The sequence below is a fragment of the Gallinula chloropus genome, assembly GCF_964237585.1.
Source record: "Gallinula chloropus genome assembly, chromosome: 5".
In the NCBI taxonomy this organism is placed as follows: domain Eukaryota; kingdom Metazoa; phylum Chordata; class Aves; order Gruiformes; family Rallidae; genus Gallinula; species Gallinula chloropus.
The window spans coordinates 61,901,821-62,038,990 of NC_140090.1; the positions used below are offsets into that span (position 1 = coordinate 61,901,821).

The window sequence follows — 137,170 nt, forward strand, 5'->3', positions numbered from 1 at the left end:
CCAGTCCCCTCCCCCTCCTATTCAACTGAATTCTCCATTCTGACTCACACCCTAAAGCCCCACCAATATCTAGGACTCCTTCCAGACCCACCCTGCTAGCATCAAATGGTTGATGCTGTACCAGCTTGTCCTAGAAGTTAACAAGGTTTGAGGACAGTCCAAGCTTTGTAGGAATTTTCAGAATTACAAAACAGCCGCAGAGGGTTCAAAAAAAGGTCTTTAATTTCACATCTAAGTGCCCTCCTTTCACAGCGTGTTACGTGAGAAGGGAAATTGCACAGAGCAGAATAGAAACAAAAAAGTACATTTCCACTTGTGTTTGAAAAACTGTTAGGGAAGTGAATAGTTTTTACTGTATAATAAGCATCCAGATTCTTCAGAGAGTTTTGGAAATCCTAACCATTAATTTGATTTTTTTCCCCTCTATTTGTATCAATGGAAAGAATTTCTACATGTACGTTTTCAGATCCTTATTCACTGTTAATTTTCTTCACTGTAACCATTTCAACATCTTACAGTCAGTCACTGCCGCAGAGATTCAGCAAGGCTGTCTTGTAATCGCCACTGGTATCATCCTGACAGGAGAAAAACAATAATAAAAAAAAAAAGGTGAGCATGGAAGTTCCTTTGCCTGCATGCTCAGAGTGCTGACTTTGTCAGTCCATGGAATATGCCCATACAGGAAAAAGATTTTGGGAAGAGCAAGCCAGTCTTCAGCAGTTATTACCAGCTGACATGCCATCAAAAGCAAATGGACAATTGGGGCTTGCAAGCTGCCACCTGAAATAACATTTATCAAGTGCAATTCTTTTCTTTGGAATTCAGGTGAGCAATTGATCAGGGCTCCATCCCACAGAGCAGCACAAAGTCAGCATGGATGAGAGCAACCAAGCCTGTTGTGTTCAGTTTTTATGTCCCTGGGTATGTGTGTTATCGTTCTCTCCCCCACAGGAAGAGAAAGCACAGAATAGTTAGCCCTGACACAAGACTTTTTTTTTAAAAGGGCAAAAATATGGTCATTTGGATCTAGAGAAACACTATGGAGAATATCACTAGATTAAAGTTTTGCGAATTCTGAATGTTTTGTGACGACAGGTGTGAAGCCAGTTCCACTTCCCCGAATATTCTGTACAGACCCTTGAAGACTGATCATTAATCAACCTGACAGATACTGACTGTGTCAATTAGAAGAAAGGGCCTTCGTTACAGAATTAGATTTCCCATGAGGACAGGTAAGGACAGGACATTTGTGCCATTTGCACAGAGAGGAATGTCCCAGAGTCCTTGCAACGAACAGTAAAACCCAGCAGTTCAACCCTAACAGAAAGCACAGCCTTTTGCGAGGGGAGGGTCATTCACTCAAAGCTGAGACAAACCCCAGAAACTACAAGAACCTTTGACATGGTTCAGTTCCTAAACCTATCTCACCACAGTATATAGACTTGTGCTTCATCTGGTATAAATCAGACAGAAGAGAAAATGGCACAGTAGTATGGGAAAGGTATAACAGGGAAGATGGAATCAATCTAGATTTAACTAGGGGATCAGGAAGTACACAGATACAGTGTCTGGTCCATAAAAAGCCTGGAAGAATCACTCCTCAGTTTTGTGTTCACTCAAGTCACCTACAGATCATATAATCTGACTCACCTTTCAGGAAAACAGGTCTGAAGGGGATGATGTTTAATAGGCCTAATGAAGGAGAGTTGTGATCTTTGCAGAAATTACATTTTAATTGAAAATAACCATGGAAGTATCCCACTGTGCTGGACAGGCTGGGAAAGTATGTGGTTATTAATAAACATTGTATCAAGATGCTGCCTACCAGAATCATGCTGGAAAGAGTCTTTCCTGCAATACGCTTGAATTCAGCCTTTATGAGATTTAAGTCCACTTCACTTCGAGAAACAATCACTCTTATAAGAGTTCCATCACTGGTGCCAGCCCCCTGGAATAACAGATATATCAGTCTGTGATGTTAGTGATTGTTCAAGGGATAAGATGTTGCAAACTGGTCCAAGAACAAGAGTGACCTTTAAGCATCGCTTAAAACATGGTCTTCAGCACACCCGCTTCTTTCTGTAGGGTCAACCCCCACCTCTTCCCAAGGGCCAATGTCAATACCACAGGCTCTCTACAGGTGTGTGCTACAAGCCTTTGTACGTGTGAAATACAAAAATCAAACATGCTACGGAGTTGGAAATTGGCACTCTATATACATACAGTCCTTCTGCAGCATTATCTATATGATCCTTGGCTTCAATCAATATCATTAATCACTCATGGGAAAGATAAGATCACATTGATAAAAATAATCAGTCATCTCAGCTTTCCACAAAGTTGGGAAGGGTTACTTTTTTTTTTTTTTTACATATAAGTCAAGTGTTATATGTAAAAAAATCTGCAGAATCTTTATGCGTCCCCATTTGGAACTCTTTAATTTTTCTACTGCCATTGAGAGAATTGCTTCCTAGAAAGGAAATAGTGTGGTTCAGTCACAAAGTTAACATTATGGGCAAAATTCCACCCTGATCAACCTCCTAGAAAATCATCTTCCAGAAGATGCAAAGATCCATGTCTCAGAAGGTGGGACTGGTCTCCTTGCAGACTCATAAGTCACAAAAGCCATACTACCTTGTTATCTCAAGTTTAAAGAGTACTTTTCTACTCAATGTGTTTGAAGGGATTCTGCTATTACTTGCAAGAATAGTACTAGGCAAATTTCACAAAAACCCTGGCTCTTCTAATTGTAATTGGTGGAAGCCAGGTTGCAAATTAAGTTCAGTATGAAAACAAGTACGTTACAATAAAGAGTCTTACCTCTAAAGCATGGTACAGCCTCTCTGCAAAGTAGCAATGGACATTCCTTGTGCATTTCACTAGGTATACAGAAAGCTCATTAAGAATCAATCCAGTCCAGAGCAGCAGGTAACAAAGATTCCACATGCTTTCCATTAATTCAATGTGCCCCTGGGATCTAAGGTTTTTTTATTTAAGAAGGACCTTCTACTTCCTACCCTATATCTTTATAAAGCAGATCCATCACATAACAGTCAACTGCTGCAAGAGAAAAGTTAATTGTTTCAGACAAAAGGAAGGGAAATGTAGCCACTCTTACCAATAGCCAGCATGGCATCTTCTAGTGAACCACCAGTTTCACTCTTGATAGAATCCTCTATGGTCTTACCGGCAAGTTTCTGGTATTCTTCAAACACTGTTTGAAACACAAAGCACTTCGATTTTTAACCAAGCAACTGCTCAGGCACTTTTTATCCAATATTATCCAATATTACATTTATTGCTTGTTTGGCAACATGAAAACACATATCCTGCTAAAGCAACAGCCACATTTGCACCAACTTCAGTAAGCTTTAGTCAGGTCCAGAAATTAGTTACAAAAATGGATGCTACAAAACCCAAACCCATCCACAGGGCTTAGTGCTCTGCCTACATTTGAGAAATGCAAGCTCAGACACCCCATATTCCTTTGGAAAGCTGACCCTTCATCATCACAGTTTTCAACCACAGAAATGAAGCAGGCAACAGGACAGCCACAATGTTATCATTTGGTCTTGCGTTTGCTGATGTGACTAGCTTCAGGACCCAAAATAAATTCAAACTGAATCTAGGACTAGGCTGCTGATGGCCCTTGGACTTCTTAAATATAAACATGACAAGACCTTGGAAAAACTTATTTCACCCACAATAAAAAAACAACTCAGTAAAGATAAGCAAGGCATAGGTGCAGATTCCAAGGTATTTAAATTCCGAAATTAACAAAAGCTCAGTAATACAGTTGTTCCCATTATATGCTCTTGGTACTCCAGGGGTCAGAATTACAGACCTCAGTTCTGATTCCAAGCTTTTAAACTAGCAAAGTATTAAAACTGCTAATTAAAGCAATGAACACCTTACTGGAGTTCACACAACATCGCAGATAGGATTACAATTGACATTAACAATCAGATATTTTGATGAAGAGCAATGTCACAGAATAGACAGACAGATACAATCTTCTCAACTTGGGATGATACTACATATTAAAAAAACCCCAACAAATTAGTTGTAACAATTACACTCAAGTATTCAAGATGAACATTTCCAGGCTGTCTTAATACATAGGAAATCACAGATTTACTTGCTTGGTGACAGAGTGGGTCTCAAAGATTGGTTGGGTCCTGACAACAAGCACGCAAAGTTCAGTTTTTAAAGTCAGACACATCCAAGGACTAGAGACCACTTTCTTGTTTGTTTTCTAAGTGATCCTGGGAGAGTAAACGTGAAAACACAAGGGGGAGCTGGCCTGCAGTGCCTGGAAAACAGTCTCAAAAGATCTTAGGCATGCCTAATATATCACCAAATAATTTATAAATTTAGGTCCAACTTATTTAAACAGTATTTGGTATGCTTAGGTGCAGCTTACATAACCAAATCTGTTGTTAGTCAGTGGCTTGGACTGCCACAAAAGTCTTGACAAGCCTAGGTTTCTGCTTGGCAGGGCAGTGGGGAGCTGAGGGCTCCCTTAGCTGGAGCTGGGTGAAGCATTTTTCCTCCCAGCAGCTTCTGATACCCCCTCAGAAGAAGCTGGGGCAGAAGTGCAAGGCACACCCTATGATTCTTCAGCACTGAAAATAACCAGCTACATTGTCAGCAATTTTTTTTTTTCCCTCCCAAGAGGAAGTTGCATCCAAGGAGTCATGGATCTATCCACTGCATGCTCCTACCTGGCTTGGAAGGGACATTCCCTCTCTCCTCGGGTTTATAAAAACAGCTATATTATCCACTCATTACCACTGTGTAAGGACTCCTACATAACTGGCTTGATTTTCAGCAGCACTAAGTCTTCATGAATTTTCACAAAAGTTGCTCCAGGTTTTTGGTCACTGAGTGCCCAAAGATTAGAAGACAAACTCAGGTGCTTATTTCTCACCACTCATCTGTGTCATCTCTAGTCCTGCCTCTTCTTTTTGGCTAGAGTGATTTCTCACTTCAGAGGTTTGGGAGTGGGTGCTTGGCTCCATACCTTTCAGCAAGTGTGTGGCGCTCCTTGTGCACAGGATGGTGATGAACTGTATCTCGTCAGTGCCCTGTATCTTCTCCCCAGCAGCAAAGAGAGTCTGTAATTCAACACACAATTGTTAGAGAGAGGTCATGTCCACGTAGCTGGTAAAAGAACATAGTTTGGCTTAAGGCACTACTAGGGTAAATGTGCGTGTAGTAACCTAAAACAGTGCGAACCAGACTATCTTAGAATGGTAGACTATGAAAACCTTTGACTGTGTCTTCTGGTCAAACTGGAACAGCCACTATGCCCACCCTTTCCATCCCTCCTGCAGCAGCTGCAGCAGCCAACAATGCTTTTGAGTTTTCTTCCCTATTCTTTGCTGTCTCCCTCCACCGCACTCACATACTTTCATGTATCAAAAGCAGCTAAGCCCAAGCCCAGCTCTCATCACTCCTCTTTAGAACAGCAAGGCTCAGCAGTGAAAGCAAAATTGAAGAACCCCAAATTGCTTCTGCTTGCAAAAGCCCCTCTCCCCAAACTCTTGTGACTCTAACCCTCTGCTAACCAGCATGCTGCTGCCCATTGTAACACTCTGAAGTTCAAGACAGGTGGGGTGCAGGCATACCACAGGCATTTGAGAATACCTCTGCATCCTGAAGAGCCAGTGCTGTGTCCACGTAGAGAGTGGCATTGTCCCTTTCACCCTACGAGATGGAGAAGAAAGGTAACTATTTTGTCGCATGAAGTGTCTTCCATAAGAAGAATCTCAGCACACATTCAAGATCAATCCTCCTTCTCATAAACCTAGTTCTGCAGACTACTCAAGCAGTAATGTTTCAGAAAGCACAAGTGAACTCTTCACTGAAATGAGGTGTCTCTGGGCAGCAGAGCTGACTGAAAGTTCCCAGCTCTCTTACTGCTGCTGAGGTAAGAACAGTTCCCTGCTTCAGATACACTGAAGCTAAAACACAGAGATCCAGTCCAAGTGACCTGTTTGTCAGTAGTTTATCTGATGATCATGACTGCATTGCATCTTCTATTTCACATCTTTACCAAAAAGGAAGAAAAAAACATTAAGATCTCTAAACCCTAATTTCTCTTCTCTAGAATTACCTGAAGAAGGCAAACCAGAATCTGCTCGAAGTAGCCACTTGTTTCCGATTTTATGTCCTCTTCCAGATCAGAACCATATTCTACCCATGGGAAAGAGAAGGGCAAGAGAAGGATTTGTTATTTGGGTGATACTGTCAGGGTATCACTAGTCACCCAAGGACACACTGTAGCCTGACACTAGTCACGATCACTAGGGGAAAACCCAGGGTAAGATGAGTGATACCTAGATCAGCATCCATGTCTGAGTCAGCTCCACTGATGTCCAAGTACAAACCAATGCTAACTTCACAGATACAGTTTAGGGGACCAAAGATATATCAAATATTTACAAATTCATTTGATAAATTTCCCATATATGGGAAGGAAAAAAAACCCAACCACATCGCTATAGTTTTATTTCCCTTCTGACAATAGCCTTTGTGACCAATCTAAATGGAATTTGTGTTTTGTTGACCTTTTCCTCTAGCTGGATGGTGAGTTAGAGAGGGATTTTCAAATTCTCTCGGCAAAGCCATGTTCTGTTTGCCAGGCTGAAAGGAGAGTTAGGTTGCAGCTTCTTGCTTTTAAAAATCCCATTTTCCTACTAATAGTACTAGTTGGTAACACAGTTCTTGCTGTGCAATCAGGCAGCCACGAATCAGAGCCCCAGGCACTTTACCTTCTTTGTAAGCCTTGATTATCTCTTTGATCTGCGCTTTTGTCCGGGATGCCAGGATCTCTATGATAACACCATCACTTGTTCCCACACCCTTTAATAGAAAACATAGTGGAGAAATAAAGGTGGAGAAAGGTGTCTTAGTCATGGAGCACAATGTACTGCTAGAGAAGTACGATCAAGCGAGGAGTCTGATGGCAACACAGTGTTAGGCTGTGTGCTGAGCTGTGAGAAACAGGGGGGATGAAAGCTGGGAACACAAAGCACATTTGGTTTGAACATGGTTTCTTTTACTGAGGTGTCTAACTCATAAAGGATGATTTTATGTAATCCTGCACTTTTGCAATTCATTTCTGGACCTGTGGTGGCAGACTGTTCGGGGCTTGCGCAGTCAGTGCATCTTTATACCATTTGAATACATATCGCTGCATCTGAAGCTTGAAAAGATAGTCTATCAATAAGTAAGATCACAGCCAACCCCAGCTTGGCCCTCACACCATCATTCATTGATTTCCTAAAGGTTTCACCTCTCAGGTGAGGCATAGGAGCAGTATCTTTGTGTCACTGTGTTCACAATAGGCACTGGAGAAAGCAGCAAAGTGATGGTTGACTGATAGCTGTCATCTGTGGATCTTCATTCCTTGCCAAAGCTGAGTTAGTTTTGCTGTTGCTTTCCCCAGGCTCTACGAGATTTATATTTACAGGAATTTTCATACAGCCCTTAATATTAAAGCAGCTTCCCCCCACTCCCCCGAATATACATCAAAAGTACAATTAACTATTTTTCAAAGGTTATGGCTAATAACAAATGTAATTGTGTAACAGTACCTTTATTACTATTTGCATTAATAAGCACAGTTACAGAAAATTAGCACAGTATCTGTGCTGCTACTTAAATAGAAGTATGCAATTTGCTTACCTTCATGGCATCATAGAGCTCCTTGGCATCATACTTGAATGGGGAGTACATGAGAGCCACCATGAGCCTCTCAAAGTCACCACTCAGTTCAGACTTCAGGCTTTCAATCAAATCCTGTTAAACATATATCACATGGTTAAATAAAAAGCTTCACAGGATATTTTTATTGCCCAGTGCTGTTTCCATCCCCATAATCTCAATGATGAAGCACTGTGTTGACAGTTTGTTTAACAAGGTCCTGGGACAGGAAAAGGCATCCAACTTCAAAATGGGATTTGTCCAAGTCCTTCTACATTCCCTGTTGTTGCATTACTGAAGCCTCTCCCAGGTGCTAATTAATTTTGCGTCAGGGTAGGGAAGAGTAAAATTAAAACCTTCCTCCACTCTGCCTTTCTCAGTGAGCAGAACCAGGCAGCTGACGGCCTTGAATTGAGCAAGGGAGGTAGCTTTAGGCAGAGCTGATTACCAAAGCTTGCATATAAACCCAGGACTTCTGCAGAATCAGGCACACTGTCTGAACATAGCTGTCAAGCTTTCCTTTCACCATAATGCAGTTTTCTATAGGCATGACTCACACTGTTTTAGTGGGATGCAATCACTCTATTTATTGCCTCATGCTTGCCTCCCCCTGCATTTGCTTCCCTTTCTTAGGTTTTTGCATGGCAGATCCCCTTCTACTTTTGTTTACCCCATGCTTGCAGGATGAACTGCACACTCCTTTACTACACCATATATACAGTGAAACAGTGACCAAATATGGCTTTGTTTTGGGATAACCTTTCCAAACTGTCCTTTGAAGGATTTGGCAATCTGCTGACGCTGCATATTGCTCCTCTTGGTTAGGACATCAATTATAGCTTGTTCATCTGTTCCTGTGGAGAGCAACAATAAGCCATAAAAAGCATGCACAGAAGTTGTTGAGACTAGCCCAAAATCCTAATTCAAGTATTCAGACAACCTTCCATAGTTCACTGTCTGCATAATGTAGAAGTTTAAGTATGTATCAAGGAAACTTAATTTTTCCATATTAAAAAAAGAGTGGTATGCTTGGCTGCAATTTTCTTAAGGAATGGCTTTCAGCTGAGGAATTATAAGCACAACACTGACTTCACATATGTCATTAGAGTTAACTCACCGAGCCCTTTCATGGCTTTGTATAGAATCTGAGCATCAGGCGTGGGGTCAAAGTTTAAAGCACCTGTCACAGACTTGCCCTCTGCCTCACTCTGAAAGAAGAAAAATACAGAACTTTCAATCACTGCTTTTCATCAGCTGAAGCATAAATAAAAGTAAATTAAACTTATTCATTGCCTACACACGGGGAAGGCACAGAGGAGTGGAAGAGTTTGTTCAAGGTGTCTCAGGAGAGCTCTGAAGAGAGCACAGCTTTCCAGCCTCAAACTACTTCTTTGGGTCCTGGCAGAAACATGAAGTGCAAAGTGTGACTGACAGCACTGCAACAGTCACTAAATGCAGGCAGCCTGGCAGAAAAAGCTTAGTAGGCTAAACTTGTTTATTCACCTGTTAAGTATCATACTTTATAACATGTATGCTGTCATATTATACTGCTATTAGGAACTCAATTTCCCAGTTGTTTCATACAGTGTAGTCTTTGGCTAAGTTTGACTTCATGGAACAGTCATGCTCTTACAGACCATTTTTCTAGACAGCAGCTTTATTGTCCTGCTGCTTTACTTGTGCATATCTGATGTCAAGAAGGAAGTCTCTTCTGGAAGGATGTGGGCTATGAGACATAGATCTATTTGGAGAAGTGCAGGTTTGATGTTCTCCCCTAAGGCACTGCCAGTGCCAGACTCCCAGGGCAGAAAGACACCCTGAGACTTATTCCAGTCACCAGAAGGTAGCAGGGCCATCAATCAGAACCCAGGCCTAAGAACTTGAATTCAACAAAAGCTGTTAGTCAAGGGACTGGCTTAAACATACTGACTCATCTCTAACAATAAGGTCCTATCAGCAGAGGATTACATGACTGGCTCATCAGAGTCATCACCACTATATTCCAATAATGAACATAAATTTCTCTTCATTAGCAGCAGAAAACTACTATATTGTCATAAATTTACTTGCAAGGGTATGGCTAATATTGAACTAATGATATCAGACTTCATGGATTTTTCCAATGGGAGCAATTTCAGAGTCAGATAAAAGGCACCTTCCTATCAGAGTAAGCAGACCAGAAGGAACCACTATGGTAGTCTCACCTGACTTGCTTAACACAGACCACTAAGTGCCACCCAGCAGCCTTCTGCTACAGTACAAATCACTTCTGCTCTTACCTCCTGTGATAAGGTGGAATCTACCCCTCTTCTTGAGTCTTATCCAAGTCCTTCCCAAGAGAAAGGATTGCCTTCAAGTGATCCCTGCCTGGTAGAAGAGCTTGTGGAAATTCCCTTCAGGACCTGCATTCCTGACTTTCAATGAGAGGCTAGAAGATGGATGGCTGTGTGCTCAGGAGTGCCTACCAACAAATGCAAGGTCTAACCTAGTGCCACAGCTGAAGCAGAGGCTAACTTTACAGGGTTCAAATGGCCAAGAGCCAGGTCCTACACTTTGATCACAATAACCCCAGGCAATGTTACAGGCTTGGGGCAGAGTGGCTGGAGAGCTCCCTGGAGGAGAAGAACCTGGGGGTGTTAGTTGACAGCCTGAACATGAGCTAGTAGTGTGTCCAGGTGACCAAGAAGGCCAACGGCATCCTGGGCTGTTACCAGGAATAGTGTAACCAGCAGGAGTAGGGAAGTGATAGTTCTGTTTGCACTCAGCTCTGGTGAGGCCACATCTTGAGTACTGCATTCAGTTTTGGGCCCCTTGCTACAGGAAGGATGTTGAGATGCTGGGACGTATCCAGAGAAGGGCAACAAAGCTGGTGAAGGGTCTTGAGCACAAGTCCTATGAGGAACAGCTGAGGGAGCTGGGGCTTTTTAGCCTTAAGAAAAGGAGGCTGAAGGGAGACCTTATCACCCTCTATAGCTACCTGCAAGGCAGTTGCAGAGATGTTGGAGTTGGTCTCTTCTCTCAGGTGACAAGCAATAGGATGAGAGGAAACGGCTTAAAATTTCACCAGCAGAAATTTAGGTTAGATGTCAGGAAGAATTTCTTTACTGAAAGGCTTGTCAAGCATTGGAATAGGCTGTCCAGGGAGGTGGTGGAGTTGCCATCCCTGGAGGTATTTAAAAAGGCATGTAGATGAAGTGCTTAAGGACATGATCCTAGAGGTGGACTCGTCAGGGTTAGGCTGTGGTTGGACTTAATCTAAACAGTCTCTTCCAACCCAGGTGATTCTGTGATTCTCAGAATATCTACACTGTGCTACACAAAGCTCAGGGTGTCCTTGTGAAGTGCTTTACCAGTACATAGAGCAGCCAGCACATGCTTGCATGCCAAGCCATGACAAGTAAGAAAGAGGCAATCGGGAAGATCCAGAAGAGGTCTTCAGTTTGCAGAGACACGCTCTTGGGACACCCAGCAGAGAGCAGGTGCAGAGCCAAACATATCAGCAGGAAACTTCTCACTAGATGCAGCTTTGAGTCCCAATGACTACTGACCAGCAAACTTAATGCTGTGGTGAAGATGTCACTGCACAAAACACACTGCATAGAACTGCCATCCCAGAAGGTTTGTCATCAGTCTGAAACAGGAGGTTTAGCTGAGCTGCTAAGACTATTGCAAGTGCTCCTTTACTGCCAGCACCATCACAACTGCCCTGGAAAGGAGGTTACGCTCAACCATCTGATTTTTTTCTAGCTACATACAAAGGCTCATGTAAAAGAACCACTCTGGACCTGTGCGTGGTGACTCAAAGTGGGAGTGCAAAGCTAAGCTTCCACTTGGAGGCAGTGGAAACAACTTAAGCAATTGCTTGTGGGGTTTTTAATACTAATTCCAAGAAATATTTGCAGCCCACTTGTGACTCACTGGTACACCTCATTCTCCATGTATTTAATTGTTCCAGCACAGGTACAATAACAACAGGTTTCCAGAGTAACCCTGTTCGGTTTGGTCTTGTTCCCAAACAAATTGATCCTAGAATGGCGTAACTGAAACCACTTAAAGTAGTCGTGTAGTGCTCATGTGAAGATGAATAACTTGCACAAAAGCAATGGAATCAGCATACCTTACTGAAAAGTTTTACCTATAAATGAAGTGGAATGGAATTAAAAGTTTTCCTACCAAAATATTTTCAAACCTAAACAGTAGTTTATTGAAAAGCTGGAATTTGAGGACAGGTGGGGTTATTGTTTTGTTTTCTTCCCCTAAGGATGTTTCTGAAATGTTTCACATTTTTTCATTGTTTGCTTTTGAACATTTTTTTTTTAAAGGTTTGGAAAACCAAACCAGTCTTCTATCATCCTTCCTTTGCCCTCTCATCTTCTTCTCATGCCTCCAACCCCTACAACACCATCTGATGAGAGATTGCTGGAGCTTTGAAGGGCTCCTCTCCTTTTCTCTTAGCTTTCAAAACATTTCCAACTTCAGGATGTGGGGTGTGAGCAACAGATCAGCAGAAAAGGGAAAATTAAAGTCAGACCTATTCCAAGCTTTGCAAAGTCTGTTTTACTGTTCTAAACTCCCAAAAGAAAATAGGGAGCCAGAGGGAAATCAGCAGAAAGGAAGATTATAATTTTAATCTTTCTGGGGAAAAAAAACCCCAAACCACAATCACGATACACTGAGATCAGTAAAGCCGCCTATCTGAAAGAAAGTAGGAATTAGCCTGGTATTCCCTAATCCCCAAGGTATTTTGGTTTTATTTCTCCAGTTCACAACCTTCGGTTGCAAAATTGTAACTAAGAACCTGAACAACGTCCATGTGAAGTGGTTTCCACTCCTTGGCGATGTACTGCACCTGAGGGAAGAAAACCCTTCCAGGCTTCACAGGCACCTTTGCTGGCACATGGCAGCAGAAGCCCCTTACTCAGCTCACAGAAACATAAAGCTGTCTTCACAACAAGGCAGGAGGGGGAGACAAATCTTTCCAAAGATGACACAAAAGCAATCAAGAGAAAGCCTGGGTACTACTGGCAATGGGTGCTGGGCAAATGGATCGGGCTGGGAAAGAAGACTTCTTTACCAGTATTTCTCCATCACATGTCTCCAGCAGGTTTCTTCTAGGCATTGCCTTATAGGTATCTGGAGACGAAGTCCGAGAGTGAATCTGTCTTTCCACACAGGCTAATGGGAGAGCTGCCATCAATGCAACAGAGCTACACACAGCACCACAGCTACCTCCTGCCTGTCCTGAGCTGTACCCTGGAGGCTGCCTCAGCACACACCACAGGCACCCCCCGCACTCCTCCCAAAGCCACAGGAATTTAAAAGAGAAAGTACACAGCATTTCTGGCTCCTAGAAAACAGACAGGGTGTCCAAGTCCACATTGTCATTGTGATATTAAAAACCCACTAAAAGACAATGAGGTTTGACCACATGTCCCTCTGTGACCACAGCCTGCCAACACAACTGGGGACCAAAATGGGGACAGGCCAGTGCCCTGAACTCACTGCTAAAAGAGAAGGGAGCAGATGAGTCGGCCACTTTCAGTCCTGATGGAGACCTCAGCTGTTTTACTTTGCTGTCTGCCCATACAGAAAGGCACGCAAACACACTCTGCACCACCCTCAGCTGAAGGACCAGGGAGATCCTGCTCTTCTTAAAGCTTGTAATCGTGCTAATACCATTCTTAATCAAGCTTTATGGAAGTGCTGAAAACTATTTTATAGTCAGAAAAATCAGTAAATAGGTCTGATTTTTAAAAGGAAACATTTCATTCCCACACAGTGCCTGAAGCAACTTATAAATCAAGGTGTCTTACTTCAGTATTACTTTTACTTACCCAGGCCTTCCACCACGCCATTGCAGTCTCAGTAGTGATACCTGGGTCTGCTGGTGAAAAAAGCAAACATCATACCTCACAGTTCAGGAAACTGAGATTTGAAAGGGGATAGAGGGAGAAGAGAAAGAAAGACAGGTTCTTTCCAGTAAACTTACCACAAGAAAATTAGAATAACTGTACTTCCCAGGAGGCTTATTCCCTCTGGAAGCTGCAGAACGTAACTGGCCTCTTTGTGCTGGGAACACACAGGTATAAGTCATTCTTATCTACAAATTCCACAGGGCTACACCCTCAGACATGACTCAACCTGTTTTTTCACAAATGATCTGACAGGGAGAGATCAAGTTGCTCAATAAATGAGGCTTCCTTTGTGCAGAGCCCTTCATTTAACCCTGTTGACAAAAGCTCATTGTAATTTTTCCACCACTTCTCTCCACACACACCCTTCCCAACTAACATTTTGGCCTCTGGCATCAACACAACATGCAAATTACAAACAGGTAATTTCTCAGCATAAAACTCCACTGAGATGCAGTGAGTTCTGCTGTAACAGAATAAGCAGCTCATTATTACTGACTCTTTTTAGCTCTACTGATCTGGAACACCAGGAGTCTGGAAACTACACAAACCTTCTCTACCTCCCTTCCTCAAAAAAAAAAAAAGCTTATTAATGACAAAACCCAAGAAAATTCAATCAACAAACACAGCCACACCCCACACACAGTAGAGCTTAATAAAGCAGCAGACTGCAAGAGACTTGGGAGGTTGTGTCTCCCCCATACTACATCTGGACTTGCACGGTATGAGTTAAGAAGCATCTCTAGGCCAATATAGGGTGAGCACATTTAAGGCTAACAACTTTCAGTAATGCCAATCCCAGAAAAGCTGTCATAGGGCTTGCACTAGCTTCTGTGACATATTCAGACCCAGGAATTTTTTTTGGTTTTTTTTTTTTTTAAGAGCTAAACAGCTCTTAATGGTTTAGTTTGGATAAATGTTTCTGAAATCAGCTGAAATATCTTATGGTTGTAGCAATATTTTCCTGTCTAGACTTTTGTCAGGATCCATCATGCCAGTATGTATTTATTTATTTGCTGTCAGTGGAAAACTGCCCTGATGGGAACATTCCTAGCAGCTATATCTTAACCCTTGCTATATAGGAGCTTTCTCCCCTCTTGAATTTACAGACCCCCATGGGACACTGGGTAAACACTAGACCATGGACCTCTCTTACCTCCTTCCCACATACTGCTATTTCCTTGAACCCAGCAGGGTTTCTGATGGCCTGGAAGTCACCCTGGCTGTTCCCAAGAGAATGAGCTGTGCCAGTGTGGTGGGTTGACCCTGGCTAAAGGCCAGATGCCCACCAAAGGCACTCTGTCACCCCACCTCCTCAGCTGGACAGGGGAGAAGAAATATGATGAAAGGCTCGTGGGTCAAGATCAGGATAGGGAGACACCACTCACCAATTACTATCATAGGTAAAACAGACTCAGGAAAATTAACTTATTACCAATTAAATCAAAGTCAAGCAACAAGAAATAAAGCCAAATCTTAAAAACATCTTTCCCCCACCCCTCCTTTCTTCCCAGGCTTAACTGCACTCCTGATTTCTCTACCTCATTCCTGCCAGTGGCACAGAGAGACAGGGAATGTGGGTTATGGTCAGTTCATCACATACTGTCTCTGCAGCTCCTTCCTCCTCAGGGGGAGGACTCCTCACATTCTTCCCTTGCTCCAGTATGGGGTCTCTCCCATGGGAGACAGCCCTCCACAAACTTCTCCAAGTCCTTCCCACAGGCTGCTTTCTATTTTTTTTTTTTTTTTTTGGTTTGTTTGTTCGGGGTTTTTTCTGTTTGTTTGGTTTTACAAACTGCTCCAACTACAACCCCTCCCTCCATCATATGGTAAGGGGAAGTTGGAAGGAGAAGGCATCACCCTTGGCATAATAAACATGCCACTAGGGTCTGTGATGGCTTGGTGTCTAGTCATGTTTGAGAAGCATACAGGTTAAGCAAGGGCACAAAGAAAGAAGTCATGACTGGTTCTTTGTTTCTCCCCCTCCTGGGGGTAAGGTTGGATTCACAAGCAGGGTAGATTCACTTTTGCTGGATCCCAAGGCTATGCCTAGCTGGATAGATATGCCTCTTCCCTGTGTTAGGATTTATTTTGGTCAGCTTGCCACGGAAGTCAGCTTTCTTGAGGACTCCAAGGACAAAGAAGCTCTTCTAGATGGCAAGATGACAGTCATAGCAAACAGCTGTAGGTCACAGAGGGGAGCAGAGAGCAAACCAGACAGAAAATGGGAAAAAGCCCAAGTGATCATTTTGCAGCTTGAACTAAAAAAAGCTGCAAGGAACTTTAGCTCAGAGCAACACTGGCCAAAGTTTATGAAATCAAGATGGATGGACTCAGAAAGGTCTGGAGAACTGGAACCCTGCAGCAAGACTCAGAGCTGTGCTGCAGAGTCTTAATACAAAGCAGAGCAGAGCAGTCAGCCCTCACAGGGCAGTGGAGCAGGAGGCAGACACTGAAATCCTTTTTCTTGCACAGATGCTGAGCAGTGTTAAATATGAACAGGCTCACCTTCACTACACTTCTTGCTCCTCCCTTAACACACATGCTGTGTTTGTGAATTAGCTTATCCATGGTTGATACATTTCACAACCGCGTATCAGACAAGGCTTTTATAGCACCAGTAAGCTATGTAAGGCACAACCTCACACAGAGCTCCATGATTACCTTCAGGAACATGCAAAACTTCAGAAGAGGGATAAATGTTGATCCAAGCTTCTCCCAAGCCTTCTTGCAGCCCCCCTCTTCCCCATCCCCAAGGACATTTTTGCACCTCAGGTAACTCTACTTTTCAGAAAATGAACTCCAAATCCATTAACTAGACTGTCAATAGACACTCTGCCCAACATCATATTAAGGCAGTTAAAATCTGACTCTGCCAGTGATCATGTTTGCTTGTACTGTAGGGTACCCCACAAAATAGTCATCTGCAAGGCTGTTACCTGGACAGTGGGTCAATCACTCTGTGGGCACAGACAACTGCAAAGTGTGTCCAGCAGTGAATCTGCCTCAAGCCCCATGCACAGGCCTTCTCTAGTCTTTCAGAGGGTTCCTACTCCTGCCAATATGCCCAGTACGGCCATCAGCTAGCAAGAGTGAGCAGAACCCTCCAGCAGAAGCAGCACATGCAACACAATCAGGTTTAGTTTGGGGTTTTTAAAGCTATTTGGTTTAAATAAATTTTCAACTAAACAAATGAAGAAGCTGCTAGGGTAGTTTACTTTTCTTGACTCCACCCTTGGGACTTTCCAAGCTTGAATCAATGACATGGAAACTACCCCTGATACATACTTAACCAGTATAAAAAAAATCACTAGCAGGATTGTGCTCAACCTTTTTCAAACTCCAAAAATACTTACAGCATGAAATAAAGGTGCTGATAGTCTTAGAGCAGCACATTACTAGCATTGTTTCAAGAAGCTTTAATTACCCACTAAGCTCCAATTGCTCTGTTTAGGTCAAATGAGATCAGTGTAAAGTACACTCTAATTTAGACTGAGGGTAACTGAAGTTTTCTGGTGTGCAGAGGCAGCTCCCTTTTCCCCATCTTCAGGTTTGTAAAGTCTGGCCCTATGCCTGGGAAGTTTCAGGTCATGAGCTGACTGCTTTGAAACATGAAAGCTTATGAAAATCGGTTTCTCAACTGCTCAGCTTTCACTTCTATTAGAACTTTCAAGTCTAACAAGAGCAGCACAACCCACTGGGAATTTCACCCCAAAACTTGTATTTGGGGTTTTTTTTTTGGTCAGGAACTTGGAAATCAAATGAAATCAACAGACCAAACACACTTCTGTGCAAAGCATAAGTCTGTTCAACTGCATAACATAACTGCTTAAATTTGAGGAAATTAGAGATCACCCCTCAGACCAAACAGGAGAGAGGTATTCTGCTACAGTGCTAGAAGATTAATAACTTTCTCCAACCCAGTCTGTAAGTGATACCATGTGGAACTGTAGCTCTGATGAGAAGTCAGTTCAGCAACCTCCAGAATTTCTTCTACACATAACCACCAAACTCATGCAGCACTATTTTTTCCAGGTCTGGCCATAACCCCCCTCCCCTTGCTTACAAGGCTTTTAGCTCAACACTCTGCCCTACCTGCCAGTAGCTTACATCCATCTCTTCCTTGCCCCAACAGCTGCTGTGTTTGCAGACAGGCTTAGACTGTCTCACTGAGAAAACTAGAGTGGTTTCAACCTTCAACCTGTGGTTTAAACCACTGCACAAACAATCCAGAGACCAGGCAGCACCTTCTTCTACCACTCCTTTTTTTTTCCCTTCCTGTTTATCCCTGCTTAAATGGATACAAACAGCTGAATGCCCTCACAATTGCTAAGAGCAAATGCCCTTACATCTACTATTCAACTTACCATCACCTGAAATCAGATCAGTATATGGGAGAGCTGTGTAAATTTGCCAATCCAAACAAAAAGTTGCTGTCTGTTTATGAAAGAGGTGTGAACTGGGGAAACCAGCAGATGGGGAAGGCACCAGCTTTGAGCTAGGAAAGCATCTGTAAAGCAAAAATAAAACCACTGAAGCCTACAAAAATTGTAATCCCATACCTGGCAGCTCACTACTCACCCTGCCCTTTCCTCTTTTGCCTTTGAAACATCTTTCAAAGTGGAAATGACACCAAAATAGGATTATTTCCATTTGAAAAGCACTAGCGTAGTCTAATTTTCCAAATTTATTACCACAAGCAGTTATGTGCCAAGTATGATAAGAGAAAATATACGTCTGTTGTGGGAGGTGTTCAATCACAGAAACAGCAATAGAGTCAAACAACTCGAGCACCTTTGTAGCTCAGGAGGACGAGCCTGGGGTCAGTGGGGACAGATGGTGCTGCAGGGGACTGCACAGAGGTTTGCACAGATTAGTGAAAGGGGTGTTGGCTTCATCTCTGCAGAGCACCTTTGTGGCACGGGGCCTCAGTGCTGCAGGTGGGAGAGCCAGGGTGAGGCACTAACACAAACACAGCAGAGCATGTCCCTTTGGCTTGCTCCTGCTGCGCTCTGCTTCTGGCTAATTCTGACTGAGAATTTTTCTGCTCACTGCTTTCCTGCACTGGTGCTGGTGCCAAGGAATTCCTCCCAGGAGCCCTAACAACCATTCCTCGTGCAAAGCAGGCAATAGCTGCTCTAGTTTAACTCCAAAGGCCAACAAAAAAAGCACCCCCTGAAGGAAAATAGGCAAAGGCAGCTCATTTGATGGGGATATGACAGATACCAGGAATTCATGTGCCAGAAGCTGGTGGGAGGCAACATTTGGGAAGCCTTTGGATGTTTGTGTGTGAAATATCTTGTGTGTGTCCTCACCTATTTCTATGTGATATTTTGTTTTGTTTTGTTTTTGTTTAGATTGTGATAGAATAAGTACCAGGTGTCTGAACACAATTACAGTCCTGCTGCTGGAAATAACCCCGATGGAGATGGATTTATACAGAGCAGCCTAAGGGAGAAGAGGAAAAAGTCCCTGAATATGCCTGGAGTCCAGCTGTTCACAGCTAAGCAGCAACATACTCTCTACTACTTGCATTGACTGGCATGTCGGACAGTCTTTCTTAGCAAAATATGTTATTCCATATTTCTGGCTCTTACACAGTTGTTAATAGTGATGGAGGCATCTTTTTTTGCCCCTGTCAACTTGCCTCACCCCATGGCAGGAATTGAACCAGCAATTCCCATCACCTTGATGTTGATCATGCAGGGTGGCACCAGCAGCAGCTGCATCTAGATGGCTTGAGATCCACACAGAGTTCAAGCACTGTGGATTGAGCTATGCTAAAGGAGCTTAAGGTTAATAAACAAGAGAAAATGATGTCACTTCTGATTTCTTGGTAAATTTAGAGGTCATCCTAGTGCTTCAGGAAACATCTAGCTTCAGTATTGACTCTTCTGCTTATCTCTCTCACGTTGATTGTATTTAGCATTCTTTTTCATATCTTTCTCTACAGCTCAGTTTGCATTGAGCTTTGAAGTGGCCGTGTTTCAGCCTAGAGCTGGCTACACTGACGAGAGCATCAAGGAGCAGGCTCCATGAGATGCTACAAGTACAGCTAGGCTAGGAATGATGGTTTGTAATTGTTCAATGACACAGTTTGGGAACACTGCATAGCAGTACTGTGTCTGGGCCCTAGTACTAAGGGCTGCTTCAGACTATGGCCCTGTTGAGTTTCTAGAAGTAGCGAGACAAAGAGTAATCCCTGATTTAAAAAGCTTACAACTATTAGGATATGATGCTGTCATGACATTGTCATCAAAATAAACAAGCACAGGATTGATGCACTAGGAAGAACTTTTCTATTGGGTGCAGATATTTCTCTGTGTTCTTCTGTCACCTGTGAAACCAGTGGAAGCTTTCCCAGTGATTGCAGTGAGTGCTGAGACAGATTCATGGCCTCTCACTTGGCTTTGGTTCCCCCCCCCCCCCGCTGCAAAATTGCAGTGACACTGCTAAAGTCAGCATGGTCCTGCCAGTTACACTGCATACATTCAGATGTCTTGATAGACAGCATAGGCATCCATGTCTTAAAATCTTGACAAAGAAAAACAGAGGCAAAGAGACCTGAAATATTACTTTCCTCTCTGGGGGACATTCAGTCTCTACTCAAGTATCTATGATCTTCATCACGTAAGCAGACCATTGGGTACACTGGTGCTTATGGGCAGGAGCAAGGCTTTGATAAATGGATCTGCATGTGACAATCTGTCCTTCGAAGTGCAGACAGGTTGCTGAGCCAGATCTCTCAAAAATATGGACACATAGAAATCTTCCCCCTCACCCGGATGTGTGCTCCTAGGTCCCATTGAAGAGTTCAAAGCTAGTGGGAGTGTGTGGTGGTAATGGTTTATTTTGGTATTTTATTGTGTGCTTACACAATGCATGTTGCTTTCTAAGAGAAACCAACATATTTCACAAATTGTTTTTGTAGTAACAAGAGCAGAAAACATGGCAAGTAATCTTAGAGAAGACGCTTGCCTTAAAGACACTAAAAATAGCAATAGTGCTGCTAAAACAGCCTGGTCCCCTTAAGCTGAGGGTTGTGGTCTGTGTTAGTTGAAAATCTTCCAAGTGTTCAAGTTTTTCTTAGATACCTCTGCTAGATATGGGTGGGTGATCTAAAACTACCCCCTTTGTGATACTGAGGTGATTAGAATCCATTGGGTCAAACCAGAGAGGATGTGTTTAGGGTCATGGAGAGAGCAAGAAAACAAAACAAGCTCTCCAAGAGCCAGACTCACAGCACCACAGTCTCTCAGTTGCAGAATGGCATGAAGCATTCATTCATGCCTTGTCAGACTACCTTGTGTAACAAACTATAGGTTATTTTCAAAGGTGATAAACAAGGGCTGAACATTTCAGATGCAGAATAATTATCTTCAGCCCACAGATCACCTCTGTGAGGTGCAAGAACAGAAGAGTACTCCTGATAGTCAGGGCTTGTCTCAAGAACATAATAGGACTGAAAGTCAGGGCTTGTCTGGCTGGATGATCTTATGTGACACGTGTTTCAGAGTTGGTCTGTGTCTCTTTGGCAGTGATGCAGCAACCAGGTCACAGCTCACCAGTGACTCTGCTCATATGAAAAGCTCAATGTAGAGAACACAGCAAAGGCTCATGCACGGTGGCTCATTTCCAACAGCACACTTCAGCTGGGGCTTGCATAGGTCCGAACACACGGACCTCGAGTTCACAGTGGCTTGGGTGGCTCAGGTCTGAGCTAGCCAGTGGTTAAGATGAGGAGGACTGTACTGAAGACAGCAGCGATGTGGCCTACACATTTTACAGCCAGAGAGCTGCTCCTCAGCATGATGGATGAACAGAAAGCACCTGGACAGCATGTTCACTTTGTGGGCAGTAAAAGAGGCTGATGCTGGAGCTCGAACTGCTGGTTTAAGCAAGGTTTTCACAACAAAAACAGCTTGAAACAAATTTTTTTGTTTAAAAGCAATGCCCATCTCCCACTCTACTCTGGAGAAGTCAGAGCGGACTGCTCCGCTGCGGGAAATAGGCTGTCGAGCCCTGCCCTCCAGTGGCAGTACGGCCAGACCTGCCTCTCTGACCGCCGTGGCCACCGTCCCCCTCTCAAGCTCAGAGAGCCCCGCACTGCGCTTACCAGAGTGCTGAGCGCTGCCAGGGGGCCGTAGTCCGAATGGCCACCTTGGGCTGGTGCCATGTGCCATGACGTTCCCGTGCCTGTGTGCTGTGGTCTCCCTTGCACCGGGCACAGCCATGCCAAGGTGCAACTCTTGGCTAGCACTGATTTGGGTCTCACAGCATCCACGCTGGGAAAGGCACACAGGACAAACGCTTGCTAACTATTTCCTTGCTGTTCTCAAGGATTCCCCCTGATGAGCAGATGGAAATGCCATGCGTGCTGTCAGGCCCCTCGATGATGCAGGAGGAAAGGCTGGGGGAGAGTTACCCCACAGCAGAGGGGCAGAACAGGTGTGGGGTAGCCAGGGCTCTTGCTGGGATTCCAGTCCCCACATCTCAAAGGGATGCTCAGCTGGGTGACGGATGCAGCGAAGCTGTGATCCTCATGGCACTTTTTCCACCTTGGTGGTGGAAGTGCTCTGCTCAGATCATGGCCTCTAGGGCAGCTTCAGTCACCTGCCTCTTTGTCGTGCTGGAATAAAGGCCAGTGACAGAGCATCTTTGGGCTCACAGGTAACTACAAGAACAAGCCAACAGGCTCTGGGGGCTGACGTTTGCCTGCAGTGTGAGCAACAGCAGACTAGCAGGGGCAAGTGCTTCTGCACAGTTTGTCCACTGTGTGCAGCTCTCCAAGGGCTGGTTAGGAATGGGTCTGCTGTGGCCAGAACCTGGCAGAGAGACACCACATACTTTGCTTGGCTGCAAACACACCCATGGGCTGGTTTTACACTTAATTCTGGCTGTTGCACTGGGGCTACTCCTGAACTACCAAACATGCTGGAATAGCAAATGTGAGTCATGAACATGGCCAGCACCTGGAGCTTCTCCCACTTCTTCGCTCTGCCCCAGGAGGAGCTGCAAAGGCACCGGCAGAGGAAAGTTGGCAGCTGCAGAATCTGAGAGGAGTCACCCTAGCTACAGCTGCAGAAACTTCTTGGTCAGGAGTGCTGAGCTGTACAGTTCAAACAGCCAGAGCTGGGCTCTGTCTTCCCAACAAGGGAAACTGAGGCACAAAAGGGAGGGCAGATAAATAGCCATAGCCTGATTTGCCTGTGGTAGCAACATATGAGGGAAGGAGTCTTAATGCTGGCTGTGCCACCTCACAAGAACGACTCTCTGGAGGTGCTGAACCCAGGGGCACTCTCTCTGTCCAGAGCCCCATTCGGCACCATCAGAGAGAGGGTAGCTCAGGCCCCTGAGGAACAGACATCCACTGCCTGTGCACGGCTCAAGATAAAGAGAAGAATAGGATTCATGTGGGATGCAAAAAATTCACCCTGCAGATACACCTTCAAGGAGATCATGTGGAGCCAATGGCTGAGGCCACTTGGGAAACATCCCGCCTGCTCTTCCCAGGGCAGTGCTGGGCCAGGCTGGCCTGGGATAGGGGCAGACCTGCTCCTGCCCTTGGCTGGGAGGGAAATGAACTATTTCCTATTTTGACCTGTGAGTCACTTCCATGCAAACCATTTATACTGGCAAAAATAGACTGATGGCTGGGAAACCCCAGAGCCTGGAGAGAGCTACAATTTCTCCCTGCGTACTTTTTCTCCTTGAGAAGGACAAACGGTGTGAGCCACAAGCAGTACCTGGCCATACCTGCTAGCTTGGGAATAGACAAACCACACCAGGGTCTCTGGGACCATTCTTGTGGATAGGGTACTTCTACAGGATCCCTGTTTCTATCATGAAGAAACAGTCTACGCCCAAGAGTCATGGCCTAGAGGCTCAGCAAATGTAGGAAGACACCAACATGGCAATGCAGCTGCTACCAGGCAATGATAGGCTGGCATGAGGAGTGCTCACTTCAATGAATTCTGTGGCAGAGACATGGGTGGGGTTACGTAGGGACTTTCAGTGAAGTATTCATTCACTCACAACAACCATGCACCTCTGAAAGCTGCAAAGGAAACATTTCTCCATTTACATCACAGACCAAACTTTTCAGCAGGGTGTCCTCTTTCTTTCAGGGAACTCTCATCATCTCTGTTCTCACGAGCTGCAGTCAGAAATCTGAGTAATATCAGGCTAGAAAACTTCTAGCCTCCCTTGCAGTGAAAAGGGGGTTCCTCAAGGTGCAGGGAGTGAGAAATTTTGCTACAAAAACGGATGAAGCTTGAGAGGAATCCTAACCCAGAGAACAAAGCACAATCACAGAGTAAAGATCAGACAAGTTTCAGCATGGGCGATGTGCTTTGCCTGTGGCTTCTTAAGGAATGAGAGAACAGGGGGGAAAGGGCATTTTTTCAGTTCCTGGCTCAGATTGCTGAAGCCAGTAAAATTCTTGCCGCTGACTTCCATGCAGCCAAATAGGGTATGTTGGTGTATGTTCACATGTAAATGCCACTCCTGAGACTGTGAAGTATGATGAAAGATGCTAAATCAGCACTAGAGGCTATTTATAGTCAAGCCCATAACCAAAGCCCTGGATCTGCACATTCCCAGTCTCTGGGGAAGTTCAGGTCAAATCCAAATTTTGTCGTCTCAGGCATGCATAAACCTAACCAGCAACAGCTGCAGCCAGTGTCAGGTTTTTGTTAATGCCGAACAAAAATGCCCAGAGCTTTGGCTCTAGGACCGCTTTTGTTTATCTGATCTCTTTGGAGAGCCCGAGCCTGCCTTTCGCATAAGCACCAGATGGAAGAACAAAAAAGAGTGAAGGCCACAAAACCATTCTGGGAGACCATTGTCATGCCAGCTTGGGAAGCAGAGAGCTACCCCAGCTCTTTTGTCAGAGGGAGGAGCGCAGCTCCAAGCAAAGGATTTCAGCTCCATTAAGCAGCACAGCCAGTTGGAGCTGCCAAAGGCAGAGGGATGCCCGGCTCAGCCACCACACAGCTCCCACCTGCTTTGTCATGATGACTTCATGTGGCTACCAGACCCCCCAAAAATCAGTGCCCACCATTTTTGCAGATTAGGCTCACATGGGCTCAGGGTGCTGTGTGAGTACAAGACCCCGTTTCCTTTCCCATTGTACACAGGGCTGTGGCTGCCATAGCACAGGGCAGACTGTGTAGCACAGCTCAGCAGCTTTGCAGCAGCCTTCATTACCCATAATTGCAGCCTTCTGGGGTTGGAGATTCTTGTGGCCTACCCTTCTTGACCTTGTTGCCTGTCTTATATTTCCACTAGCACCCCCACTCCCTGCCCAAACTTTAATGGGACTTGAAAAGATACAGAGGAAGCGTTAGCAGCAAGGAGAGAAGAAAAATCTAGCTTCAGAGACAGTGAAGGAGAAGGGGGTGTTATGATGCAGTCTTTCATCCTTCAGGCAAGACTCTTAACCATCAGTAGTTCTGCTTGAGTACAGACATTGGTTAAGAGCCTGGTGACTTGGTTTTCCTAAGTGGAAGGTTTGCTATAGAATTTCTCTTTGCTAAAGTCTTGAGCTCTAGCATCTTGTTTTGCATGGTTTCTATTTTGTTGTTTTTATGCATTACTAACTTCAAGACAGCAGCAATGAGTTCACACTGTGTCCCATCTGTCAATGTTTAAGCTCCACTGGAGTCAGTGCTAAATCAGCATTTCTATGCTGCAACCCAAGATCTACCTTACCTTTGAAGCAGGCAAAGATTTAAATTCTCAGGCCAGAAACAGGAACTAAGGCACAGAACATGCCTTTGTCTGCAGTGAAATAACCAGTCAATAGGAACTTGGGGATGGGAATTCTGATAGCCCAACTTCACATAGATGGCTGAGCTGATTAGAAACCAAGTACAGACAAGCTTATCTCCTCTTAAAATGACCCTGCAATGAAATTCTGTGTAGTGTTTAACCAGTAAGCACTTTTATTGTTGATTTTGAATCCATTAAGACTACATTATGTTTGATTATAAAACTTTGGCTACATCTCCCACATCTGCATGCAGGCATTACATTTGCAAGGTTTTCTCAGAAAAACGGGTGCAGGAGCAGAAAATGCATAAAGGTTATATGATTATAACATGGAAGCAGCATGTCAGATACAGAAATTTGTACCACATGTACCAGTAACAAACCCACACTCCCATGTAGAACTTTTTTGTCCCTCAAAAATCCAACTGCTTCCTCTGTCCCTCATCTCCATGCCTGGGCTGTCTATCAGCCCACAGTCTCATTGTTTCTGAAAACACACATCTTTTTCTAAAAAGAAGTTTAATTTTTTTCCCCCCTTAAAAACTAGAACATTTCTCCTTCACTACCCCCCAAATGAAAAAGCTACAATAATCTACACATCTGTTCAAGCACTATTAGGAATCTCTATTGCATTATTCAAAAGTATCAGATCAATAACAAACTTCTAACAAACTAGGATGACCCAAAAAATCCCCTTCCCCCAAACTACAGAGAACTGAAAATGCTATACTGCATTATCACACTTGCATGCATGTATCCTGAGCCACCTGTATTTATTCACCTTAAGCCCTTTTAATAAATAACTGTCCAGCAGTAACATCCAGAAGTGTGCTGTCTCCTCCAAATTAAACTCTATATTTACAGAAGTAAAGGGCTGTTTTCTCAGTGAAATGTTTTTAAAAACAAAACAATAAAAACAGCAAACAATTAAAGAGAGAGAAAGCAATTACCGATCATGTTGTCTAAAGACCAACAGGAGTAAAAACCATTAGGAGCACCAGGTGCACATGCATTTGAACTGGTACAGTTCATGAAATAGTCATTCATTGTTATGCTCACTCATTCAGAAGAGGAGCTGATTCTTTTTTTTTTTTTCCTTTTTACATTTAGGACCGTCTGCTCTGCAGGCTACTCCCACAGATGGCAATACATGCACTGAGCTTGAAAGATGGCCATAAATATGCTTTGATCAATGGGACTCTGTCTCAGCTTTAAACACATTGGGTTTCCCTCCCCACTGCTTTGTACCTTGTTTCATTTCACATCTGTGCTACATGTGAGCCAAAAGTCTCTCTCTTGGATTTGGGGAAGCATTAGCTACTCACTTTTTGCAAGTTTCAAATGATGCTATGTGCTGGAAAATACAGGGAGATCATCCCACATGAGAACATTTCTTAGCAGTTTAACTACTGTAATTACAACTGACATACAAGCATGCTGAAAGAAACGCACTGAAATGTCAAACCAGGTAGAGGATTTTGTCTGTTTATTTTGAGGCAGCTCTCAGCTGACAGACACCTAAATTAGGAACAGCTCCAAGGGCAGCTGCCTTCATTTTGGTAAGCCTGTGTTGATTTACACCAGGTAAGGATTAAGCCCAACAGACTGCAAAATAGCAACCAGTTACATAGCAAATAGTTACATTTCTATGCAACCAAAAGGTCTTTCTGTAGCCAGTGCAGCATATTCACTGCCTCCATCTTTGCAAAGCAATTCAGTTCAGGTTCACTTTCTCCCCACTTCACTGGCAAACTAAACCCTGTTGTGCTCCCATCACAGAAGCTGCAGCCAAAACTCGAGTCCCACGCAAAATACTTAATTTTATATAGTGAAAATGCCTGGAATTTCATTTATGTGGAATCTGATTTTCAAATTCCTGGTGCTTCCTGCTTTATCATCTACAGATACGATCGCTTGGAAGCCCAAACCACTCGTATCCTCACTGCACTTGCAAGTTATGCAGAAATTGTTTGCATCTGTCATCTCTGTAAAACTGGCTATTACACCAAAGAATATTCTCCTCAACTGCAAACAACAGATATGTTGGACATGTGACTGCAAGAAGCCCTCCCTAAGGCAACACCTCCATTCTCACTGAAAAGAATCAAAATCCTACCAACATTGAGTACAACTTTACTGACACCTCTCAAATCTGTACAATCCATGATCTGGCTCCCAGGCTTTTTCATACTCCTGACTTATCAATTGAACTTTATTAGCAGGTTCTAAATCTGTAAGCTGTAAGTTTAAGTTATCTGCAAGTTTTCCCTTTTATTATTACATCATTTGTGAGCTCCAGCATTGTTTCAATCTCATCACTGTTAGACTGTTAGGTTCAACTGTATGTAGACATTACAACTGGTCTTGGACCCAGCACATTTATTTCACATATGCATCCATACAACCAAAACATTATCAGCCAACATCTCTGCTTGTAAAGCACCTTTCCCTACATTCAGGTCCCTACCCCCTTGCTGGAGTCATCCAGTTCCTTTTACTGGTGTCAAAAGTGGAGCTTCACCAGAACTGCAGTGGAAAATTTGACATATTTTACTTCCACCTTTAAACTGAAAGAAATGGAGATAAGCAAGTGATGATTCTGTGTTGCACTGGCTACAAAAGCCCTTGCCATTCTTTGGAGTGCTGTTCTCCAGGCAATTTTTTTGTGAAGGAAGAGAAACCAAAAAAACCCCCTACACAGCTCCCACATGCAAACAGACACACGCACACACATACACACACACTTCTTTCTCCTGTAAGCAGAAATCCATTCTTATGGACCTATTTATGCAGACCCTGTTCAAGTGACTAAAAAGAATGAGGACAGGGTTGAGTACATCCCACTTCTCCTTTAAGATCACAATAAAATCATGGATCAGCAAAGTACTTGGGCATAACTATGTTCCTCTTGACCTGCAGGACATTTTAATGCATGCAGAAGTGCTTTGCTGGTTCAGGCCTAAATTAGGAACAGCTCCAAGGGCAGCTGGCATCCATGAGTGTGATTTCACTACCTGCACCAATATACATGAGGTAAGATCATAACTCAACAGAGCAGAGCAGTGCAAGAGGAGAAAGAGGCTCTGTGGTTCTTCTGAGTATCTTTGACAGCCTCAGCTGCGTACACACAGCCTATCACAGTGATCAGCATAGACTGATGAGAGCTTGGTGTGGTGTTCTGCAAGTGGGACTTCCACTGGAAATTGGAAGCCTGATTTCTGTTTGTACTAGTGCAACTTTTTATGCCTGTAACAACTGCACAAAGAGGCCTTCAATCCAGAGTAACTGCACAATGCAGTTAGCATTCTATCTGTGCCACTTACTGTGATGTGCTACACACCCACACCTACACACAGATGGAGAGATAGGTATATGCTGTGTCATAATGCAACATAAACATTATTTCTACAACTAACCTAATAACACAGCCAATGCCAAAGCAAACCAGCATAGGGATTTGCAGCCACCCCATCCAATCTAATACGATAGGTAATGGTGGAGAAGAAGCAAGCTCAGATGTTATTTTTGAGTCACTAGGGAATGATCTGGGCTCAACCCACTTAGCATTGCTTAATGAACACTATTAATGGGCTGTCCCACAGTCCCGCGTCATGAATTCCCACCTCTGTGTGGGTGCTCACATCACTTTCTGATGACACATGGAATTGAGGTCATGGGTAAGCAGTCACAATGTTTGGGAAATCCTCTAGCCAAACTTCCTATAAAACAGGGATTAAAGCTCATACTGACACATCATGCCTTGCCTCTCAACCACAGTTAGACTGCCACCTTACATGTTAGTAGGATCTGCAGCTATTCATAGAGGAAGACGTTTAAAATCACAAGAGGCTCTAGTTCTGCTTGGCAGTAAGATCAAAACTAAATGTATCTAAATAGCAATGGAATCAGTCCCCCAGTGCTGCTGATTAGCTGTTTGTGTATCACAGCACTCATGGTCAAAGAGCATGTATATTTGTTCCATTTTGGACAGTGTTTTCTGTAAATTGAATCTAAATACCTTGCCAAAACATTTTCCTCAAAATTCCTGTAAACCATGAACAAATCTGAACCCAGGTCTTCTTCAAGGTTTGGATTTCTAGAATGAGTATCTGGCCAAAACTGATTTTCTCAGGAGAAAAAGATACCACTCTTCTATGGTAGATTACTTTTCCTAGGTTATTGACACATAGTCCCATTTTACCTCACTATTGTTATAGCCTTCTTATAAACTTTCATGGAAATTCCACCTGCAGAACCAAAGGCAGAGAATTATTTTTGCAATTGTTGTTCCATATTAGTATCTGGATGCAGGACTGTTGGGGAAAAAATATTCCTCAATGAACTATGTTTAACCAACTTGCAGGTGGCAGCTATCAAAACAGCTGATGCATGTGTACTGGCTAAAGTAATTAATTAATGAATGATCTGACATACCAAGTCAGACAACTGTCGTATGTAGATAGGTCTTCAAATGTATACATACAAAAGCTGCTACTGTATCTAGATGATCATTTTGGTTTATTTCTACACCCCATAGCTCTGAATCTATCCACTGAATGTTTACTCAGCATGTGTAGTATAAATATATTCATATACTAAAATTGACACTTGGCAATTTTTTTTTCCTTTCTTTTTTTTCTTTTTTTTTTGCTGACCAGCAACAAATTCTGATATCTTTAACTGTAAACCAATACTCAATAAATATGCCGTGTTCAGCAAAGGGACATGTTTTCTCCATCAGGGTTTTGCTGCGCTCTAAGCCATGGGCTGTGGGGGTGGGCGCGAAGGAGGAGGTCCGGGAGGGGCTCGGGATGGGGGTGGTCCTGGAGGTGGCTGCCTGGAAGGGGGCTGCAGAGACACAGGAGGAGAAGGATTCCTTGGAGCGTTGTTGAGAACAGTAGTGTCAGGCCGTGGCAGCTTCGGTGGTGGGCTGTAAGGGGCAGAGGTTCCATCCGATTTCACCCGAGTGAAATTTATGCATCTTCCCTAGAGATAAAGAAAAATTCATTATTCATAAAAGTAGGTGTTTTGACTCATCAGCAACTAGACAAAGGACTATAAGCAGAGGAACCAGACTGCACTTCATCCAGTATCATTCACTGGGTGCTAGACATGACACTCAGACCATGCTGTACTAAAGGTCAGCACTAGAAAGCCATGCTTTCCTTGGGTTTCAGAGCTTCTGCCTACACAGAATGGCCTAGGACTGCCTTAAACCAAAAGGGAACCTGGTGTGACTTTGCTCACACACCCCCTCTGCTCTGCAACCTGAGCTATGCAGAACATGCCTAAAGCCACAACTACAAAGTCATGCCTGCCTTGGTGAGATCCCTGACCAACAAAGCTATGCTTGAAAAAAGTCTCAGAGTAGAGACAGGATTATACCAGAGGAACAGCCTTAGCAAAGACACCATCTGTAGTTTTCCTTTTCACAGTGATGCTAGCCTAGCTGGTGTCCGTGCTTTTCAACACTACACTGGGACGGTACATCAGTCTTCTGTGCTCCAATGTAGATGTGGCTTCCCTCACAAACACCAACAATATGTAGGACTTGCACAAAGGGCTCTCCAATAAGTATGTTTTCAGAATGGATGGAGGATGCAGGCAGGCAGGACCTGATGGAAGAATTGTGGATGGAGATTTTGAAACAGCAGTAGCTGGGTTTGGAAAAAACAGCAACCACCAGGGATATCTTAGTCAACTACAGGGTAAACACAAATATATCAGGGTTTCCTTTAGCCAAAACAAAGCTTTGCATAAGTGTCCACTAACCAAATTCCAGACAGAAGACAGACAGACCCCAAAGACCACCTAGGCTTTCCTGTGGGGAGCAGCCAGAGGCTCCTGGGTATTTCAAAACCTACATGGCAACCTCAGCCAAACATCAAGATCTCTGCTATCTGCTGTATTTTTTCCTCCCCACGACCCCTAGAAGTTTAGTTATAAACTGCTACCAATGGCTGTGATAACAGAGAAATACAAGAACCTAGTGACAGATTGCTGCCTGACATAAGGAAACTCCAAAGGTGTTTAGAGAATGAGCTGAGTTTCTGTGGCAGCTCCACAAATCACAATTTCCCCTGTAATCTAGGAAAAAGCCATCACAGCTGAACCACAACTATCTGTTTTGTTAAATGACTTCCAATGCCTGCACCTTCATTCATGAAAAGTATTCATTTAAAAAGAAATAAATCATTTAAGTCTATGGAATCTCTGAAGAAAGGCAAGTGGCAGAAGCTTGTGTAAGCTCTAGAGAGCTCAGAAAATGATTCAGCAAGCGTACTAACACCCGAAGGGTACCACCCTACTACTGACTTGAATTGGATGGCTTAGGGCTTCAAGAGATCAACAGCAGCCAAGAACTGTTTGAATAAGCGTGTTGTTACCTGTACACGAAATGTACTCAGTAGTCCTCAGTCCCAGCTTTCACCATCACAATTCACCACTGATCTTAAACAGCAACCTAAGTAGGATAAAATTCCCTTTCTAACAGTTCGGCAAACATTGATTATGAACCAAGTTTAAAGAATTACTATACTGGGACCCGACCCTTTGCATGGAAGCAAGGTCTTGATGAACCACTGGATCAAAAAGCCAAGTCGATGGTTTGCTTTACTCCACCACAGAATTCACGTCCTCACCAGCACTGCAGCAAGCAGCCATTCTTGTCAGCTATTTGTCTTCTGCTGTGCTCCTTTGTATTCAGAGCACTCCAGCAATATTTACTGACATGCAATGAACATTACAGGTATTTTAAAAGCTGTCATGCAAATATATTTAAGAAAACTCAGATAAATATCAAGATATTTATAAAGTTATTAATTTGAAACAGCTAAAGAATTGCCTGAGACAAGCAACAACAACAAAAAGAAAAAAAAGTCAGATGTATTGAGATGAAGTACACCATATGGGGAGGGAAAAATTAAGCGCAGAACAAACTCCCTCATAGGAAATGCAAAGCTGTAAACACAACACTGGTGCTTTTGCCTACAAGCCTTTCCTCCCTCTCTATTGTGTCTCTCTCCCAAACATCAATCCCAAATATATTCATAGTCTATAATCAAAGGGGATCCCATAAATCTGTTTGCATTACTTTCACTTCAGTAAAAGTGATAGGGGACGTCAAACTGCTGCCAGTTTCTGCCATACTCACTGATTTGTCAGACAGATGGGTAATTTAAAGGCCATGCGCCACATTGTGTCATGAAAAATACGGTTGGGTTGGGAGGGTCTGACAGATAGAGGCTTGGATGATCGATGTATGTATTGTGACACTTCCTCACAAAAGATTATTGGTGTTAGCCTACAATCTCATATATATCAAAGACTTCAGATGAATACTGTGGCAAATCCTCCTGACCACTTAAAGCATCCATTGATAAAATAAGGCCAAAATCCTAGCTAGTGTTAGGTTAACAGACAAAAGAGAAAGGGAGAGACAAAGGATGATAAATCTTAAGTCATAGTTTGGACTTATCAAGTGTATTTTAACAAAAGATTTCTAGGTTGAGGAATTAAGCCATCCACTCATCAGATTTTCATAATAGTGGAGTGCCACATCTATTCTATCTAATACACACATCTCTCTGGGCTCAGTTTATTAAAAAAAAAAATCAAATTATGATGGTTCTCAAATAAACAGGCGAACCACAGGATTTTTAATACTGTGTTTGAAAGGATTAAGTAATTTCCTCTCCAAAGGTCTATAAAAGCTTTTAAACCATAGAAAACATGGTCAGAAGTCAGGTTTTCTGCATGCTCACCTCTGCTCTCCCTGCATAGGGAATTAACAAGGATTAAGAGCCGTCAACACGTTAGTTTCTTCCAGAGTGAGGGCATACTCTAGTGTTAGGGAAAGTGTCAGAGTTGCAAGGTGCAGTAATACCCTGATGATCTCAAGCACAACAGCTGTCGGTAGCTGCTTTATTGTTTCCTAGGAAGCAGATGATCTGCATAAATCCAGTTCTGTCTGGTTTGAGCCCCGCTCCCAGTACAGCACGTCTCAGATGGTGCGACCCACACCGCGTACTGTCATTCAGGCACCAACTGAAGGTCAGCAACGCGCCATATGGAGTTACGCCCTTACTTTAGCTCACATCTGCACAGTCTTCCTAATGCACAATTATTTTGCCTCCCCATATGTCTATCCACTTGTTAGGCTCTTGTTATGCTGCTTGGCAAATTGGCTTTTCAAAAAGTACAAATACTGAAGCAGCGGGATCTGCCCTTGTCCCGACTCCAGCTTTTATCCCAGTGTAACAATCACATGTGCAATTCAGGCAGTTTGTACTTCTAGGCAATGCCTCCTCGACCACCTAGGATGATGTTTTTGTGTGTGGTTTAAGGGAGGGGGAGAAGGGAGGAACCTCTTAAGAGCCACCACATCTTGTTTCTGGGCCACTTTTATTATAGTGCTCAGTACATCATTCCTCAGCACTTGCTCCCCCAAAATCTTTGGCTACTACTCAGCAAGTTTTCAATGGAAAGAAACTACTGCTAAAAGGATCCATGCAATTCAGTAAGTGCCACGGGCAAGTCTTTTCACCCATGATACTAAGAGCACTTAAGCAAAAAGAATTTGAAAAAATTGCTCCATCTGTCAGTAGCCTTTTCTCTGTTCATTTTAATTCACACATTTGTATTTATTCAACAAAAATCAAGTCCAGTTTCATCTCTGTGAATGACAGAATGTTTGTGCACACACAAACACGTCTCCTCATTATTTTTATCTGCATTAATTGACCTAATAAGAGATACCCTTCCTGTTACAAATTTTGCTTGAGTTTTCACTCACTCTTGGTTCTGCTTATTGAGTCTCAGTGTTGCAATTCTGACTAGCAGAGAGAGTATGTGACTGAGGAGGAGTTGATGTTCACTTAAGTGTTTACTTCGTCTTTGACATTATATGAATGTAATACTTGCCTTTACCTAAAATGGATTAAAATAAAAGTTCATGTTATGATCAAACCTTACAATCTAAAACTCTGGACCACCAAATTAAAAAAAATGTGTCAAAAGTTTTACATTTAGGATGCTAAAATCTGAAATGAACATAACTTCCTTGGGCTCAGTCAGCTTAGTCCCCAGTTTTGCTTATGGATGTCACTGGGATGACACTGCCAGCTTGCTATGGAGGTGGTCTGTCAGCATTCACTTCTGACATATCTATCAATAGTTCAATGTAAAAGAGGAGATCCAAAACTCAAAAAACTAGATTCAGATTTTGATAACCACAACAGCAAGCATCTCTACAAAAAGTCAGAATCATTTTAGCTAAGTGAAGATTTTGATCCACACATCCAGAAACCAGTAGGATATAGACCTTTATGAGCAGTGACTTCTGCAAAAGTTGAATCCTGGAAAAAGTAAACTACCCTGTCCTCTAATAAAGAAGTATTCTAGCAGAAACACCTACACCAAGTATCCTAAACCAGTAACAGTATGAGAAACTTGTTTAGCAAATGTATTTATGAATAAGATTATGGATACCATAATTTTATAGGGAAGGAGCTGAACTGAGGTGGTACAGAGATCCCACTATTTGAGTTCCCTGGTCAAGTGTCAGGATTAGCAGCTGGCTTCTCAGGAGCCAGGATCTATGCTCATCAGCCTTTGCCAAAAGCTTCCTCACACTGCACTACTTCATGCTGACTGTGCTCTGAACATGTCACGGCTCATTAAAACCTTCATGGATTTCATGGGAATTGCACTGATTACCCTGCAGCACACAAGCTAGAAATTAGTGAGCCACTGAAACAGTTTGTCACGTAAAACGTAAGCCTGCATGGTTTTCAGGTGTATTCCAGTAACTTTAACTCCTACTCTTACATTTGGGACTAAGATACAGTTTTCATGTTGAAGAATAAATTATTTTGAAATATCAGAGTTTCCTGTATTAGCAGTTTGGTGGCTGCTGCCGCTTTCAGGTCAGTAAACACGTAATTTATAATTAACTTCTAATTGTATTATTTAACAATTAAATTTTAATCAAGACCATTAATTATACACTAGTTATTTCATTAATCATTAACTATTAATTTATTAACTTGTAATTAATTTTTATATGAAGCTATTTTCAGTTATTAGGTCTGAAATAAAAGTTCACGTTAACAACATAAAATAGTTGTTTTCAAGAGAATGTGGCTCTTTAAATTAATCTTACAGTTTAGTAAGTCCTTGCTCATCAATAATAGTTTTCTGTGGATCTATTTAGCAGCTCAGCACTGATGCCTAAAATAATGGAAGTCCAAACTACTAAGAAATAAGAGAAAGTGGGTTGACTGCAGAAAGAGCAGTTTTAAAAGTAAGGTCCTGTAAAGTGGCAGCATCCAACAATGTGAATATAATTATTTTCTTTACCCCTGCTTTTAAAAAGGAAAATCTGTTCATCCCTTTCTTTATCCAGTGTATTTTTGGCATCTTTATAAGTAAACTCACATCACGTCTGCTCCCTCAGTCTGTGACAGAGTTATTGGAGGGGAAGGAAGTCACTGCACTGTGCTTTGTGACTCACTCATAACGACAAGAACCCTGTAATGGCCTTAGGTACATCACCAAGTCAAACTGAAAGCTGCAAAATGATGAACATAAATGCACAAGGATGACCCAAGCAAAAGCAGACAACTGTTTACAGAACACTGTGAGTGAGGTGGTGCTGCCAAGAGGTGTAACCTACTGGGGACTCTCAATGTGCTTCACACTCCAAAAGGAATTATACTGAGCTTTAAAATGGGGGAGGTAACACAGCCTTAAATAAGACACATGTCCTGACCCAGGAAGGGGCAGCGATATTTAAAAGAGCCGAGGCATGTGTAGGTCATTCACACAGTCCACAGACAATATAAGCAATTTCTGTGCCTTTTCTCTTTTAAGCAACCAAAAGTGCTCACAGGCCCCAGACACTGGCTCACCAGAGCTGCACCAGGCAGACAACATAAAGTTAGTCCCTGCTTCAGAAACCCTGACTTGGAGTCACAAACAGGAGGATAGTTGCATATGGGCTGGGAGCAGAGCACACGGTGACTGCAAGACACAGCTAAGCAATGACTTGGGCTACTGACATACACAGAGTAAAACCTGTTGCATTAGCCAAGACACAGCCTATATTGCTGCCCAGAAAACCAGGAGAGAGCAGAGATCTTGCTTTGCAAAAGAGCTGAGAGAAGAAATTCTTCAGAAGTCTAGTATGTCCTCGGACACCCTGGCTATGGGAGCCAAACAGCTGAGAAAATAGGATTTTTAGGGTGAAGGGAGGACAGGGCACAACAGCTCTTCTTTTGGCACCAAGTGTGTGACAATCCTGTCTAAGGGATCTCCCAGGAGTAAAAGGAAGTAGGTCACCAGGGCAAACTCAGAAACAGGCCCAGGGTGCACACCTTGTGTGTCATGTAACCGTGACAATAAAAGTCATCTTTTGGGTCACCTTCTGGCTCAGGGAAAAATTCAACCACCCAAATCTTAATTTTTCATGTAAAAGAAACATGTCAAAATAAGTTTTGCTTGGGTTTGAATTCAATTAAAACCAATTCAACTGAATTAATTTCAAAACTTCTTTGCATATCAGAGAGGTGTTTCAAAACAAAAATTTAAAACACAGACTGTTTCATGGGTATTTTTTCCACTTCGGTTAATTCCAGTAACATGCAAAAATACTTACAGACCTCTAAAGAAGCAGGTTTTTAGCTAAAACAAAGAGTCATCTGGAAAATGGTGTCCAGATCTACTAGGGAGTTAAGGTACAAATAGGAACTGCTTTGCAGTAAGTTTAATAGCTGCAGTATCACAGGCTACTGTAGCTTCATTAACCAGAAGACCAAGAGTTGAATGAAGTGACAGGTTCCCAAGACACGTACATCCACAGACACTACTCCCCAGTTCACAGTCACAACCATCCATGGCACTGCTTGAAACCAGGAACGGTTCCTCTGGGAGCGAGCTGTTCAGTTAGCTTGGAGACCACAGTGCAGAAATACCCAAAAGTAGACTACTTCTAATTTACCCTTGAAGAAACCAGACTATGATACAAAGCTGGGAGGAGTGGCTGACACGCAGGAACACTGCGCTGCCATCCAGAGAGACCTGGACAGGCTGGAGAGCTGGGCAGGGAGAAACCAGATGAAGTTCAACAAAAGCAAATGAAGAGTCTTGCACCTGGGAAGGAATAACCGTTTGTATCAGTACAGGCTGGGGGATGACCTGCTGGAGAAGAGCTCAGTGGAGAAGGACCTAGGGGTCCTGGTTGATGACAGGTTGGCCATGAGCCAGCAGTGTGCCCTGGTGGCTAAGAGAGCCAATGAGATCCTGGGGTGTATTCGGAGGAGTGTGGCCAGCAGGTCAAAGGAGGTGATCCTCCCCCTCTACTCTGCCCTGGTCAGGCCCCACCTGGAGTATTGTGTCCAGTTCTGGGCTCCCTGGTATAAAAAGGACAGGGATCTCCTGGAGAGAGTCCAGAGAGGGGCTACAAAGATGATTAAGGGACTGGAGCATCTCCCCTATGAGGAAAGGCTGAGTAAGTTGGGACTGTTCAGCCTTGAGAAGGCTAAAGGGGGGAATATCTCCTTCACTGGAGACATTCAAGACCCGACTGGACGCCTATCTGAGTGATATGTCCTAGGGAGCTGCTTTGGCAGGGGGGTTGGACCCGATGATCTCTTGAGGTCCCTTCCAACCCCTTCCAACCCCTACAATTCTATGATTCTATGATGAGGAATCAGAGGGAATAATAGGTCCACCAAGGGAACTGGCCTTTTAAGATAGGACTGGACCCTTCAGCAAAATAAACTCTGTGCTGAACACAGGCCTACTATCCATACCACTTTTCCAGCTTAGACACACAAGGAAATTAATATGGAACAGATGACAAGGAGAACCCATCCCAGTATTGAAGACAAGGCTATTCAAGTTATTTGTGTCACACTTTATTCAGCAGAGAGCTGCATGCTGTTCCTAGCCCTGCCTTAGCAGGAAAATGCAGCAGTGGGCTACAGATACCTCCTGAAAGAATGGCCCTGAATGTCATAAGATGTCTTACGGGAATGCACAAAACATCACATGTCTTGGACCTTGCTGAGGTTGTGGCTAAAGTAACACACAGTGCAGATACACAACAAAGCCTGTTGATGTTCAGCCCTAAAAAACTGAAGTGGCAAGAGAACAGAAGAGGATAATGCTGGGCATAATCAAAGTTAAGGTCTATCAGGCATACTGTATATTCAGTACTGATCTCAAAGCACAGTTATGCCAGATCAAACCCTACCCAAATCAGACAGAAATACCTAAACCTGCACTCACAACACAGGATTTATTGCCCTTCTCTTTTTTGACAGCTTTTATGGATGAGGCTCCCAAAGTGAAGGAAGTGGGGAGAGCCACTGTCAGGTCATATCATCTATCCAAGGTTATGCAGCAGCTTTGGGAAAGAAAAGATATTTACAAGTTCAGGACTTGTGAGTCACATCCCTTCTTTTAACCACAGCACCGTGCATTTCCACACTTGATTGCTGACCAGACTAGAATGTGGTTTAAGAAAAAAAAAAACAACACAGCAGTGGTTGGTTTACATAAGATTTTTCTCCTTCCTTTGGTATTTTCAGGGAAAAGGAGATTGCATTTATCTATCAGCAAGAATGGGGAGGGCTTTGGAACATAGCAACAGGAGCAACAAACACTTGCTGGGTGCAACAGGCTCACCCTTGAGGTATTGGTGGCTTGCTGGGATGAGCAAATTAGGCCACAAAGGACCATAACTGGTCTTTCTCAAACTATAATTAAGTGTCATCGTGCTTTCCGGGGTGAATTGTTTGCATTTTCAGGGGCATGATGGAATTATGGTGTGCACAGAGGAAAAGCACAATGTTCTTTACCCACCTAGGGATAGGATAATGCTGGAGACTCTCTCAGAGACTTCTAGTGGAAATAGTTATTTTTCCTTTCCTTATTCAAAAAGGCAAGATCCTGGCCCACCACACAAACCATCTCTTTGTTTATAGTCTGGAAACAGATCAAGTATTACCCATCTCTAGATAGTTGCTCCCTAAATTGTTCTACTGCTGCCTAGAGCAACTAGACAGCAAACCCCACAGTTCCCAGGTTCCCCAATGCCTATCAAAAGGATGTTCTCTTGGTATGAGGCTCATTATCAATGCTGAGATATTTATAAAGCACAGAAAACATCTCCTTCCCCAACAACTCCTACATTTAAGTTGGATGGTAGAGCTCCTTGGGAGACAGCCACCTTATGTTCACATGTCACAAAGAAAAAGAAAAAAAAAAAAAAGAGAAAAAAGCAGCAGAGAGATCTTAAAACACTGCAGAAGCCACCAGTGTTACTACAAAGAGCACAAAGTGTCTGCTGTCTTGTTCCAGGAAGCATTCCTATCTGAGACTAAAACCAGCCTATAAAACTGGAGGATTTAATTATTAACCTGATGCTTATGTTCAAGTAAGATTGTTAAGATTACGACTTAACAGACATAGTTCATAAGCTCTTGAGGTCATGTAATATATTTGTGTTATACAATGACCTACAGTGATGTGGGTTTTGGTACCACAACATGGAACACAGTACTTAATACAGGAACAGTGGCATCCTTTTTAGCTGCATACCTTCTAAATTTTAGTTATCTCTCTGTACGGTAACTTTAGTATGAATAGTATTACTATGTTATCTGGGTGTTCATATTTCTAGAGCTCAAACACCTTCAAAGGGAGGTCACAGCATTACTCATTAGACATATGGAGAAACAGATTCCTACGTAGTTACTGGAAGTATGTAAGCAGAGAGCTAAGGAAGGCTGAATAGGTTAAGCTTTGGAGTGTTACCCAACTCAGAAGACAATGAAGGATGCACTGCTCCCAGCAATCCAACTAAAACAAAGTAACATGGGGTTCAGCATTGATCCAGGGATGCTGCCAAGAAACAAGTAAAACATACTGGCTGCAACCTATCTGTACATGCAGTCCTAGTATGCAACTGTATGCACATTTGTGCACTCATCTTTTCAGAAAAAATGTACCTTTAGTTGTGGCAGCCTTCCTAAGCTCCAAAGTAGTCACCTGACTCCAAGCCAGGGCTTTGTACCTTAGACACACTGTACTCTTAAGTACCGTTGAGGAGCATCAGTGAAGTCCTGCCCCCAAAACAGTGATAACGATATGCAGAAGCCTATTCCCCCACGTCAGAGTTGCAGTGAGCAAGGGACTAAGTCACCAGTTCTTATCACAAAGTCACCTTCCTTATAAAAATACCTGAGAATCAGTCCTGATGAACTTTTCCCTTTACCATAAACATCAAAGGATACACATGCTTTACAAATAGCAGAAGAGTGCCTGTCTACCTAACGGAATCCATCTATCAAGTGCTCAAAGTGCTTTTAGGAACATGGCCTCACCCTCCTAGAATTTACTCATTTATCACTGTGGAACTACAGTACAACAGTAGATGTAGTAACTTAGATACAACCAGGGCCTCTGAAGTCACAGCTCAGCATCTTAACCACAAGGCCAATCCTTCTTCATCCTGTTTTGTACTCAGCAGCACCAGCTCCGGAGCTTGTACCAATCCATCAGAAAAGCTGTTACTACAGAAGGAGCCTCCAGCTCCCAAAGGCATGGACAGACTGCTGGCTTCTACCCAGGAGCAGCCAGGCAGCATCTATCCCCAAAGCCTATTTGCAAAGTCTTCTTCCACATCAGAAACAATATAATCCTGGCACAAGTGAGAGGTAATGCCAATATGCAGGCTTCTTTCAGGATAGGAAACTAGTTAGTCACTGATTACGTGTTTCCAGCTGCACTGCTCAGCACATCCTGGAAATTGTGCATTAGGACACTGGTCCCACACCAGGTAACATTTCTTCCCCCCGTGCCATGCCTGCTACAGCAAGAAGGAACCTTATAGATACTGGCATCCTTTGAAAAAAGGAAAAAGAAAAAAAGGAAGCAAAATAGGAGCTACTTGTGTCAAATTTTCATTGAAAGGAACAAAGAGAGATCACCTACTGTGGCAGGCAATGTGCCTGTGTCTTAAATTTTTCAGCAGCTCATGAAGCTAATTGGCTCCAGAAAGATTAAGCAAAGAGAGAAAAGCCCCAGAACCCGGCAGCAGTCACTGGTGAATACAGTCTGAAGAACCTCAGTGATGCTCTTCTAGCACCCTCTGTAGCTCTGCCAACTCCTACTTGGGCAGTTATAAGAAATCTCCAAGCGAGTGGCAGAGAAACCTATTAAAGGCCATCACTCAGTCTTGAAAAGTAGTAATTAGAATGAGATCCAAACAACATTGGTACACAGGCAGCTAGTGTGGAGTGACAAGTGGGTACCGCCATCCCCATGGGCTGCGTTCAAACTGCTGACCACCTGTAGGCAGCAACCAGAAAGTAATTACTAGCCATTAATAATCCATAGGTTTGGTGTCCCCACCATTTATCTGAGGCGTCCCAAGGGCCCGCCAGGACTTAACTAAGCCTCATAGCTGTAAGAAAGGTAAATACTGTGTTCTAATGATTATTTTGCAGTTGGGAAAACTACGGCATCTAGATGTCACAGCTGGCCTTACAAGGAATCACTCAAATTTTGAGGAATCACTCATACTTTGATCTTTAAAAAAATCCTATCAGCTTAAGAGACGCACAGAATCAGGAACCCAGCTACTCCTGGTCTCATTTCAGAGGCTGCGGTTTAAAATTGCAGCTGCTGTGCCTTGTTCAAAGGCACACAGTAAGGCAATGGTGAGAACTTGAAAGGACCCAGAAGTTCCTGGATTCCAATAACCAACAGCTTATAGCTCATGATTTTTTTTTGCTGTACAGCAACCTTTTCATCTTCAGTTTTATGGAACGAAGGAGGAAGAAAGGCTTTCAGATTTTTAACAAGTCTGCTTCTTAGTCCCCTTCCCCAGGAAAGGGCTTGCATTTGCAATCCACAGGGTACTACAGCTAAAGCATTGCTTTTTTTCTAAGTCCTATAGGTATACAAGGGTGATAGCAACAGCAAAATCCAATCTACAGTCTCACTTTATTGCAGGTAATTTTCAGTGACAAAAATGAGATCACTTTCCAAAGCTTTAAAGTAAACATGAACAATTTTGCCTGGGGAAAAAAGGTCTTTTTTTTTAAATTGAGGTTTTTGGTAAACCAAGCCTCTGAGAGTTTCCTGTGACAGTATGTGCTGAAATGCAAAATTAAATGGATTCGTTGAAAACAGCAACCAGGCAGACCATTTGAAAGGAGCATCTCACCCTTCTCTCTGCACATATTGAGGCTTTTAATATTTATTTGGTGGTATTGATAACAGCTCCACTTTTGATCCATGAGCTTAAAAATTCCCTTTTGCAGACTATTGACAATCTGTACCACCACTACTGTGGTTTCTTCAAGATAGACCAACATTAATATTTCACAAACTCATCTTCATAGCAGCCCCCTGTAAGCTCAGGAGGGCACCAACACAGTGATGGGGAAGTCCTCAAGGAGCATCTTGGAGCAGCGCATCGCTCACCAGACCATGCAGCCACTTTGACATGCTCCCTGTTGCTAGATGAACAGTGTCCCCACTTCAGAGCTCTCAATCCCTTTTTCTTGGGTCAAAAGAGTGACTGCTGGTCCCTTAAGCCCCACATTTCTGGGGGAGGAAGGGAAGAATAGGAAGCGAGTTGTAACAGATCCATCACTACAGCAGTACCACAAATGCCTGCCTGTGAAAGCTTCACCTTTCTACATGTGCAAGGAACAAAACCCAAACCACAGCAGAACCCTTTTTCATCTCGTTCTCCCTTTGCTGATGCTGTCAGAGCTCAGCAAAAAGCCATCCCACAAATAGCAGCCTATTTGCTAATGATGGGGTAGAGCTAAGTGTGTTTATCCCTTGCTGCCCAACCCTGGTGCAACAGAAGCTTCTGCTAGGGGTGACAAGCAGAAGTCAAGCAAGCAGGGTCCTGTGCCCCTTTACTGGTACTTTGGTACTTGCCATGCTAATAAACCATTTTCAGTGGTGGTACCATGACATGATCTTGAATAGAGACCAAGAGGAGGAGCTGTCTGCAGAGCCAAGCCAAACATCATGGGCACAGGTCCCAGAAGGGGCATCAGAGCTTGTGTTTGCCTACATTTCTTTAAAGAGGCAGCTCTGAAAACTGCCTGTGATTTTCACAGCCAGTCCTATTAACACAATCCTGCCTACTACTGATGGGTCACCTATCCTGAGATCCTTTTCTTGGTAAGTCTGTGGAAGGCATGAGGCAGGGCAGAAGGGCTCTCGGGCCCCAGCAGTAAGTCTGCAACCCAGGGCATGCCACTACCAGCTGCTCAGCTCCTGCAGTGTGAGAGGAACAGGGGAAGGAGCTTGTTCACCAGCCCTTTGCTCCCAGAGGGTGGGATTGCAGGGCACCAGTCTTTCTCATCAAGGGGAGGTCCAGGGAAACAAGGACTGAGACAGCAAGGAGAGGAAGAAACCACAGACGGAAATGGAAGGCAATGTCTAGGGCAAGAGTCCAAGGGGGGCAGCACAGGTAAGGAGAAGAGCAGGTGGTTTGGGAAAAGCAACAGGATCATGATGAAGGAAGAAATGAAGATGGATGGATGGACGGACAACAATCTGTTGTCCTTTGCTTTGGATGGCCAGGAAAGTCCCTTGCAGCAGTCAGCCCAATATTCCTGCACACATGCTTCAGCTTGAATTTCTGCTGGAAGGATCTCACATTTTGAAATGGGCTTCACCACATGAAGAGTAAAAATAACTACAAACAGTGCTATTAACTGCACTCTATGACAGAGAGTGAGGGAGAAGCCATGATTTGAGAGCCTGGGGTAGCAACACTGTCTTCACTGTATGGTTTGCAGAGCCAAAGAGAAGATGGCTGTGTGAACATGTGGCCAAATGAATTCCCAAAAGCGAGTTGAATTGTGTTCCTTTTGCTTTCTGAGCTCTAAGTTTTCCCAGATAACCAAGACAACTATGAAGTTACCTTAAAATAAAACCAAAACAAACAACCCCCCCAAATACCCAAACCCCAAAGAAACAAAAAACCTCGAAGATCTCTCTGCCCTGTCCCCCTAAGGCAAAGTAATCCCTTTCACCAAGATCACCACACAGTCACTGGCCTCTGGATGGTGCAGTCTGGAAGAACACCATGCACAGAGTTTTGTCAGGCTGTACTTTCATGTCTACCTAACCAAATCCATTGGCACATCTAGATGTTTGGTAGTGACTTTGCTCCTATGGAGGCTGCGTTGAACAGACCTGTGGGCTTGTTCCTGGGCTGCTGGGTTCCCTCAGTTCTGCACAGCCAGAGCTCCAGGCTCTCCACACTGCAGATTGCTCATAGCATTGACTTGATATCCTCATTCTTCAGCCCAAAGCATGTGCATGTGTGTTATATACACACATATGGACATACATGGCTATTTATACACTCCTCCCCCCACCCAAAAGTCTAATTCACAAGGAACGAATTCTCCACTGATGGATTGCTACTAGAAAAGTCAACCTAACAACAACTAACCTTGTTCTTTTTTGCAGTAGCTTTCTCCATGAAATACAGGACTATGATGTCCTTTAAAAAACAACAACAAAAAAGCCAAACCCCAAAGAAACCCTCAAAAAACCCAGAAAGATGTCTAGTCATTTTCTTGGTTTTCTTTCAGTGATCTTCAGCTTTAATTTCACAGGCCAGAGAACAGAGATGATGCTATTCTTCGACAAAATCTGGCTCAATAGGATTCTTTCCACCCTGTTTCCCAGATGTACATTTGATTTTTCTAATGTTCTCCCTGATACAATAATCCTTCAGCTTGCTCTGTTTTACATTGCCTCTTTTGAGCCCCTCATCCTCCTCGCAGCAGAGCTTGAAGGCATGGAACTGAGGATCCCTGTTTGGAGCCAGCCCCCTACATGTTTCTTGACCACACAGGCTAACAGAGGCTCTGTTGTGCTCTGCACTGATAGAAACGTACCAACCAAGGGAGTGAAAGGCAGAGGATAGATTCATATTATACAATGTTAGTGCTATCAAAATACAGCTGGGCCTAAAGAGCCTATTCAGAAGCTCCAGATCGTGCTTAAAAAGTAAATAAGGTGTCTTGAGCACAGCTGCCTTGAAAATGCAGCTTAGCAAACAGTTAAGAACGTTTTACAGAGTAACATAGGAAGCTGAGTTTGTTCTCTTATTTTCCTTACACACCAGAAGAAAAAAAAATGGAGGAGAAAAAACTTGAAATAAGTTGCACATTTGGTTAATAAGCAGACAAATGCCATAACTGTATTTTGCCAAAAGTCAGAAGGATGCAACTTATTTGCCCTGGAGATGTAAACTAGGGCTACTTTTGAAGTCTGTTACTAGGGGTGAAAATCACACAGGCAATCAAGCTCAGGGGCATTAGGGTGTGCATGACTCCTAGCCCAGAAAAGCATTTCACAGCCCCCACTGCTGTAACACTGTAAGACCTTCCCCTAACAGCAAAGATGATGAAGTACATGGACTGTGGCCAGAGAAGGACCACAGTGGGAAAAAGATGCTGTTGTCTCTGCTCAGCCCTCATGCTTAAAAGTGCCGCTGCAGAAGGCCCTATCTGAAGGTACAACAGCCCAAAGCAGCATCACTCATTCTTCATGGAATTGCACCCTCAGAATAACACATTAGAGACGTAACAGTGCCAGGCTCTCATGGGGAAATCGTGAGATCTCTTAACTAAGCTATTAAAGTGACCCAGTGGCAGCACACAGGCAACTCTGTGGCTCTGAAAGGCACAAACTCCTTGCTTCCTCCCAGGAACAATCTACTCCTGACAAGTATCTCATTCATTAAGTCAGGAAATAATCTCTGCCTACATACAGGGTACAACTGAGAAATGTGCCTTTACAAAGAACTCTACAGCAACTTTATTCTCCGTTAGCTTTGCTATAATTTGTTTCTTCATCACCTGCACAGTTCATGATTTCTCTCATTAATCACTCAACTGTTATTAAAACTGAGAAGCATTTTTATGAAGTTGGGTAGGAAAGATAATTATTGTTGTAGAATGACTACTGCACATAAAATTCAAAACAAGCAGTCCCCCAGCACCCATAAAGAAAGAAGTTCGTCTTCAACACACGTGCCCAGAAAAAAAGATTTTATATGGCTCTAAAAGGTTTCATACTACCGTGGCTGGCCAGCTTCTCCCAGTGTCTGCTCATATCATCATAGTAGAGACTTTGCTGTTGACCTTTTGGAGCAATACTTTTAAGTAGATGCTCAGCAAACACTTTAGCTTATTTTGAACTTGTTCTTGTGACAAATTTTTAGCCTTAGGGTAATGTGAGAAGATACAAGTTCACAAAATGAGAAAAAAAGATGGGGTGGTTGGGAGCAAAGAGCATTCCTGCTAACAGAGAAGTGACATGCCAGTGTGTTTGTGACATCTTACCTTATCCCCTGGCTGTGGTCTCATAAGAGAGACTTGATCATAGCCTCGTCGAACCAAAGCCCACAGTGCATCAAGTTTGCCCTGGAATAAAAATGAAAAATAAAATAAATAAAACCAATCAAACAAAAAACCTGACACAACCAAGAAATTTTGGGAAAACAGCATGAGATATGGGTGAGCTAATCCAATCTTTCTGTATTAATCTGCCTGCACAAATGTTGCTCCCGTGCCCTTGCCCTCTGCATACTGCTTATCTGGATAACCAGAAGAGATACCTCAACAAGGTAAACATACACTGATACAATGGGCCAAACTGAGCCTGCTTGAAATGCACTGAGGATGACTATAGCTGAATGTGAGCAACTCTCCTAAAATGCACAATTAGCCAGAATTAGACAGGTGTTACGTTTACAAAAGTCAGAACAAAGGTTCTGATGGGAGAGGGGCTGACGCATGGATAAACAGCCACAAGATGACCTACCTCACAGATGCTCTCCAGACAATAAATTCAAGCACTGATAAACTGATCTGTGAGCATGGTGGGGAGGGGGACCTTATCCCACAAAACACTGGTTTGGGACATGGCTACACATTTCTGTGTTGAGCACAGTATGCTGCTCCCTGGCCTTCCAGCTTCCTTCTCTGGAAGCAGAGATAACAGCTCTGCCCTGCCTTGAGGGTTGTGTGAGGATGCATACATTAAAAGACAGGGAGATACCAGATACTATAATGACATGGGAGAAATGAGGATAAAAGTGTGGAAAGACTGAGTGACTCACCCAAAATCAAACACTATGTCTTGTGGCTGAACTAGAGGGAAACAGAGCTGAATCCCAACCACAGCCACCGTGCAATCAAAGCAAGGATGGTGCACTTTATCTGATCTTTGTATGCTGTCAAGACAGCACAACCAGCTTCTGCCCTCCTTAAGAGTCGCCTTATATACTGTTACAGTCCAGGTTGTACAAAAGTACCTGAAAAGGTGAGAGCTGCGGGAGTGAAGATCTCTCCTCATGCCTTCCAACACCCTCCATGCTTCCTCAAAAAACTACAGCAACACTGCCAGGTGAAATGCATGCTCCAAAAAATGGGCAAAGTTGACAGTTACTGGCCATGTTTCTGTATACACTCTCTCAGCTCTGCCATAAGAACAGTGGTGCTAAGGAAGTGGGGTGTAATAACATGCATGACATAAAAGGCTTGGTAGAACTGCAGGGCAGACACGTTACCTTGATTGGAGTGTACCATTTCTGTTGGGAAGGTGGTTTTCTCACATGGGGCTTTTTCGGCTTGGGTTCCCATGGCTCATACTCCTGTTCTGGCAGCTTAATAATAGCATTTTTGGGTTTCTCCAACTTTGCTCCCTCCTCTGTTGAGCCCTTATCTCCCCATCGCACCTGAAATGATGAGAGCGCACTGTAAGTAGAGACACTCAAGCTGGTGTTTTCACAGACATTAAGCAAGTTCCCCTCAGATGACCCTATGCCACCACTGAACATGAAGCTAAATTTTCCAAAACACCAAACTCCCACTGTAATCAGAAAGACACATTTAAACATCAAATAGTCTCACTCAAAAACTGTTCAAACTACCAGCTTTTACACATCACAGCATCCAGGGCAGACTAACCCATTTCAAGTGAAATCCAACTTTGCCCAGCTCTGCTAGGACACATATTTCAAGCTTAAACTCTAATTTTTATTGTCTAACTTGCCTCAAACAGAAAAGTGGCCCTGCATTCAAGGGCAATATATGATTCGCAGCATTACTCAACATCAAGGATAAAATTAAACAAAGCCAACAACAAGCAAACAAGAAAGAAAAAAAGAAGGGGGGGAGGGGGGAAGAAAATTCACTGGCCTAAATTCCCAAAGCCACATGCTTCCAGACAGCCAGGCACAGTGTGGATGGCACCCTCAAATACTCAAAACCACTATAAACACCTGAGGCCAGAGAACGAGACCCAGTTACACTGAAGGGTTTAACTCAGTAAATGAAAACTTCTTTTGGTGCTTATCCCATTTCTTAACCTGCAAATTCTCTCTGGCTCATAACATTGGATTAATTTAATTATTCATGTGCATGTGACAGTTTGATGTCTGACTTGGACAGCAGGTGCATTCAGGTGAACAAGCCCTCATTAAATCACAGTCTCTAGTCCAAGGTAGTTTGGGTTTTTTTTGAAAATCACAAAAATGTATTGGTATGATTTTTAATTAAATGTGCAGATTTTCACAACACTAAAGAACAAAACAAATACCTCCATCCTCTTAATCCCACCAACACCTCGACCTCCATAATAAGATGCATCCACGGTTGGCCACTTTTTCTTTGGCAATCCATCTTCATCATCTGATTCCTATGGGAAAGACAGGGAGGTAACTACTGCTGCTGTCACATAAACAGCATAAACTAAGGAAAACAACCGAACATCCTATTGTCCAATCCTTGGATATCTGGCTTTGTGCGTTATACTTACTTACTGACAAAAAACAAAAGTCTCTTGTCTCTGCAGCTGCAATTTTAACTAGGGAAGCCAAATAGGATTGCCTATTCCTTTCTTCAGACAGCTTTTATTTAGTCAAATATATATTGAGCTTCAAAATCACCCCTGACTTGTAAGGGGAGGCAATGTGAAGATGAATTGTACATTATACTGGCTTGCCACTAAGCTATGCAGAAAATGCAGCAATCATTTAGTCCAAAGAAATAATTTATTAATTGTGCTTTTAGAACTTAATGTCACCTAACAGGGGAAAAAAGCTTCTACTGTGAGTTTTCCAACATGTGCATCTGACCCTTTTCTTATAGCAGCTGTAACCAGTTATTCTACATTGCTTGATTTTTGGCAGAGTCTGGCTCAAGCTATACAGTTTGGAACGAGGACTAGAATTGTCAGGAAGCTCAGATCCAGAGTTTTTAACTTGCTGTTATAAAGACTGTAGATTATTTTTCTGGAATATGGGAGAATCTGAATCAGGGTTTTACTTCAGGTTCATTGTTCTGCTCTTAACTGGAAAACTGGCAAGTATTTCTGTTTTGACAGCCCTGGGAACACATGTCCAGCTCTATCATTGTGAGATGATAGAAGTCACTACAAGTTCTCAGACTCACTATCATTACACTGAGTTGAAATAGCTGAAAGTCACGCCATGACACTTTCAAAGTGCACACATAATTAGGAAAGGGCCCAGGCAAGCCTCCTACCAAATCATCATCATGCCTTACACTTTAATGAAGACTGATAACTACACCTAATGCTGATATACAGACGTATGTGCTACTTCTGGATTGGCCATGCACAGTACTGGGATAATTTTCATCAGTGTGTTTCTAGAAACACTGCCCAAAAAAAGTTATTAAAAATCAAGTGAAATCCAATTAGAGAAGGACACAATTTGACATTTTCTCAGCACTGCCCTACATGTTTCTAATGGAATGTAACAGGAATTGAGAATCCAAGAAGCCAATAATAGCTTTTAAAAAAACATGCCTTAGTTTTTGTTTGTACGTGTTTAACTTTTAGATTAGGTCTTGGAGAAAGTTATTCCCATCAATTATTCAGTAACAACTCTCTCTCAGTTACGCTTCATGGGTCAGTTTCTCCAACAAATGCTTTAGTATGGCCATATAAGACTAGAGTTGATATTTACATTAACTGTTAAGGGGATTTGGTTTGGGGTTTTGGTTCAGGTTTTTTGCTGTTTTGTTTTTATCCTACATCAGGAAAATAAATACACAAGGCAGACACTGTGGTTTGGCATTTTGTTCTGTTGTTTTAGTTTTTGTTTTTAAAGAGTTTAACAAATACACAAATTTTATCCCATTTCATGTCACATCTAAAATAGTACCCAGAGAACTACATCAACAGTTTAAAATTAGCCTATATTTTATTTCATTGTGAACTTGAGTACTGTAAAATATCCTGCCTCTTCCACAGGATGTAACAGATTTCAAGTCTTCATGCCTAATATCTCTTATTGTTGAAAATCCTGATGGTAGCAGGACACAGTTAATAGTGATGGCTGATACTTTTCCATCCGATAAAGGATTTATAGCAAACAGCCCCTATCTGAACACATAGCAACAACTACCACATACATATTTAAAAGTAATGGAAATCTAATGCTTGACATTTTAAACTAGTTTCAGGAAACTATATTCAGTTTAACAGCATAAATATCAGACTACATCAGCTAAAGCACAGGCCACCACACCTGGGGACGCTACTGCCAAGTATAACAAAACAACAATCCGTACTGCATAAAGACAAGCCCAAGTAAAGGGATGGAAAACATCTGTATCCTGCATTGTTCCTGGAGGTTTACATCAGCTCACAATCTCTTTGATTGCATTTAAAATCTCTGCTGATCAGCATAATCACAGAGCATCTGGAAATCTGCTGCAGGGGCATGATGATCCCCAAAACCTCCTTCAAACATCGCATGGCTGCAACTGCATGCTTCATGACACTAATCACCCTGAAGACAGTGGGATATTTGGTGCTTATTCTTAAGTTAAATTGTCACAATGCTGCTGCCCAGGATGAGCAACAGGGTCACATACACAGTAATGGTGGCCTATGGCAACCTCAAAACAGCACCTGTGTTTGCCTCCTGATATTCATGCCAAATTACAGCAAGTTAGCAGCAAACTGTAAGCTTCTCTTGTGGTTGGGGAAGTTTATTTTCATCATTTAACTGTCTATGCCTAGGAAAGAAATAAAGGCAGGCATGAGTCTCTGGAGGCACTTTTACTTATTATTATTATTTTCATTAAATTAGTACAGTAAAACTAAGCTGAGGTCAGGGCCAGTATGTTACTATCCCCCCAAAAAACAAAAAAACCCCAACCCTACACACAACCCTGCCTCAAAGAGCTCACAACTTAAATAGGGGAAGGCTACATGTCCTTCCAAAGGTCACTCTGCAGCAGAGCCATAGCCAGGGCAGGCTCTCCTCTTCCTCTCCATTAGTAAAGCCACAAGAACATGGCCTTCACTATTCCTTTCTTCCAGCTGCCAGACTTCATTACTGTTAATCTGGGCTAAACTCCTGCTGAGTGCAACAGCAGTTTTACTGGAGGAAGGACAGCTTTCAACACAGCATGAGAAGAGCAAGGACTTGCTTACACACCTGTTTGATGTACAGCAGAAGGAAAAAAATATTATAGGAACTGTTGGCCTGTGGACTTCTGAGTTATGCAATTATTTTTGCTGTAGATTGAAATAATCTTGCTGTATGCAAGAGTCCAGAAGGGGGAAATAACTGTCCTGATGCAAGAGACTTCCTCTCACAGACTCTGTCATTAAAACACCTACATGGCTGAGTAGCACATCCTGGGTAGCACAATACACTTGTGGAGTGGCTGCAGACAGCCCAACAGTAAAAGAAAGCATACTTACAGGCTCTGGAGGTGGTGGTGGTGGCGGCTCCTTGATCACCTGGCATATAAAACAACGGAGAAATCTCAGGTAACAGTAGGGTTCATCCATCTCAATGCTTTGTCCTCTCTGCCTTCTTGCTCCTATCACAGATGTGTTTCCCTGCTCCATCCCCCCACATTCAATCCTCTGTTTATCCCCGTTGCATTTCAGCAGGCATAAAATAAATGCAGATGAGAAGCTAAATCCATCACCTTGAGCTATCTGATCGGTCAAGAAGTGCCCTATTAAGTAATTCTTAATACAGTTCTGTATTCTGGTAGCTCTGCCTTAAAAGCGTCATACAATTATGAAGCTAGTGCAAAATATTAATTCAGAATATGTACCTCCTCTGAATAAATCAAAAAGAAAGCCTAACTCTTGTCTCTAAACAGGACCATAACAGCTTATGCGTATGTTAGTAAATCAGTTCCATTACACTCTTCTGCAGGAGGTTCCAAATCTAGGTCTCTAGGTCTCAGTCGTTACAGAAGGTTGGGGAATGTCCATGAGCTCACTTAAATTTCTCATTCAGTGTCAAAATCACATTGTTTTCCAACATTCGAAAACCCAGACCAGAGGGACTTCAACAAACACCATACAAGGACCATACAAACCTGGTAGTATTTTTCTTAAACAACATTAACTACCCACTCCAAGACTTCCACTCTGTGCTTTTGCAAAGTAGAGATGAAACCAGTCAAAAAAATAAAACCCTGTACTTACGACTGTGCAGCAGAGGGGCCAGAACCACCACAGAAGAGCCAGAGCCAGCAGCAGAAAGAGAATCAGGAGAGCAATGAAAAGGACGGTCCCAGTCAGCTGCAAACAAGATGATTACTTCAGACTTACCTGCACGTGTCAAACAAAGCATGAGCCCTGCAGTCACACATGTAAACAGGGCAAAATGAGCCAGGTTTCCCCCAGTACACGGGAATCTACTCAGGTTGTGCAGGCAATCAGTATTATCATTAGGGTAACATTCACGTTTGGCGTGACAAATTTGCACTTGAAGTCATGATTCAGGGAAGCACCTCCTGTTTGCAATATGTATACATATAATTTACATTTAAATATATGGTATCTTTACAGCCCACTAGATTCAAAGCTGTTAAACTTGTATACAAACCATTCCCAGATTTGTGCTGACATGTCCCTTAATACTGCCAAAGGGGCATTGCAAGCTACATGACTACAGACTCTCAGGTATGCAGAGTAACCTTTCATCACTAGCAATGCAAAAATATGCAAATGTTGATACTCAAAGAATGGTAATGTTGGAGCTAAGAGCATATGGGTAACTGTTCACATCAACATCACAGAACAGAACACAAGCTGATGGCTCAGCTTCATCAGCTCCCAAACCTGCCTGTATCACCTCTTGACTCAAGCTGCGTACACAAACCCAGTCTGAGTGACTATGTAAACTATTCCTTAATGCTGCTGGTTCTTGGCATGCTTCTGAGAGCTAGTTTGACTGTTTTTAATGGGATGCTATAATCACGAACTTAAGCATTTCTGAGTCTTTTACTCCATCTGTTTCTCTGTAAAGACCTGTGGAAAACTGGAGCTGGATAGCTAAGGGTCTAAATTCAAAAAACAAAATTAAATTTCCTTTAAAATTATTAGAACCCAAAGATTTTCAAGTGTTGACACCAAGAACAGCCAGGCAAACAGAGAATCACAGCTCTCAATTTCCTGGGTAAATCTTGATGAAATCTTTGTATTTGGAACATTTCATGTCAATGTGTTCAGAAGATACATTAACTCTGTGTATTGCTCTGATGACTACAGGAAAGCAGGTCTTCATATCCTGCTTAGCCCCTACAGAATATACAGAGAACGTACACTGTTGGAAATTAAACATTTGGTGCAGATGGGAAGTGGCATGCTGGGACATGCCATTTCCTTGGACTGCACCAGGCTCTGGAACGAAGCTAAGATTAGTTCTGGTGCTCCAGGCATTTCTTCTATAGTGGGCAAAGAAAACTCTTCAAAAGTAGATTTTCTGGGTTTGAGAAATGGTTCAATTCACCAACAACAGGTGAAGCAAAGTAGACTGCAGCCTGGGACTAGGAAGATGTGAAAAGAGCTTGAAGAAAGGTCTGTAAATCAGGCTGGGGGAGTAGGAGCTGGCTAGAGAGGACACCATAAGAGATTTTCAAGGAAGGAAAGGTGGGAAGGTAAGTGGAAAGAAGGCAAATTCTAAAGACTTATGGAGTATAAAGTCCGTGAGATTCACCTTACTAAATCTGAAACTACTTGCTGAACTCCCATGATACCAGAAACAGATACTTAGCTCCTTCTTACAACAGGGATTTCCTTCACTGGTTACTGTTCTAAATGCGTTTGTTTTCCACTCAGTAAAAAGGTTGACAGTGGACCAGCTGATAAGAGCTTTGCAAAGTCTACATATGGTCTATGTGGTACCCAGTTCCCAGGACAAGTCATAAAGCTGAGCTGTCAGGACTGACATGTTCAAGACAGGATTAACATAACCGCAACTCCTACTTCATAGTTCTGGGCAGGCAGCCCAGCATCCTGTACCTCTGTATCACCACATAACCATTCTTGCACTGCTCTGTGGCTTCTTGTTATAGATGCAGCAAGCCTACTTGTTTTGGGATACACTATTTAGCTCACCTTATTCATTCAGTCAGCTGAAGGTGGAGTGCTGCATCATGTGCCAGACCCCAGGCTCAAAGCAACCTGGTCAGAGGACACACTACCCAGCTGCAGTTCAGTGCTGGAGCCCCACTCCCTGCCCTCCTGTGGCCCCACATAGCACTAACACATCTGGAAAGCACACTTGAGTGGCATGAATTCCCAGTGAAGCAGTGAAGTCAGCTTGCTGGGTAAAGAAAGAATGAGTTGAAGTCAAGCATAACTTTAAAGAGGTACTGTTGAAATCCAAGCACAGCACCAATGCAGTACATGAACCACAGATGCACCTACCACTGCTACTGCTACTACAAACACACATTACCTCCTTGCTTTGTAGCCTTTTTTCTCAGGCATTGCTTTTCCTGTGCTAAATACTCCTATAAATTGCAGAGACATTTGCCAGCAGGAGCTCTGGAGCTGCCGGCAGCAAGAAGCTAGAAAGCATTAAATACACAAAGCATCGTAGTGAAGCTGGATTTCAAAAAAGAAATAGCAGGCTTCATGCAGCTGAACAGAAATAAGCACAGGGATCCCACAGAGGCTTTAGGAATAAAGCAAAGATACTTACTGTACAGAAAGGACAGAAGGGCCAGCTGGGGAAGGAGAGCTGTGCAGGCCAGCTGACTGCCACCCACAGAAAAGGAAACAGGAGAGGAAAGGAAAAGGAGGGAGTCTCTAAAACGAGAAGAGTGAAATGCATGAAATTAAGACAAAGTTGGAAACTAAACTGCCAACCTCTCTGCTTATGGGATGTAACTGGAATGAGACAGTCTTCTTTTGGTACCAGCTGAGAAGCAGGCTCCCTGCCTCCTTCACATTCAATCTGCAGGAGGCTGGTCGAAAATTGTCAGATTGACAGGACTGGAGATTGAATTCCTTTCTTTATCCTACAGCTACTGAGAGGAAAGCTTCCTCCATCCATGTTGTGGCCTGCAGAAAACCAGCTAGGGCTAAGATTTCAGTCTTCATCAGAAATAAACTACATATGGGTAACTAAATGTACCAGTTAACACTTGTATTTCACTGCAGATTCAAAAGGTTTTATTGTACCTGACATAGAAGAGAGGCATAAAACCTGAAAATATCAATCTTCAATGTAGAAAATTTGAAGGAAAGTTTTGGAAAAAATAGAAGTCAGGTGAAGGAGGAAACACATCTCTCTGAAATTCTGAGTCCCTGCAGCCTAGACTGTTCCAGCAATCTGGTGTGAGATTTCCCAGCTTTATTGCTGAAAACATCAGAAAATCAGATTTGTAATTTCATAGAATCATAGAATGGTCTGGGTTGGAAGGGACCCCAAGGATCATAGAGCTCCAACCCCCTGCCACAGGCAGGGCCACCAACCTCCAGGCCTGGATCTACACAAGGTTGCCCAGGTCCCCAGCCAACCTGGCCCTGAACACCTCCAGGGACGGGGCATCCACCGCCTCTCTGGGCAGCCCGTTCCAGCACCTCACTACTCTCTCTGTAAAAAACTTCCCCCTAATTTCACCAGCTCTATTTTCATTCCTGTGTTTTTGTTCTGCAGCTGTCAAAAAGGCCAACAACGATTACAAACCAATATGACAGCATTTGGCATAGGCTAAAATGTCCTTTTGACACTAATAACAATAAAACTCAACTTTGATAGAACATGTTTGCTATCCATTACTTCAGCCAACTGTGCATCATAGCACAAGGCCACATTTTTCACAACCATACTTGCTTGGACCAGCTATAGGTGTTACCTCTTTTTACTCCAAGGCAAGGAAGATGACTGCCTATCGAGTAGTCAGCCTCTTCAGTTTGATTGTTTGATTCTAAAACAGATTTTCAGAAAGGATGACTTCTAGCTGTTGGTCCCTGACACACCGCCCAGGGATAGGTGGTCATTTTGACCAGGATATGCTCACACTGCAGCCGCTGCTGTCCCACAGCACATACTCCCCTTCAGCTGGGCTGAGCAGCAGGTTTTTGTAAAGAAGTTCATCCCAGGATCTGAGGCTGCCATCTCTTTCTCTTGGCAGGTGAGTGGACAGAAAAGCAAGCAGCTCTTGTCACTAAAACTGTAAAAACACCTTAGTGACTCCTGAACTAGTAAGGGGAAATTCTGGGGGTCTAAGAACAAATGCTGTAAGCCCCAACCAAAAAATAACCATGTAAATCTAGAGGACCTTCCACGCTGTGTCCCGTCCAGAACCAAGTCCTGGCAGTTGCACCCTTCACCCCAGATCCCATAAGGCATTCCTAAAGCTCAGAGTGCTGCTTCCTGATGCTCCTTCCCTCATTCCCCCACATTCCCTTCTAGTCAGATTCTAGCTTTGAGGATCTTTTTTGGAATAGGAACAGGCAGGCTGCCTTTTGCTGTAATTTTTTATTCAGCAAGTTTATCACTATCATCCCAACTAGCCCTGGTTATTTTTCAAAGTACTCATGGGATCCAGTCAATAACCATAATGCAGAAGCTGCAGAGAGCTCATGCTCACTCAAGGAGGCTTTGCCTGAAGAGCCACAGTTTCTTTCCAGGATTCTCATGGTTTCTCTGTCAAGCCCCATTGCAATTACTTACACACTGTGTGCTGGTGATGCTGACAGAGCTGGAGATGAACGTTAGCCCGTTGTTCATGCTGACTTGTAGGAAAACCACCCTAAAGCACAAAACAGATACACTTATTTTTAGTGTCATCTTTATATCAATTGTTCCTTTTATTCTGGCTGTGTTTTAGCCATTGGCTCATGAGCACGCATGGATAAAATGTCCTGCTGAGTCAAGGCATTTTCATGGCTTCAGGTGCTTACCTGCATTTGTCTGTCTTCTTGCCCAGGAGCTACCTTTTTTATGTTGGATTAATTGAGTTGGGGCATATGCTCTTTATTAAAAAACCTCCATCCCACCTGGGGCAAAGGCCACTAGGACAGTGAATCATGACATGAAGTCTCAGACATCTGCAATACTACCCTAGATAGCACAAGAAACTTTAAGGCTTGTTTTATTTTTTTTTAAACAATTCTGCAGCTTAAAGAGACAGAATGTGTTTCATTTTATATCCAAGTAGATCCAGAATAACGAGGTCAAGGAGTAAACACACTGAACTGACACTAAAATTATTAACGAATCTGGCCCTAGCTGTTCTCCTAGTGGAGAATGGGTCAATAGGAAGAAAAAAAGCACAAAACCAAAGCCACAACAAAAACAAGGAAACAAAAAACCCCTGAAAAAAAATAGAAACCAACATTCATCCACAAATGGGAAAGGGAGGGAGGCATTCCCACTCACACCCAATACTGTATTTAAGAACCCACAAATTCTCCTAGGGGCATGGTAAGACCTTGTGCCCTGTCTTCCAGGATTCTGTAGGACTACAACAGCTGAAAACACCAGTACTAGACAGAGCAGTGGAACACACAGGAACCCACACCTACAAAAGCAGGAAAGGAATTCAAATCAAGCACCTCTTCAATTAAAATTAAGCGTTTGCCTGGAATTCAATTACCTTTTGGTCTGAAAAAAAACAGGATCTAGGAACAGAACAGAAATCCTCATCCTATAGTTCTATAATATGGGACCATAGTCCAATGAGGCTTGGGTTAAGCCGTGCTAAAGACCCAACATTGAATAGAGCAATCCTGGCTTGTACTAGGAGAGGATTTAGCACAAAGGAGATGAAGGTAATCCTGCCACAAACAGAAAAATTCATTAGCTTGGCACTTTAGGCAAAGTCCTGAGAGCTTGTGGCTCATCAATGACATTCTCATTCAGAAGCCTCCTCTCTTGACATAAGCTAGAAAGCAATACTTACTGCCCAGCATCTTCTATCACTGGGGCAGGACAAAGTAAGTATGTATCTTGAACAAGGGTCGGCTTTTCATCTGAAAAGAAACAAATATAACTGTTAGGCATGACAAAATATAAATTGTCCCCAGCAGGCCACCTCCTAGAGAAGGGCTGACACCAGTGAGAGCCACAGACAAATTCACCATAGAATCAAGGGCCAATATTCCCTTGTGGCACTGATTATAATGCCAGGTACTAGGATAACCGTTCTTATTGATGCTGATACAATGTTATCAGGCTAAAGATACCACAAGCTAATAACTGGAAGCACATCTCTGTTCCTGTTGGCAGTTTTGAAGCCAGCTTTGAAAAACATTCGTCTTGTCTGACAAGTGCATGCAAACTCTACTCACACTGAATGCTCTGACCCCACAAGTTATTCAAGGGGTCAAAGGTGTAGGGTTCCATATTTCCCTACCCACTACCAAGCACACACGCAGAAGCCAAGGCTGCACTGTTGGAGCCCAGGGAAAAGAAAGAACAGAGATGGGGTGGAGCTCAAGTAGATGGACACCAGAGTGAAAAAACACAAACATGGTTGTTCACATACAGGAGGCAGGCAGAAAGAGGCCATGACTGATGCTACCGTGAAGACCTGTCCTGCACTAGTTGCTGCTTTTTCTGTCCTTGGCCTCACTTCTGTAGCAGCAGTGTCCAGAAACTGCCCATGTTTATAGGGGTCTGGTGCTAGCAGAGTTAAGAGCAAGGCCACGGGTGTTTTCCTGCCTCCCTGCATGCCGCTGTTCCAAGAGCCAGCAGTGCTAATCCTGGTGCTTCCAAAAAACACATCCAGAAAGCTAAATCCATGAACAGAGAGGAGGCCCAGCAGTAATTCTGCAATGCAACTCCATTAAAAGTGTGTAAGCGCAGGCTGCACCTTAGCTCCAAATGGCCCAAAGCAGCTAAGGTGCCAGTCCAGGGAAAGACTGACCCAGCAAAAGTCCAACACAACTGCTTAGGGGCTGATGAAAACTGCCAGCTTATTTAAAGTTTAGAGGCTTGATTAGAATTAATTCTTTTTCCTAGGTAGAAAGACAAGCAACAGACGTAAGAGCTGTTCTTTCATGCTTCACCCATCTCAAGCACACCTGAAGACACAGCTTGTTTCCCTGTTTTGGCAGAGATGAGAACATGGAAATTATAGTGATACACTTTAGGACCCGCCTGAGGGGGAAAAGGCCAGCCAGCATAGATCAGTGTCTCACCACAACATTTGTTGCAGACCTAACCCAAGGAGAACACAGCACAGAGGAGATGTGGAATTAGGGTCATTTTCCTCCTGTGTACTCCCAGGCCCGGGTCAGCACTTCACTGTGTGAAGTTCAGTTAAGACTCCAGTGCGTTAGGGACAAGGAAGGAAAAAACTCAAGTCTGTCTACCTGGTAAACCACAAGAAACAGATGCCCTTTGCCAAGTATTTGTAAGGGGAATGCGAGTGAGACCACCAGAGTTTATTTAATGCAGCCTCCACGTAGGCAACTAGGATGGTAAATGAACGAGCAATTCATGTGCTCCAGTCTGACCGCAGCAGGATATGAAAGCATCTACTGTGCTCAGCCAACAAGGGCAGCATATACAGAAAAGGCGCAGGGCTCCCCTCCTCACACTGTGCTTCACCCTGCCAGACATAGACTGCTTCTTGGGAAGAAGAGAAGACTGCTGAGAAACTGGACACTCAATCTTTTTTGGCCATTCAGTCCTTTGCCTGGCTGCTGAGACGGCAAACAAAAGACCCTGTTTAGCACAGCAATGACGGGGAGTTTCCATGTTACACACTCTGCCATGAGACCAATAACTGGCATCAGAGAAGAATAGAACAGGACTAGGAGACTGCTTTATGATGAGTGTCTCCTGAATTAATGAATAAAAAGTCTGAAAACACCACCAGGGAATCAAGGTAGCATAATTTCTTTTACCTAGTGCTGAGCAAGGGAATAGGGAACAATTAATTTCTCCTTCTTAAGGCCTGATATCCAGTCCTCACTGGCTGTATGCACCACCCACGTGCACCATCACGATGATGTGCACAACACCCAGAGGTCACAGGTTAACTAATGCATTTCAAGCTTCTACTCAGCTTCTCCCACATCCACTGCAAGGACTTCCCTAACATGGATGAGAGATGGGCTGCCAACTCTGTTCCCCTTGAGGTGATAGCCACAGGGAGCAATGAAATCCATCATCCTGCAAACTTACTGATGGTAAGGCTGTCGTTGAGCTTGAAGCTGCAGAGTACCTGGTCAATGTTTCTCGCATGGTAAAAGCCATTGCCTCTTACCACAACTTGAAATGATTCTGTAAGTAAAAAATAGAGGAATAATGAAAAATTTCTCAAATACAGCATTTACTTTCAGAGTATGACAATGGCTGTTCTCTACCCTATGCCTGCAACAAAACATTCATACTCACACTCAATATTCAGCAGCAATGGTCAAGAACACTATAGTAGCACTGGTGCTTCACAGAGCAACATTTGTCTCAAAGTTGCTCCCAGAGGCACCCCACCGACACCCAATGCCTTAAAGATGCTGCAGTAATACTGGCTGATGTCATCTCACAGCTTTTGGGCCAGACACCTTTGCAAACCATAAGCGTGAATCCTCCCTCTTACGTTCTCAGAGGACAATGCTTGGCTTTGAGCAGCTCTGTTCAGCTGCTGACAGATGCAGACACACAGGAGTCCCATCACACCTATACCGCATTCCTTTCCACCCTGTGAATTGCAGAGGAAGCTTTGCACCTCATACAAGTCCTGGAAAAACACACTCTTTCAGTCCATACAACAACCAAGCCTGGGCACAGCACCATTAGCATCTGCTGCACATCAGAATAACTAAAGTCCTGCAGTTCTCTTTGTGCTCTTCCCCACACCTCCTCCCCAGCAGCAGAAACCACCAGTGGCACAGGAGACCTGCCACTTCAGACACACTGCTAGCCAGAGCAAGCACTCCTAAACCTGCCCTTCAGCTGCTCTCAGTCTTGATGAGGAGGGCACCTGTGATTTTCGTCATTACTGTGATAAGCAACTGTGATTTGTTCATTCAAGCAGGAAAAACATTGTCAGTTTCTTCAGCCAACCTTTCAGTGGTCTTTTTACCAACAGAGCAGTTTCACATCTGGGTAAAGCTAACCTAGGACGGCTGCTGTCAGAAGCAAGATCCCAACTGCATGTGCCCTCTACAGCGTGCGCCACTGATCATGTTGCAGCACACTCAGCTTGCTCACACAACTGAAATATAACCCTATTTGTTGCCAGAGAGATCAGTAAGATGATCTGCCTGGCTGAACGTGTGCTGGGCATACAATTCTGCAGGAGGAGGGAAGGGACAGAGACAAGTAGTGGCAGCATCCAGTGAGTTTATGTCTGTGGTGAAACCTCCTTGAGTTGGTGTACCCAGGACTGTTAGAAACAGGAAAGTTAATCTGAGGAAGATGACATTAGGAAGCCTAGTTTGCTTTCTCAGCTTCTCCACAACAAGCTTTATAAAATTCTTAGTTACCTCTGTGGTTAACACTTATCAGCACTCTGGTAATAGCATAATAATGGTTTGCTGCTCTTCCTTACTTTACAGGTGATGCCTGACACAAAGCCACAGTCTACTTCCTTTCGGGGCCGGCCAAATTCCCAAGATAGGCACAAGATACACCAGGAGGGAAAGTGGCAAGGGAGACTAAAATACGTTGTAGCTGCTGTGTCGACCACAGAGATAACAGCTTTAATGCAGGCAGGTGGAGAGATAGTCCAAACTTGTTTTGTGCCAAATGTATTTTTGAAAATTCATTTGATGCTGCATGCAAGCCAGTGACAGCTGAGCCCCACAGCACACAGCAAGGGAAAACAAGAAATGGCACTTTTATACATAAGTCTCCCGCTTTAGCTGAAACCTCCACAGAGCTTATACCAGCTGCTAAGCAGCGATTGAGACCAGCCCAATATCAGAGGAATAGCAACTCAACATAGGATAATTAATCTTTATGAAAAATAAGAATAAGCTATGTAGAAGGTTCTCCACTAGCAGCAAGTAAAACAAGTCCACATGTACTACCATTTATACTTTGACCAACATACTAAAACTGAGAGGAAAATAGTATTGATAGGATTACAGGAAATGGTATCTAATTTTTAGTGATAGAAGATCTGGATTTTGATAACATTTCATATGATGCACTGTCATGTTACTTGTATGCTTTGGAGGAAGAACTTGTTATTGAATAACATAGAAGAGGCCCAAAGGTGCTTAATTCAGCTTAGTCTGCCTGCTCTTCGCTATCAAGTTACTGGAAGGCAAGTTAGCATGCAGATATGGAGCGCTTTAACTTTTCCATACAAACAGCTTGTTCTTGCCAAAAACACATTCTCACTACATTGAGGTCCACCTCAACTCTGGCTGAATTGGACAAAGACTCCAACAAGTTATGATCAAGGGCTGGAAACCCACACTCTGTTTTTCCTCGCAGTAACTTTCCCTTAGAAGAATGCTCTGTACTGACAAAGGCTGCAAGGAACATGGGAAGGGAAAAAGGAAAATACCTACTGGAGTGCATATTGAAGTGAAACACATGCTTTGTCACTCTGCTTTGGAAAGATGATCAGATTTGAGACCTTGCTGAGCACATTAAGAGTCAAACACACAAAGCCAACATCAGAATTTGGCCTCATTTTTAAGGGAAGGGTTACACCTCCTGGTTCTCACTGGGCTTGGAGGGCACTTCTTTAAAGAAATAGAAGTGGACGCTAGGGCAGATTCAGCTGCTTCTTACTCTAGGAAGGATCTGGAGTTACTCTAATTCTGATTCATATCTTGAGCCATTCCATAGCTAACCCAGCTGAAATGCTGAGAGTCACTCCTGACAAACATCCCTTTTTTGCCAGCAGAACTGTGAGCCACGGCCAGCCCCGAGGGCAACTGGGCCTCTGCCCACCTGCCAGAACTACCTGTCGGGACCACACATTACTCCAGATGTGCTGATAACCAGCCCACTCCACAGTGACCTGAATGCCCATTAAGATAACTCCTTTTTCTCTCTGAAGTTTATAATATAAAAGCAACTTGCTGAAATAGAATTGTACTTTGGTTCTCCCCACAGCTCCTGAAATAACGGTCTTAAAAGACAACAGTCATAAAGGCTTAATTGACAGCTATTTCCATGGCTTTAAAAAGATACAGCAAGAGACTTTCAAAGGTAAAAGCTACATCTAGAAGTTTAGTCTTGTCAAGACAGTTTACCTCTCCTGTCCTGCTTTTCTCCGTCACTGCCACTCTGCAGAGTTAGTCATGAACAACTGACCAGGTAGTAAGCTGTCCACCAACACGAGTTGACAATATAGTTTCAATAGCAGGCTTACATGGCAACATAAACAAATGGCACTGGATTTGGTTGTTGCTGTTAAGAAGCCTGCCCCTTTGGATGCTCCAGAGCATTAACATGTTCTGGGTGATGGTCTGTTGAAATGGCTAATTCCATTTAATTTTGCGCCCTGGCTCTGGCTGCGTCCTTTTCTTCCTTAGTTACTGTCAGATCATAGATTGTAGCTTTTGACAAGACAGTGAAGGGAAAAAGGTCAGCACTGAAACAACCGGGCGGCGCTGGCAGCGAGATGGTAGGTTGAAGCTGGTGTGCACTGGCTGCGCTGTCGGCTTCGCTTCTGTGACTCTGATGAGAAGCTGACGGCTTGCATCCACACCTGGTAGTTGATGTGGCCAGTAGGATGCCACATCCAACAAAACCTTTCAATCACATCTGCGTACCGTAAGCATAATCAAAGCAATGATGCTGTCAAACAGGATATGAGGCACCTCCAATTCTGCACTGATAGCCTGTTTACAGGCTGCATGTCTTGGTCACTTTAAATCAGTGGGAAGAGGAAGGACCCAACTACATTGCTCCACGCTGAGGATGATGAATTTACAGGGTCAAAAAGCATTAAGCATCAGATAGCTGTCACAACATGATGAGATCAATTTGTAAATGGACTTGCCAGATAGCTTTGTCACAGAAGGCCGGAGTCCCAACTGGAATTGCCACCACATGGAAGTAATTTCATCAGCATTTTCCTATACCTCTGACAAGTTACAAATTAAGCCGAGATCACTGCTAATTACAAACTCAATGCTAATTTTAAGTTGCAAGAACAGTTACAAGGTGCAGGTCAGTCTGCTCTAAGCCCTGATTATGACTGGCTTCCACTAAGCGACACAGAGCCCTCATGAACTCATACCAGATCCTAAAAATGAATACTAATTTAAAGCCAAACGGATTATCACCTCCCCACTCAGTTAAAAGTTTCATAGAAAAAGCACAAAGCCGCATTTCAAACCTGTAAACAAGCGTCTTCGCTGGAAAATGTGATCGTACGCGGCACTCTTTTGAAGGTTTACTATTTTTTCCATCCAAAAGGAGGCATGGTTCCATTTCTAGAAAATCTTAGGTTCTAGTTTTCAGACAGTTCTAAATCCAGGTGTATATATAGTTTTTATATAGGATTAAATGGGTGTATATCTTACCTACACATTATCAGTAAACTACTTTAGTAATTATCTACATTTAAATGCATTAAAATTCTGAGATGGCTTCACAGGCTTCAGTATTTTTTCCACTCAAGTCCAAATAAGGCACATTAAAAAACTAATCTATCACATTACACTGATTTAAACTGTATTCCGACTGTCCAATGAACTGGACTCAGGATCTGCATTCACAATACCATGAAAAAAGTTGTTTAATCCCAGGAGACCCTCTCCAGCAGACAGTGGTGCACACAGCCACAAAGATGAGCCCCTGCTATGTTGAAGTAAGTGGGATAATAAAGGATAATAAGACCAACTACAAGGGTAAATATTTGCAGCCTCTGACTGTAAAACCTCTTGCAGGATTTCATTTCAGATAAGGCATGCAGGACTAGACTTGGAATAAAAGCTTGTGGAAAAGTGTACTTGTGCATTTTTAATCACATGTGATAAACTAGTTACACATAGCAAGTTTGTAAAAAAAGTGTTTTGAACTCATGAATTGAGAATCAATGTGATTCCACCAAAAAAAGAAATGTTTTACTTTTTGCTGAAATATATGCATTTTTGCAAAGGAAATCTTTTCTTGAAAATGTATTTTCTCAAATACAGTAGAAAAATATTTTTCAAATTTTACTTTCCAATATTAAAATGGTTCCAAAGAATTACAAGAATACTAATGAAATCCCACCAATTGGAATTACTCACATTTTCATGTAGCTGAATGCAATTTTTGGTGAACAGGAAAGTTTGCAATAAGCTGTTGCACGTAAAATTACCCAGTATACAATAAGCAAGGGGGAAAAAGAAAGAATTTACCATTATGAAATAAAAAAATAGATGTTTGACATGTCAAAGCTTTACATTTTTTTCATCAATCTCATGTTTTTAAAAGCAAAATAATTCCTTTTTATTTTTCCACAGACAACATTTTATCCCAAACATCTAGCCCACAAGTATAGATTTTAAAATAGCTCAAAAGGTGTAAGTATATTTCATTTTAAATTGAAATACTCAAGGCAAGATCATATTGTGATCGACATGTGGAAATGAAGAGCGAACAATTTCTCTTCTCTGATATTTATTAGATTCTTCCTGCATTTTCTATTTTTATCTGCTTTCAAGGTCAGCTTTCATGCATCATTGCTATTTTATTTTTATGTGCTCATTTTTACAGTGTATAAGGAAATGAACACAAGACAGTAAACATCAGCTCTAAATAACCATGCTGTAAAGTGTACCTTCCAGCAAACTTATGGTGTCACTCTTACTCTGCTACAATAGCCTCTTAAGTAGACAGAAACACAGCAAATGAATTGCTAGCACAAACCAGAAAAAATCCAAGTTAAATACACTAGACACGAAAGGCATGAAATTATCAACAGCTCCTCTGGGGATTCTTCATGTTTATCAGAATCATTGACAATCCTTTCATTGCAAATAAGTAAAACATTACTACTTTGGGAAACACATCAGGTACCCTGGCATATGCAGTTTATTATATGTTGTTCAATAAACCCAGAATGTTTGACTACCACTGGAGTCCCAGTAAATCCCAGGAACATAGTCTTTCCAGAAATTTGGGAGACATTACCTCTAGACCCTAAAAGCCCCTCTGGGTGTCTAGCTTTGCATGACTTCTGTTGCTTCTTCTCTTGAATGTTTTAAAAAGGAATATCCCCAATTCCCTGAGTGCTACCTTAGCAAATTCTCCAAGCTGGCATTCAGCTGCAGCAGCTACGTGTTTATCAGCGCAATTTTTTTCCTCAAGTGAGAAGAAGCACACAGGGCTTTAGCTGCAGCCTGAGGGGATGCTCTAACACATCCATGGGCTTCAGCTCCAATACCACATTAGGTAGTTACTGACATTTCATCATTGTCATTCACTTGCCTTATCATATTGTTCTTGTGGAAACTTACCTCCTGCACAAACACTTGATGGTTCAGCTGCTAGAATCTCAATGCAAGATTTCTTGAGTATCTAAAAGATTTAGAAAACGTCAATTTTGGCAGTCATTTTTTCTTTGTTTATTAATATAGGAAAGTGTGCCCTTTTCTGGGTTTCAGAATACCCAACTTACTGAATCGATGGTTCCTCTCAGGGCATAAAAGCCTCCCGTAACTGGAAAAACATGATCGATGCTGTCAGCAATTGTTGACAGCTGCAAAGAAAGACAATCATAAATCATGAGGAAAACAAAATTACAGTGAACAAAACTGGGCCCTTTCATACTTGCTGAAAGACATCATGCTGACACAAAATGATTTATGCCTCAAGTAATTAAATAAATGCCTTCATCTGATGCTGTTACACGTGAACTAGCATAACAGGAAAAAAAAAGTAAGAAGAAAGCAAAGTTACCTGAGTTTCATTGAAATCTTTCACTCCAACACAATAAACAATAGCTCCGAAGCTTCTGGCTCTGTTGGCCTTTAAAAAAAAAATTGCCATTAAGGACAAACCCATATATAATCAGTGGAGCCAGCAGTAAATGCCCACAGGTTTGAGATAAGCTAGTTTGGGTAAACGTGAAGGTGACTTACTTCTTGTTCTGCATAATAAAACTGAACATCTTGCAATTCTCCATCCGTCAGAGCAATAATCACGCTAGCGGTCCGAACTCCTACATGGAGGATAGTTAACAGATTGCATATGTATGACAAGATTCAGCAATGAAATGAAAGTATGAGGTGAGGCATTTCTTTTTTCTGACAAACACAAAACCATAAGGCCAGACTCTCAACCTGATTTGTATGGACTTTATTGGAGATAGACTAGCTGAAGGTTGGATGCGTAATAGCATGCAATAAGCCAAAAGCTGCACACCTTCATATCACAATTGTCACTGAAGGGGAGAACTGTTTTAACAAGGTCCATGCACAAACTTCTCTGCTTTGAGTAAAGTATAGCACCCACCAAAATTACACCTAGCCCCTTTGCACGAAGTGGCAAAACGGATCCACAGAGAAGAGGTTTCCTCTCTACTTTTGACAGACACAAACGTTTCCCAGAGCTTGTGGTAGGAGATGCCTCTGCAAAAGGAGTTTTTCTGCCATCCAACAGACTTCCAAGGACCAACCCAACTGCACATAGCACAAAATGTGCTTTGATAGTTCAGTCCTACACCTCTTGAGCAGTAAGAGTTGTCAGTGAAGCTTGTAGGAATTTTGAGTGCATGAAAACCTGAAGCTCAGGTCCATTGGACAGAATTCATGTCTTGTGCTAAGACATTCCATATTCCTAAGCTTAAATGAAAAGGTTGCATAGACTTTGGATAGCTATATATATAATGCAGTACAGAATACCGTAAAACCTAGAAAAATACAACCCAGTAACAAAATTAAACCAAATTAATATGTAAACTATGGTTTGAGTAGGCATTCTGCTTCAGCAGTCCTTCAGCAAATAACTAATACACATACATGTTACTTTCCTGAAAGTATTTGTTATTTTTACAAAACAATATGTTACAATTTCATGTGTCTTTCCCCATACTGTCTGAAATTAAAGACTGATGAGTTCTGACAGGTTTCTTATGCCATGCAGTAGTTCTTCCCATGTCACATCAGAAACAGACATAAATCTTTAAAAAAATGACCTGCAACTTGGGGCAAATGTATACATGGTAGAAATAGCTTGGATTCCTGTATTACTCTTTTTTTTTCTTTTCCTGCCCAGCATGCTTGAAAAAGGCTGAAAAATCAGAGATCTTACTTTATTTTCTTTTGAACGCTTATTCCTTCCCTGATATTTTAGCTTATAAATCCAGATCTCATCTACTCCTTTTTCCTTCCAAATTAGTTGGCAGAATTGTTGATTAGTTCTTAGTTATATGTTAAGAGAAGGTAAAACAGTTTTCAGTTGGAGTCCTCTGGAGTGTTAGTGTCACTGGCAGAAGTGCCTGATAAGCCACAGAGTCACTGCTGAAGACTCCACACTCACAGCCCATTTTGTTAAAAAGCCACTGACCCATTTCTCTGTCTTCCAAAGAGAGCATCAGCCCACAAAGGAACACAATCTCATACCAAGGTACAAACCAGACAAGAAGTGCTCAGTTTAACTAAATAGTCTGCATTTTGGCACAGGAATAGCACAAATATATTTCCCTCTTGAAATCTGGTGAAAACTTATATTTTAGGAACTCAGAATCTGATCCCAGATCATTGATACTGATGCAAAAACCTCAGCTGATTGCATTCATACCTACACTAATAGGAATAAGGGCAAGTCAGAGCTCAGTGTGTTCAGGACAGAAGGGTGCAGGAAAACCTGGGTATTTTGTCCCCTGGGTGCAGGACAGGCAGTTCTGGCTGTAACACTTCGGTCTGCATTCTGCACTGGGTCAGATCTGTGATTATACTATTCTCCTCTGGTCTTAATAAACAGTGAATCACGCATTCAAAACTAAGGCTGTAGTCAAAACGCAATGTAGGGATTGTGTAACATCAATTCCTTCTCCAACACGTCTTTTGGTGGGTTTACTGCAGGTCATATAAAGTACTATCATCCCTGACTTCTCAATGCAGATCTATAACATGAATGAAACACAGTGCCTACCTCCATACGTTTCATGGTAAATCTGCTCATTTGCCTGCAACAAAGTGCAGAACATTATTAGCTCCTAAACACACTGGCAGCAAACAAAGCAAAGTTTATACATATAAATCAAAGAAAGAAGGTACTGTGATGTGTACCCTTTTAAATCCTTCATGCATGAACGTGTCTCCTCCAGGCACTTCATACTGAAGAATGTCGAGCCCTCGTCTTATGGCTTCCCTTTGGATAAAAAGAAAAAACAGGAGAAAAATCTTATTTAAAGTTCTTTTTTATTTCGTTGAGATACTCCTGTTCCACAGCTAGATTCTGCACCCTGTCACTAGATTGCACAGAGTGCATAGATATCAGCTAAACCACTAGTAAACCCAAGATTTAAAAAAAGAAAAAAAAATAATTAAAATTTAGTGAAACACCCATGGGAGCACAAAACCAGATGTATGACAATGTTAATGCATTTTAAAGGTGCAATTCTGTCCCTCCCCCCCCCATTCTGATACACTGTCAGTCTGAAAGAAGTTAACTAAAGCAAATGACAGATAATCACTGAAAATTAATAAGTAATTTTTAGTGATCACTGGTCACTAAAAGGCCCTGAAACCTTGGAAGTGTTTTCAATATATTAAACAAACAAGATGTTGGCAGTTCAAAAATTAGCCCCAGATGCTACAAGGCATCTTTTTTAAAAAAAGATAGTGAGAGCCTCTCTAAGCTCCATCTCTCAATGGTGTATTTTAGGCGGCACAACCTCAGCTTCAGAGAAAACAGGAGTTTATGTGGGACAAAGGTAAAAATCAAGAGGTTGGGGACGTCCTTAGGGGAAATCTTTTACCCTTTCATAGTATAAAATGAGCTCAAAATGCACATGTGGTGATCCATATGGAAAACAGCTTATGAGAAGGAATACCATGTTCAACATATTGCCACAGGGTTCCTGTCTACTTTCCACCCTGTAAACAGCAAATCCACCCAGGAGAAGTAAGCAGGTTTGAGCGCCGATACCAAGGTACAAGACGGAAACCTGAGCCAAAACTGAGTGGAGCCAGCAGAAATGCAGTACTTCGATAGCACTGGATGAGGATCTGGTTGTGAAAGAACTTTGCTCCAAGCTCAGATGCTTTTCTGCTTGTCTTTGCAAACCACGTCTGGCACAGGTGCTGTCTGAAGGCAGCCCAGGGGAGGGTTCTCATAACCCACTGAGGTTGCAGACCAGCACTAGGTACAACCTGCTGCTGGTGTGAAGCTTGGGGCTTTGGGTCACTTTAGCAGGCGCTGTGGGACTTTCATATGGTCTTTTGCTCATCAGCTCAGGGTCTGAGATCTTAAACAAGAACTGCTCTTATTCGGGGTACTTGGGGATAGCAAGGATTTATATGAATCTTCAACTGGCAATGTAGCTTCTCCCCAAAATATTGTAATAAAGGACAGCCTGGTGCTGTCTTTCTCTCTTAAAAGGCCAAAACCAAAATAGTAATGGGAGACCCAAAAGGCTTTCAAAGCCCTCTTGTAGTTGAGAATAGGGGGAACAGTTGGTGCCACACCAAGGACCGAGACCTCCAAATTCTGGTTTTGGGGCCACTCACTGCTTGAGAGGAGGGATAGAAGGTATTTCTGGATCAAAGTTATGGGGAGTACTTGCCTGTTTTCTGTTAGTTTCATTACTGTAGTGCCTCGTGAAGAAAAAACAATGAAAGACATTCGCAACATTGGACTGAAACAGAAAAACAAGCCAGATTCATGTCACACTCACACATTAGTTCAGCAGATTTTCATTTGCTAAGAAACAGTGAATGAAAAAAAAATATACATAGCAAATTAAAATAATATCTTAAGTAAACTTTACCTTATGAACTTCTCAGCTAGGCTTTCCACAAAAGAGTAAATCTCAGTCCAATGATTTCTGACACTTCCAGACCTGCATACAAAACATAATTGATATATTAATCTTATTTTGCAGTGAAATCACTTGTTACACTCTGAGTTTTAAGCCTGGGCTACTCCAAAGATGGTTAGGGACAAAACTACAGAGTGGTCTATGGAGACAAGGCAGCTAACTCTGTTGAGATTTCTACAGCAGTTGTGTTGGAAGCTGAAACAGAAACCACCACAACAAAAAACACAGGCTCAGAAGTAGAAATAGGTCTGAAATGGTTTACCAGTTTTCCGTCAACTTCAGTAATTCTTTCATCTGCTTTTGTTCCTTTCTATAACATAAAATATAAATATTTCCTTCTAGCTTAAATTCATTAAATCATCTGCTAGTAGATTATTAACTTTCCTAGAGCACAGCCACACAAAAAGTCTTCACTGATCTTCTTAGAATGCGTGGGAGAACGTTTCCATGAATTACGGTTTGTTTCAAAAGAGAAAGCTTATGAAATAATTCAGAAGGGGAAGGCAGTACTTGTAGCTAATTCACTGTGCTAGCATTCTGGACAGTCAATCACTGGCTCCGTTACAGGTTTCTTGTGAAAACTTGGAAAACTTAGTTACATGCACAAACTTCGCCATTCATGCTGCCATTCTCAAGCTTTAGAACTACATTACACGCACTCCCTGGCTTTTTTAATGCTTAGTCTTACATTCTCAGGGACCCCAACAGTCTGGTGGGACTGAGCCTTGCACACAGCAACTCTATAGCATATGATAGGTGACTTCTACCATGTGGATCTATGCCATGCACTTTCAAGCCATTGAAACTACTGACTTCTCATGCTTTGTAGCCCTTTTAAAAGCCTCCCATAGGACCGTGGTATTTATGAAAGAACAGCTTGTTTGCTTTCCTTGCTACACAAACAAGTATCAGGTGTTTCAGGCAGAAAAATAAAACAACAGAGAGAAAGATCATGGGACTTAGATACAGAACTAAAAACTTCTGCAATTTAACCACTGTAAAGCAGGTTTCCTCTAACTAAAAAAAAGTGAGAAAACGATCCCATATTCCAATTTTCAGTTCTACTACAGGGTTTCCAAGCGACCCTATGCCAATGACTCCCGCCCCTGCCTATCAGGTACACATCAGCATAAAGAAGCCCGTGTATTGCATTAATATGGCACTGCTTGCCCTGCAGCAGTGCTGATAGAGTGGAGAAGAGCAAAGATAAAGGGAAAAGGACCTAAAGGAAACCTCTGAAGTACATAAACTACAAGTTTTCTTGTGTAATCATGCACTTTCACACTGCTCTTCCAGAGAACTGGTGACTTATTTGCTGAACAAACTTATTACCAAAGAAAACTGCCAGGCTCCAAGGGAGGTCAAGAAAGCATTGAGGGACTTTTTGAACCAAGGGTCTGGATCCCCTGCAGTCTCTGATTGAGAGAGGCTGCCTAATGACATGTTTATATATTTGTGAACCTCACCAATGAAAGGTGCTGGTACTGTTAGCAAGTAATCCCTTTTCTCATCATTAAAAAATAATCCACGCTGACACAAGGTACGTACTTTAAGGACTGCTTTCCCAAAAGGGATCTGAAGCAGTTTGACATATGTAATTCTCCAGGACTTCTCCGAAAGTCCCAGGCTAAACTTCTACACTTGATGAACTCCAAGACATTTTCCCTAAATCTCTGCAAGACATTTATATACAACATATTTTTTTTTTTAATTCTTTCTCCCCTAGAGTTGACACTTTTGGTTTCATTCTGAGCTTGCCATCCCACTTAAATCCAATTCCTGCAATTTCCAGTGGAATTGCTTCCCTACATTGAATAGCCACAGTTTCTTACTTAGAAAAGACTGACCTATTTTGAATGAGGTATCAAATTTCTACTGCCAGCTGCAGAAGCACTGATGCAATCCAGAAAAGAAAGTAGAAACAAAATTTTCTTTATAACAGCAACAAATCATCATTTCCACTACCTTCTCAGGACTGCTGGAATTGCTTTTTTGGTCCCATATCCCCATTCCCCACCCCCCCCTTTTTTTTTTAAAATTTACCCCTTAGACAAAAACCAGCTTGGTACTACAACCTGGACATCAAAAATTCAAGAAAATTGTAAGCCACTAACAGTGGAAAAACATGAAGACTTTTAAAGTGAAAATGCAGAGATAACAGTGCACACTGCCAAGTACTCGGACTGTAATTAAACACCCTTTCTTGAAAAGGGTACATTAAGTGACACTAATTAATCTATAATTAGAGATGTAATAAATCTATAGGTGCCTGCCTCCAAAACGCTAGGGAGATCTTTGTCATGGCCGAACCTGCATGGGAAGCATACTGTGCTCTCAGGCTGCCTGGCTCTGCACCCCTCAACTACAGCCCTGTTGAACAGAGATACTTCAGCATAGCAGTGAGTCTCCTCCTCCCCTAGAAAGAATCCTGCACCCACATGTTGCTTATCAACTGGAAAACATCTAAGTCCCAGTCTATCAGTTGGGAAGTCTCAAAGTCAGGCAGAAATATTGGTAAGACAATGGGACTGTTCCAAAATCACATACAAAGAGTACCTGCGAAGTAGTCAGCACTTAAATCCCTTTCCCCACGACACTCCAAGCCCAGGGGTGTCACCTCCCACTGCAAACGATGCCCAAATACCACCAATGCTGGTCACTAACACTAGTGGAGGTGACCTTCCTTATAGAAAAACCTGATATTCAAGACCCGTCTGGACACCTATCTGTGCAATATGAGCCAGGGAGCTGCTTTGGCAGGGGGGTTGGACCCGATGATCTCTCGAGGTCCCCTCCAACCCCTATGATTCTATGATTTCCCCTCCCTCCTGCCCACCCCCACCTCTAAATATCCCTGTTTGTAGTCTTTTATTTGCTCTTTCATGTATTTATATTTCTGATGCTTCTGGAGTTTGTCCCAATAGTTTCATCCGTTGCCTCTGGCCCCACCCCACTAGCAAGGAGAGTTTTAATGGCAAATTAAACAAAAAAATTCCATTAATAAAGTGTTTTCTAAACCACACAGTAAGTTCCGAAATGCTGTCAAATATCACTCCCAACACTGACAAACAGAAGCTGCCCAGCACTACTGAAAATACTGAGCATTTCATGGCTTTTGGGATCTTACCTTTCACATTGAGAATCACTTTTCTGGCAGCATAAATTAACTTGCTGCCCTTCATGGCTGGATCAGACAAGGAAGTTTATGTCTGGGTTTCCCATGGCAAATTGGAGACTCCAAGCATACTCGAAGCTGGTTCTGACCACTGCCAATGCTTGAAAGCCATACTAATTTTTACTCCAGTTAATGAGCCTAGAAAATCTAGGAGCAGAATCTGACTGGAGACCTGTGACTAGCGGTGTTCCCCAGGGCTCAGTGTTGGGTCTGGTCCTGCTTAATATCTTCATTGTTGACCCTGATGAGGGAATAGCATCCACCCTCAGCAAGTACCCGATGATACAAAGCTGGGAGGGGTGGCTGGCACGCAGGAACACTGCGCTGCCATCCAGCGAGACCTGGACAGGCTGGAGAGCTGGGCAGGGAGAAACCAGATGAGGTTCACAAAAAGCAACTGTAGAGTCTTGCACCTGGGAAGGAATAACCGCTTGTGTCAGTACAGGCTGGGGGATGACCTGCTGGAGAGGAGCTCTGTGGAGAAGGACCTGGGGGTCCTGGTTGATGACAGGTTGGCCATGAGCCAGCAGTGTGCCCTGGTGGCTAAGAGAGCCAATGGGATCCTGGGGTGCATCAGGAGGAGTGTGGCCAGCAGGCCAAAGGGGTGATCCTCCACCTCTACTCTGCCCTGGTCAGGCCCCACTTGCAGTATTGTGTCCAGTTCTGGGCTCCCTGGTATAAAAAAGACAGGGATCTCCTGGAGAGAGTCCAGAGGAGGCTACAAAGATGATTAAGGGCCTGGAGCATCTCCCCTATGAGGAAAGGGTGTGTGAGCTGGGACTGTTCAGCCTAGAGAAGACTAAGGGGGGACCTTATTAATGTTTATAAATATCTGAAGTATGGGATGCAGGGGGAAATGGCCAGCCCCTTTTCAGTGCTCTGTGGAGACAGGACAAGGGGCAATGGCTGCAAGTTGGAGCACAGAAGTTCCGCACCAACACGCGGAAGAACTTTTTCACAGTGAGGGTGACAGAGCCCTGGGACAGGCTGCCCAGGGAGGTGGTGGAGTCTCCATCTCTGGAGATATTCAAGACGCATCTGGACACCAACCTGTGCAATATGAGCTGGGGAGCTGCTTTGGCAGGGGGGTTGGACCTGATGATCTCTCAAGGTCTCTTTCAACCCCTATGGTTCTATGAAAAAGCACAAGGTCTTTCAAGAGATGCTCTAAACTACAGGCTATTCTTGGAATTTGCATTATGATTTTTACAGCAGTTTTAGTGCTTTTATTGTTTCCATCAGAGCCTTAAAATAACTAAGAACAAACTCCTGGTAATCAGCAAACCTGTGCTAACAGGAGCTTTGGGAAGAGTTGGCATGTTGTCCCGAAGTGCCATCAGCAAATATGCACAAACAGATTGCCTAGCCTGTTTGACCACCAAATAATACACTAAGATTCCAGATTAACTGTAAAGACTTCTGAATGATAAGGGAAAAAAAATAGCAGAGCGTGGAGAAGATCAGCATTATGCAATTAAAGCACCCACCCTCATGAGTAACTAGGAGAAGCCATGCTGCTATTGACCAAACCATGGATCCACCAAGCCAGCTCCACGGCTGTCTGCAAAGAAAGACTATGTTACAGCCAGACATATCTCGTTGGCTCACACCATAAAGATTTCCTGCTTTCAGTCATCAGCTACCTGGGCCAAGTGCTCACCATGGCCATCATTACCCATCCGAGCTCTGGACTTCCTCCCTACACTCTCCCTGATGGAGAAGCCCAGTCAGCCTGATGCTCTCTATGAAGTACCAAGCCCCACAAGACAAACACCTCTGTGGCAAGTGATCCACTACTTGCAGATGGTTCACATGCCTTTTGGAGCCAAGCAGCACAGAGAGGTTTCAGCTCTCAGAGGTTACATAATCATCAGGGCAACAGAAAATGCCAAACAATAAACAGCTGCAGAAAGTGTTTCTGGTCCTGGTTCTGCTAGGGTGAACCTGGAGCAGGTGCAAAGAAACAGCAGAGCTTCCCTGAGTTCATACCTATGCAACTGGGATCAGAATTAGGCCCAACTGAAATGAAAAAATCTGCAAGAGTCACTCGTTGCAAGCACGCTCCCTGCTCCACCAGCTCTGTTCCCATTACACGAGACAAAAAGAAGAGTCAGCAAACCACAACATAGGAAAGAATGTGCTCCCTGCCTCATCGGGACTCGGCTCAGAGGAGCAGCTGCTGCTGCAGCTCCTGCTGCTGCTGTTTTCCCGAATTTCACATTGCTACTGCCTGATGGGCGGGAAAGAGAACGTCAGTGAGTATTTCTGGGGGTGGAAGGAAGTAATGTGCTTGCAAGGCTTGATTCTGCTCCTGCTTACTTTGGAGTGACTCCTCCAAGCACAGTGGGACTCTCTGTCAGTATAAAACCAGCAAGCACATTAGAGTCCTATCTGCCTCAATCTGTGGGATTTCCCTGCTATTGCTGAAGACAACAAATCAAAAGCCAAACTGGAAACCTCTTCTTTCCTAACAGTTTCCTTGAAGCAGTGGAAGCTGACGTCTAGAGAAATCAAACAGCACAGGTACACGGGGTGCCACTTTCAGCCCAGTTACTTCCACAAGCAAAAACCAGGAGGGGCAGATAGGAGGCTCCTGTCCTAGGATGGTTGTGATTCACAGTTACAGCTAAATTCACAGTGAAAGTTACTATCCCTGTACTACCCAAACAGTAAATACTTTTATTACCGCATGTACACAGAAAGCAGCAAGATCCAAAGACTTCACCCTGCTGAAAGTGAGAAAGTCCCATAAGATACAGAGCTGCCCCTTGTCTTATTCCCCCCCATATGTACATTTCCCTCTGCTACAGATTAGCTGGAGGCAGCAATTCCAGAGATCCGGAGCAGGAAACAGACTCATTATTATTATGCTGGGTTCAGTCTGTATGTGTTGCCAGGGGGATACAACATCCATGGAGTTCACAGGTCCCTGTAAGTCTCTGTGCCCTCAAGCCTAATGGTGGCCCTGTATACAGCCCACTGCTCAGAAACGGAGCTTTACTATCATTATTTGGAGAGCTCTTTGTGGCTGCAACCACACTGGGGACAAGAGAATTCTTGCACATGACTAATAATGGCTCTGCAACAAAAGCAAACCCTGGGGCATCTAGTTTGTTGTGGTTTCAGACATGCATGCCCATGTTCATCCACCCCTCTGCTCCCTTCTTCTGAGCCAGCAGAGCATTCAAAGTGACAAGAATCCTCCTCTCCCCAACAATGGAAGGGACCTTGACTGGGTGATTCATCCAGGCAAGGAAGGACTAGTATGTATTATCTGCTCCAGAGGCAATTAGAAACACTGACGGAGACAGGCATTCTGAGACAGTCCCCGCTTCAAAGTGCTTGTAACACTAATAAACAAGACAAGGGCTGGAACGGGGAGGGGAAAATACAGAGAAATGACTGGAAAATGGATTTCTTAGTTCTAGGCCAGCACCCAGAGCACAGTACTCAAAATACTTGAATCCAGAAGGTTTCATGAGCAAAAGCATTAATTTTCTTCTATAAAACTATTGAGAAAATCTGCAGCAGCGTTAGTGACTTCTATAAATCATCCTTAAAACAATGCTCATTAATCCATCAATTCTACAAAAACTACCCAACTGGTGCTGTAGCTCTTGCTTCACACCCACACACCATTTCACATCAAAGTGGAAGTCAGAAGCCTCGCTCAGACTGCATCCAGCCACTTTGGATCTCCCTGTAAAGCTCCAGAACTGCTGAGCAGCACTGAGCTTGGAAAACCCACTCAGTATCCCAGTCCTCTTCTTCACAACACCAGCAGCAAAGCAGAGCACTCAACCCAAATCACACTATAACAACCTAACAAGGTGCAAATGATAACCAGAAGCAGGGAGATACAGGAGTCCATGCGTCTTCTCCCCATGTGAGATAAAAAGGTTCAGTTCTACTACACCTCATACAAGCTCAAATTGCAATTCAAACCAGCGTTTGGCTTGCAAGCTCGAAGAAAAGTAATGAAATTTTCAACCACTGAGCACACACAAACCAAACTCCTAGGTCAGTGAGAATCTTACGGTTTAATTCCCTGGCTCAAGCCCCAAATAAATCAGATTTAGTTACATGCATAAATAGACTGCAAATGACAAGCTGCCATGTCTTTTTCTTCCCATTAACTGTACACATTTTATGTCAAATAACCACTACCCCATTATCTTTGCCTTGTGTTTTAAAGAATTTTCATTGGGCAGAGGGAGAAGAATTGGTTTTCCTGACTTATTTTTCTCCTTTTCCTGCCAAAAGACAAACCTGGCAGTATACTATCAGACAAAATATAAACAAATAAAACCTGGTTCCAATAACATAGGTATGTCTGCAGTTGAATAAAAATTTGCTTTGCAACATTCCGAGCAATTATACCTGGTTGTAAGAAAATCACAGCACTGGCTGCAATATAACCACAACAAAGTATGATGCAAAGGCAAAATACCAACAGATTACATTTTGAAAGCAATAAAGAATATTGCTTACAGGCAGTTGGAGAGTGTAAGAGGTGTCATGTAGATGATGTGGTTACATTATAAAGGGGAAGCAAAAATAAACAGAAAAGGAGGAAGGCAGAGAACCATTTTTAAATATACATTTATAGTAATTAATGACATACAAGGAAAAAAGCTGATGCTGTCTGAAAAAAGCAACTCCTCTCAATCTTAATAGGCAGTTGAAGTGCATCAGGTCCTACATCTTATGATAAATTTAAATCTGGCTGTAGGAGGTAGATATTCTTGCTTACAGAAAAGGGATTTCAGCAGTGGTTTAAGTCAGGCAATACAAAATTTTAAAATGCAATTAAGTTAGATGACAGAACACATATTCAGGCACCCATCTTTGCTAGCAGTCTAACTTCCAACCACAATAATCTTGCAGCCACAGTCGTATTCTCCTTATGCACAGTGTAAAACCAGCACTCAATGGCATAGGACCAAGACAGCACAGAGAAAGAAGCTGCAGGGATTCCCACAAGCCCAGCTCCATCCTAACACTCTTGGGCTGGGACTGTGTGGAAGTGGGAAGACAGGCAGAAGGTTACAATGAGAACCTAAAGCAAAAAAATACTTGCTCCCACTAGTACTTGTAATTCATGAGTATTAAACTAATTCAAATCATTCACCAGGAGATCAACAGGTGTGGGGATGAACGGACAGGGGTTGGAGGGGAGGGGCAGGGACAGGACACAAAAACCATGTCTACCTAACTCTCTTCTTTGCTTGCTTTAAATATGGCATATTGTGAAAAAACCTGAAGGTATCTGGATATCAGCAATTCACTATAGTTGTCTTAAAATTATAAAAGCTGGTGCAGAATTGCAGCTGCCCAAACACCTCTTTCTGATAAGCTGTTTGGCTCATCTCAAGTGAATTAAGAAGCAGCAACATGCTTCCCGCCTGACACCACCTTCCCCCAAAAACTAGCTTTTCAAGGAAGAGTTAGGGGGGTGGTGGTAGACACAGACCCAAAAGAAACAAAACCAGGGAGGAGATGCCCCAGGGTAACTAATTTCCCATCTAACCAGAGATTGTGCTCTTCCCCACCAGCTCCCTACCAGTGATGTTCACTGCTGGAGTGACGCTTAACAAGTTGAAAGGAAGGCAGCTGGAAAATGGATCACAAGTAAGCAGCTTGACAAGCCACATTCTACTAATGTCTTTACCAAAGTTGCTGTTGACAGGGAAACTCTTGGGTGCACAGGAAACAAAGCAAAACTCCTATGAAAGACGGTATTGTGGGCCAAAAAGACAGGAGTACCATGAAAATGAACTACCTGGAAGTTCAGGGGGAAGATGAGGAGTGGGGAAAAGGTAGTTAGGCCAGCCTCCCCCAAAGAAAGAATTAGAATTGCTGCTCTTAAAGAAAATCAGAGCCTTACACTAAATATTTGCACTGCCATGCTCTGTGCTGTGGGAAAAGGAAAAAGCCAAACCAAAACAAAATGTTTTCCCAAGGCTGTGCAGCTCATTTCCCCTCAAAATCCAAACAATTTCTTAGCAAGCATCCCAGCAGGAAAAATGAGAAAATACTTTTGACTACTTCATATTCTTCCCTCCCCATGTCCCATCCCATCCTACACTCAAAAAAATAATCAAAAAAACCCACTCTCTACTTGGTAAATATAAAGTAGACACAGCTCTACAGCTCAGATCTATCACGTCAAGCATTGCCAGGAACAGACATTTATTGCAGTCAAATCCTCATTTTAAAATTTGTTGCACCAAAAAAGCAATCATAACAATGCTACAAAGCACTGTTAACATTAGAAACTACTAGAGGTCAGTCATCCTTGCTGCTTGTGCATTTCAATATGATTACAAACAACAGCTGGATGTTAGCAGAGAGGCAGGGATGAGAGGGAAGTTATTTACATACTCAAGCACGAGGATGTCACTACAAGACCTGAACAGTCAAGCAATCAAATCCCTTAGAGGATCTGTCCTTGACAGTTTGGGATGGGACTGAAAAGAGTACTTCATGCACCTCAACAACCAAAACAAAAGCAGCAATCAAAGCAAGTGAAGAGTACTCAGCTATCTCTTATGTTGGGCTTAAGATCAACACTAGTTTAAAGGTAGATTTGAGATCTCTGATATCACTCGACTCAATCTTACCACATGCCACAGGAAAGATAGGCATGCCATCTTCCCAGTATACTGTCTTGCCACGTGCAGAGGGAGTGACGTGCAAGCAGGAACATTTCTGCTGCTTTACATTTAAAGTCTTACATTAAAGTCTTACACTGCACCTTCTAAATAAGCTCAAACCTGCGTAACTCAAAGCATGACACACAGAGAGCAAAATGCAGACTCTAGGCAGCTGCCTCTGCAGCCAGCAAGGGTCCAGTTCTTGTAGCTTCAAGAGATTTGCTCATTTATGCATCCCCAGAGACAAGGCAGCGTTAACGTGGCTCTAGCATCCTAAGGAGGATGGTGGCAGGTCTCCCTCCCACACATGCTGCTTTTCCCTTTGACCATGCCAATTCCTTGAGTGTCCAAGGCTTAGTTCCACTGCTCTGATCTTGCCTATCCCGTGCAGTTAACATAAAGGGCTGCAGTCAACTTCAGGCAGAGAAAAACTGTAAGAAATCAAAGAAATTATTTTTCTAATTGACAGTGTATATATTATACCAATAACTTCACCAGCAGATGATCTTTTCCATCTGATGGTTGTTGCCTGCAGGATTAAATCCCCACAGACTTTGCCTGGGAAAACAACAATGAAAAATAGTGCCCCAATAAAGTCATTGCAGTAACACACAGTGCTTACACATATAAGGAGAAAGGTTTGTTATCTTCATCCGTTTTGCTTCCTATTGATGGGAGATTACATTTGTCTATGGGGAAGCAAAAAAAAGCAGATTTAAAGTCATTTTGGTTCACCCAGGCTGACTTTAGAGACAGGGCCTGTTCCTCTAAAGAGCATGCTACAGGATTGCAAGATTAAAGCCTGGAGTTTTCACAGAGACAATGCTTCAATCCCATTGTCAGACAACTAATTAAGACTGAATGCATCTAACTCCAGCCTGGCAAAGCTCCAAGGAAGGCAGGGCAATCCCCAGGCCATGTGGGGATACTCTGTGGTGTATAGGGATGTGTTTTGCTAGGGATTCCTCCCATGAGAAGTTACAGACAGAATTCATGTATCAGTATCGATCCAATTCTAAAAAAATGTGTCCGCTGCATTTTCAGATTTGACCAGCTGCTTCTGACTGGCTTCCTGCATTCTCTCTACCACGAAGACTGAGCCCTGACCATTCTCAATACTAGTGGATTAACTGTCCCAAGATCCAGGGTCTATCTACTCAGTCAATCCTCCCTGTCTCCACAAAGCTCCTGTGTTGTGCCAGATGTCACAGAAGACAGCTGGACAGAATACACCCTCAACCAGCCCACCTGGATACAACACAAATTTGGTTACAGGAGGAAGGCAGGCAGCGTGGGACCTATGGCTCCTCAGATCTGACACTGTAATATTAACCCCATGGATTATCATGCAATCTCATTGAGACCAAAAGCAGCTTTGCCATGACACAGTCACTGACTTGGTAGGAGCAGGGATTGATTCTAAAACCACCCTTGGGCCAAGTAACTTTTACTACAGGAGGAACTCTTTGGTATAACTCTTGGAGGTTATAAAGAGTCAGTTTGCAACTAAAGCCAAAGAGAATTTTCCCACTGGAACCGACATGCATGGCTTTTACTTCAACCGCAATCAGGTCCCGTCCCTGGCAGACAACTGTACTGAGTGGGTAACACCTGAGGCAGGATGTAAGACCTGTAGCCTGTTAAAAGAAAACATGATTTCAGGCCCAGAATACTGAAGAAGAGCCTGCATACACAACCAGCTTCCTGTTACTTGACATATCAGTAGCTGGGCAAATCAAACTCTTCTCTGCCTCAATTTCCAAAAATACAACACAAGTGATAACAGCAATCAACCCAGTAAAGTACTTTCCAATCCACAGATGAAAAGTAGCATAAGAACACAGTGTAGCAATTCCTAGGGGTACACAATGACATTTTAAACAAGGAAATTGCCCTAGAGAAGACAGATACCACCTCACAGAGTGCCCAACATTTATTGCTGCAATCACCAACATTTATTATCACAGCGAATCTGATACACGAAGTAATCATAGCAACAGTACTAGTCACTTCTTGAAAGCCTGGCCCCCACAGAGCTCTTTCCAGACATGAAGGTTACTTCAGGAACAAGTTCTTAGTGAGAGAAAACAATGACCACATGGTGTGTTAGTGCATCCTTTAGAAAGGCAGAATGCCTTTGGTCTTTGGATCCTTTTGCTCTAAAACCAGAACCACTATTCTGTGACACTTTTTTCTTCTTGAACATAAGAATACACTGGCTCCTGCGTGGAGGTGGCCTTTTGTCTCATGCAGGCTGTGCAGAAGGCCTGATACCCCAGTTCTCCCAACTGGGAAATAACAAAATATAGCCTCTGCACCTGGCTTATGGGTAAGAAAAACAAGAGTATAATACCACATTAGATAGCACAACCATCACAGTAGGTGTATGTAGGAGACTAACAATTTATTCCTTGAGTTTAACCCTTAGCTGTAGAGCTGGATCAGTTTACTAGGAAAGACATAAGTTTGCACTTTCTGAAAAACACCTGTGGGTGCACCAGTTCTCCACTCACGTTGCTAGTGCTTGCCATAACACGCCTATGAATGTGAGCTTAACTACAGCCTCCGGCTATACCTAAATTGGGGTAACATGGCATTAAAGTATTTTCCAGCATATTTTAATAGCTAACTCAAGCACAGGTTCAGACAGTTCCAAAGAAGTTTTATAAAACTTGTTTCTACTTAACCTTACAGTGAGTCCGTAAAAAACAACCACTACATACAAACACTGATCTTAAGTTTAGGCAGGTCTGCACAGCCCAGGCATAGCTAAATCCCAAAGGTGGTATCTGAGCCTTTAGCCCGAGTCTTGACACCAAGACTGAGGAGTGCTCAAGGCACTGACAAGCATCCCCCCAAGACTCACAGCCCAACACTACAACCTGAGGGCGACCTGATTTCCTGGGTTTGCATGCGCAGCTAACCCAGGGCAAATCACAGCATTCCTCTAAACACTCCTTTTGGGAAATGTACAAGTTCTGGGGAGCAAAAGTAACGATCCTGTCCCGCATATCATGTTTAGCAGTAAGGGAGGCAGGGAAGGCACCCGAGAAGACAGAGAAAACCACGTCCTTGCTGCTGCAAGGAGGCACTGAAGGGTGAATAAACGTTTTTAAATGCGACTGTCACTTACTTATCCAGGATGAAGTAGAGATCAAAGGCACCGTGACAGGAGCGCTGCTCTTCTTGCTCTTCCTCCTTCTCCGGCCGGGCGCAGGAGGTTAGACTCCCCATTGCCAGCAAGAAGCAGCACAAAAAAGCTGCTTTCTCCACGCTGCTCCTGAAACTCGCCATCTTTTCCCTTCCTTAATTCTTTCTCCTCCCCCGGTCTCTCTCGCGCTGCAGACCTTTCGGGCTCTTCGGAAGCGCCGAGAGAGAAGGAAAAAACAACACACCAAAAACCCCAACCAAAACCCAAACCCAGAACAAAAACCCCAATCAAACCACTAACTTCAGGCTCAACCCTGCAAGCTCAAGACAGCTCTGCCCGACAGGCACCGGACTGCTGGCTCAAAGCTGGGGGCTGAGCCCGGCCGGGTAATCCCCAGAGCCCCGTCCCCATGCCCCGCCGCCCCGGCGGCTGCCCCGAGCGGCTCAGCCCCGTCCCGCACGGAGAGAGGCGGCTTCTCTCGCAAGGGCCAGAGGCAGGAAGGGGCAGAGAGAGAGCAGCGAGGGGAGGGAGACAGGATCTTATGGGGGAAAGCTGAACTGGGACTTTCCTGTTCCGGGATACCGCGGTGGGAAAGGCTGCTACGGGAAGGGGGGCGGGGGGGGGAGAGCGGGCACCGAGGTTAGGCACCGTTGTACCCCGCGGCACAGGGCGGCCGTCCCTCCCTCTCGGGCTGCCTGCGGGGATTTTGGCAGTCGTAGCGGGGCAGAGAGCGCAGCCGACCTAACGCGCTGTTCCGCGGAGGCGGCTCCGCGCCGCCTAGCCTGGCCGCCAGCGAGAGGGGAGCCCAACCGAAGGCCGGTGTGTGTATGTGGGGCGGGACACCCTGGCTACACTCTAAGAGCGTCTCTGCAGATCCTGCTTTGCTTCTCTCCCCTGTACTCAGGGCGCGGCAGAGGGTCCTAAGGCGGCAGCGGTTGGGGAGAACGTTGGCCGCCGGAGCGGAAGGACATTGCTGTAGTAGTGATGGATGGGGCGTCATTGCAAAAACCTGTGACAAACCGGGGGCGGGGGAAACGATGTGAGGGGACACTTGTGAAAAATCGAGTTGCAAGAGATTAGTGTGGTAAAAAAAAAAAAAAAAAAAAAAAAATCATTGCCTGGGGCCGTAGTAACGACAGGTTTTCACGGCTCGCTCATGCCACAGCAAACTGATTCGGGGTTTTGGTGTTTTTTGTCCCGGTAAAAAACCGTTTACTCACACTGGAGTCTGCACACATCTTGCAGGCAATGAGCAACGATGAAACGCAAACTCTTAATGAAGGCTTTGCACAGTAGCATAATCACTCGGCGCCTGATACACACAGGTTACAAAGCACTGCCCGAAAGAGCTGACCCAGCTCATCTGGCTGCTGTCTCCAAAGTTTGAATAATTAGTGGCTTCCAGCCGCTTGCCCCTCCCCCACACCTACTGAAGCCCCTAATTAATGAAAAGAGCCACGGGGAGGGATGCGAGCAGAGTCACTTTGCATGACAGAGTTGGGACTAGACATTTCTCTCCCTTTCTTGAGGGAAGGCTTTTGAACGCGACGCAAGGTCGAGGGAATTCATCCCCTGTGGGGTGCTGGCACGCTGCCCTATCAGTACTGCCCCCCAAACACCCATCGGTTCCCTGGGGGCCTCTTCACCCGGGAAGCCGAGCGGTAACTCCGGTCAGGAGTCTCTTTTACATGCCAACAGCAAAAAAGGGACACCTCCTCCCTCCGACGGAGCTGGTACCCGAGGGGCCGCAGGGCCCACCCCGGGGTGTGCAGGCGAGCCTGCGGGGTGTTTCCCGGCAGCACTCGGCAGCCCAGCCTTGGGGCCTGCCGGCTCCGCGGTAGGTGTGCGGCTCCATCGGGAAGCGGCGGGCTGCCCCCCTGCAGCCGTCAGGTCCGTTCCCTCTGCGCCCGGCAAGGGCACGCATGGACGCGGCACGCCTGCCCCCGCCGCGCAGGGCTCTTTCCTCGTCGGGCCCGGTTCCCTCTCCAGCAGCCCCTCGCGTGTGTTGTGCGGTGTGGTTGCCGCCTGCCAGTCTGAAAAGTTTTCGCTGCGGGGAAAGCAGCCCGGTTGCAGTTCCCCGTTTCTGTGCTGGACCGAGTTCAGACGCGTCCAACCGCGGCGGCGGTCGGGGATTTATCAAAACGAGATTAGAGGGTCCACCGATTTTCAGCTGCTCTCCCAGCTCAGGCACAGCTAGAAGTCGAATGCACTGCTTGAGCTAACCACTTTAAAGGGTTTTGTGCACTGGCCAGTTTAGACCCAGCGGTTACTTAGATCATGGAGAAATACAAGAAACCCACATCCTCCCTAGTGACATTCACAAAAAATGAGCAAGCGGCAGCTGGGCAGCAGGAATCCACCTTCCTCCTGCTCCCGCCGGGCTAAGGCCTCGACGGTGCCCACTAGCGCCCGCAGCCTGCACGGTCCCCGGGAGCCGCAGTCCCAACCCCGCGTCCCGGCCGCCGGCTCCCGATGCAGCTCCTCTCCACCCCGGGGCCACCGCGGCCTTTCAAAACGCGATAAAAATGCCAGTAGCTTAAATATTGGTCAATTTTGAAGTCAATAGCCGATATTCTCGTGGTGCTTCGTGAATATCTGTTTCTTAAAACAACGTGGCAAATTTCAAGGTAGTCTCCAAAGCAGAATGATAGGGCACTACGAGGAAAAAATAGGCTCGAACTATTTTCTGATAACGTGCGTTGCCCTGTTCTGATCCCTAATGAACCATTTTACTCTGCAAGGAGAACAGGCTGCCAGATTTGGCCTCCTCCAAAGGAAATGCGGTCCAGGGAGGCGGGCATGTTTTACGGCTCGTTGGGCATACGCCAAAGACACGCTACCACCCCGGTGAGCGCAGGCTAGCGACTGCTAACAGCGGCAATACCGGGGGGGTGGGCGAGTCGCCCGCCTTTCCCCGCTCCTCGGCCCCTGCGAGGAGGGCCGGGCACGGCGGGGGGCGCGGGTTGTCCCCGAGCCTCCTGCTTCCAACAAAACAGGTTTCCGATCCGCGTTGAGACACGCCAGTGGCTGTTACACGCACCGGGCGAGCCTGCCAGGTCCGAAACCGGAACGAGGGGTGTGTGGGGTTAGAGCTTTTGTCCAAGGATGGGGAGCGGGGAGGCAGGGACGGCCGGGCCGGGGTCGCAGCGCACGGTCTTACAACGCTTCAAGCTCTGTAAAGCAGGTGACAACTTCTAATTATCCCTCCTCCCCCAAGCTATTGCATAAAAGCTGCAAAAGTATAAACTCTTGCGATAGGAAACGCAGTGGAAATTGTTCATCTCGGTTTCCTGACACTTGCATCCCAGATCGGAAAGTGTTTCCAAAGAAGTAATAGGCTAGAGAAGCCCGCCGCTGAGGGGATGGCAGGGTGGGTGCAGACCTTCCCCTCAGCGGCGGGTCACTGCCAACCCCCGTCACGCTCCCCAGCGCTCTGCATTCTGCCTGAGCTGAATTTTAAAAGGAAACTCCAACTCTTCACTTGGTCCTCTTTAATCCCCGTAGCGCAAAACAGCAGAGCGTGATTCACTCTATTGGTATAAGATTACTCTTTAATTGCAGCGAAAATCCATCCTTTCAAAAGCATTAAAAGCTTGACGTTTCTTGTCCCAATACAAGCCAATATTCAGATTACATGGACACTAATCAAATAACCCGGGTTATTTCATTTGTCAACATGTTCATAAGAATTTTCTACCAGGCGTTAAAGGCATTTATATGGAACGACATCTTTCAAAAGCAATGTTGCTAGTCCAGATTTAGGGAATATTTGATTATGACAAGACGTATGATGGTTTTTATTTTACATACCAGCTGTGCCACAAATCGTTTCATACCTCAAACAAATCCCTAATTTTGTATCCTGCGAGTACTTTCTATGAAGCAGTGATTTTTATTTTAAGCCGTTCTTGTCAATATCTGCATCTCTCAAAATAGCCTTATATTCATAAATGTTCTTAGATACTCTAAAGGACAGCTGGTGGTTTCGTTGTGCTGTGGGGTTTGTTTTGTGTGCTGCTCCTCTCCCCTCCAATAAACTCCAACTTCTAAAGTACAGTTACAAGGGGCAATCCCGACCACCTTCTGAGCCCCCCTCGCTACGGTTCGCAGACACTCCGGGGATGGCTTCTGCTTGGGGTGGGCTCCGCGACCCCCGCGGGCGGGGGTAGCAGCGGGTCCCTGGGGAGAGGGACGACTCGGGGCCGGCGAGGGGGCCGGGGGGCGTTTCCCGGGGTCCGCTCTGGGCGGGGAGCCGTCGCGGGGGAGGAGGATGCCTCGGTGCTGGGGCGGTGCGGAAGCAGGGGGCTGCCGGCGCGGCTCTTGGGGGGCCGGGCGGCCCCTGCAGTGGGGTGAGGGCTCCGCGGGGGCGCGGCCGTAGCGGCATCCTGGGAGAGGGCAGCGCCCTGCGCGCCCGGCAAAGTGGACACGGCGAGGACACCAGTGCCGGAGAGTCCCTGTGTGCGCAGCGGGACCACCAGGTGAGCGGGGCCGGGACAGAGGGGACCGCGATAACCCGGCGGGGCGGTCCGGGGTGGCCACCTTGCCGCCGGCAGAGTGCGGGCAGCTCCGCGCCCTGCCCCTCTCCCTCCCACCCAGGCTGCGCGGCCGCGGAGTGCTGCGCTGCCCACCCGGAGCGGGTAAGTGCGGCGGCGAGGGGCCGCGGCGTTTCGGTGCGCACCGAGGGGGCTGTGGGGGCGGAGAGGCGGCCCGAGGGGGTCCCTGACCAGCCCAGGCGCTCCCGCGCACGGGACCAGCGCCGCACCCGGGACCAGGTTGCCCCGGGGAGGTTGCCGGGCAGCAGGCGAGGTGCTTAACCCCCACCTTGTCACCGCCCTCTTCAATGCAGCAGCGAAGGGTCCTGAAGAGAGTCCCCCGGGCGGCGGGTACCCTCCCTGGGCTGCCGGGGGGCGATGCGGAGGCGGCTCAGGGCGGGGGGAAGGCGCCCCCCCCCCCCCCCCCCCCCTCCGCAACCCCGGAGGTTGTAGCCCTTTTCCTCCCTTCCGGCTCCTCGTCTGTCGCCGAGACCTTTCCAGCGCCGGTTGCCCTTCTTATGGGCTACAGCCCTCCTCATCCAACTTCGGCAGGTGATCAGAGCACCGCGGCGGTTATAGGTACTTTGGGTCTAATTGCTTTTAAGAAATTGATGATCTTTGGAATACCTCACAATGTTACTCTCTATTTGTGTCTAATACGAGGATATCTGTTTCCTATTGGTTAAATAAGTCAGAAGCTTCTGTTGCTACTTGAAAATGTCACATTGATCTTCACGTTTCCAAGTCCTTTAATGAAAAGGTTTCTCTAGAAATTCAGTCCACTAGGAATGTTTGAAGCATTTTAATGCCTTCATTCCGTGATCAGCCAGATACTAACTGGAAGAAATGTCAATAAAAACTTGACCGAAGACATAATTTTTAATTAGTTTCAAATTTTTAATATAGTTGTTCTTAAATAAAAGGCAGTTGCACTCGTGCATGGAATTTGGAATTTAATAATAAATTATTGATCAGGAGCTATTCCTTATTTTTGGCTTTTAAAAATGCAACGTTTAGTGCTTGACAGCTCTTGTTGCCATTTATTAAGTATAATTAGTACTACAGAGAGGTATTTGTTCAGGCAATAGGAAGACTGAAGGATTAAGTTTAAGTTTTATTCATATTAATGTGTAAAACTACATCAAAGCATAAGCTGCTCCTTGAGGAAGCCAATTTATTTAGTATTTAAGCATTTTCCAGTATTTCTAAGCAAAGTAGAGTTTCCTTCTAGAACTGTATACACAAACAACCTTATAGAAAAAATAGCTTCATAAACACAGAAATATTAATGTAAGTTCCTTAGCTTCTATTTTCTGAACATAATATAAACAGGTAAAGTATAAAAACAAATAAATCAAATTCTGTATGAAGAATTATAGATTGTACAGAACATTTTGCAGAAGAAATTGCTTGGCTAAATTCTAGTATGTTATATATGGATATTTCCATGTCTATTATGCTATGAATCAGTTACTATGATCTTCCTGTGGCACAGTCATATGTGATTTGCAAAAGCTATTACTAAACACCATGTCAAAGAATGAATTATTTTGTTGGAAAACAAATTATTTCAGGTTAGACATATTTTAATTTACAAATTTTACTTTGCATTCAAAGGTTTGTTTGCTTCATTTTATTGTAAAATAAGTTGTTAATGTTGTTCCTCACAATTTCATGTTACATAGTGTTCTTCAGCTCAGCTACTTGCTGTTATTGGAGTTGAGATTATGTAGTAAATTTAGCATTAATAATAAGATCAATGTAAGTGAATGTTATTTAGCAATCTCCAGCATTAACTGAATGAAAGTGATTGCTCTTAGTTATAAAATATTTATCTTCAAATACAGATGATGAACCTGCAAAATTTAAAAGACTATATAGTTGTATTGTTGTGAATGCATGTAGGTATGTATGTATGTATGTATGTATGTATATGCTTACATATTGATATATTAAGTTCCTGTCAGAAAGAAACACTTGAACAAATATAACATTGTTTTAAATTGAGAGCTATGGAAAATAAATGGCAGGACTGTTAAACAAGAATCTACCTTATGTATCTTGAGCATCAATTGGATTGCATAATTTCTTTTAATTTGTGAAAATGTGAAGTGTATGAAGAGAGGAAAAATGATCTGTGACTCTTTTCACAAGTTACAAATTTTGGTTCAGTCTGGCTGTGTTTGGTTTGTGTTGGCTGGTTGGTTGACTGCTTGTTTCTCTGTTTTCTGTGGCTACTCATAGGGAGTGGTGGGTTTGCCTGCATGGATGCCTGGGTGAGGAACAAATGCACAAATCTGTGTGAGAAGAAATACGTTAGCACAAACTGTCATGGTCAGGGCTCCTATTTACATGAAACAAACTATGATTTTGCTGAAAGTATATACACACATCTGTGTGACAAGTAACTTTGTTACACTTTATTGTCGGATGAACAGTTGCCTTCTCTGTTCTGCCTCCCATGGAATAACTTTCTGGCTTTAAAATGCATGTTTGTTGTATGATTTCTTGTGTGTGAGAAAAGTAGAGGCATTTTTACATCTGCTTTCTCTCTCCCTTTCTGGTTGTCCTCTGTAAAATTGCAAACTCCTGTGACATTTTTGGGCATTATGTCTACTGTTGAATGGTAAACAATGCCAGAGCAGCAGGAACAGAAGCCAGATCAAGTCTCTGAGGTGACCACTAGTGTAATTCAGATCTGGAATATGAAATACTGTGTGCTCTGAACTGAAATACATCCATACAGTGTAGTGAATGTACTATGCAGCTGAAATGATGTTAATTCATAACAGTCACAGGCTCATAATCCTCAGTCCTGTCTAAAGAGTTAAAACATACTCCTTTTATGCTACAGGACCCCTCTTTTTTAAGCCTAGGCCTTTAAACCACAAGAGCAAAGTGATGGAGAAAAGTAGTGATTCCATTAGACAGAGCAGCTGTAGTCCAGTGAACAGTCAGCCCTTCAGTACAGTGCCCTACACACAAAAATGAAGTCTTTGAAAGCCTGCAGAAAGGCTGCAGAGCTGTGGTCAGCTCCTCTGTATCCACAGGTGGATTGTCTGACTTGTGAATGACTTGTACAAGATGGTACCACCCACCAGAGTCCATTAGATCAGATGCAGTGCCTGACAGAAGTACTAATTCAGCCTCTGGGGCCAACCCAGCTGAAAAAGAGTATTGGCATTTTGTGCATCACAGACCCAGACTCCTATATCCAGCCTCTATGAACCACTTGGAGAGCAGAAAATAAAGTTCTTCCTTTCTAATTAGGGCAGCATGGTATTACTGTTGCTCATTGTCCAGCTTGGAACATAAAGAGCCTTCCCAGTGCCTGCATTTCATTTCTTGTTTTCAGGAAGAGTGGTATGGAACAGAGACCTCAGCAACTCTTGCTCATGGTCCATCAGATTGAAAACGTCCAGTTTACTACAAGGTCTGCTGAATCAAAGATGGCTTCATGTGGAGCAATTTCAGATGTCGTTGGATTACACATGCCAGATAATGAGTATTAACTAGGCTTTCCTGGTATGTGGGATAGTCCATTCCTCTCCTTCCCACCCCATTTCCTGCCATGGAAGATGGTGGCAGTAGAAACAAGGGTTCAGTGTGGAACCTAAGAACACAGGGAAGTTTGGTGCTGGGCTGCCATTTGAAAATCAGTGGGGCTAGGGTACATGATGCTGCTTGGACTTGTTCAAATCTTAGTTATTTCGTCATCAGGTTAGATCTGATGCTCAGTCTCAATCATTTTGTCCCTGGGCTTCAGGTAAAGAGTAGAAAATATACATCTTTGTGTTGGTCTTGGAGAAGTGATTAATCCATATCTCCTTTGAAGAGGCAGCTCTGCATGTCTGTGGGGCAGTTACCACACATAAAAAAAGACCCCACTTCAGCTTTCTCCATCCTCAGAGAAAATAAGAGAAAACTTGGAAGCTTTCCTTTTAATTCGTACTTCCAAATAGCTCTTGTATTTTATGACTTGTGTTAGGCAAATGTGAAGCTTGAGGTATTTACTGATTTCCAAGCAGAGATTTTAGCTCTGTCTCTTCTTTATTATTCCCACTGAAGTTTGAGAGATTGTTCATAATAAAAAGATTTGGCAGCTTCATGATTCACTAGGCTGGGTATCCAGCCAAGATATAATGATGGTTCATCAACAGCTGTCAACTTACACTGCATGTACTGTGAATTTCAGGTGAAGGAAAACAGTCTGAAGACCACAGAGCCTTGAAATAGTAAGAATTGGGGAACTGCTTTTGAAGATATCATGATGGTGCAACAACCAAATTGTGAGCACAGCATAAGCTTTGAGGTCTCTGTTTCACAATAAAACCTCATGGTTGAATTTACACTTCCAGAAGGTCCCAGTTTCCAGAAGCTCAAAGTAGACACCAGGCTCTTTATTGCGAGCTGCCTCATGACTTTTTTCAGGTGATGCTAGGTGGTGAGTTTCCCTGTTCCTACAGACTACTTTTAGGGGCTTGTCAAGTCAGAGTTGTGCAGCTGCTGTGCAGGAAGGTATGGTGAAAGCAAGCTGGGCATTGCTGAAATGCCAAAGGAAAACCATGTTCATGCATCAGGATGCTTCAGTCCCATTTTTTTCCACTCTCTTTACAGTCAGTTCATCTCTGCAGTCTGTTAATTCCTCCTTGGTGCATAGTTGTATTTCCTGCTGCTTCTTCCCAGATGCCTAGCTCAGGCAAGCTGCAGTGACTAAGTCATCCCAGGAGTATAGGGAATGTGTTCAGAGCAGCAGTACATCAAGGGCTATGAGGAACTCAGAAGAGAAGTACTCACAACATGCCTCAGTTATGGCCCCAGGGAACAAAAACAAAATTCCAGTCTCCACAGGTTTTATTATCATTATCTCAGTTACTTTATCCATGCTAATTGGGCTGATCTTAACACATACAGTGGAAGTGGCTTACAGGCAGGAAAGGATGCTTTTTGGATCAGCTGCTTCTATGCTTCTATGCAGTCATTGCTGGGATCCAGATTTGCCACCAGTGAAAATGTCAAGGTGAAAGAGCAAACTCAGAGCTCAGAAACTCAAGGAATATTGTTTGTGGGCTGTTTCTCACAGATGGACAGGTTGCCAAACTTGAGACTCAGAAAGAAGTGACACATGACTTAAAATCAAGAGCAGTTCTTTCCTTTGTAGAGGTAATCCAAGACTTTTGTATGCTCTGCTTGGGATAGAATGGCTGGCTGAGACAGAAAAAACACAGCTGGCTTTGTCCATCCCAAATAGGCTGGGAACAGGAGCACATAGTTATATCTGCCTGTCCTCTGCATGTACACTTGTACAATTTTCTTTATGTCTGCGGGGTTTTCAGCAGTAAAGGTATGAAGGAACCACTTCATGGCCCAGAGGGGCTCCCAGATCTGTGCCAAAGCTGAAGGCACAGAAGCTCTGCCTTGCAATGGCAGTGGGCTAAAAGAAACATCTTGTGTAGACTTTTCATGTTTTAAAAGGACCTTCTCAGCGTGTAATTTAATAGTTTTAATGAACAGGTTGCAGTTTCTTTCAGGATTTTTGTGGCTGTTCTGGAATTACTTGTCTTTTAAAATCCCTGTCTTTGATTTCCTGCCAGTTCCCTTCAATATTAGTTTTGATTTTTCTCCTTTGCAATTCACAACTTCAATAAAGGCAGAAGAAAACCTTGCACAGAAGGAAAACAAATGTATGAAACTCAAGAAGTGGATTTTATCACTTTTCCATCTCTGATTCCCTTGGATTTCCCTTAATGTGTTAGGAATCCTCAGTTCCTTAAAACAACAGAGAATAATAAATGCTGCAGACAGAAGCACTCTGTTTGCATCAGCTCAATTCCTTTAATATCTGTAGTTTATTGTGCGTGACACTGCATGTCTGATCATGGATTCCTCAGACCGACAGACCTCCTATTGAAATCAAAGGCAGTTTTGGCAGCAGCCACAGGAGTGCCCTGGCACGAAGTCACAGGTTATGCGCTTCAGGGAAAACGCCGTCACACTTTTCAGTAGAGAGGAGAAAGTTAAAAGGTGAAGGAAATGATGGTTCCATTATTTAATTTTTTTTTTCCTTTCAGTTTTGTTGACATGGCAAATGCAGAGCTATCCTGTTTATGTTCATCCCTGCTTCAGGGAAAGTCTGAAGTAGATGTAAAAATGGCTGGGGAGACTGTGGAATGGTGCTTTCTAGTATCAAGTACTTTCATTAGTTTTTATGAGTAACTTCTCTGCTGGTTTGTTTTTTTTTTTTCCAACTAGGGAAATTGCTTTGAAAGTGATATCACTTATGTGCACATTAATCCACAGTTAAAATGGAATGTAAAGGTGAAATTGAAGCTATTGGATTTATTTAAAATAAAGGGAAAGAATTTTTATTATTCCCTGCATTTTGTGACTGAGAAGAGCTGAACTAGGTAATTAAGTTTTACCTGTTTCCTCTGTTTCAAAGCTGATTATTTTGTTTTCTTTGCATTTGCAAAGTCAATTGTAACACTCAGCAAGGCTACCAGTGTTTTTATGACCTCCATGTGCTACCATGGTTCAACATTCTCCTTCATCGGTGTCAGAAAATTGGGCCAAGTCCTGTGCAAATAGGATACAGAGGAGTCCTTGCTCCAGTTGGTCTCTCTACATTTGGGCATTTCCAGACATTTCTTAGGAGAGCTTGCAGTGACCTCTGAAGGCCATATAGTAGAAAACCCGGGATCTGAAAATTAGCTCAGAGCTGTTCCTATGCCTGTCTCTTACTTCTCTCAAGGGACGTATTTTTCTCATGAGGTGAAGTAACTGCATAAAACATTGTCAGGAAGGCATAAGTTGTAACCTTAGTTAGTTAATGGGATGATAAGCAAGTGCTAGAAAATGGGGAGAAAGGAGGAGAAGGATATCTTCAGGGCTACAGCTTGGACGAGCATTCAGGAAACCAAAAGATGACTAGCAATTTGTGTGCAGCTTCTGGAAGCAAGTAGGCTGGGAGCAGTTGCTGTGAGCACCATCTATTTCATGTGCTTTTTGATGGAACATCCACAATTGCATAATCCATAGGGAGTTGCCTGCCCATAGGTACTTGCTGTTTGACAGATCTGTCACACTTCTCAGAAATCAAGATGCAAAATCCATCACTCAGGGACATGGTATATGTGTATCAGATACTCTCTGGGGGATGAAGAGTTCATTAAATAGCAAATTCCTAAACTCATCCATATGAAGAATTTGCATCTGTGACAGATATAATATGGAGAGTACCCATCTTCTAACAGGTGATCTGACTGTAATGTGCTACTAAAGCACTATAAATACTAATTTTACTTCACCCTTTCAGAGACATATGTGTGTGTGAGCCCAAAGGGTAGGAATTGCTTATGCAGAACTTGAGCAAGAACAACGGGATTGTTGCATGAGGGGGACTATGTCTCAAGGAGGCAATGGCACTCCCAGCATTGGCAGTTTGAGGCAAAGCATATCATTGCCTGTGCGGTACAGAGCTGAAGATATGACCTTCACAAAGAGACTTAGAACAGAATTCTGTAAACTTTGCTATGTAGTAGAAAAGGAGCGAATTAGTTGTACAACAGCTGGTGAATCTGTAAGAAACTGGGAGTAAAGCAGAATTATTGCTTCTCATAGGAGGCAATACTTCTGCTACTGAAGGAGGCAAACTTCAGCCGAAGTGCAGAGGTCGATAGCATAGGAGGAGTAATAGGTTAGGTGAAGTCTTGGAGAATTCTGTCATGTTCATTTTCTCGCCCTTTCACTCCCTGTGAGGAATGTGAGCAGTTAACATACTTCAGTCTGTTGAAGAAAAATGCCAGGCATTCTGTTATACCTTCTCCATTTCTCATTACGAATCCATTTGTAGATTCTTACTAAGTATGACTTTCCTTAGGCTATGAAGACTGTTGGCAAAGATGTGAGATTTGCATTGAGACTAAATTTAGAGTTAAAAAAGAGTTCAAGTACTGAGTTCATGGGTTAGTGCAGAATTCTCATTCAAGTTCAAGTCTGAGGTTCATTAAAACTAAGGAAAGTTTTGTGAAAACAAGCATTCTTGGTTGTGGTTGAACTTTTGGCTTTAGATTATAATGAAATGAAAAACTTGTAGAGGTTAGTCTAGATCCAAATCAACCTTCCATCCAAATGGACTAGTATCGCGGATTTATTTGCTGGCCCACACATGATCTTACTTCGTTCCAGCTCATTTCTGTCATCTATTATAAACATTGCAGGTGGTGCTGCAATGGCTGCAAGTTGGAGCACAGGAAGTTCCGCACCAACATGCAGAAAAACTTTCTCACAGTGAGGGTGACAGAGCCCTGGGACAGGCTGCCCAGGGAGGTGGTGGAGTCTCCATCTCTGGAGATATTCAAGACCCGTCTGGACGCCTATCTGTGCAATATGAGCTGGGGAGCTGCTTTGGCCGGGGGGGTTGGACCTGATGATCTCTGGAGGTCCCTTCCAACCCCTAAATTCTGTGATTCAGCAATACTATGCTATCTCCTGGTGCTATCAAGCTGTGAGGTTGCATTGACTGTTACGCAGCAACTCTGCTGCACTGCATGCTGCTGTAGTGTAGTCACCCACTTTGACCCCCTGGAGCATAGAGCAGATGCCCTTATGGCAGCAGCTGGACTTGACCTTGCACACAGCCATTGCTCAGTTATCTCTGAGTTTGCAATACGTGGTGGCAGGACTGAAAAGAGCAGAGCTAATGAGGATACTGGGAAATCTCATGCCCATACCCTGTTGAGATTTACTCCTGCCAAGGAGTATTTTGCTGGACTTACTAGGGGAAAAGTGCAGGGCACATTTAGTCTGGGTATATAGCTAAACTTCCCTGAGCTTTGCTGAAAAGGCACCTCCATGTGCATTTTCCAGACACTAACATCCTCAAACTCATGGGACAAAGGTAAAACCAGTGTTAGCAAACTTCTTAAAAAGTACCATATGCAGTCTGGTAAGTTTCTTTAATGGTAATAACTATTGACAAGTGATTTAAAAAAGATTGCAATGTAGAACAAATACATTGCCTAGGTTGTCTGCATGTTGGTGTGGGTACCCTCTTTTACTCTGTGGCTTCTGAGTTGCACAATCTAGCCAGAATTTTTCAGTGGTGCCTGTTAATTGTCTCTCTTTGCCTCTGACTCCTGTTGTTTGTGGTCCTTTTATCTCCCTTCAGCTCCTCCTTGTGTTTCCTTTGTGCCACCAAAGTGTTCAGAAAGTAAATCAGTTCAATTTCTTTCGGTCCTCTCAAGTTTCAAGACTTGGTTCTTACTTTTGAGGATGTCAGTGTTTCAGTTGCCCAAGAAAAGGGCTGTGGCTACTGTAGAACCCCCTACCACTCCTCTCCTGTACAGGAGGCAGGACTTGCTCTAGTACTGTCCTGTGGATGAATGCACTTTGCACTGGAGACCTTGGAGCTAGTGGTGGCCTAGGTTGGAAATCCCACAGGATGCAGCTGTGGGATTGCAGAAGTAGCAGCTTGTTTCTGAAAGCAGCACACGCTTGCTGTTACCCCTCAGCTGATGAACTTGCCTCTGTATCACAAGCAGAAGCTCATCCATACAGAGGGCAGAGCTTTCCTGTGCTGTTTGTAAACTGTAGAAAACAGATTCACCCTTTTCCTTCTCAAGATGTTGCAGAGTATCATCACTCTCCACTCAGAGTACTACCTGCACATCTTCAGTCTTCCTTCTCTGTTTCAAAAAGAGAACACTGTACATTTAAACTATGGTCCCTCCCTGATGGTAACACTGAGCAAACCCTATAAAACCCAATACCTTTGGAAGTACTTAACATCCTGTTTGAGCAGAGAGTAGAAGAGAGAACGACCCACTCATGAGAGAAGTGATTCGTGCCTCACAGGGTACTCAGAAGCTGCAGAGCTGCAGCAGGCTAACACCGCCAGGGACTGGGGAGGTATCCTGCTGTCACTTTGTCACAGCATACTGTGTTATACTGAGATGTTACACTAGATGGTGCATTCGACAAATTATTTGAAGAGATTGATCTGCCCACGCAGAGAGCTGCTGGTGCAAGGCTCACCCTAACAAGCCCGTTGGCTGTGTACACGCATTATACTCTTTCAATAACTTTTCACAGAGCAGACCCTTCTGTGTGAGAGTTGAGTGTGACCACAGCTACCAAGGCAGCACATAGAGACTTTGACATTGATGTGTGTGAGTTTGGAGATTTTTTTCCCCCATCAGAGATCTTTGCCAAATTTACGAATCACTTAGAAAGAATCAAACTGTAATGGCATATTGAATTTGAGGGATGCTTGAGTCTGGGTAGAGGAAAGATCTGTTGGAAAATAACTGATATTCCTCATTAACCTGCATTTTCTATATCACATCGATCTAAGTGAATTAAACAGAACTGAAGATGTGCACACATGGATTTATTCACTGGAGAATAAATGCTGATTTATTCGCTCCATGGCCAGATACCTTTGCCATAGACAGTGCTAATGAGGAGTGATGGCTTCCCTTCCCCCTCCCCAGAAGGCTTAGCCTGCAGGCAGGGTTGTGGGACAGTGCCTACAGGCAGAGACTCCTATGTCCAGCAGATTTATTATTTTCTGCTCTTCCCGTTGGGTGTGTGGAAGCCCTTCTGTATTCCAGATTTGGGGCAGGTGAGTAGGAAGCACATCAAACAGCACACACATTGCTGGGAACTGTTGACACTTTGACCAAGGAAGTCCACTTTTGAGGTGTGAGCTGCAGGGGTGGTCGAAGAGCTGATGGCTGTAGGTCCATCTTGCAGGTATCAAAACGAATGGGGCAACAGTGCTGAGGTGTGTCCTTCCCCTTTGTGAATCTTTCTTTGGGATTATATTATGGCAGAAATCACTAGGTGGTGCTGTTACGCATCTTCCACTTTTCTTGGTATCCACGCATTTTCAGTCTCTGGAGGAATATTACTTCTTAGGATTGGGTTTATGGTAGCTGAAAGCTGCTGAAATGGAGAGAAGTAGCAGGCAGCAGTAGCTAGTTGGAAGTGAGTGTAGCTTCTTTAAACTCTCATATCTGTAGCTGGGCTGAAATTTCTGGAGGAAGAGACTGACTGCACACAGGTAGCACCCACCCACTTCCTAGAAGTGCACGTGCTCAAATCCAGCATCCTTCCCCATTGAAAACTCAGCTTTGAGGGCCCTGGATTCCTGTTTTCTCCAGAGTGACATCAGTGTGCCAAGGCACAACACTCTCCTAATGTACATGGAGAAATACAGATGTATTCCACAGAAAGGAAATCTCAGTAAGAGGAGTTGCCTTTCTAGGGTCATAAGTGGATAAGTAAAAACATCACAGAAGACATTAGGAATTTCCTGGAAGGAACCAATTCAGTTCTAATTTATTTCTAAACTTTTTATTTAGAGAGACTTTTAAGCACTTTAGATCTCAGATTTATTTTCTGATGGTTTGGAACTTTTATTTTTAGTATAATTTAAAATAAATATGCATTGTCTGTTTCAATTTATTAAAAATCTCTGTAGTTTAAATGGGAATGCATACGTGAATGTGAATGTGTTGTTTGTATTTAGATAGAACCTATATATTGTACAAATGTACACAAAGTTCCCATGGTTTTGTTCTCACACCGATAGTAACTTTAGGAGACTATTCGGAAACCAAGCAACAAAACTCATCATTAACAGAAAGAAGCCCATTCTATCCCCCTCTTAGTGACTAATTTCTGGCAAACCATCTGACCTTTTTTATACTCTTTCACCTCCCACTCTTTGCCTGGGTTGTCTGGTTTAGGCCTTTATCCTTCAGATATTTACCACACATGTAACCATGTATTTTTATATTCTTAGGATAGGGCCTTAGACCTTGCCTATCAGGAAGAAATTATACTGAATTAACTGTACTGATTTAGAAACTGATTTAGTTAAATCAGTGCAACTCTCCTGAGCACTTTACATCACTTCAGTTTAAGTCATGAGTCAGTGAATAACAAATCAATTCTGTTGGCAGAGAGTGAGAAAAATTAGACTGGATCTTCAGCCTTTCCATCTCAGTATTTATTAGGCTAAGGCCTCTTCAGGGCTTGTTGCTGTTCTCTTTAATTTTCCCTGCCTAATGGACCTGATCCAGCTCTTGATGGCATAAATGAGGGTTTTTCCATGACCTCCAGCTGGGAGCTGGAGATGGCAATATCTTTATTAAAAACCCGGAGAAGCTTAGAATGACAAATGTCTCAGACCCGCCTCCTCACTGTATGCAGAGTTCTCAAAGTGTGGCTCATATTGCAGAAATCACCTCTGCTCTGAGAAATGTTATATTCTACATTCAGGTCGGGAAGATTCATGCTCCTTAAACAGCAATCTCTCCTAACATTATGCTAGTGTATCACCATACAAAGCATCATAATCTGATTTGGTCTTCCCAACAACAGGAGATAAATAAGTTCTCAGATACAGTTTGAGATGGGGTGAAAATAATCTTTTTTGTCAATCTACAGATTTTGTGCATTCAAGTTGGGTAGACTTGGGACTAGGTTATTTTGGGTTTTGTAGTGGTTTAACCAGAAGCCAGACTGATGTTGCTTTTCCAAACCAAAAAGCACAGCTTTTTCAACATGCATTTAAAAAAGTGCTTGCTTTTTTGTTGTTGTTCTTTTTCTCCATTTCCACACTTCTAAAACCTACTACTACTAAATAAAAAAAGATATCTGACAATATGCTCAATAAGAATATGCTGAATTCCACTCACTAAAAATTTTGCTTACTGTTCCCAAAGCATCTTATTCCTGGCTGTAGAGAGTAGCTGTGTGGCAGGAATACAACTCTTGGAGTTCCTGTCTATTCCAGAAGAGAGTAACTAACTTGTTTACAAATACAAGATTTTGGTTTAGTGCAAAGTATTTTTTCTCTTTCTGAACTGGATGTTAGCAAAGCTGTAAACACTGTAACCACTGATGTCCTGGCATGCTGTTACAATTTACCTGGAAGCCTGTATACTGTAAGTAGTGATGGCCCCTTCCATTTCCACCTCTATTCCAAATGCAATTTCTTGTTTACTCTACAGGTTTATGATGGAACTTACATCTCTGCCTAAATTCCTTTGGACAAGTGACAACAAACTTCTGCATCACCATTTTCCGGATGTATTGGCTACTGTTCATACCACACAAGACATTCCTGAAGAAGTAGTTTTTGGACCATGCATGCTCCAGAACACCCTGCTGGACACTGTGGCTTTTATTGCTCTTAAGTGTTCTGATAGACGGAACATCCACTATGTATTTAAGGTAGGAGACAGCAGCATTTAATGTTAGTCATATCAAGGAGGGTTGCACCATTTCTGAGAAAGGTAACCTTGCCAAGAGATAGATTTTTGTTGTGTTCAGCACAACTAACAGCTCCTTCAGAAGGGGAGAGGTAGCCAGTGCTTTTCTGATTTATGAGCTGGAGGGACCTCAGTGAAAACTGTTTCCTTTGCAGGAAGAACACAAAGTCCCACTTATGCTGATGATGGATGACTCGCTTCAGCACTGACTGGGAACTGGGGGAGCAAGAGAGTCAAATAGTTTAAAAGCTTCATGCTGAGGTGAAGCAGGATGTTTGTGAGGAGGTATGAGAGCCCTGAGAGACTAGAGAGGGAAGAGTGTCCCGTTGCACTGATTCATGCAGGTGGTACATTGGCAGCATTTACTGACAGATCTGAGCAAGCATTAACCCAGTTTGCTCAGTTATCCATACAAGTAAAATCACAATGGCAATGATCTCAGCACAGGCTGTATGAGCTGTGGAAGATATCAGTGAGGCAACTAGTCCTCACAGTCTTTAGGCCACCTCTGCTTATTGCTGTTAGAACATGGACCTCCTAAAGTTAACTTAGATATTTGTGTCTGTGCTACAGCTGCACTTTCTAATCACTGTAGAGGAGCCTCAGAGATATGTATATGAGACAAAAGGCACTGCCATGTAGGGAAAGTCAGAAATCACAGTACTGTGATGGAGGAGTGCTAACTCTCCAGCTCTAATTCCCAAATTCTGTGTTCCCTAGCCACTGTTTATCATAACATGTTATTTGGACAACAGCTATTTCTGATGCTGACCTCTTACCTTGGCTTTCTGGGTCATGGAGTGTATTCAGTCACTGTCAATGTAGACGAAGTTGTGGGGGGCGGGGTAGTCTTTTACCTACTGGGTAAAACTACTAGAAAAGCAGGGTTCTCCTAAAATTTCTGTGCTCTGGAGCAGAGAAATCCCACGGAATATGTGTAATATGGAAGATGCAACTGTTGGGAGATAATTGTTTGACATTTCTGCTTTAAACAAACAAAAAAGAGAAGAGCCTTCAGGGTTTTTCTGACTGTTTGAGGCTCTAGTAGCAATTTTCTAGCTTGGACAGTGTTATCAATACTCCAGGAGAACTACAAACTCTTTGGAGAAAGATCTCTCCCTAACCAAGGTTTTATTTATGGAATATTATGTATTTCTCCTGGTAGTTTTGGAACAACTATAGACTTAGGAAAGAGTCTCAAAGGGTTTCTACATTGGAAGAGCCTTCCAGAGGGATTGAGTGTTTTGCTACATTTGAGTTAAGTAATTGTTATGTAGCTGTGAAATTGGATGCCTGAGTTGGCTCAGATCTCTCTCTTTTGGCAGTAAATACATCAAATTCTGTGCAAGTAGCTGTTTCAGATGCAACTGGTAGTCTCATATCCTGTTAGCTACTCATAATTAAAAGTAAACTTTCCAGAAATCAGAAACTATTGTTAAGCTCCTAACTTTGTGTGGAGACAATTAATTAACAATTCAGTCATGTTACAGCCTGGAGAAGAGAAGGCTTTTGGGAGATCTTATAGTGGCCTTCCAGTACCTGAAGGGGCCTACAAGAAAGCTGGGGAGGGACTTTATAGAAGGGCATGTAGTGATAGGACAAGGTGGAATCGTTTTAAATTTGAAGGGGGTAGATTTGGATTTGATATTCAGAAAAAAATCTTCACTACGAGGTTGGTGAGGCACTGGAACAGGTTGCCCAGGGAAGTGGTGGATGCCCCCTCCCTGGCAATGTTCAAGGCCAGATTGGATGGTCACATCCAACAGGAATAATTTGGCTGGGTCGATTCTTTGTAGCTGAAGTTCATGTTCATCATGGTTCAGCAACACTCCTGCAAGATGTTAGGGAATGCTATTTCTAACAAAGGTTTCCTCATTCTTGGGCTTTTATGTTTAGTTCAATAGGGCGCTTTCTATTTTTTCTCTCATCCCCTTGGAGACTCTAATTTGGGCACCTTGGGCTAATTTGTACAAATCTTTTTTGCAAAGAAAATGCCCTGGCAACCATTGTTACCTGTGGTTCTTTCCAGCCAATCATTTGCCACAGCAAAGAAAACCGTCTCCTTACTAAGCTGTCTGTCCCACTGAGTTCCTCTGCCCCTTGTAGGTTCCATGAAGAGTCTTATTCTCTCCTCCTCCTCCAGCTTCTACCAAGAAAGCCAGATTGCCTCCCTTGCGATTGAGCCTATTGGGCTGTGAAGCCTTTACTTCATGTGTGGGTGCAAAGGTTTTGCCTGAGGGATTGCCATCTCCAGAAGAGGTTGGACTTGCAGTGTTTGTAGTGTCTCTAAACACATGGAAAAACTAAAGCTGGCACACACTCCTAGTTGACAGCACCCAGATCTTATGTTCTGTCCTTTACTCTTCCCCACCTTCTTTGTGCTCTCTCAGCTCTTTGCCGGGAGGCTTGGTTCCTGGAGGAGCTGTGTTCCCTTTGACTTTGCTTAGAGCACAGGGTGGATGCTCGGTATTTCTGAAACACAGAAACTAATAAATGTCAGCCTCTGTCATAGCTCTTAGTTACAACCGCTGTGTGTGGGTGGGTGTGCTTGTGTCGCTGTCAGACTTTTGTATTTCTCAATCATTGTTAATTACCATGGCGTTCAGAGAAGAACCAGTTACAGGGCATGCTAATTTATTTTCTCCTTTATACTAATTCTTATCCTAATGATCTCTTAATGTTTTATTCTTGTATTCAAGCTAGTAATGTGGTCATACTTTTCATGGTAGGTAATAGAAAGAGTTTAAAACAGAGGAAGAAATAGCCAAATACTGTTTCTGATATCAAACACCAATGAAAGGCTGTCCTGCAATTAGTGGAAAACAAAGAGCTATACATTGCTTGGGGTGAAATTTAGATCATAGTTGTCATTAGACATTTTTCATTTTCAAACTTCTTCCTTTCGAAACAATGACTTAGTGCTTCAAAAATTAGTTGAGGCTTTTTATGTGTGTAAGTGTTGCCCTTGATCACCCTGTGTTTCAGCCTCCAAGCTATGAAAATCTTCCCCATCTTTCAAATACTGCAGAGGATGTAGATCTGTTGTAAACACCAAAAAAAACCCTATAAAGAAATAAATCATTTCCTATTCAGAGCAAATGCAATCAAGTAAATAAGATGGGAGCCACACACTGAACGAGGAAGACAAAGCCAAATGTTTTATATTATTTCCAGAACATGTCAACCTGTGACTAGATGATTCAGCAGTCTTGCAGAGAAAGGAATATATGTGACTTTGCTGTAATATACACACAGAAGGGAAATTGAATTTGAGCAGTAGACTTCATATTTTTTTAGCTTCTGAGTGCCTGACCTTGCAACATAAGCAACACTTTTTAACTAAGTCTGTTTGGCATTTCTAAATGCACATATACTGAAAATAAATCAATCCCTTGCTACTTACAGAAATAATTTAATGAAGCATATTAATCTGATGAGGTTTTATCTATTTAGATACCTTGAAATTAATTTAATCAATTTATCAAAAGCAGGAATAGGAATATATAATTTTACTTCTGAAAAAAGAAAGAGATTATATGTGTGTCATAGTTGTATTTATTAAAATCTATTTTTTTATGTAATCTGGCTAAACAGTTCTATATGCTGATGATGTCTCCTTGGGGTGCTGAATCAAAAAAGCAAGATTATTCTTACCTCTCCTGTTCCATATCCTCTTCTGTCAGTGAAAAACTCCACACGCCCCTGCCCAGAGTGTGTGTTCAGTTCCAGGCTCTGAAATGTACTGCACTGATCCAGGGGTCTGTGCAACTTACAGCCCCCAGACCACAGCACTGCTGGCTCATATCCCATTTTCCTGTGGGATTGAGACCCATACTTACAGAGGAACACACCTTCTGTAACTCTGTGATCTCCACTTGATACAGTCCCAGGGGACAACTTGCATCAGACAGTGCCATGAGTGGGCTGGAGATTGGCCAATGCACCATCCCTGGCATTGCTACGAGAGGTTGCAGGTCATGCAGTGGTGTTTCCTCCTCCCTGCCATGCAGCTGTACTTGCAGAGCTCTCAGTACTGACACTGGGGATGCCTTCTCCCTGTGGCAGCTTTGGATTTGTTGACACTGGTGTATGAATTGGGCTGCCAGCTTTGGCATACTGGCTCTGTGTGAAGCAGAAAACAGGCTTTGTTCTTGAATTTGATGGAACTCTGCTTTGGGTCCAAAGTCCTGAAACTTCCTTTTTTTGTGTCCTGTCTCACAGGTAGATGTTACATCTGTGCACAGTCCCACAGGACTGCCTTGGATGAGACTTGTACAAGCAGCTGCAAATAGCAAGGAGCAGAACTTGGAAGCTTACTTAGAAAATAGTCAGTTATATTATCGCTCTACTAGGAAAATCCACAAAAATGAGGAGCTGCTTGTCTGGTATGATGAGGAGCTTTCCAGCCTCTTGGGTTTCAATGAGATAAAAGCTCAGAGCCCCCAGAATGGTAAGTACTGAATTTTTGGCTGCAGGGGTCACTGAGGACTGAAGTGAGTCTGCAACTTCTGGTGATCTTGAAATACAGGAAATAAAAGCTGTCTGAATCCTTAGCTGGTCAGCTAAAAGAAAAGACCACCTGCTTTGGGGATTGAACTGAAGGCATAAAGCAACAACAAATGTAGATTTCTCAAAGTAATTTTCATTGCTACTTTGCAACAAGGGATGGTGCAGTAGGGATTAGTGCTGAAAGTTTTCAGATGCATAATGGACATCTATGCACGTGACTACTTCAGAATCATAAAAGCTTCAAATATCAATTGGAAATATGCCTTTTTTAGGTCATTGAGGAATCAGGTATAGCTACTGTTCAGATTTAATCTTGTAAACGAGCAGGGCTGTAAAATTATGTAACAACCCAAATAGTACTGCATACAGCACAGTGGGAACAAGGAAAAGGGCATAATTTTAATTCTGAGATATTGTAAGAAGTGTATTGCTCTGAAAGAAATCGAGTTGGCAATTGCTTAAAAAAAATTAATCTAGATTGTGAAGAGGCCAACCAAATCACTGTCAGGACCGTGCCAACGTTGACTCGAGTTGTCATTTGGTCCAAACTTTGATCAAGTTAGACCAGAACATTCCCTTTGTTTGATTTAAACACAGTTGATATAGCTTGGTTTGTAAATGTTCATATGTAGTTGCTAAATTTATGTGATAATGTACTTGCCTGTAAATTAATATTAAATTAATATAGACACAATTATAGCAGGAACCCACTAAATAATTTTAACTGATTTCAGCATATTCTTCTAGCTTCTGTTTAGACACACACAGCCAGCCCTATGAATTTACCAGGCCAAAGTGTTACCTCCACGAGAAGCACTGTATCTAGACTCAAAACTTTAAACTAGTAGGAGTAATGTTCCACTCAAAACAGCAGCCTTATTTTCTTATAAAAAGTTCAGTTTCTGTAGTTTGGGAAGTGATCTAAGTTTTGCAGCAAGGGCCCTGAATCTGCACTGGCATTAGCGTTACCATGTGTAGTCTTGTATGCCACAATAAATGTTTCTGGGTTAATTTCTTTTCTCTCAGGCTTGGGATCTGCCTGCAATTCTAGCTTTGCAAAACTTATCTTCTGTTGTCTGTTTCTGCAGAGTTGAGATGCCAAGAATGTGACCGAGTCTTTAAATGTGAGCATTCCTATCTCTCCCATGTCCGCTTCCTGTGTGTCCCAGAGAAGAGTGCCCTGCTATGGAGAAACTTCCAGGACCCTAAGACTGAAAAGACGTACCTAGCTGAGCAGACCACAAATTTCCATAGCCTGGCAAGGGATCTAGAGGTCAAAATGGCAGCTTGTAGAGATGATGCCCATGGTCTTACAGGAGAGAAGAGAACAAAATCTGAAGAGTCTGAGAATAACAAAAGCAGAAAAACAGTGTTGTTGGAGAAGACCAATAATCTGAGTGAGGAACATAACTGCAGTGGCAAGGAGGGGGTTGGGGGAGAGCATGCATTGGCTGGTTCTTTCTGTAAGCTTAGTTCAGGGAGGCAGTCAGTTAGGAAGGATACTTTAGAGCAGAAGCAGAGTGCTTTCACTGAGGTGAGGAGGATGAAGGAGAAGCTGAGGAATGAGAGACCAAAGGAATCAGAACAGGAGGATGGCATGGTCCCACTTGGCAAAGAGCAGATTTCAAAGGAAGTGTTGCTAAACTCCTCCGGTAGTGCATTCTCCTTTGTGTGGCCCACCAGAGCCCGAGGAGAGCAGAAGAGTGCTTTCAGCAAACCCAGTAAATGTCTAGCAGAAAGACCTGCAATAAATTCTTCTCATCCCATGAGTGAGTCAGCAAAGAGCCTGGGGGAGCTGTCCGGCTTCATTGCCACCACAGACATCATGTGCTGCAGCACTCTTCTCAATTCCAAGGTCTTTGTCAGTGATTTGTGTAACACTCAGATGCTGCAGACAAGCATCACTCGGAGCAATGTTTTCCCATATACCTCAGAACCATGGTCTAAACAAGTGGGAGGACAGTTACAAAACACAACCACCACTTCTTCTTCCTCTTCCTTGACTCTTCTTCCCCCCACCTTCACGTCCTTTGGAGTGGCTGCCCAGAACTGGTGTGCCAAATGCAACCTGTCCTTTCGCATGACATCTGATTTAGTCTTCCACATGCGGTCACATCACAAAAAAGAATACTCCTCAGCTGAGTCCCAGTGCAAGAGGAGACGGGAGGAGAAGCTAACATGTCCCATTTGTCATGAGTACTTCCGAGAACGCCATCATTTATCCCGGCACATGACTTCTCATAATTAGGACTGTGCAGACAGATTTCAAGGGACTGGGCAGGTTGGATAAAGAAGGGGGACATGATTAACTTGTATCCGTTTCTTTTTGAGTTTACATTAATTTCGTACAGGAAATCACTGTTTACAATAATTTATAATAGATTGCAAAAAAATATAAAATGTTTACAAGAGTTGGAGTGGGTTGTAAGTTATGAAAACTCAGCCTAGCCCTTGTGAATCTATTTTCGAGGAAATAAAACAGTGAAATGAATGCACATGCAGTATTAATTTGCAAAGAGTTGGGAGCAAAATTACTGTTCTGCAGTTTTCTTTGCTTGTATTTGATTCGCTGGTGTCTGTGCAGTACAATGTAAATACAGAAGTAACAACCACATCATTGAATGAGGAATTTCTAAGCACTAAAAAAGCAGAGCCTCTTTGCTGAAAGAAACTGCCATTTCTAGCAGCTTTGGTGGACTCTTCTTTATGTTGGCTGAATCAGCTCTCTTATCAAATTTGCCAGTCTGAGTAAAAACCTGTAATCTCACTGTCTGCTTGGCTTTGAAAGGGATTTGAAGTTAAGACTATCTGAAATTTGGGATCATCAGCAACTGACTGCCAAAGAGAGTGTGACTTGTGAATCTGTGTACCTGAGTTCTGTTCTATGCTTTGACACTTTTGAAAAACATTTTACAAAGTCACATCAACCTGGATCTGTATCAAAATGTAATTGCCAATGCTATTATGTAGACAGGGAGGAAAATTCTGCCCTGATATTTGCTTGCAAGATCTGTGTGAATTTAGTAGACATACAGACCTGGGGTGGAGGGGTGTTGAGTTTTCCTGTGGCTTTCAGGTTTTGGATATACTAAAAAAAGTAACTAGGGTATTTGAGATACTATTAGCTACTAATAGATAGAATCTGCACACTTTAATTGTGGATGATAGGCTCTGTTCTGCTAACAGCTAGAAGAGGAATGTCCTTTACAAAATGACACAGGCATACATGAATAGAGACCTTCTATATGCACCAATTCCAGCTTTATTTTTTTTAAAGAAAGTGCCAAATTCTCTCTCTAGCCTGTCTATATAAGACATTTTTCTTTTGCCTGCTTTGGTTTGAGCTCTGCTTAGTCTCAGTTGCAGATGAGTTTATATTGCCCTAGATATGTGTGTGAAGCAACAATCCTGTCTATTGTTAATGCAACTAAGCTTATTAGCCTTTCATTACTGTTTTGTCTGATGTTTTTGTGGCCGGTTTCTGAGCCTCATCCGCTATTACTCCCTTTCAGGTAGACAATGATCAGAAACCACTCATTTCCTGGCTAAGAGTAAAGGACATTGCAATATGCTCCTTATTATTTTCTGCCATACCAATGATATAGTCCAGTGTTTGTCCAATACACACTAGACAGAAGTTTTCTTTGAGTTTCTATGATGATGCCTAGGCTGATCATGAAAGTAAACACTTATAAATGAGAAAAAGACAACCTGAGGGACTTAGGCTGTCGGTCGGGATCAACATATTACACTCATTGTCATCTCTTGGAAGATTCTATAAATTAGGAGACTGTGCTTTTCCCAATATATTGCTGTTGAACATGAGTACATGGCCATTTTCTATTAACATAAATGTTTGACTTATTGCAGGGCAATGACTGGCTGTGCACCCCAGCTTTATTTTCCCAATATAAAGTGATTAAACTATTACATTATGCCTTTGAGTTCAGAAGACATAAATAAATTGAGGCTGGAGGTCTGGTTGGATTGTAACACACCTTTCCAAGGTCAGTGGTGGAAGCTCTTTCACTGCAGTCATTAAAAACCAGAATGAACAAAAGCTTTGAAACATGGAGCACAGGGAACAATCTTGCATTGAGTAGGGGATGATGTGGTTTCCTGCTAATCTTTCCATCTCTATTTTGTGTCCAATAACATTTACTGCGTAAGGAATATATGTATGGCAAGGTTTAATGGGCCAAATTTCACTCCATCTGGTTTTATCTGGGTGCCAGCCAGTTTACTGTGAAGTCAGTGTCCATAAAGTGTAATGAAGGACTCCATGGTGTAACTGCATTCATATGTGGCTAGCGTTATAGTTCCCACTTGTAGTTTAGGCCAGATTGTGATCTCATTTATTCCAGTGCAAATCCAGAATAATTCCATGTTGCTACTCCTGATTTACATCAATTACTTTAAGATCAGTCTGGCCCAGTATAAATAAGACTAAAGATTTTTTTGTGCCATTGCTGCAAAATGTTCTCTTCTGTACTTAGTGAAAGATGCCATATTTTCTCAACAGTTTTATGGTTAGAAACCTAGCTTCAGATTTCTTCTGGAAAAAGGCAATACCAGCTGTGTAATGGTCCCCAGTATTATGTTGGCACATTGCTTCAACATTCCCCTGCTCCAAGGGCCTGTTTTTCCAGTGCACTACACCTCACGTACCACTTAGATCAGAATGAAGCAGTACCAAATCTAACTGGTTACATGTTTTTACTGACTCTGGGTTGGTGTAAGTGATCTTGAGAAGGTGTGGAAAAACAGTCATTGATAAATAGCTGCTGAATCTCAAAACCTCTTCCAAAGGTGTGTTAGATCTACATCCTTAGAGGTCTTGTCAGTAATTAAATCTGCTTATGGTATGAGGCTTAAGCAAGCAGCAAAGCTACAGGGAGAGATAGCTTTATGTCATGAACTTGTTTGGGGAACAAAAAGGTAAGGACTCATACCCTGTTTCTTTGTGGGCATCTCTCAGTCATAGCAACTTACATGCTGTGACATCAAGCAATGTATAAATGCTTTCTGTGCACAGAAAGTCGAGAGACAGTTATGCATACTGGCAGAGCTGATTCAAAATGCAGAAATGGAGAGGAGAGGTTTTTGATGAGCTTTATTTCTGGTACTGTCCCCAGCTGCTCCAGCTACAGGGGTGGCACAGTTTGGTCCTAGAATGAAAAGATTGTGAATTTTCCTCTGGAAATGACACTGCAGGCAAACATGTGCAATACTCCCCTGACTTCTTTGTAGGTGGTCACTGGCAGAAACACTGAGTGATCAAATTGCTTCTTATACGCAACTAAAGTGAACTAAGACTTGTTTACACATAGAACTGACCAATATGACATCTTGCTGCCTGCTACACCTGTGTGGACATCAGCACAAACCAGCATGGAGCCAACGGGATCAGAACTTGATTCTCTATACATAAAAGGAGCTCCTGTGTAAAAACCCTTGTGCAGGCAAAGGGAATATCTTTTATGTGCCTCAAGTTTGAGTGTCTCATATAAACTCGGTTAAATAAACCAGGAGGTTTATCCAAAATTTGTGCAGATTTTATTTCTTTAAACAAAAATATTCATATTAAAGTTGACTGAACCAAATATTGCACAGACAGAAGGAAGCCTAACGAGACAAAGAAAAACAAACTTCCTATAATTGAGTCATGCTGCAAGTTTTTTTCCCTTATGTCTAGATGTCTGAACATCTAAATCGGTACAGATGAAAGGAAATCCTGCTGGAGGAAAGGCACTCCACTAGAGCAGGGACTTACGGAAATCATGAAGGACTGCATTCTGTCCCAGTGCAATACTGTGATTTTACAACAGGGATCTGTGTCTTTTCTACAAGTATAAATACTTGGAAAGTAAAACATAGGAATTTTTTTTTTCAGCAGGAGGAGACCATTGGAGCTCAGCTGACTGGTTCTTCTCCTGCTTTGGCTAGCAACCTCCTGTGTCATTTTGATTAAACAACTGTGCTCATGGCATCTCTTTCTGGATCAGTGAAATGGGACACAGCATAATGCTGTCAGGTTTAGCTGTTGAGGCTGTGTTTCTGCAGTGGATTCTGAGTTTCCTGGTAGGGAATGCCAGATTACGGTGGTATTTGTTCACTTCTTAACCCCTGAAATTTTTTTAATGAAGATGTGTTTCTCTATCAAAACTGTACTCAGTTTTTTTGAAGTGCACATATATACTTGCTTTTTGGGTTGACTTTTGACTAATTGATGCAGTCTGTGGGCCCCCATTGGTCTACTGACCACAGTTTGAAAATCTATAGGGCAGCTTTGTTGGTATGACCAGGAAATACTCTACTAGAACATTTTCCAGAGAGCAAGAATGCATAATTTTATGGAATCAACAAAGAAAAAAAAAAAAAAGGGAAGGATGAGCTGGCTGCCATTTCTTGGTCAGAGTTCTGTGAATGCTAAAAGGAGAAATATCGTACTGCTGTGAGGCCTGATACACCAACTCCTTTCTTGCTGCCTTTAAAAGGAACACAATTAGAATGAAATTCATGGAACTCATTCTCGGCAAGGAAATGGTGCTATAAACTGTGGAATGTCCATGTCAGCTCTAGAACTAGAAGAGAGAAGCTTGGCAGTTCAAGCATGTTTCCTGTTGTGTGGTGGAAGGGCACATCTGAAATTGCTTGCCCCTCCCTAAGAAAACTTCTAACTTTCTTATTTAAACCACAAACCATGGATTTTTCATAATTGATTTTCGTTCACAGTTTTGTGAAGTTCAAACCTTTCAATGCAGTGTAATTTTCTGTATGATTACTGTCTGTAGTTTTGTGAGGTCTGTTGATTGCACTGTGCTGTGGTCATGGTTTGGATACGTTTTCATAAGAGGCTGTGGCTTGTTTGAGCTCACAGTTTCAGTGGTCACTAGGAAAATCAAAAGTGCTAGATGTAGCCAAAGCTGGGGGACATACCTACAGAGTGGGACATACAGCTCAGGATCTGTGTCCTTCTGATCCATGCAGAAAGCAGCTGTGGGGTGAAAAAAGTCTTGACTTTAATCAGCTTTAATTCTGAATGCATAGATTTAAGTTTTAGGGAAAGTTCTGTTACCTATCATAACTCCAGATGTTCTGGAAGTGTTTGGTACCTCTAAACAGTACAGTCTTAGAGCGGTCAGTGCCAGTTGCCTCAGTGAGCCCTGCAGGCTCCGCATTTACAGGTGTTTCCTTTTGTCAGTTCTGAATCTGCACCTTTTCAATTTGACGGTATTAAAGTGGGACAGAATAGGATATAGTTAATCTATCCAGCTTGTTATCTCTCTGCTCTGAGATAAGCAAGCTAGTCTTTTCAGTGTCTTCAAACAAGACATTTCCTGTGACCCTACCTTGAGCAAAAAATACAGTCTAACACAATTTACACTGCACCATGTCCAGGTTCTAAGCTCAAGAGATGGGAATAAATATGACATAGCAGTTTGTGAAAACAGGAAAAAAATTTTTTAAAAGCCTGATCATTTCAATGCCATTTAGTGAGTAGATGACCCATGAAATAGTAAATAATATTTTGTCAAGTAATAAAGTTTTTCAAGGTTGCACATTGATTTTCCAGTGAAATTGGTCACTTCAGTGAACTAACAGCACTATTGATTTTAAATGGACTCACCAGCAAATGTATCTTCATTGTTTTCCCAGCTGGATTCCGATTTCTAGATATATTTATTAATTGTAAGTACTTACCATATTACTACAAGAAGAAGTTATTTGTTATTTGTACCCACAGGATGTAGCTTTTGCTCCTTGAATGGATGGCTGAAGTTTTTAAATGTTGGGTTTAACAACTACTATTGTTTGTACATGACAGCACAACTGATTGTGTTCAGGAAAACGAAGTAATTTATCTGGATCATGTAGAAATTAAAGAGGCTTAAAAGACATTAGAAGAAATACACTAGTGTTGTTTACTCATTCATTGACTACTCCAGTCTGGTCCATATTAAGTATCTTTAATACTCTCCATACATATATAACTTTTCAAAAAATTCTGTATGAGTTTTAATTAATTTAAATATTTTCCACAACACTGAGAAGTTCAACGACTGCCTAGTGCATAAAAATCAGAATACGAAAATGACTCAGCAGAGTCCAGGTTAGCAATTGCTTCGTTGGTGAGACAAACACGTAGTAAAAAAGACAAAAAGTCTGTGTGTCTGTTAAAATAATTTTCCTGTAAATACTGAAAGAGATTATCTGCAGACAGATGTTTAAACACAATTTATTTAAAAAAATAGCAGTAACTTACAAATGAGCAAGTAAACAGTAATGTGTAACTACTACAGACTCTAACTGACTAAATTTGGGGAGATGTTTTCCTAACTTAATTGCTTTACAGCTGGTGTTTCACAAAGATGAGAAATGTTGAGATCTAAATTGGAGTTACATGTATTTCTATATCATTACAAAGACGGATGGTTAGATAAGAATTGCAAGAAAGACAAGGAATGTTATGCATTGGTTAAGCTCTTGTCAATAACTCTCTTAGTTGTCCTGAAACACACTATTACTAAATAAGTAGCTTGTAGCAGGGTGCTTTTCTTCTTTCTTCATGTCTTTGGGGCAGGGCAGACAGCAATCTGATTTTTGGCTTTAAGCTGAACCTGTGGATCTGAGCACTGGGTGAAAAAGTCAGTGCACTGCCTTTCTCCTGCTCATTCCCCATCCTGCTGCCAGACACTAGGGGAGAAGCAGGTATGTACCTAAGAAATGCCAGGAGTCTGGGCAACCCTGACAGACTGGGAGTGGTTATTTTTGGTACGTATAAATGATGAAAGGGAGAAGAGACTTAATTTAGCTCTTCCATTTTGGAAAAAAGATTCTTCCAACTACTGCTAAATCTCCTTTAATATGTATAAATAGGAATGTACACAGAGGTGCCTTTTCTATCTATACATGCTTTGAGGTGGTTCACATGCCTTCAATACCGACAGGTGGAATTTTCACCTCTGTGATTTGGAGCTAAATCTTAGAAAACAGACACTGCAAAAATTTATGTTTACATTTGACCACAGGATAGGAATCCAGAAACACCAGTGAATTATCCCAGTATCTCAGCCATGCCCAGAAAGAGTTTTGTTCCACAGAACTAGCTAAAAAAGCTAGCATCTTGAAAAGGGAGTCACTTTGAACTGCATACAGGAAACCAACAACTAACCATAGAGACTGAAAAGGAGTTCCCACTCCTTTCTAGGCTTTACATTGGGGGAGATAGCTTGCTTTCCCTAAGAACTTGATTACTAGAAAACTCACAAAAAATGAGACTCCATTGTGAAGCCTCCCTCAGCAGACAGGAACTCAAATCCACTTCTGCCGTTCAGAACAGCACCGTGGCTGACGCTTGTGAATTATTCTGGTTAGCAGAAGGGCCTTGCAACTTCTGCTGGAACTGGGCTCTTGTGCTGTATATGGCTCATGGTTTACTGAGACAGACAGGTAACAAAAGGAGGAGCACCTGTAGCCTGTCCATCTCCTCACATGCACAAATGCACATACACATAACTGTGAGATTTTGTGGGTCTCAAATTTGCATTAGTTACCTTAATTATGGCTAAATCCTGCTCCCAAACCTATTGTTGGTTCATCCCCTGAGAGTGTAAGTCCCTTGGGCTCCTTTGAAAATTACAGCCTACCTTTTTTCCAGGGGCATGTTCCCTCACTGGGCTATCTAGAGCTGTGCAGGTGAGCACTGAGCATCTCCTTCGCTTTGATAAGTGCTGTCTCAGCTGCTGCTTCCATGTGAGGAGGCACCCCTTTCCCTTCCCAAGAAGTGCTCTCTGCCGAGGTGACTGATCTGGAGGTAGGAATGACGATGTAGAAGTTGGTATTATCTACTTGATGTGTCTGTGGGGAATGACAGCCACCACTGGTCTGTTCCCCAATGATGAGAGCTCTGCCCAGTCTCTTCATTATGTATACAAACTCTTCAGCAGCCCCAGCTGTCACAGCACTGGTGAGGATTATTAGCCCCTTCTGAGAGCCATACCTCTCCCCTGATGGAAAGTACAAAGATCATCAGGAAATGCATCCATTTTCAGACATTTATTTGCTTTATGAAGCAAGAGAAGCCAAGATACAGTAGACTTCATTCCCTACCTGCTATTAGCAACCAAGTAAGCTTGGAAATTTAATCCATACCTATGATGATATTAAGGCACTTTTTATACTAGACCAGTTTTTGTACTCTAAAAAAGACCTCTGTGGTGCTTTTGTGCCATCAGTTTCTGGTTATGAACTACAGCAGTTGGGATACCAACTCATAGTTACTACTGCTGAGTCTTTAGTGGTTTTGACTTTCACAGGAGCTCTAGATGCAATGAGAGGATCGGGATAGGCAGGCAAAGAAAGTGACATTTTCCACTGCTCCAGCAGGAATACTCAAACCTCAACCAGCAGCATCTTCAGTTTCACTCTCACCCCTACTCTAGGAACATGGCTATTACAGAGCTTGGCCTGCAAACTATGCAGATGGCATTTAATGAAATTATAATTATAGTGGTTTCCCACAGGCTTTTTATAAACTATAAATGGAAGCTCTTGCATGGTCTTTGTTCCAGGCTCTTCAACAAATACCCCTTTATTATTAGGCACTGAGCCAAGTTATCTCATTTTCTTACATAAACCAGTTGACAGGAATAGGATGGTTTTTGCACCTCATTTTCCATATATGCTAGATAATTTTTGAGAACTTGGCTCCTTTGAAAAAGCAGCCAGTGCATCATAATTGGGACCTGAAAACTTGAGAACTACTCTAAACTGCTCTAAAAATGTCATTTTTTAAGCTACAATATGACATATAATTCTCATATTAAACTGTGAGAGAGGGGCCAATAGCATGGTAATTAATTTTCACACCATCTTTGCTCTTCTCATTTCACTGTAGACGTAACATCCATTAGAAGACTCTTTTCACAGTAGATATACATATAATAGAGGACCAGATCCAGCTCCTTTGAAGTTAATATGAGTCTGCCTGTGCTCTTTGATGGGAACTGGAATGTGTCCATAGTAATCATATCCCTTAGCACAGCCCACTTCTGACTGCCTGGGAAAATAGATGGACTCTGCAGCCTGTGACAAAGTTTAACCATTTCAGCATGCTCCAAGCCAATATTTGTAGGCACCACTGTGACACCTGGTTTGGTACTGTCTTAGCTTTAAAGGATAGAAGAATTAAATCTGATATTTAGGGCTTCTTAGCACTCTAACTGCACTTTATAAGCACTGAAGAACTCTGTTTCTGCTTGCTTCAGCATCCTTTAGACTTCCATGAACAGCAGGGAAGGGTTTGTGGGGGTGTGTGTGTGATACATTGCCAAATGCTCCAAACTCACTCAGATATGCAAAAATCAGTGCTTTTCTTTCTGGACAAACTGAGCTATTGTGGGTTCTTTCATCTGCTGAAATAGTGGATTACACAGGTAGGAAGTGAGGACCTACATATAAAATGATGTGTGAGTACTGGGAGAGATATTAGAAGACGTCTAGGCAGCATTTTAAATTTGGCAGCCTTTAAAAGCAACAAGTTACAAGTGCTGTACACAGTATTCAGCTAAACTTCTGGGCACCAATTTACTCTGTGCCTAACATACCCCATTCCTAGGAGCAATAAACTGCTATTTATAGATGCCATTGAGGCACATAGCTGAAAATAAATTTCTGCTTTTATATTCTTTGCACAGGCTGAGTTAATTGTGGCAGGTGCTTTCATGAAACGAGCTATGGTCTCTAATGGCTCACTTTAAAATACACAAGAAAAGACATCTGAAATGAAAAGCTACTCTAAAAAGAAATGGTAATTTTACCTTTGAGCTGTGGCTGGGTCCATATTTCCTTTACTGAGTCACTGGGTCTGTCATAAACTTTGTCCAAGAGAATCTGATGTCCTTCATCAAAGAAGTATGAGCATAGGATTGCTATAGTAGTGGTGGAGCCTCCAATATTGTACCTTTTAAAAAATTAAAAATATTAAGGAAACAGTTGAAAGTTTGTGGAAGACAGTAAACTTCGCAAGTATCATTCCTTAACATCAGTACTGAAAGGGCTCATGACAACATTTTGATACATTTACATTCATTGTCCCCTAGCAGCATTTGCACATCTATCAGAGAAACAAAGTCCTGTTGGATTTTTATGGCCCACAATTAACTTCAAAAGCAAATATAAAATGGAATAATCTATTTTTTTCTTGATTCAACCTGGATAAAATTCAGAAAGTAAGCAAAGGCTCTCAATCTGCAGACAAACATCAGATTCTTGTTATTCTCTGAATAACCCATGCTATTACTGACATAGGCAGCGTAAGTAAATACCTAAATCCTGATACATAAATGTGGATCACAATTTAAACATATGCTTGTAGAACTGTTGTATTCTTATTTCCTGCTGCACACAATAAGAACACTTGGTGTTTAGCACCTTATAATATATCAGGCTATTTCTTTTTGTGCCTAAAGATTGTTAGTGGCTTCATTTAGGACTGTCATGTTTGAAAACCTTGATTGTAGTTTAATTTCATACCAGTCTCTGAAGATTAAATTCACTGAAGGGCTTAAGAGTACCTCCAGAACCCCTCCTCTGAATACACACAACGGAATACCGAATTAGTGTTAGGAGGTCATGCTGCTGCTGTGCAGCCCAGGAGGCAGCTAGACCTAGCAGAGCCCAGCTTCCCACAGCTGCCATCATGTCTGAAGTGAGAGGCAAACAGGCAGCTAGAGCAATGCCAGAAATCTCTCTTCCTGGGACTCTTGCAGACAGTGAAACTGCAGCAACTTTAGTCAGTAATAATGACAGTTGTAGCAGTTGCTAGAGTTTTAGCTTAACTTTTGGAGCCAAATAACTTCTTTGTTACAGACTTCTTGTCTCATATTAGGGAAGATGTTTTGTTTGAGTGTCTCTTCTCAATGCCGTAAAGGTTAAAAATGTGAATTTTTTGAGTGGCACAGCTGTTCCACAAAGGAAACTATTAAGGTGAGAGACATTGTGCATTAATCCCATGAAATTGAAGCTATCAAAATGTGAAGTTCATGAGTGGCCCAGCTGTTCCAGGGATGGAAGCCTGTAAGATGAGAAACATTATTCATTATGGTAAATCCCATGTAAAATTGAAATTATCAGACATGCCCTAGAATCATAAGATTGGTTTAAGGAGAATTTTAAAAAGTAAAATGTTTGAGGTTTTCTTTTATATGCCTTCAGACAGTGGGTATTTTGAATGCACTCAAAGGGCTGGAAATACTTTAAATATATATATAAAAACCGAAACAAAAGCAACCCAAGGAAAGAACTAGAATGAGACCATTTGGTACCTGGGACAGGTTTTCACATTTGCTGTTTTATCACCCCTGGCCCTCACAGGAGTTTTAGCTGGGGCAAAAATGAGGAAAGTCCTAGTCCTGTCTCGTCTATTGGAAGATGGAGGTGTCTTTGCTGAATCTGAATTCAGTTATGGGTGTGTTTTGTTGGTTGCTGCCTTTCCTCCTCTGTGTTCATGTAGCAAGATCTTTCTCTGCTCTCACTGCCACGCTCATCTTTTGCTGAACGTGATGCGAATCCAAGAAGAATATTAAGAAGATAACCAAATACCAAGAGCCCTATGATAACAATGGGCATAAGCGGTTCTAGCATTTAAAACAAGTTCTTAGAAAGTCCTCCTTTTCTTTAGTTGACATTTGCAATGTTTTAGGCTCACAAACAGCTCTGCACCAAAAAAAAAGGGAACAACGTACCTAAATAATGTATAGGAAATGTATATTTGTGATACTGATTTGCTTTTCTAGCTGGCAACAAATGGGTTCCATCTTCTGGCTTATAAGATTTGGAGTGTTACTGACACACTAGAGTTCCCAACAGAATCCTATGTTGAGAGCAGGCATATGATGCTGTAGGTTGCTGCAGCAGTGTCTGGGAACACTGGCTTTAAGCCACCTTTGTGCTCTGTGCACAAGGGTCATTCTGTACAGAGCTGACTGCCCAGGATAGTTTAGCACTGCAGATATAGCAAAGTAGATGTTGTAACACAGCCTGATCCGTGGTCTGGTTTTTTGACTGTTCAATCACTTGACCACTTCCTGCAGTAAAAGATTTAATTAAGCCACATATATATGTAATTAATACAGAGCACACGCAGAGTTAGATTAAGAAGAAATCAGAGAAAGAAAACAGATGTGACATCCAGGATTGTGTTCCCCAAGATGTTCCCTAAATTCACCTATGTAGTTCTAAACATCTCAAGTGATCCTACAATTTGTCTTGAGATATACTTCCAGACTGTTATTGTTTTCCTTGGCTGTTTTCCTTTTCTGATTTAATCCAGCAATGTTAGCCTGTAAACAGGACAGTAAGCCATGTAAAGCTAATTCGCTGTTACAAATAAAATGCTGTTTTCAAAGAGCTTTGGTTATTTGCCACTCAAAGGTTTACCTCATGTCTATGATTAAGGCATCTGTGTGAACAATTTTCTTCCAAACATGATCTACCAGTAGGTCGGACACCTGGGTTAGAAGTTCACAGTCTCCAAACATATCGAATCTCAGATAGCCGATGTTGTTTTCAAATACATTTGTGTGGAATGAAAATTTAATCAGATCTTCAAATACTTCTGGGGAAGGGATCTGAAAGAGTTTGGAAAAACAAAACAAATAATTTTCTGGCACTGATAGCTTGGCAGAAGATTTAAAAAGAATTATGTGGGTCAAGTTTAGTCCAGGTAGGACATAGTGGGAAATCTAACCAAGTTTGAAGAACAAAATTAATGATATTAAAACTTTTTCATATTAAACACAGGTTAGCACTGGTTGCTATACTGTTTTTCACAGTATAAGGTACCTCAATAACATGCACAGGATTTGGATCATGCACCTACTTGTCAGAGCTTGTGTTATTTTTCAAAAATACAAGAATTTATTTGAAACAAGGAGGCTAAGAAAGCTACAACAACCACTGCCCAGCCTGCCACTCAAGCCCATTTGTTTCCTTTAGCAGTTCTTTCTAAATAAGGCACTTGGGACTGTTATAATCTCTTGATTGACATCAGCTGACAAACAACTATTGGCTACAGGTGAGGTTGGCCATAGCCCCAGTCCCTGTGACAGTGAGGATGCTGATGTGTTGGGCATGTGCTAAGATACTCACGAGGTAGATACGTGCAATCTCTTAGGTGGTGGCCATGTGCCTGGAGTCTCACATGTTAGGCTGTGATTTTACTTTGTTTAGCTTATGTTATTAAATAGCAGACACTGTTTTAATATAAACATGTAGCCAACTAATAAAACTATCCTAGTAATCCCTACATGCATTGAGATATAGCCTGCTCCTACTGCCAAACTTCTGTTTTATATGCATGTATCTAAAAATGGAAGACTCTCCTTCAGCTTAAGAAGGTAAGGCTTTGGGATATATATGACTTATGTGACCTTCAGCAACCCCAGGGTTGCTGTAAAAATTATTTTATACTTGCTTTTTAATCTGTGGTCTTCTGCTGTAGCTCAGCTCCAGACAACCCTTAATTTTATACCCAAAAGAACAAGGAGTCAGCAGTGAGCCATGTGCTAAAAGGGGCACTCCCAACCTGCAACACGTTGCAGAATTTGGGAGGCATTTGGGCTCTGCAACCGTAGAGGAGTCAGGCAATCTCCTGCCCCACAAATAGTGCTTTGCTGTGGGGCTGCACTCCTACAAAAAGCAGGTCTGCCACAGCACAGAGAGGGTTTTCAAGGAGTTTGAATGCAACTGTATCTGCCACAGCTGAAGTGCTTCACTTTTACTTGGTTATCAATCTGATGCTAAGAGCAAACTCAACTGAGACCTTTTCTGTTACCCCTCTTTCTCACTGTACCTTATGAAAATAATAATTGTACCTGTACTGTAAACATATCAGTCCAGCACCCCCGAATTTGTCATTTCCAATCCACTTCCCAGTGACAGCAATGCTTACTTGATCTGCTCACTGTACTTTTCTTCAAAACTGTGATTTGTTAATCGTATATCCAGCATACATAGCATTATTCTGACAGAGCTTATATTTAGTTTAGAGATACTGGTCTCCTCAGGAGAAAAAAAATCATCACTCATTGGTAACATCCACAAATAAAACTGATGTGTTACTCTCAGCCACCTACTAACGGTATTTTAACCAAACACACAGACTTCTTGGCTTTTTCTCCAACAATAATTGCTAGGTGCGTATCTATAAGCATGTTGATTAAGAATAATGCTGTGTATCTGTTTGGGGTTTTTTTTTCCCCTACTTGTTCTGTTACTGTGCTTTGCCACACCTTTGTTCAGTGAGAAATTCAGTACTTGCAAGCAGTGTTGCTAAGTCTTGGAAATTCATCATGGATTTCAAGGTGGGCAAGTTGATATTAATACCTCAGGTCTCATGGGGTAATATGAATATGCAAGGATCTCAAAGAAACTCTTACTTGTCCTCATGGCTGTGGGAAAAGGTATGAACATGTGTCTACTCTAAAGGCTCTAAGACTAGAAGTCAGATGAAAAGTATTCAGTATGTAATTCTTGGGGGTAGGTGGTGGTCAAGAAAGCCTCCTAATTTTTAAGCAAAAGAGGCTCAGAGGCTGAGACTGACAGTAGAGAGTTACTGCCTGGAGAACTGCAGGCTCATGACACTGACACATGGACTGTGTGCTGCTGGTACCTAAGGACGCGAGTAGCTTCAGAGAGCAACAGAGTGCTCTCCTTTAGAAGACAAGGCTCTGTTTGCAAGGACAAGCTGGGACAGGATGCAACTGAAAGTAAGATCTTGCTGCTCAGTCAGGCAATGTTTACATACAAATTACTCAATGTTAAACATAAACCTTCAGGTCCCTTAGTAAGAACCGTATAAGCAATGCGGCTAGACTAAAGAACCACCAAGCTAACACCACTTAAGCCAAGGAAGAATTGTTTTTAATTAACTATATAGGGTCTCCAGCTCTATTCTGCAGTTTCTTTCCACAAGTGAGTGGCCTTACTGGAACAAGGGATGTGACACAAAATAGGACCTAGAATGCTGCCCCAGATTCATGCATGGAGTTTCATCCCTGGTTCTGCTACTGACACATACCCCAACCACAGGCAAACTATTTTTCCAACTATGTCTCCCTTCCTTCTTTTCTCCCCTTTTCACCTCTCCCCTAAGCTGTTTTGTCTATTTAGATGGAAACTATTTTCGTAGCTAATTTTGTGCTGATCACTGTAATGTAATTCTGATTTCTATTAAGGCTGCTAATGCTGTCAACTTCCAGCTGTTAAAATATTACCAGCCAACACCTTTGTGCCATTGCAAATCCTGAGGTTGGTTTAAGACCCATGAGAGCTTGGGGGCTAGGTGGCAGGGTTGAGCCTTTCTTTCTTAGAATAACATTTGGGTTTCTTGAGTACCCTCACAGGCTGGAATTGAACCAGTCATCCTAGTAGGTCCCCAAGCTCAAGGACTGAGCAGGATCAGCTATATCCCTTACAGACAATCCTTACTTGCTCTTAAAAATACGCATATCACTGGGTGATTTCCAGGCAATCCAGTCTAGTACGTCACTAGCCTATTACAAAGATGTTATTAACATCTAGTGTAAACAGTCTAAGTTCACTACTTTCTACAGTTTAAGTGCATTACTTCTTGGCCTATTTACCATGGACAAGGGAACAGATTATTCTTTTCCTATTTGAAACTGTCTCTTACGTATATGAGGACTGTTTTCATGTGTCCTCTCAGTTTTCTTCTCTCTGGAATAAACAACTCAAATCTTTTAAACTCTTTCAAGATGGCTCTTATTCAGTCTTCTATTTACTCCTGTTCGTCTTTTCTGCTGTGTCCCCACTTGAGCCACATCACATCTTTCCAGAAAAGCATGGCCCAAGACTCTGCACAGCACACTCTATCTGAATTCTCCTTAGAGATGAATGTAGCAGAAGACTTCACATCTTACTGATTATATTCCTCCTTACCCATTCCAGTTTGATGATGATTATTTTTTACTGCAACATTTTACTCTGTTGACTTGTGTTCAGTTTATGAACTCTTAAGAACTCATATGCTTTTTTTTTTTCTTTTTACCGGACTCCCCCTAAACAAGCTGTTTTCCTCTCAGAGTTATGCAGTCAATTACTATCACCCTAGAAACTGTGTAAGAACCCTGCATGTGTTCTTATTTAACCTCATCCTGCTTTTCACAGATCATTTCTCCAGTTTTTCCAGAACTGCAGCTTTGAATTCTAATCCTGCCCTCCATTGCACCGAGACAGCTAGGATCGGGGGGGTTACCACAAGCAAAAGCTGAAGCCCTCTGGGCTGGTGCTCTGGAAAGGATTAAAAGGTTATTTAAGACTCTCAGTCCCCACTGAGGGAGTGCAGGGCAGAGTGAGAAGCTATACTTTCACCCTGCAAAGGGAGGCACTGTGGTGTATAAGCGGGCTTTGACAATACACAGATTGTAACATACTCATTGCAAACCGGTGAGCAGTTATTTTCTAGTCAATGCTCTGGAAAATTATATTGGAAAGCAAAATTTCAAAACACAATTCATGGCTGAATTTTCAGCCCTGGTAAAAATCCTTAAAACTAATGGCCAAATTGACTATTTAATTAATGAAAATGGGTAAAGAAAAAAAAAGAAAAAAGAAAAAAAGGCACACATGGATCTCCTTGGTGGGATTGTAACTGCAGATGTAGCTGCATTGAGCTTGAGCATCAGGATCAGAAGATGAAAGGTACTAGGAAAAGAACAAAACTGATTAACAAAGTCTTATAATATTTTCTGCACCAAATACAAGAAGAAGAATGAATTGATAAAGGTGAAGAGTCCACGAGAGATAAACACAAGGCTTTTTTGCTTGCATAAACATGTATAGTTCCACTGGCTTCACTGTGGTTCTGTTGATATAAATCAGCATCATATGGGCCCACAAAATTTTTTACCACCTGTTAGCAATAGATGTAGCAAGTTGATTATCTGTCTTGAAAATCTGAGGCTGAGCATTTTGATTTTGCTCATTAATGAAGGGCATAAGCAAACTACACTCCTTTCTGGCGAAACATCTGTAACTATTTTTTCCTTCAGCAAGTACACTACTTTGCTATACATTTTTGTTACTCTGCTATACATATGTGTTATTTATCTGGGAAAAGGAGGACTTCAAATGCAGAAAAAAATTCTCTTTATAAAAGATTCCTTTTTGTCTTTTACTCTGATCATAATTTTCATCTGCTTATCTAAAACATTAACACAAAAATTATCTTAGGTGTGAAGACTGCATTAAAAGTATTCGGACATTATCAAGGGGCAAAAGACTCACCGAGGGAGACTTGTCACTTAAAATTGACACAAATAGTCTACAGTACTCAGATATTAGTGATCACAAATGTCTTGATATGGAAAGGAAGGTATGACTGGAGGGAGAGCAAAACTGAAAAATAAGTAGAGATTATTGAATTGTGCATCAGCAAGTTTACAGAGCTCTGTCCTATAAGCAAAATGGTATTTCCTGAATCAAAACCAGCATATACAGCATTTGCCTCTGGGAAGTCAGACTTTGAAAAGTAGCATTTATGCAGCAGATAACTCCGGCTAGCATTGACCTTGCTGCTGTCATAGAGGAGACATATTCACTACCCTGTATTATGCTTCAGCAGCCATTCTAGTGTAGCAGATGCAAAGGTCTACATGCATTTCACTTGTCTGTCTCCTGTGTCCCATCCCATCCTTCCTGCAGTTATTCATCATCACTTCCATTTAATTGTGTTGGATCTGCTTCACTGTCAAGGTCATTATCACAAAAATCCCACTGTCAAGGGAAATGCTGGCTTGAAAGGTAGGTAGCACAAGAGAAAAAAACTCAGTCTTAGGTTTTTGAGGAATAAATATGATAAGATTTTGAGGAATGAATGTGAAACAGGTTAAAAGAACCACTATGTCCATGTATAAGACAGTCAAAATAATAATTCACAAATGTGATTAGTGCCATTATATAAGCTTTACTGTAATCTTAAGGCATTTGCTCTCTGGGGTATTTATATGGAGCATTCCTGAAATGTTCCACAGAAGTCATTGTTCTTGGCCCTGCAAAAGCAAGGCAGGAAATGAAGGTACTCTTGCTGCCCACTGCTCAGTGGAATAGGCGAATTTTCTTTACCTCTATCACAAGGAAAAGCCGTTACTTAAATTACTTCAGTGTCTTTGTTCACTCATCCTTTCACCTTAAAAATGTCTCAACACTGCTCTCATCTCTTCCTCCCAATTTCCTCAAGCCCTGTGCAGGACTGCATACATTTTTGGAAACTATTTTAACCTCCTTAGAGACCCAAACTTCTCTGCAGTTTCTACATTATTTCCTCGTGAAGAAAGCTCACATTTGTCCTGATTTCATCCACACTGATGTGTTTTCCTTCTTAAGAATGTATCTCCAACCTCTTCCAGTCATTTTGGTTGACAATGAACTGAGGTAAACAGAGGCATTAATTAGTATAACAAGATTTTCTCTCTAGCTCTACCAGGATCAGAATTTTACATCATATGACGAATAAAATATGTCCTGTACATCCTGTTCTCAACATTCGAGGTCTGAATAAAGTAAGTAAGGTTTGAACAAGTAAAAATAGTCAACAATGTCCATTAACAGTGAAAACTGACTGATTTGCAAGATGGACCCATGTTGTAGAATGGGGAGAAATTATGATGTATCACTACTGATAAGTTGCTAACAATGTAGCAGGGGACTTGCTCAAAAACATCTGTAGAGTGAAGTTTTCTACAGTTACAAATGTAGGAGGGAAAAATAGTGATGGAATAGAAAAATCCTTTAATTAATCATTTCCATTTAAGCTTAGAGGCAAGAATGGGCCCGGCATCTCTTAGTTAAATTTGAAAAAAAAATGTCCTCCCTTGGCAATGTTTTGACTTTGTCTTTGACCTTAGTGTTGGAGATAATACTACAAAGGTCATGCCCACTTTAAATCATGCATGCCAAAAACTTCAGAAGGTGGAAGCCTACAGAGTTCCTCCCCCAGGAAACATTTAATAGTTACTTGACACTTGGTATACTCTGGTTCATTGCAAAGGCAAATACATTCTCTTCAAAAAGTAATTTTATGAGTCCCTGGAGAAAAGACGTCTCTGATAGCTCTGCTAGAGCAGTAGCCAGAAAGGAGCTAACTCCATCCAAGAATGGGATCAGGTTATCCTAACCCTCTCTTTAATTTGAAGATGGAATTTTAACAAGTGCTCCTGGGAGCTCCCTCCAGCACAACAATGAACAAGAGGGATTGCCAAGGCAGACCAATGTATAAATACCCAGGCTCAGAACAAAGCACAGACTGTTATGCAAACCACACAGCAAGGGCAAAAGTAGATTATTAAAAATCAGTTTCTCCCTGTGGTCACATAACTTCCACCCAGATACTTCTTCCAAATTATTTCTAGGTCACTGGGAAACTGTCTGATGAGACATACTCAGAACAACTTTCCGCTGTCACGACCAAAGGAGTTGCTTGTTATTCTGTTGTAATAGAAGTCAGGTACGGCAATTTTATATAGAAAAATCCATTAAAGGGTATGTGGCTGCATGTTTTGTGGGTGTATGCATTTACTCTGGTCCAACAGAATTTTTCTTAAATCACTCGGTTTGTAAACAGTGGCTTTCTGCATTAATTTATTACCACTTGAAAAGCCACAGAACTGAAAGGGGGTCACAGAGACAATGAGATATCTTCCCTATAACCACAAAGCCCTGCGTATTTTCTTGTGGCAGATGGCAACTGAAAGAGTCTCACAGCCTTAAAGCTGTTTCCAAAATGCATGCAGCCAGAACTACCTTCTACTATTACAAGCTACTACCCTGACTTGCCTTATTATCAGAGAAAGCTCAGCCTCTAAAACCCACTCAGGCACTGGCTTCTCTTCTGGGTACAGGTAAATTCTAGCAGATTTATGATATGGGCTAGAAACAAAAAACCTGACTCAATGCTCCCGTTCTAGCTGGCATCAGTATAGCTGGGTACAAGAGAACTGTACCTGTTTTAGCATGATCCCTGGGATGTTGTCCTTGGCATGTTCAGGGATGTAGAGTAATTTCAGATGCTCATCATCAGAAAGAGCTTGCAAACTGGCAGTCACCTTCCTGGCCAGCTCCTCTTCTGTATTAATCCTTTTATAGCTATCTTTGTTGATGTTCTGGGTGAGGTTGGATGCTATAACAGTCCCAATGTCCACAAAGGCATAATTATCTGCCACAAGTTTGCCTACAGTTTGCAGTATCAGTGGCACCTGGGCACGCAGGTTGGCAATGTGCTGAGCTACAGCCATGGCTTCACTGGCCTGGATGGAGATGTGTGGCTCCACCCCAGACACACTCCATACTTTGCCAGTAATGGGACTAAGCACCACTTGGCTGGGGATGGAGGCATATAGGGAACTGTTACCAACACGATAAATGCCCACTGAGAGGGAACCACCTATGGTGGGCTCACCAATAACTGTGGCCCGGTGTAGATCCTTCATAGAACGAGTGAAAGCTTCTGCTGCTGAGCCACTCATATGGCTTGTTAGGATGTAGATGTCCTTGAGGGAGCCGTATCTCTTGCCAGTGACTTGGGGGAGAGTCCACACCTCTGTGCTGTGGGAGGTACTACGATCGAAGACAGTGTAAAGGTGTTGCCGAGGCTCAGGCTCAAAGAAGTAGGAACAAAGTATTGGGATAGCAGTGGAATAGCCACCTGTGTTGTACCTCATGTCAATAATCATGGCATCCGTGTCCACCAGTTTGTTCCATACCATTTGTACCAGCTGGGGTCCAATGGTCTTCACTGTTTCTGCCTCAGCCATCATATCAAAGCGAAGGTAGCCCAGATTGCCTGGCAATACCTCAATTTTGAAGAGTGCTTCAATAATGTAGCTCAGCTCCTCAGGGCTGGGAATCATGTTAGGAATTTGTTCTTCTGGTGTTGGTTCCACATGGCTGTGGAAAACATGAAGCCGATGGTCTCCTGAGGTCTCCTGCAAGTCACTGGTAAGTTGGGAAGCCAGTGTCTCAAAGTCTACAGCTGATCGGTAACCTCCTTGGGCCCGTTTGGTACTGAGCATAGCACTTGCCTTACCAGCCACTTCTGGGATGGCATAGTGAGCCTCTAGGAGTTGCCCAGTACCCTCCAAAAGTAGTCCCATGTTCCTGTGGAAAGCTAGCACCTCTTCAGCCTTCTCCAGTGCATCCTCAGCCAACACTATGGCATCAGGCACAACTCCTCCACCCATCCAGCTTTCGCCATGATTGTCAATGAAGGTGATAACAGGAACTGTGATAGTTAGGCCACGGGTTATTCCCTGCTCAGGCTGCAGCAGAGGAAAGGTACGGGTGTGTGAGAGGCTTCCTGCTGTGATCTCGCCAATCAGTGTAGCACGGCCCAGGGACTGCATAAGGTAAGCAAACTCCTCAGCAGCTGTAGCAGTGTGGTGGCTAGTGAGCAGGTAAATGCCACGCTGAGCCCCATAGGGCTGGCCTAGAAGTTCTGCCTGGCTGTTGTGCTCCTGTGTGTGGTTGGCACACCTGTCATAGGTTGTGAAGAGATGAACAGGGCCAGCAGCAGGATCTTGGAAATACGAGAGTAGCACAGGCACAGCAGAGGAAGAAGGACCCCCAGGGTTGTAACGTAGGTCCATGATCAAGTTCTCTGTATTTTGGAGGGGCTCCCACACTTTGTGGACAATGTAAGGTCCCAGTTTAGCAAGCACAGAGGCATCTGCAAACTCATCAAAGCGCATGTAGCCAACATTGCCTGGCAACACTGACACCTTGAAGACAGTATCCACCAAGGCATGCAGCAATTGCTCATTGTCAGGTAAGTTGGCTGCCACTGCAATTGGCTTCTCAGCAGGGGGGGCAGCAGTTTCACCTGGCATCATGACTCGAATCAAGAGGCGGGGGTCTTCAGATAAGGCCTGCATCTCAGTGTTGAGCTTGGTGGCCAGGTCCTCTGCTGACTGCACAGAAGAGAAGTCAGAGGTGACGAGGTGCCGCAGCAGTGCTGGCACCCGCTCCACTAAGCTGTAATAGTCCTTTAATATGTTTGCAAGGTGGCTCAGAGTGCCAGGAACTGCTCTGCGCACTGCCAGGATGTCCAGAGATTTCTGCAAGGCTTGCTCTGCCTCAGTAGCCACACATGGCATCACCCCATTCACCTCCCAGCTCTGTCCAGCCCCACTCAAGGGGCTTACAGATCGTGACACGGGAACCATCATATAGAAATTGGAGTGGCCAATACGGAGCTTCTGGATGTCCAGTGAGCCCCCAGCTGTTTTCTCCCCAACAGTGATAGCCCTGTTCATGTGCTTGAGGATGTAAGCCACATCTTCAGCCACTCCCATCGTGTGGCGGCTGATCAAAACAATTACATCCTTGTCTTTGCTGTACCTCTCTCCCAACACCTTTGGCAGTGTCCATATCTCTGTGGTGGTGTTGGAGGGCCGATTGTATACAGTCTCAACATGTAGTATCTTGTTTGCTTCATGCAAGTAGGAGATGATGAAGGGCAGGCCAGAAATCTGTCCTCCAGTGCTGTGACGAAGATCTATCACCAGGGCAGAGGTGTCTATTAGTGTCTTCCACACTTTGTCCACCAGAAAAGCTCCAACTTTCTGCACAACTTCCTGTCCTATGATGTAATCAATCCTCAGGTAGCCAACGTTGCCCTCCAGCTTGTCATATATGACCATATGCTCAATAAGACTCATGAGTTGTTCACGAGTCGGAGAAGCCTCAGCTTCTTGTTTGGGAGCTGCATGTAGTGATGGCTCATAAGAAATAATCAGTCTTGGATCATTCAGAGCACCCTGCACTCCAGCTGTCAAGACACTGGCCAGCAATTTTGGATCTGAGATGTCTAGGATCTCCCCGCTCTTGATTGCTTGTTCGATGGCTTCTTGCATTCCCACTAGGTTTTCAGGATAGCAATAGTTATCCAGAAGGACTTTAGCCATATCCAGCACAAGAGTTGGTTGAAAGATTTCCTCAGCAGATGCACTGCACATGATCAGTGTTGAAAACAGGAAGAAAAGAGTCCTAATCATTTTTCTTTGTGCGGAATAGAAAGAAGGAAATAAGTCAGAAGCTCTTTTCGATGAAGATGAGTGTAGCTCTCTGGTGACTCTGTCTGTGAATCACACTGAAAATCCCTGTGTTGAATCCAGGTGCACTGAACAGATACAAATCTTTTATCTGCATTAAACCTTTAATCTCATTAAAATGGAGTGCATCATCTGAAGTGCACCAATAGATGAAGTTCAGCTCCTTACGACTTCACAGCTCTCTTATGAAACAGTAATAAACTTCAATCATAAAGGAAGATTTTTCTGGCAGTTACTTGTTTTCAAAATGTAATGTATTGCCTGTTACAAACTGGTCCTGGCTTACCCTGACAGTGGATTGCTTAAAAGCAATACTTTAATCTTAACCACAATTAGAACATCAGTCATCCAATCTTTTACCATTATTTATGAAAAGCTTTATACCAGGAGATTCTTCAGTGACTTAGTTGTATCAATATTTAATATTTTTACAGAAGTTGTTGACAGTACATTGTATTTGGTGTTTTTCAATCTGAGCTGCAAAGGACTCTTCTTATATTCTGTGACTAAGGGCTCCAAAAAAGGAGCTCCAGACACTTAGAACAGCTCATAAAATCCAAGGTAATGACAGCCTGTTAATTTCTGTGCTGAGAATTGCCAACATTTTAAACAGGACTTTGAAATACATTTGACTCAACATAATACAGCTAAATCTGAGGTGACTTTAATCTTCATAATTTGCACTCAATTAGGATTTACTTGTAATACCATTGAGTAACATATGGTCATGTCTGATGACAGCTCCCAGCCAATAGACTTTAGGTTCAACATACCAAAATAGAATGTGGGGGGTTGTTTTCTTCTGCTCACAATGTATTTGAGACTCTATTGTATTAAGAATTTGAAAGAGGATCAGAAGATGCGGGTTGCAGCTGCAGGCTGCACCCATGTGAGCTGTCAACATTCAGAGTTCCAGTATGACATGCTGAAGTTATACAAGAACAAATTCTTGGCTTTAAGTTTGAAATTACTTTCTGCTTTCTGGAGGTAGCTGCAAGAATAAACCAGGGGATCTGGGAAGAGCATATGTTTGTTTTGCTTTCAAAATGTCACTTGTTGCTATGTATGAATATATGTGGAGGGAAGATTCTAAAGATGGCCTATGATGGCTGCATGCACTCTGTTGGTGTCATGTGTGAGTGTCATGAGTGAAATTTGCCACTCACAAGAGCAAGTTATAGTGCAGTCCTCCTTCTGGGTCATTCAGCTGTAGTAATACAGGAGTTTTGTGAAGTTCCTTCTTTTAAGACATCTGTATAGGAACAGAATTGTGTGTATATGCAGGTCCCATGGTTGATTTGTATCTGTGTGTATGTAAAAGTGCATATATAAATCCATCAAAGGGAAGAATTACTTTGTTCTAAGAGTCCATTAGAGAAAGGATAGGTCTATGGTAAAAGCTGTAAAACTTGATGTTTTATTCACAGGTATCTCTGTCAACCAGGCTGTGCTATCATCTGTAACAAACCCCAGTTTATAAAATGTTGCCACTTCCCTTGTCTGGGGAGAGGCATAGGAAATTGTTGTTGATAATGTATAAATAAGTAACTAAGCTCCAAGTGTGCCACAGCAAAATCCTGTGTGCCTCACTGGTAGTGAAGCAGCAAGATTCAGATCTGTTATATCTTCTTAATTTCAGGTGGCTGTTCTATACTGTGACAATGCGTGACATCCATCACAGACCTAACTCCAGGGCATTATCACCAATTTGAATTGCTCTTCTTGCTTTCTTCCTGCAGCAGTCCAGGGAAAAGGTTGTTGGAACAAAAACTCTCCAGTATAATCACACTTCATCTAGAAATTGACTGTTGAACTACAGGATTAATGCTAGAGCTTCATTAATTCCTCATGCAGCCAATACAGTAGCTAAGACTGTGGGCAAATAAATTTCTGCTGCTTTTCTAACCTGCATCTCTTCTGTCTGTCTAGCTTAGGAAGTTTTCGGGCCAAGGGATATCTTTTTCTATATGAATGTCTACCACATACTCTACATTTACTTCCAACCTCTGGTAGTGTCTCAAATGTCATTACCACAGGAATAATTGCACACACTGCAATGTACATTAAGACAATTAATTCAACAGACAAGATATTGTACTTCATAAATTTCCAACTTAATTCTTAAACACCATGTGCTTTGCACGAACTAAGGCAGGGGACATCTGAAATGAAACCATTATGAGCTGTGATTACATAATTAATGCATATGAGCAAGAGGAGAATGATGCATAGAAAATCGTTATTCTGACATTTCCCACTTCGGAGTGCTTAACATTTCAATGTTACCTACAATTTTTGTGTGTTCCAACATCTTTCAATTAACTTGAAAAGGAAGATAGAGACTAGTTTTGTTATGATGGAAACAAAGCATAACCATAAAGAAAACATAAAGAAAACATATGTATTATCTAAAACAACGAACTAAATATGTGTAAACACGGAAGGGCTAGATATATTGCCTGCTGGGCTAGGGGGCTGGGTTGTTTGATGGAGCCCCTTTTTTGTTTTATATTTCTTTCTTTCATTTACTTCTGATGGGTGCTGGAGGAGGGCATGCCCAGGAGCCAAGGAGCAGGGTTAAAAAACGGATCAATTGTGACAGGAATTGGGAAAAAAAGTACAATAGTCCATGTCCCTAAGAATATGTCAGGATAGATCTCTATTTCTGTCTCTCTGTACAGTAGCTTTAAGCATGCAGCTCTCTATCCCAGAAAAAAAGAATGACATTGCATGTTTATGGAGTATACATAGTACATTTATTTTTTTATCAGTATACAGTACATAATGGACACTTACTTATATTTATAAAACTGTTCACCAAGTACAGGACAACGGTGGAAAGGTTAAAATATTTACCATAAAAATAGTGAAATTAATATTTTCTGGTACTTAATTTCATTCTGTTTAGATCACTGAAATTCTTTTAAAAAACCCAACTTATTTTTAGAAGGGGGTTTTTCTCATTGTATTCTTCTCTGACACTTTCTGCTTTTAGGATAGAAATTAATATAACTTGAAATGACAAAGCATTACTCAAATTACTTCAGTTTCAACTTGCTGTGCAAAGGGTGTTATAGGGTGTTACAGATACTATATACAAGTATACAGTCACCTCATCTTACTCTGAATGTAACAGACATATATAAATGGCCATGAAGTTCATATTCAGAAAGGAGACAGTAACACAGTAACTGGACATTTTTAATCAGAGTATGTGCTGGATAATTACCTGCCACATCTAAGCTCTATGTATCCGTAGCTAAACTAATTATGTGATAATTTTTTTTCCTAGCATTAAGGAAGTATTTAAACAGATTTATAATATTCTTCTTCAGTGAATTCTTATCTAGAGGTTAAAAATCATAAAATGGTCATTTCCTGACTGTGATTGTTGTAAAATTGTAAGATTAGAAAAATATTTTTTTCTCTGTTTTTCTAACATTTATTGTGCATTTTATCATGTTCTAAAGATTTTCATATCAGAAGGCCTGGAAATTGTAGCTGAGGTTTTTATGAGGCCAGGATTGTGATTAGTTTTACCCAGTAAAAGCCAAGATACGGCAACATGCCACAGTTCATTTTATTCCTGAAGTTCAGATACATATTCTTTCTCATACACTTTTCTACTAGCACTCAGAAAAAAAAAACTAGCTTCACAATGCAAATCTAAAGTAAATGCTTTTTTCAACATGCATGACTTAAAAAGCTGGAACTGTGGAAAAAAAAGTATTTTTCCATGCTGAGTCCGTTCAGTGATCTATTTCTCTGTCCCTGAATTCAGTATGACATGTATCACTCACTGCTACCTTGGTAATTATAGATGCTGTTAGAAGGTAATAATCTGTCCTTGTATGGTATGGACTCTTCAAACTTTGGAGAAGAACTATTTAATTAATCATTTATTGACACATGCAGCTTAAAATTTTATCAAATGTTTTTTGATGCAAGTCTGTTCACTGAACTTTGAGTACCTAGATCCAAAATGTAACTCTTCCATCAATTCTAATTTCTAATATAAACCAAGCCAAATTCCTACTTTGATTTTAGTTTTGAGCTGAACTCAATATCTCAGGCCTAGACCTAACTTTTATAACTCATAAAAATTTATGATCCTTTAAAATCTGTCCACAAGTATTTCATTTTCTGACTTCCTGTGGGTATGAACTCCCCACATGCTCTGAGAAGAGGTATTTTCTTATATTTGTCCCAGATTAGTCTGTATGCACGGGCTGCATCACTCAGATTGCATGCTAAAAAGCTCCCACAAGAGCAAGATTAAATGCTTTGCTATATATTTTTTTGCATTATAGTTTTTGCTACAATGCTCCTGGGTTATCTATGGCTGACCTCACAATTCCCTCCTAAGGCCCATATGGACCATTTGGTCACTGATAAATGGCAGGAGGAGGAGGCTCATCTGAAGGTGGCAACAAGAGCTGGTTTTCACTGGCAGAAATGCCAACAGGATAAAGGTGAAATTTGGAAATAAATTATCTTTAAATGATATGTATGAATTACAATTAATGTAAAAGTGGTATTTGGCTCCTAAATACCAAGGCAGGGTTTATTAGCTCAAGCACAGGACTCTGCTAATAAAATATTCACTTCTTCAGGACTTTGGTAACTATTTCTAGACAAACCTTCACTGCCTTTTATAGATGTACAAGTCTGGGTCAGTGCTACTTCATGGCTGCCTGCAATGGGCATGACTGGATTGCATAGGTATGGTCTAAAGGCCATCTTTTCTGCTCTGTTTTTGTACTGTTCGGTACAAAGGAAACCTTGTCCCTGTGTAGGCTTTTTAGGCCCCTTGATATTACAAATAATGAATAATATAACCCTTAGATTCCTTTATAATTCCCATGTCAAAAGAAGTAATGTTAGGTTTTTGTCCCTAAGCTTCAGATCCTGTAGTGTACAAACCTGTATAGATTAAAATTAGAGCTGTTGGAAGTTTTCCTTCACCTTTCACAGAATCACAGAATCACAAGGTTGGAAGAGACCTTTGAAGATCATCAAGTCCAACCATTCCCATCCTATGCTAAACCATATCCCTAAGTACCTCATCAACCCTTTTTTTA

General features: G+C 42.7%; 4 protein-coding genes across 4 annotated transcripts; 1 reads left to right on the forward strand and 3 right to left on the reverse strand.

Moving 5' to 3' along the window:
* Nucleotides 1-518: 518 nt before the first annotated feature.
* On the reverse strand, nt 519-13,565 carry LOC311192421 (annexin A8-like; the record flags this gene model as incomplete). The annotated part of the gene is made up of 12 exons (XM_084264890.1): nt 519-575; nt 1,826-1,948; nt 2,821-2,879; nt 3,119-3,214; nt 5,024-5,117; nt 5,650-5,709; nt 6,119-6,198; nt 6,777-6,867; nt 7,693-7,806; nt 8,470-8,564; nt 8,828-8,918; nt 13,545-13,565. The coding sequence occupies 12 exons, from the start codon at nt 13,563-13,565 to the stop codon at nt 519-521; spliced, it is 981 nt and encodes a 326-aa protein (XP_084121016.1).
* A 16,142-nt stretch (nt 13,566-29,707) lies between these two features.
* Nucleotides 29,708-84,813, reverse strand: ANTXRL (ANTXR like). The gene is made up of 18 exons (XM_084264308.1): nt 84,618-84,813; nt 71,603-71,674; nt 71,399-71,470; nt 69,900-69,981; nt 69,763-69,796; nt 67,749-67,828; nt 67,567-67,635; nt 67,286-67,366; nt 67,125-67,185; nt 60,892-60,990; nt 58,661-58,730; nt 57,430-57,508; nt 52,944-53,039; nt 52,200-52,238; nt 49,056-49,154; nt 48,025-48,192; nt 46,796-46,876; nt 29,708-30,380 (listed from the first exon to the last, which is right to left on the reverse strand). Exons 1-18 carry the CDS (start codon nt 84,776-84,778, stop codon nt 30,150-30,152), a joined length of 1,674 nt encoding a protein of 557 aa, XP_084120434.1. The 5' UTR covers nt 84,779-84,813; the 3' UTR covers nt 29,708-30,149.
* Nucleotides 84,814-102,328: 17,515 nt separating this feature from the next.
* ZNF488 (zinc finger protein 488) lies at nt 102,329-109,207 on the forward strand (the record flags this gene model as incomplete). Its single annotated transcript, XM_084264613.1, has 3 exons — nt 102,329-102,412; nt 106,672-106,900; nt 108,048-109,207. 3 exons carry the CDS (start codon nt 102,329-102,331, stop codon nt 109,205-109,207), a joined length of 1,473 nt encoding a protein of 490 aa, XP_084120739.1.
* Nucleotides 109,208-116,640: 7,433 nt separating this feature from the next.
* On the reverse strand, nt 116,641-132,032 carry RBP3 (retinol binding protein 3; the record flags this gene model as incomplete). The annotated part of the gene is made up of 4 exons (XM_084265382.1): nt 116,641-116,969; nt 118,782-118,924; nt 121,402-121,592; nt 128,985-132,032. The coding sequence occupies 4 exons, from the start codon at nt 132,030-132,032 to the stop codon at nt 116,641-116,643; spliced, it is 3,711 nt and encodes a 1,236-aa protein (XP_084121508.1).
* Between the last annotated feature and the right edge of the window lie 5,138 nt (nt 132,033-137,170).

Excerpts from the sequence above, each read along its gene's own strand:
- ANTXRL (XM_084264308.1), bottom strand. The coding sequence starts at position 84,778 with ATGGCGAGTTTCAGGAGCAGCGTGGAGAAAGCAGCTTTTTTGTGCTGC. Across the intron at positions 67,829-69,762 it reads TTACCATGAAACGTATGGAG|GAGTTCGGACCGCTAGCGTG; the intron begins GTAGGCACTGTG and ends TCCTCCATGTAG. Across the intron at positions 67,636-67,748 it reads TTTATTATGCAGAACAAGAA|GCCAACAGAGCCAGAAGCTT; the intron begins GTAAGTCACCTT and ends TTTTTTTTAAAG.